Genomic DNA, 141,852 nt, shown 5'->3' on the forward strand with positions numbered 1-141,852 from the left:
GAGTGAAGTCAGACACAAGTGTGTACATTGTAAGACTCCATTTATGTGAAGTTCCAGGACAGGGGTATTGCCTGGGAGGCAGCTTGAGTGATCTGGAGGTGGTGACATATGGAGCGGTACCCTTAAGATTTGTCCACTTTACTGTTTATGTGGTGTTCTCAATTAAGAAATGTTAAAATTAAAAAAATAACAACACACTAAAACTTTACATGGCATCCTGGTATGTAAAATAGACTCTAGGTGAGACCCATCTTCTCTCTTTCCACCTCTGGCAGCTCCTGGGATGTTTCTGTGGATGAAACTTTGGGGGGCATGCTGGAAACCTCTGCTCGGGAGGAAACAGGGCCTCCTGTTCACACAGCTGGCTCTGGTCTCCTACTTCACGGGGGTGGCAGAGATCCCACCTGGGCCCATGCCCTTGAGGGACACATGCCAGCATATCCATATCTGTGACCCTCCTACCAGTTGGGGGGTTCTTGTGCAGAATAATGCACAGTAGGGAGGAAGAAACTAAGTGGGTAGGAGTCACCTAGCCAGGTGCAGAGTTGCACTCCTACCTGGGACTTGACAAGTTTCCTTATACCTGATGTCATTCCATGACAGGTTCCCTTTCCCTGCTGCAGTTTGCTACTCAGGGCAGCTACACAGTGATGAAAATAATAGTAAGAGAGGGTACAACCTCAGCGAAATTTGACAGTGCACTCACTCTGTTCCAGGCCTTGTGTTAAGTACTTTACAAAGGGCTGACTTGTCTTTAATCCTTGTATCAGCCCTCTGTGGTAAGTGCCACTATTATCTGCCTTACAAATAACTTCCTCTATAGACAACTGTTTTTATTCATCCCTCTCTACTCACACTGATTAAGAGGTAAAGCTCAAGGAAGGCAAACCACTTGCCTAAGGGATACACAGCTGTTGAGTGGTAGAACTAGGGACTGACTCAAGGTCAGTTGGATCCTAAAGCCCTGCCTCTTTCCTTTCACCAGGTTTTCAATAAATGTCATCTGTGAACTAAATTGATGATAGAATCAGCATCTAAAAGGACTGCAATAAGATGGAAACATTGCCCTTGATCATTAAGATGAAATATAGCAGATATACACATTTACCACATTTAGGGGGAAATATTGATAGCCCAAGAAGGGAGTGAGACCTGCTTGGAGCCAGTACATGTGAAAAAGACTCAAAGATCTTTTTCATCTACCCACCCATCTATCCATCTATTCATACATACATCTCTCCATCCATCCATCCATCCATCCATCCATCCATCCATCCATCCATCCATCCAGAAATTCAGCCACCAGGATCAAATCCTTGTGTTCTAATGGCACTACCATGCTATCAGCTGGGTGGCCTGTATTCTTGGTATAAGAGCGTGTAGGCCAGATTCAGGAAGAACATGCTGATTATCCTCTATCCCTCTACCCTCTCTCCCTGCAGGTTGGATAAGTTCTAGGGAACAATATTTTATCCCTGGCTGTAGGAATGATAGGGAGCTGGTAATGTGTTTTTTCAGAATCAGTGGAAGTAACTGGGATTTAAAAAATAAAAGATAGACTATTTTTTAAACAATTTTGGGTTCACAACGAAAATTGAGTGGAAGGTACAGAGATTTCTCATATACCCCAGCCCCCATATATGCACAGCCTTCCCTACTGCCAAAGTCCTGCACTAGACTGATACATTTGTTACAGTGGCTCTCCACTGACATATCACCATCACACAAAGTCCACAGATGTGGGTTTGAGTGTTGGGCATTGTGGAACACTTTTCCACAGCCAGTTGAGTCAAGACTTGTCCAGTTTTGCCTGTCTACCATGTCCAGGCTCTACAGATGTGTTGTGAAGTAACCCAAAGACTAGGGCATAGGCTTAAGCACATGAAAAAGAGATTTGGCCAAGGGTGATCATCTCCAAACAACAGAAGGACTGTTCTAGGAAGGCCTGGCCATGTTGCTTCTCAGGGAAATACTTGGGTCAACAGGTGAAACTTGGGGAGGGCTGAACTGAGCAGTTGTCCTCAGGTTAATTTGAGGGGTATTTAATTCATTTCAGGACTTAATTTGAGGGATACTGGGACCCTTGGAGGACAGCCCTGCAATTTCTCTTGACTTTCAGTTTGATAAATTCAATTTGGTTCAATCTTTACTGAGTACACCCACTCTGTGTCTCCTTGGGTCAGGTTCTAGGAATGTGATCCAGGCCTCAAGGGGCTTAGGCCCAGTGGGCTTAGGCCTTGCTATTACTTGCTGACTCTTTGCCCCCAAGGCAAAGAACTCCTACCTATCCTTCAAAGCCCAGGGCAAATGTCACCTCATCCGGCTGTCAAACCTTTCAGACCTTCCCCAACAAAGTTAGTGATGCCCATCCTGTGCTACCACAGCAATTTACCTGTGACTTTGCTTCAGCCTGAGACTGACTTTGCACTGGCTGTTTGGAGTTTGAGCCCCTTGAAGACTCAGAATTCCTTGGTAGCAGGGACTTTGGGTGGGACTATTCCAGTACCACACAGTGCCCAGGGTGGCCAAATGAATGAATGCGAGAGTAAGCGAATGAATGCTGTTGCTCAAGTTCATTCCTGTAACCATCTGTAACCAGAGATGAGGACTGCAGAGGTCTCCTTGGTGTCTGGAGGCAGCTCTTAGTCCTGGCCCACAACAGAGGCTGGGCCATGGTGGGCCCAACCTGGGGGGGCCACAGCTGCTCAGGTGGGTCCTGCTTCCAAGTTACCCAGTGACTTAGGTCCTCTGCTCTGCTGAGGGTAGGGGCGGGTGGACAAATGCTTGGGGTTGGGGTGGAAGGAGCCTGGGCCTAACTAGCAGAGAGCTCTCTCCCTCAGCCTAACTGGCCTAGAAAGGTGGGTGTGTCCTGGCCTCCTGGGGGGAGGGGACAGGTTGGCTTCTCCAGCCCAGAGAGCTATGACTGGGACTAATTGGCTTGCCCTCCTTCCGCTGCTAGAGAAAGTCTTGGCTAATTTGCCGGAATGCTCTAGTTAAATGCCAATTAGGATGTTCTGTCCACTGCTCTCTTCCAATATATTAATAATGTAATTAAGCATTTATTGCCTGCGCAAATTAAAAATTAACTTGAACGGACAGCCTGGAAAACTGAGGAAGTGACCGCTTAAACAACCAATTTGCATCTTGTTTGATTATCAACATCTGAACCATCTAGGGTTTGGCCTTCCAGTGAGGGGTCCAGCCAGCTGCTAACAGCTGCTGGCTTCATCTCCACGCTTGATTCTTTTCCTGTCCATCCTGCCTTGACCCTAGGTGTGGAGGGTATGACCCTTCCTCCTGATGGGCAGCAGGAATTTCTGCTAAGGGGTCACCTTGACTTCTAGTGTCCCTACCCCCTTTCTCTGGGGTGCATGGTATGGATTTCAGTGAAAGGAGATGCTACTGGGGATGGCTGGGAGGGGGCAGTCATTGAAGCCCCTGCCACTCCCACCCCACTATCGATTTGTCCTGCATTCCAGTCTGGAAGATGGGAAGCAGATGGTGCTAGAATGGGGAGGGGAGGTAACCAAGGAGCTAGGAGACCTTCCCTCCAACCAACCCTCTTGAGAGATGGGGACTGGGCCTCGAGAGCTTGCATGGGCTGGGGGGCTGGCAGTATCCTCAAAGTAGAAGATGAAAGGATAAAGCTCCCTGTCTCTTTGTCCCCAGGGAGCTGCTAACACGACAGGTGTAACATGGCTGGGTTTCTTCTCCAAACAGACTGGAACTTAGCAGGAGGGAGCAGGACAGCAGGGAGTGGAGCAAGGGGGCTGGAGAGGGTCTGAGTGGGCAGCTCTGGGGCTGGAAAGGAGGGGCCTCTGAGCTCCGGAGGGCAGGGGACTGTAGCCAGCACTGGGCCTCCCTCTCCACTGTTGGCCCTCAGCCTCTCAGACCTCAGGTCCTCGAGGGTATCTCTGCCTGTGCTTGAGGTCAACCTCCTAGCGCTGCATCCCTCATCTTCTCACTGTGTGGAGGATGGTTCAATGGTGGCTCATGAGCTGTGCGGGTGAGGCCACAGGTGGGATCTTCCTATTTACCCTGCAAGATGGTGACTTCCTTGGGGCCCCTTCGGCCCTATGCAGGGGGCCTCCAGCGGGGGTCCTGCTGGTTCCATCCCAGAACGATGAGATGGGCTACAGGAAGGAGGCGCCATATCCTTCATTGTCCCCACATCTCCAGCCTCACCCTGTCCCTGCCCCCACAGCAGCGAGAAGAGAAGAGTTGAAAGGAGCGACTCAAGGCAACCAGGGCTGTTTTAAACACTTTATTTATAAAAAAGTACATTTTTTTTCCTCAGTACATTTTTCAACTCATCATTTTTTTTATACAAGTAAAAGGGGGTGATGCAAACACCCCCAGGGTCAGAACCAGGAGAATCTGCTGGGATGTCCCCAGGACCAAAGACAAAAGGTTGACGAAAAAACTGAAGCAAAGGTTGTGTATCACACTCAGAGGCGAGGGGTGGCAGCTTCTCCTGGATTTTGTTTCCATTGATACAAAAAAGGAAAACCGTTTTTTACCAGCCAAGAATCCCATTCCTCAGAGCTGGAGTCGGAAGAGCAGCAGCACCGGTGTGGGGTGGCTCCTCTGGCCTTATAATTGGGCAGTGGCTATGGCTACAGGGCCCCAAAGGCCCTTGCTGCCTGAGCCACAGCACAGCGGCCTGCTATCTGGGCACCTGTGGCCAGAGCAAGTCTCCCTGTGGGCAGGGGACCTGGGAGGGACCCACTTGCTCCTCACTAGGAGGAACTTACAGAGGTCCGCAGGGGTCTGTCTGCCCCTCCCCCACCTGGGAGCGGTCCTCTCCTCCCACCTGAGTGGCCCACATGTACCTCACACATAGTTCACGATTCCTCTGCTTGGAGGATGGCAGAAATATTATTGCACCAGTGACTGGGCACATGGGAAAGGTTTGGCAGAGGGCACATGGCTGGGAACAAGGCCCTCGTGAGCCTCTCTTATGACCGAGCATTGGGAAATCACTGTTTCTCTCCCAGGGTTTTCAGCAGGCCCAGACCATTCCTGTCATGTGTGTGTGTGTGTGTGTGTGTGTGTGTGTTTTCTGTGCTTGGGTCTGGGGATGCCCCCTGGGTTGGGTCTTGCATGGCTGTACCAATTGTGTGCTGCTGCTTTTCTGATCCTTCTGATAAAAGGGGACTCTGGTTCTGTCACACATTAGAACAATATCAAAATCTTAAGGAAATAGGGGGACAGGTGACGTGGCGGAGGCAAGGACACGGAGGGCAATAAGAGGCAGGCTGACAAGTGGGGAGACCTTGGCACAGTTAATACCAAGTTTATTTCATTTCCAGCAAAGGCAGAAGCTCAGCTCATGCTGGGGGCATGGAGGAGAAGCAAAGTCCTCATCTCTGCTGGGTCAGACCGCCCCTGTGCTGGCTGGCTGTGTCTGTGGGCCCAGCAGCCATGCCTACCTCCCCACAGTCTCGGGACACAGAAAACTCCATCTCCGCAAGCCCAAGTGCAACTCCTACCTTGTGCCCACTCTCAGCTCCAGGACAGTCTCCACTCCAGGAGCCCTTGACATGGCCCATGCATGCGGCAGAGACCCCACAATTTGTGCTTTGCTTGGGGGAAGGGTGTGGAGGTGTCTTAAGGGGGACTCAGTGCTTTGGCTGGGCCCAGGGCCTCCTAAGTCCATCATATAATGAGGAATAGGGGGTGGCAGTGCAGGATAAGGGAGATAGAGGAGCAGAAGATCTTTCAGTCTTATAGTTTCAAGGGGACAGAGAATGCCTCTATCAGGCACGCCCTTGGGATTTTCTCCTGCCTGGGGGCCAAGGGATCAAGCAGAGGGGTCAGAGGAGCATGAGGTGGGATGGGGCAGTGAAGTAGCATGAAAAAGGTCCTCTACCCTGGGGGCACTAATACTGTTGGGAGAAGCAGCCCAGCTTCTCCTTCCCCTTCTGCCCTGTGGCTAGAAAGACCCCAGAATTTTCTCCTCCATCTCTACCCCATCCAGTACCCCCAATGCTAAGAGGAGAGAGCCTCCCCAGGGCTGGCATGGCTTCAGACTTCTGCTACGTGGCTACTGGGCGGCCTGGGCTGGGGCTAGGGCAGCAGGGTCTGGGCCAGGGTGGGCCCAGGGAAGAGATGGAGCTGGCTGGGGGTTCAATAGCAGCACCAGGGAGGGGGATGCGGCTGGTAGGCTGGGGACTCCCTTGGGAAGCCTATGGCAGGGTAGGTCAGTGCCCGTGGGGCACAGAGTGGTCTGCCTCCCTCCCCACCACACTTGCCATCCCACAAAGCCTCTGACACCCTGGGCTGAGTTCACGGCAGTCCTAATGCATAGGCATGAACCTCTCTGCCTCTCCCATCCCAGGGTGTTTCCCATCTAGAGTGCCGGTGGGGCTAGGGTGGGCAGATGGAGGATCTGAGGCACTTTGAGCTGGGGGAAGTGAGAGAGGGCTGGGAGGGGCCTTCCTGCATTGTACAGTTGGGAAGACTGAATCTTGGGTGGCTGAGGAGCCCAGAGCCCATTCAGGGAGGAAATTTACAACTCAAAGGGACAGCTTCTCCAAGGTCCTCCTAGTCAAGAATGGAGGCTAGGAGAGCTGAATGAGGAATGGAGGGTAGGTGAGCAGGAGCTCGACTCTGGTGCCCCTGGCCACCCCACTCCCCTTGCACTTCCTGAAAGGCCCATAACACTGACATTGGCCTTCGTGGGCGAGGCGCTACCCGAACTCTTCCAAGTCTATCAGACCATGTTCGCTGAGCTTCTACATTTAGACTTCCTTCTCCATTGACACTTCTTCACCTCTAACCTCTGCGGGTGAGTCCCTTCTGGGGCCCTGGCCCTGACTCCCCATCCGAATCAAGAGTTGCTAACACTTGATAGATAAGGGAGAAACTTGAGAAACTTCCATGCTTTAAGAAGCAGTTTAGGGTCAGCCTGAGATCCTAGGGTGGAGGCACCAGGGAGGCCTAGTCTCAGCTGTCTCTGGAAGCTTCTGAAGGCTGCCCCCATCCTCAGCTGGGAAGGGGGAAGAGGTGGAGCAGAGAGGGGCGGCCCTTGGGCAGTGACCAGCCTGAGTAAGGCATGTGACCCCAGGAGGAGCGCGGGGTAGACACAAGTAGTGTGTGCATGTGGGTGTGCATATGTATTGGTAGAGGTTTATGGCAAGTGTGGGCCAGAGTCCACCTGGAGCCCGCTAAGTGGGGAGCAGACTAGGTAAAGAGGAGGGACACACCAGAGCTGGGGTCAACTTAGCTCTCTACAGGCCAATGAGGAAAAAAAATGTAAAACCAACCTGACCAGGAAAACACACTGGCCAAGGCCCCAGGGGGTGGGCCTCAACTTGATTCACTTAACAAGCAAGACAACCCTGGGTGCTTTGGAGAAGCCACACCCCACCCTCTACCTCCTGGGGTGCCATGGCTGTGCTGTCAAGACCAGGGTCCAAATTCCCAGCTGCATCAGCTCATGGTAGGGGGTGCTAGGTTCCCTCTCCTTGGGAAAAGAGGAGCAGCATCTGGGGGTGGGTTGGGGGCTTTTCCCCTTGGAGGCCCTTCAGCCCTCCACCCCCAAAGGAGAGAACACAAACAAATTCCAGTGTTGGGGGGAGGGCTGGCTCCCCAAACCCTGGAGGGATGCCCAGGTACACAAGACGAGAGCAGGGCTCCCTGCACAGAGGGCAGGTAGGTGGGGGTCAGGGCGGGGAAGGGGGTAGCAACACCAAAGCCACAGTTGAACACAACACCAGGGGAGAGGGTGGGGAGGGGTGGGAATAAAAACAAAGCCAGGTCGTCTGCCCTGGGTGCCCTGGGCTCCCTGGCTCCCGGGAGTTGGGGGCTGGCTTTGGGCAGCTGGGTGAGTCTCTGTTCAGCTCCTGGAGGAGTGGGGGTGGGGGGTGGGCAGGGGGCGTGCGGGTGGGGACTGGGGAGAAGGGGGTGCAGACAGAGGCTCTGGAGATGGGGGCTACACATACCACTCCTTCTTGGAAATGAAAGACCCGTCATTCTGAGAAACCATGTTCTCAGCCAAGTCCAGCTGCTCGGGGTCGTACTGGTAACCCAGAGTCCGGTCCCCGTAGCCATCCTGACGGGCTTCAGCCTCATCCACCGTGAAGTAAGGTCGCTTGGCGTCCTCGTCATACTTGGGGTGGGGGCCACCCACCTTGCGCTCGCCCCCTCCACCCCCCTCCTCCTCCTCTTCCTCTTCGTAGCTGCTCCCGCCCAGGGGCCCAGCCTTCTTCTCGTCATCTGAGTCATCGGGGTACTGCAGGTTCTGGGCCATGGGCGGGTGGTGCTGGGGGATGCCCGCCTTGCTGTAGCCGTTGCCGTACACGTGCTTCTTGGTGCTATAGTCGCCCTTGAAAGTGTGCCGGCGCCGGCGCAGGGCGATCACAATCCCGCCGACCACGATGAGCACCAGCAGGACGCTCCCCGCCACGCCTCCAATGATGGCTGTGGGCACTGGCCCAGCGCGTTGCCCATGTTGGGGAGGAGACGGGGTGTAGGGGAATTCTGGGTGAGGAAAAGAGATGGAGGGGGACAGCGTCAGTGTCGGCTCTTGGGGAGACAGCAGGGAGGGAGAGTGGGAGGGAGGCAGGGGAGGCAAAGGCCAGAAAGTGGGCGCAAGTTTCCAGGGCAGCTCCAGCTGCAGAGACCCTTGAGCACCCCTCTTCCAGAGCCCCACACCCGCCAGTTGGTAGTTGGAGAAGACAAAGGCAGAGACAGTCCTATGTCCTTGGCGCTAATTTTATAGCTGGGTGGGTGCCAGTCTGCCCTTGACCCGGTAACAGTCACCGTCATGACACCCCCAGGAGTAGGTGTGCTCTTAGTTCCCAACACAACAGGTGCAGTAACTCGCCCAAGGTCACTGGCCAATGATGCAGTGTTGGTTCTCTTGTATGTAAGGCCCGCGCATAGGGCAAGGCTGCCCCTCTGGCCAACACCCGCTGGTCATGGTGCCTGCACCACGCCTCAGCTTCTCAGACTCAGAGCCCCAACTAGAGTGGGTGCCCCAGGCCTGATTGCCTATTCCCAGGGGACGGATGAGCATGGGTTCCCAGATGCTGGCTCACTGATGCCCCACAAGTGCCTGACAAGCGGGCTTTGGTTCTGGGCTGCGGTCAGGCCCCACGTGCAGGACCTGGGGGCGGCTCTGGGGCGCAGCCAGGTCGGGCTATGCGCATGAGTGCCCAGTGCAGCTGTGCAGTAAGGGAGGCAACAGAGCGCCCGACTAAACAGCGAAGATGAAGGGCACACAAGAAACAGGACGTACACCGACACATGCCCTCGCCACCCCGAGCCCAGAGGCCGTGCCGGTGTGATGGCCGTATGTGTACAGATACATGCACAGAGGAGAAAACGGAAACAAGAAGGCAGGAACGGTGGGAAGAAGAGAAAGGAAGTGGGTGGGCGGGGGGAGAGAAGGCTGGGTGGGTGACTTTCTGTGCCCGTGGGAACTGATCAGAGCTGCGCCTACTTGGCAGCACCATCCCTTCCCTATCCTTCCAGGGCCACGCCAGAGGCCAGAGAGGTCCCAAGGCCAGGCTGAGGGAGGCGGTTCCCAACACCACCACAGGGTGGCACCGGAGACCATGGCTGGGCATGGTCAGGAGGAGTGGGTGGGATGGCCTCAGCTGCTCTCGCTCTCCCCTCCAAAGCCAAAGGTCAGGATGGGTTTGGGCACAAGTTCAGGCCTCAGGGAGTCGGTTCCTGCCATCTTACTCCTGATTCAGCATCACTCACTCCGTGGGAATGATGCTCCTCCTGTGAGCACATCCCTCCTTCCAGAGGTGGGGCTGACCCATGTGTGCGAGCCCGTGGGTGCTGTCTGTAGCAGGAGGAGCAGGGCAGGGATTCTAGAGGAAGAGGAAAGGCCCTCTAAAAGTTCAGGCTGGCAGGGCTGTTGAAACCATGGGGTCAGTGAAGGGGAGGTGATTGGCCCACAGTCACATGGCTGAGCTGAGACCACCCAGATGCTCGGTTCCTGGCTCTCCACAGGCAGGACTGGCAGAGAAGCACAAGCACTGAAGTCTCAGCTTCCCACTTGTCACCACTCTGTCCTCAGTGCGGGTCATGCCTGCACTAAATATTTATTGCATATTTTTCTTCATTGCTTACTTCCAGAACTGTCTGCCTGGAATCTCAAGCTTCTCCTGGTTCACCAGGTCCCATCTGTTCACTGCCTTTATAAGGGCTGCACACCTGATCCCCAGGAGGTGGAAACTGCCTCCACAAGGGGTGCCTGGCAGGAACCCAGTCTCTTCTGTGCATTCAGCCTGCCTGCTCCCTCTTCAGTTCTCATCTGAATGCTCCCTCCTCTCTTCATGCAGTTCATCCATCCATCTGTCCACCCCTTGTCCCCCCATCCATCTACCTGCCCATCTACCCTCCATCCATTGAGGTAGATGGATCTACTTCCCCTCCCCCATCCATCTACCTACCCATCCACCCAATCAGCAAACATGCATTGAGCATCTATCTCGCTAATCATGAGATACAAGAACTCACAGCCTAGCAGGGAAACCAGATGCTCTCAGAGACAAAGCAGCACGCAGACATCAAGGGCACTGGCAGGGAAGTGGCTCAGGAGTGCAGGGGAGGGAGACGCTGTGACCTGCAGTTAGAAAAGCTACTAAGCCAAGCCTTGAAGGATGGCAAAGACTTGGAGCGCTAAGAGGACAAGGCAGGCATCCAGGTGGAGGGACCCGCCTTTCCTTTCTGACACAGTTCCCTTGCCTTCCAATATCAGGGTTTTCCGCTCTGCAGCTTCCTCTTGGAGCTGTGCTGCTGGGCCCTGTCTCTTCTGGATACACGGCCGGGGATTCCATCCTCGGACTTTCAGCCCTTATTCTCACTCCGTTAGCACAGAGGGTTAGCAAAAATCCTGGGGGCCAAACACTTTGGGAAATGTTGGTAGACAAGGCATCCTAGTCCTTCATCTTCTCACATACTCTGTGAACCACCAGAGACAGGGCAGATGCAGTATCCCCAAGCTTACCTCCCTTGCCTCTGAGACCATTCACAGGACTAGCATTTAGGGGTGCACACTTTAAAACTCTTCTCTAGCACACCCACGTCTGGAATTCTCTCACCAGCTCAAAACCCAACGTGGTTCACCTGACCCGGTTCACCAGCTTCCCTCCAAACCCTCATCCAACCCCTCACTCCCAACGCCATTCGCCTACCCCTCCAGCTTCGAATCTCCTTTATTTTTGACTCTGCCCTTCTCTCTTGGGTCAAATCTGCCAGCAGATCTCACCGACTCTTTCTCATTTGGTATCTTATTGCTTTATGCCAGGTTTTATTATGGTAGCTGATTCCCGAATCTCCCCTCTGAATCTATCCCTGGCCCTGGTTCCCTCCACCCAGTCGGCAGGTGAAAGCTCCACCGTGCAGACGGCACGCGCCCTTTCCCAAAGACTGGCGGTGACGTCCCCGCTGCCTGTTGGACCTGGCCTGTCTGCTCTTCCAAGCTTCCACTCTGCGCATCTGTCTTGGGTTTGGCCACCCCCGCCGCCATCCTTGCTGTCCAAGTGGATTCCTGACCCCAAACCTTAGCTCAAGTTCATTCTTCCGGGAACGCTGTTCCACGCCGTTCCTTACTCGCTTCTCCCTGTGTTGGTCCTTCAGTCCCTTCCTTGTGACGCCTTCCTTTCCCCAGCTCACGTGTATCTTTTCTCTTTAGAATTTTTATGTACTAATGTGCGCATGGCTCATTCTGGTGTAAACAATAGCTAATTCCATTCCGTTAATCATATCTTGACGTATAAAGCCTCTGGTCCTCCTGCCAGTTTTCAAGTGGCTGAAGCTCATGTCTGCAGGCGCAAGGAGAGGGGCTGAGGAAGTGGCAGCCTTGTAGTAATTTGGGGTTGATTCAATTCAGCGTGTTACACTTGTGTACAATACAAGTTCCACTATATTTATTTTTATGCTTTCTGCGATAGCAGAGACCCGGAGAGAAATAAAGCTCTCCTACGCTTTACCAACTAGACTGAATTTTGGGGGCCTACTGATGACAGCATGGTGGAGTTTACTCGATGACCTGTTTTCACCAGAGCGGCTGGTGTCCCAAACTAATCTGTAAATCACAATTCAAAGTAAATCTGGAACCTGACACTCCTTGCCATCTCTTTCACTACCTACCACCCCTATCCAAGCCACCATCCTCTCTCTCACCTGGATGATTGCAACAGCCGCCTACCTGGCTTCCCTGACCCCACCCGCTCCCTCTCCAAACTAGTTTCAACACAGCAGCCAGAGAGATCCTGTTAGGTCTGGAGAGCTCAGAATGCTCTACGTGATGTGTCCCCACCCCCTTCTCTGACTTCATCCTCTGCTCCCCCTCGACTCCCTCCTCCCCAGGAGAATGCAGGGCCTTTGCACTGGCTGCTCTGCTTGCTTGAAGGCTCGCTTGGGTGTCCTGTGGTCCCTCTCTCACCTCCTTCATGGGTTGGCCCCAACAGCGCCTTCTTGCTGAGGCCTCCTCGACCACCCATTTTAAAATCACAGCCCACAAACCCCCACCTCCTAGGTACTTGTGACCTCCTTAACCTACTTGGCTTCTCTCCATATCACCCTCCACACCACCACATAATTTTGAAGATGTATTTTATCTGTTGCTTGTTGTCTGTCCTGTGCAGGAATGTTAGCTCCACAGGAACAGGGGCGTTGTGGGGCTCACTGATAAATCTTTAAGCACCTAGCTTGCCTGGCATGTGGCCGAAGTTCAAAGATTTTTGTTGAATGATTTCTGTTTGAGAGCCTCTTGCTCAGATAGAGCAAGCGTTTAAGGGAAACTCAAAAATACAAGCATGCATGGGGTGCACTGTGGACCTCATTTCATTTGATGAGGGTGTGCAGGAGTGGAGCCGTGGGGACAGATGATGCTGGGTCTCCCTCTACACCCCATTGTACACATACCCCCTAAATCCTAAGGATGTTTACTCTTCCCTGGGAATGTTTTGGGATGACAGTGTATCCTGTTTTTTTTTTGGCTGCTTCAGAGGCGGATCTATCTAGAAGCAGAATGGCTAAGATGACCTTCCAGCATTAGTCGATTTCAGAGTGAAGAGGCCAAGTGAAGGTGCAAGAAGGAAGGAGGAGATCCGGGGTCCTAATTCGCTTGCAAGGCGGCTGCTTGGTGTGGAATGGAGCTCACCCCTCCCCCTTCATCCCACCAGCTGTCACATTTAGCCAGTAGCTCCTGTCCTTGTGCCAGGAGTAGAGCCTCAAGGGCCGCAGCTGGGAAGGGAGGAGAAAGCTGGGTGGTGGGGTCATTTGCACTAACTGGAGGGTGTCCAGGCGGCATCCCTCAATCTTCTCGTACATCCTTTGGCAGGGGAGCAGCTTGGACTCCATTCCTGATCCCATTCCTGAAGGCTGCCGCTTCCTCCCTAGAATTTAGGCTGGTCAGGAGTGTGGGTCAGCACCCTGGCTTCCTGTTTGAGGTGGGTTGGCTGGGTGTTTGGATGGATCTAGGGTGGAGGCTTAAGGTTTACAGTCTGGATCTAGAGTCAGGAGGAGGTTTGGTTTGCTTCTAAAACCAGTGCCTGGTGCTTCCTCAGGCTAGTAGGAAATGCTCTGGTATCAGAAGATTAGGCTGGGGAGCTGGGAGAACTGCATCTCCCAGCATGCAGTGCAGCTGGCCACGGGGAGAGTGGAAGGCCTGAGGTCAGACACTGGGAAGCCCTTCTTCTCTGCAGCTGTAGCAGCTGTGTATCACGTCAGACCATCGGGCAGGGCCTCGTCAAGCTGGAGGAGAACTGAATCCTCCCAGGGGCGCGGATGCAGCTGCCTTCTCACAGAATCCTCTCACTCTGCCATTTGCCAGTCGGGAGAAAGGCACGTTTACGTTTGCCCATAGCACAGCCACGGCTCCCATTTGCACACTCAGCACAGACAGTCTCTTGTGTGCTTGCCAGTGCAAGTTTACACGCTCAGAGGCACACACCCATACTCACGCCCAGGCATGCACACCCGCAGGTTCACATGCCCTCTCCCTTCCCCACGGACCTTGAAACCCCACTACTTGTTTTGAAGAACTCCTGGCCTAAAGGGCAGATCCTGTCACCTTCACTGGAAATGGGACCTGGGCAGACATCTGACCCCAGAAGCCTCCCTACCCTGCTCCTGGAAGTAACCTGGACACTCTCCTTCTAACACCCCAACCCAGGGTGGATGCAACCTCATTGGGCCTCTTCAGTCAAGGCCATACCCTGGCCTTGCCCCCAGAGGATATTGCCCCCAAGGGAGGAGAGGGAGCTGGTTTGTTTTGTGGCCAACTCTGTGAAATAGCTCCTCAGCATGAAGATCTCTGAGATAGATTTCTCTGCGGGCCCCAGGCCCAGGCCAGGTACACACACACACACACACACACACACACACACACACACACACTCACACATGCACACACACATTCTGGTGAGTTTCTCTTCGCTGTTCTCTCATCCCCATACCATAGCATGAGCCTACTGTTTCCCACTAAAACCCTCCCTTGTGACCACCTCTACCTGGTCCCCCAAGTGTCATCTGCAAAGCCTCCCAAAGGCTCATCCCGCTTGTGTCTTGTTATCCTGGCTGCACTGCTGAGGGCCCTGCAGAGGTGCCCTTGGCCAATGAGAAATCTCAGGGCCTTCCATCCTTGCCCACTCAGTCCCAGGTATTTTCCTCCCACACACTTCCCCTGCCTGGGAACCCCCACCCTCCACCCGCTCACCCTCCTCGGAACAACCCAAATGCCACCTCTTGCAGGATCTGGGACCTGCGAAGCCCGTGCCAAAGTGCATCTGTGCAGATGGGGCCACGACACCCGCACGTCTTTTGCACATGTAAGCCCTCTCCCGCCCTTGCCCCAGCTGCTCTTCATTTCCCTCTCCAGATGCGCCCAGGGCAAAGCTATTACCTGAACGGATGGCCAGAATGAAAAATTAAATTTCCACTTATCCACCTCACTCATGCATTCCCTTCAGACCACTGGGGCTTGGAGCACAGGGCAGGGTGTGCCCCTCGGCATGGGCCCCCAGAGAACGTGACAGGCACTAACTGATAGGGGATGAGGCTGGTGGGGCTGGCGCTGCTCGGAAACTGCCGGTGAGCACAAGAACAACTCTGTAAAGCCCTGGTGCCTGGCGAGTCCTCCCTGGGGGCTGAGACCCTCCCTCGGGACAGCCAGGGAAACAGCTCCAGACCCATCAGTGATTCAGTGAGTGTCACACTTGCTTGGCTCCTGCCTAACTGGGCTGTCAACAAGAGTGCCCTTATGCAAGGCTCCTCTCACCACCCATGCATATGTCTTTGATTACCAACCCCATCCTACTCTGTACCTCCAGGGAACACAGTTGGGCACACGGTGTGCCCCTTCCAGCTGGGCCCTGCGCAGTTCCAGCTGACAAAGCCATCTAAGCTTGGTGATGAACCCAGGAGGGCACCACTGCAGCCTCACCCCCTAGGGCATCCTCCTTCACTGCATCTTCCTGAGTTTTGGGAGGCGGGAGGCCCTGACTTTCCTCTCCTAGCCCTGTCTCCACTGGGGACTGCTGAGCCCCAGAAGTCTAGCAAGGCCGGTGTACTCCTGCCGGGGAGCGGGATGGATGGAAGGTCACTGTTCCCGTGTTTCTAGCCCCCTCCCCTGACTATGCAATTAGCAATTTCCCTTAGGGCAAGGGTGGCAGAGAGGCAGAGGCAGGTTGGCGGTTCATGGTCAGAGGGAAGGAACCCCCTTCCAGGGAGTACTCGCCGTGTGCAGGCAGCAGAACATTGATTGGTCTGATCATTAGAGGCCGGTTATAAGATTAGCTCGGTATTACAGACTAGGAGGTGAAAGCTCAGAGAGATGAAGGACTTGCTCAAGGCTGCACAGCCACAGGAAGAGCCAGTATGTGAATACATGTGGGCCAAGTCTGTGCTATCCCTCATAAGAGGCGCCTCCCTGTGGGCAGTCATGCTCTCTTATGAGGACCCCCCACTCTGGTCTGCCCCCGCAGCCACAGGGTCAGAGCTCAGTCATCTACAAAGCTCTCAGTGAGTTTGCTCAAACTTTCTCCAGGAGGGGGCCACAGAGTGTGACTCTTGTCTTCCTGATCTTGCCAACCTATGGGAACCCCCAAAGTCTCGGGGCGGGGGGCTGCCTCAGCTTTTCCCAGACTCCACCCCAACACTTCTACTCCCTGAACCAGTCCAAGAGCCAAAGGTAGGGAGGTGAAGAAAACAGCAAGTGACAGACAGGCTGGAGGATAGACAGGTATAGTTCCTGAACAGCTTCCAGCTTCTCTTTCTGCTGATGTACCTCGAATGTACCCACAAATGAGGTCTCCCACTTCTGAGACATAGGCTCAGAGCTGGTGATGCCTCAGGGTCTGCCCAAACTCTGCACCTGAAGCCCAGTAGCCACTGCCTCCAACTTCCTGTATCCTTGAGCCCAGCTCAGCGTCTCATGGAAGATACATCCTGTCCATTTCAGCTGCAGTATGACATCACTTCTGTCCTAGGAGGTACTTTCTATCACTTTCTCACCTTACAACTAGTTTGGGTTCAGTGTTAAACACACCCCCCCCCTTTCTGGTTGTGGAGTTGTGATAGCAATTTACCCCTCTATTGGCTTGTTTTGATCCTTCCATTAATAGTGGTAATGACAGAGGCCATGATAATAATCACAGAGCACGAGCCATTTATTGACAGACTGGTCGGTGCTGGGCACTTGGCCTACATCACATATGATTCTAACAACAGCCCTTCAAAGCATGTCATATTATCCACTTTTATAGATGAGGGCTTGTCCAGAGCTCTGGCTGTGTGACATAGCAGCCCTTATGAAGTTTTCCCCAGAACATCCTAGACCCTGTTCTTCCTTGACCCTAAGAGGTCAGCGGGCTGAACTTCGTCATCTGCATTGACTGAAAGATACTGGAGAAACAGCAACCCAGTTGCAGGGCACACAGACCACCCTGGCTTTGAGTGCTATCTTCACTTTCCCTCCAGATTCCTCCCCACTTGAGGTCACACAACCTTGTCTTTCAGGCCACGTGGGTTTCCTGATGCAGGAGCAGACTTCCAACTGAGCCCCCAACCCCACTAAGCCAGCACCCCATGGTTCTGGTGGCAGATCCACTGATAAGCTATAAGTCCTGCCCCTGCCCTCCAAGCTATGGAAGTAAACAGCACCTACTTCCTCCCTCCTGGAGCTTCCCTCCTGTCCCCCTCTGTTTGGGCATCACCCCGACTGTCTCACACACAGCCTTAAAGAAGAAAGAGAAAAGCAAAGCAAGACCAATGGCCAGTTTAAGGGAGAACCAGAGAAGCAAGAAATGGAGACACAAACTTCCTGTAATGACACAACCAAAGGTGGGGGATGTCTGCAGTGGCGGAAGTTGTGGGTGGGGAGAGGCAAGGCGGGTGTCGCTCCCTACCTGTGATGTTGACCTCCACCTGGCCTGAGCGGGTGCCGATGGGGTTGGTGGCCTCGCAGACGTAGGTCCCTGCCAGGCTATAGTTGATAGGTCCTCTGAAGAACAGGGTTCTGTTCTGGGCCTCCACGCCCTTGGGGAGAGAGCCATTCAGTCTGTGGGATTGGGAGACATGCGGAGGGTTATGGCTCTTCAGCCCCAAGAGCTGCCTCTGTGCCACCCACCTGGCTCCACCAGCAGTTTGCTGAGTTAACAGGCAGGGTTTGTCTTGAAAGGAGTGAAAACAAAAGCAACAACCATAATCTCTTGCCTTTGGCGATTTTATACTATTCAGCACCAAAATGTATATGGGACAGGTAGATACTTATCCTACTTTACAGATGAAGAACTAAAGGTTCTGGGACAAGGCAACACTGCCAGGAAGCAGCGGAACTGGAGTTAGTTCTAGAGGGACCAGAACTCTATCTGCATCTTTGGCCTCTTGGCCCAGTGCTTTCTCCTACTGATGGTTCGTCTCCTGGGTAGCTGGAGAGCAATAAAGATGTCTGGGTTCTAACTCCAGATCTGAAGCTGAACCACAGGGACCACCACCTAGGAGTCTGTATTTAACAGGCTACTTAGGGAATGAGGAATTGTGTTCCATTTCTCCAGTTCATGTCACGGGCCTTTTTCATGTGGGGAGCGTCCTGGAAATTTCCCAAGGACAAGGGGACTTCTTCCTTTCTTCTGATCCCCAGTGCCACAAAGCTGTCATTCTGTTGAACTTGCAGCAAGTCGGTCCTATCATTATTGGCTGAAATTGGCAGGCAGGCCCCACCCTCTTGTACCTTCAGAAGCACTTCTGGTTCCAGGAAGTGGAGACTAGCTGGCCTGGCCAGTGTTCTCGACTTCCTGGAAGAAGAGTGTGTGCATAGATTCTGGTCGTTCACGTCGACCTTCTTGGTCTCCCCCATATCCCCATCTTTCTGGGAAGAACTGTGGCTCAGGCTATCAGAGCTGGCTGGAGGGGAGACGGAACCCTTTGAGGGCCAGGTGAAAGATTGTGAAGCTCAGAATGGGGTGATGGGAAGAGGGGCCAGTGCTTCAGGGACACAGGCTTGCAGGGTGGGCTGGGGCCTCCTCCCTGAGCATTGGAGGGTGGGGGGGAGTTGGAGAGAAGGAATGGGAACAAAGAAAGATCTGGGATGCTCCAGAAAGCCAGCCTCCCTGGGGACACCTCGATAAAAATAAATACTGGGGGCTGGGGTGGGAGTGACTCAGACTGAATCACCAAAAGAAATTGATAAAATTCTTTAATAGGGAGAAGGGAGGCAGGTCATGAGGGAAGCCCCCTCTGGTATAACAGTTTATTGTACTGACCCTGACACTGTCAAACATAGGGGTATATGAAATTGTGGGGATCTCTTGTGGCCCCTCCCCTTCTCCCTGAGAAACCTGAGCCCAGACCCTACGTTCCTCCTTGCCAAAAGCTTCTGGAGGCAGAGCAGGTGGATTTCCCTGTGGTCAGCAAGGTGACCTGTCAGCACTTACGTGGTCCAGTGGTACTCAGTGGCTGGAGGGTTAGCGTCAGCTTTGCAGGTAAGCTTCACATCCATCCGCTGCAGGTACCAATTCCCATCAAACCCCTCGATGGTCACCTCGGGCTCATCTGTGGGGCAAGGGGTGATGTTTGACAAGGGTGAGGCCAGGCAGGTAGGACTTAGGGCAAGGGAGCCTGCGACAGGGAAGGGACAGGAGGTACAGCCACGTGGGCGAGCGCGAAGAAATGGAAGAGTGAAGGGAGGGTGGAGATCACCAGACCTCAGCAGAAGCAACAGCGAAGGAGAGAAAGAATGAGCAAAAGGAGGAGATACAGCAAAGAGGAGGAGAGGACAAAGCACCCCCTTAAAAGAAAGGGAGGAAGTAGGGAGGGGAGTGACAGAGAGAAGAAGCAAAGGCAAGAAGTGGAAGGAACAGGGGTGCCCATGCCTGGAGGCCCCTCCCCCGAACCAGGCACTCTGCCCTGGCTCACACTGCACGTTGAGGGTGAGGCTTTCCCGAAAGCGGTCCATGTGGTAATTGACGATGCAGGCCAGGGACTGCTGATGGGCTTCCCGGCTGGGGACCAGGCGGTAGCGGCTGATGACCGTCACTGTGCCATTGGGGTTCCGGATCTCCTGGTACTCCGCCTCGCCCTTCAGCCGCGTTTCCCAGGATACCACGCTGGGAGGCTTCCCATTGGCTGATGTGCAGGTGGCCACCAGGACCTTGTCATCTTGCCCCTTCTTGGCTCGAAGCACCGCTTGGGTGCCCTCTATCCAGTTGCTGGGCTTGGCTGTGGGGAACCAAAGAGAGCCATGGGACTAGCTCTATTGCCTTGTCCAAGATGCGAGGGCCTAGGCTTCAGGTCACCCTGGCCATCCTGGTCTGTTGGCAGTGCTTCACCTGAGCCCCTCCCAGCACATCTTCACATCCGACCTATGTTCTACCTGCTTTGCTATTTGTATCCCCTTTGGTCTTCCTGCATCTTTGCAATTTGAGGCAAGCAGCTCACATGACAACTTTCCTTACCATGGGGTCTGATCCTTCTGCCTGCCTCCTGGCCTCCCCCCCATAGTGCGTTCCGAATAGTGAGCCTCAGCTCTGCCCACAGCTAAAGTCCCACTCCCAAGCCTTAGTGAACTGTGGGACAGCCTGGCAAGAAGGGCCTGGAAGCGCCCTGCCTGGGAGCACTGGGAGCATGACCACCCACAGAGATGTCTGGGGCCACTGAGGATGGCCAGGCCCCTGGGTCACAACCTCTGCAGCGGCAGGGAAGGGGAAGCAGCTTACCCATCACAGTGAGATTAAGCTGACTCTCGCGATTGCCCGCCGGGAAGGTGGCGAACTCGCAGATGTAGACACCCTCGTCCTCCAGCTCCAGGCGGGAGAGGCGGATGGTGCCATCGATGAAGGAGGGCCGCAGGAACTCCACGCGCTCACGGTAGGGAGCCAGCACCGAGACGCCCATGGCTGGGTTGTAGATGGCCACGTTCTGCTTGGTGCCATTGGTGGCCTTCTGCCACGTGACCTGGGTGATCTTCACGCCGGGCAGGGGGTTGGCGAAGCTGCAGTGTAGCACCACGTCTGCGCCGATGAAACCATACATGGAGTCGTTCACCTGGACTACCTGGGCGTGGGTGCCTGGTCAGGGGAGATGACAGAGGTGGTCAGAGCCAGGCACAGCCCACCTGACTCCCTGTGTACCCGCCTTTTCGTTCCAGCAGTCGTTATTTATTTTATTTTGATTATAAAAATAATAGTCAAAATACCCCATAAAACAGTGAAAAGTACTGGGAAGAAAATGACAACAACCCAAGATCCCACCACTCAGAAATGTCACTGATAATCTTGTAGGAAATAACTGTTTTACTTTTTTCTCTCTGTATCTACGTAACCATCGATTTTTTTTTTTTTTTTTGCTTTTAGAAATCAGAATCATACTGCACTGATTGTCCCATAAATGCCTTTCCAGCTAGTGGTATTTATCAACATGGCCCCATGTGGCAAACAGCGGCACATACCCTTATTATTATTATTTTTTAAAGATTTATTTATTCATGCATACAAGAACTGGGGTACAGGCCAGATATGTGGGAGAATGAGAGGATTCACCAGAGACAGAGTGGGGAACAGAACAGGCAGACTGACTGAAATACACTGCTGAGGGGAGCAGTGGGCGAGACAGGAGAGGTCTGTGTGCCATGTGGGTATCTCCATAGCTGGCTGGGATGGAACCTGCACTGCAGAGGCTGCAGACAGCTTCACAGCACTGCACTCAACTGCCTGCGCCACCAGGGAGGCCCACACACTCTTATTTTTGAAAAGGGCAGATGAGTGTGCTGGTTGCCCCGTAAAGCCCCAGCCTGGGGGGACACTAGCTGCTGTACTTCTAGGCCTTCGTTCCCTCATCTGATAAATGGGGCTTATCCTTCCGGTTTCCCTACTTTACAGAGTTGCCAGAAGAACCCACTGTATGATGGGTGAGAAACTGTTAGGAAGCAGGAAGCATGGTGGGGGGTGGGAGGGCGGCGCACAAGGGCCTGCCATCGTTATGGCCACTCCTGCTGTCTTCTCTCTCACGGCTAAGTCCCTTGATCTGGACATCACTGACTGGGTGGGCCCTCTTACCCAGCCAGGCAGAGAGAGGCAGGTGTGGCACAGGGCTCCACCTCTTCGACCTTCACACTACCTTAGAAGTCAAGTCTATGTCTTACTTGGCATCCAATGTCCTTGTCACCTAGACCCTGCCTTCGTGTCTACTTCTCTCCACACACCATGCTTCCCCACCAAATCAGCCTGGGCTCCTCCTCAGAACAAACCGTGTTCCCTCCCTCCCTCCCTCTGTCTGTTCCCCCATTTATTCAATCATTTGCTAAGTCTATTATCAGCACTTGAGTCATAACCAGCAATACAGTTCCAGCCCCCGAGTACAGAGCTTATTGATGCCACACGTCTAGTCTCTTGCTCATGCAGTTCCCTAGTTCTGAAAGGTCCTTTTCCCTCTTTACCTATGGAGACCCCATTCAGGCCAGCTCCCTGGGGGTGCACCCCTGCTCTGCTATTCCAGGTCTTTCCTGCCTTGTAATCTGGTTGTTGACTCTTCTGAATTTTCCACCAGACTGTGCAGCCCTCCAGGATAGGGGTCTGTGTCTTTTCCATCACTTCATCCCCAGGGCCTGCCCACCATGTGGCATACAGTAGGTGCTTACTAAATACTTGTTGCCAGACAGACTGCAATAGAAGCCGTGAGAGGAAAGACTTGTAGGGAGGGAGTGATCAGGCATCAAGTGAATGAAAAATTCCCTTGAGTCTCCCCAGCAACTGTTATATTTCATCTAGTATGTCTGAACCTAGCTCAGTCCCCTTAACTTGGGACAGCAGCTCCCCCACTGTCCAAGCTCTGTCCTTGGCCATGTGTTTGTATGCTTCATGTCCTTGCATCCTATTTCACTCACTCAATTTATTGAATGCCATCAGTCATATCAATGCCTAGCCCTGTACTGACCCTGAGACAGGGGGATGACCTATAATGGTCCCCAAGGGGTATGGGGTTCAAGAGTGGAAATTCAGAGCTCACAGTTGTCCCTGCATGGTAGAGACCCAGAAGCAGGGCATGGAGGGCTCCCAAGCCCATGGTCACCGTCATGCTGCCCCCCTTACTCCTTCTCTCCAGGTCCCCACAGTGTCCCTCTGTGTTTGGCACACTCCATAGCTTCCCTGATGCTCATGGCTTCCCTATGTTCATGTCCACACAGTCCTTCAAGGCCCAAGTGGGGTGTCCCTACCCCACCCCTCCAGCTGTTCCCCCTGTCAGTCTGCAGTGTTCTGACATCTCCCTAGCACTGAAGGCTGGTGGGAATAGGATGGGAAGCACCTGCCAGGGGTCAGCAGGACTGGGCTCCAGTCTGGCTCCATCTGGAGCTCACCTTGGGACCTTGGCTCCCCTCCACAGTCCTATCTGCCTCCTCTACAAAAGAGCAGGTTGAGCTCCCCAATTGCAGTGGTTCCTTCTAATCCGACTGTCTGGTGCCCTGACCTGCAGTCCAGCTCAGCTGTGGCCACACCCTAGTACGACCCAGCAGTGAGGTCAGTGGGCCAGACAGCCTGGAACTCCTGCTGAGTGGACAGCTGGCAAGCGGTGAGGCCCTAGGCCCTTCCCAGCAGGATAATCGGGTGCTCCCTGTCCCTCCTACCCCCTCAGCCTCCACTCACCAAGTCTGCTGGAGGCTGCCAGCAGCTGAGATAATGTGGGTATAATTGGGGAACTTTCACCACACAAAGCCAGGAACAGGAAAAGCCAGTTGGGAGGGCTTGGGCCACAGGTGGAGGGTGGGGGGTGGGGTGTGGGCACCAGGAGCCATCCTGGGAATGGTGCCTGGGCACGGTAGGACCTGCAGCAGGACATGGTCCACCGCTGGACCATGCCTGCTGTGACCCCGTCTCCTCTCCACTGCAGGTGTGGGCACAGGCAGGGCTCAGAGCCTGGCGCACAGGCTGACATTCATCCACCGCATCTTCAGCAGTGACCTCACCCTTCAGGGCTGAGCGTGCCAGGAGGGGAGGTCGCTGACAGTGCCTGGGGTAGGGTGTGGGGCGAGGGTGCTGCAAAAGTCTCAGGCACTCCAAAGACTCCTTCTCACCCATCAGTGCTTCACCAGGCAGGGTCAGCCTCCCCCCAACATCTGTTTTGGGGTTCTCCAGAAGCATCCCACAATGGTGGGTAAGTGAAGAAAGTGCCTGTGTGCCTTCTCATTGGGTACAAAGTGGGTGCCCCCGGACCTTGCCCCTTTTGCCCCAGGGCGGGAAGATGCTGAGGAGCAGTCAGACTCATTGTGACTTTGGTCCCTCTGCCCATGGCTCATTGTCAGCAGGACAGACGTGAGGGAAGGTGGTCCTGAGGGTGGGCAAAGGAGAGCTCTTGGAATATGGGGCTTGGGATCATGGGGGGTGAGCATCCCAGATTTCTGGAACTGGGAGGTGCTGGGGAGATCAGAAAGATCTGAAGACTTTCCCTTAGGGCTGGGGTGCTGCAAAAGTCTCAGGCACCCCAGAGACTCCCTCTCACCCATCAGTGTCACCATCATCACCACCACTACCATCATACCTCATCCTCATCACCTCTGTCATCGTCATCACCATCTTCAACGTCATCATCATCATCCTCATCACCATTTTCATCCTCATTCTCACCCCTACCATCACCATCATTTTTCATCTATGCAGTAGTACACCTCCTTCCCTGGAACTTCATTCAACAAATATTTATCAAGCACCTACTCAGCACTAGGCACTGCACTGGGTATTCTCAGGACACCACTTCCAGGAAGCCCTTCCTGATTCTTATCCCTCAGTTGACATCACTGTTCATACCCAAGGCACACATAACTTTAGTCTGTCCTACTTTGTTTTCAGTTTCCTGGCTTGTGTATCTAGTGTGTATTCCCCCATCCCCCATAGAGACAAGTCCTTGTGTCTTTGGCTGAGGGGTTGGGTTCATATATCTGGGGAGATCAAAAGACAGTATCTTTCTTTTCCTTACCATAGAGGCAAGGACAAGGCTTGGTTTTGGGTTGAGTTGATCCTGTCTTGGCTGATGCTGACAGGGTCCAGGGCTTAGAGGGTAGCCTACTGACACTCTCTGGACCCCCAAGAACTGAGAACTGGTCCACTGATGTCTCTAGCTCTCCTTTTCCTCATGGGAAGCAGAGGTGATTCCAGATGTGGGAACCAAGACCACTAAAATGGCAGCATACTGGAGCTTGAGCTACTGTCTTATGGAAGAGAACAGGATCTGGGGCAGTTGGGCCCTTTGCTCAGGGACACAGAACAGTAGCACCCAAGCCAGTGGTGCTCTTCCTACCCTGCCATAAAAATAGACTTGATTCTCAATCTAGCTGTCCAGGGTCTCATTCTGGGTCATGTCCCCCCTGGAATGTCATCTCAGTGCCTCCATCGCTCTTTTTGAGAAGCGGTGTGAATGCCAGTCATGATACTGCCGCCACAGCACCTGCACTGGGTTAGCAGGTGGGTCTGAAATAGGGGCTTTGTGAACCCACGTAGGAGCACCTGCAAGAGGTACAGAGCAGGAAGGAGCCAGAGAGGTGGGGAACCTGTGCTCTTGGCAGAGGAGTTCATGTATCTGGGGAGATCAAAGGACGGCATCTCTTTCTTTCCCTGACCTCAGCACTGCCTATATCCTCCCTGATTACCCTAGAGCTCCAGGGTCTGGGGCCCAGAGGCTTGCGACCTGTGGTCAGGTGCCTCAGTTTCCCCACTAGAACTCAGGTTGGGCAGCTCAGACTGCCTTCATGGCTTCCCTGAAGTGCTGAGCCAACAAGGCAGGCGTGGGGCCGGCCCCCCGAGACGTCATGGACCTGCAAAAAAGCCCAAGCTCAGCAACAAAACACAAAGGCTCCTCAGTTGTGGCCGACAAACCTGCTCCCCAAGGCCCTGCCCGCCTGCCCTGCCCACCACGGAGCTAATCTGCAGGCTGAGGCCACCAGTTCCCACGCAGTGGGGTGTGGCCCAGAGTTGGGGGGGGCATTCTGCTCCCCATAGCCATTTCTTCCTGCTCTTTGAAACCTCAGACCCCTTTCTCCCTAGCCAAGCATACTGAGACTGGGCGGGGGGGGGGGGGGCAGGGGGGGGTTGGGGATTCCCAGCATGGGCCACCCCTTTTGTCCCCTATTCCTTTCCTGAAACTGCCTGGGTGCCCTCAGGTGGGTGGGTAGAAATGGCAAGCTTGGCCTGGCGTAATGTGGGGGCACTGGGCTCCCCAACATGGGCCTCTCTGAAGCCAATATCCTTTGGGACCCAATGATAGGGCTTTCCAGGGATGCACCCTCTCCCCTCCCGGAACTGGCAAGAAGAGGACATCCGGTGAGAAGCCAGCTAAGTGTAAGTGGGAATGACTCACTCATGGGAAAGGGGGGGTGGGGACCTCCAGCCGAAACCCTGCTGAGTCAGCCCAGTGACCTAAAGGTGATAGGTTCCCTCCTCCCAGGGCAGCTACTTTCCAAATGTCAGCTCCCACACTGGCCAGCTCCTCCCTTTACAAAGCTAAAGTCAGTCCACCTGGGGGAGAGGCTGTTGAGAAAGAGGGTGATCGGGAAGGAATCCCCTTTCTGGGGTCCCTTCCCTGGGAAGGTTTTGCCGGCCTGTGCCACCTGGACCAGTCGTTCTGCCAGCACCAACCCACAGGAGGAGGGCTCTCCCTGAAGTCCTTTGAACTTGTCCTGTCTTGTATCTGTGCCTGGGGCACGCTTCTCCATTAGTCCAGGAGCTCCCCCAGTGTCCAGGCTGTCTCTCCAGTCAGTAGGCTCTTCTCCACACCCAGAATGGGGTTCAGGGGTGCCAGGGCAGAGGGCTTTGGAAGAAGAAATGGATAAGCAGCAGCTGACCCAGTGTCCCTCCCCTCCCCTCATAGAGTGCCCCTGCCCTGGGCCCATGCTAGCCAGCGTTAACCGTCCCTGCCGCCTACAGTGTGGGGACTTCGCCTGCCAGTGGCTCCAGGTGTCCTGGGGCCTTGAGTCCCCTCCACACCCACCTTGCCAGCAGAGGTGATAACATCCCATGATTCTACAGTCAGGGTCTAATTGCTACTGTCCAGGCCCAGGCGCCTCCACCCTGCATTTGGGGTCACAGAAACTGCCAATGTTTTCCTCTTGGCTGATGCCCCCCCAATCCCCACATGGAGCTGGTTAATGATGGGCTGTGGGGCTGGCGCCTGGCGCCTTGGGCGGGTGAGCACAGTGCGTGGGAGAGGAGGGGGCGCGGCAGCCTGGGAAAAGCCCTGAGAAGGAGCTGGAGTGGGAGCCCAGGATCTTCCAGACAGGCTGGGCCGGCCCTGCTTCCTTGCAGCGTGGAAGTCCCAGGCTGGTGGTAGCGGTGGGGGCTGCTCTGGCAATCCCTGTGACTCGCTCTGAAACCTAGCAGGACAGGTTGGGGGACAGGGATGCATTAGGGAGTGGGCTTCTGCTGTCTCCCACGGAGGTTCAAGGGGCAGGGATCCCTGGACGCCTTTCCTAAAGGCCTGTTTCCTGTGGGCTGCCCTGTGGTCCCCAAGACCCAGGGCAGGTGAAGCTGAGCAGCTTGAAGCCTTCAGGGTTCCACCTCTTGGTCCTCTCTACTGCTCATCCCTACCTGCTACATTTCTTCCCCCTGGAGGTGGGGAGGATGGTACTTACTGGAAACTGGGAGGGGAAGACTCTGTTTTTTGCTACTTGGTCACTATTTTCTATATGGCCTTAGGTTGGGCGGATCCCCCTCTGGCTTATTTACTTTAAAATGAGAATGTTGGACCCTATGACCCCGGAGGGCTGTACTTTGGACATCTGCCCAGCTCTCTCTCTCTGCCCCTTCCCTTGCTCAATCTCTGAAACTTCTCTATCATGTGACTGCTCTACCTCTGTGTACTGCCCAGCTCCTCCAGGAAGACTTCCCAGATTAAGTGGGATGGCAGGAAAGCCCAGGATGCAGGACAGCAGGTTGTGGGGTGGGGGTGGGGGTGGCGCATAGGCACTTCTACAGCTGCACAGTCACCAAGCGCAGTTGACACTAGCTCCAAAATGCTTTCGAATTCATCTTTGTTGTCCCTCCCCACAGACGCCAATCCCCAGTCCTCCCAGCCCTCCTCTCCCCTCCCCTCCCCTCCAGCAGGCTCACTTCCTTATTTTCTCACCACTCCTGGGCTGGGAATCTACTATAAGGAAGTAAGTCCCAGTAAGCCCTTTCTCTTGAACCTTAGTACTCACCACCTCAACCTTCCCACCTCTCCCCTCCTCCTCTACAAGCCTGGCCCTTGGGACACTCATCTCTGCCCTAGTCTATCACGGTACAGTAATGAGACCACCACCTCCCTGCCTCCAGGCTGCCCCTCTAACCAGTCCTCCACTTTCTAAAATATAGATCATTCTGGATTTAAAAATCCTTCCATGGCTCCTTGCAGCCCTCAGGATCAAGTCTGAAGTCCTCATGGGCTCTGAACATCCCCAGCCTCCAGCCACCTCCTTTCCCTGCTCTCTCTGGCTCCATGGAACAACGCTATCAGCGCCCAGCTGTGTTACTACCACTGATCAAAATGCATGTGGTGCCACCTGCCCAAGTCCTCTTCATCCTAACTGAATGACCTCAGACCCCTCCAATGAGTAAAGTGTACCTGCACCCGAGGGTCTGGTAGTACCCGAGCATACACCTGTCTTACTAGCATCTCCCCTAAGGAGCAGAGGGGCCCAGACATTAGCCGGTACCTGGCAAAACAGTTAAGCACAAAGGGGCACCCGAATGGTTAGTGCAGAAGGCTGTGAACCAGCTGGGGTCTTGGGTCAGGGTGAGCCATTTCTCAGGTCTGACTGCAGCTTCTTGGAAACTGCATCGTAGCCATGGGCAGGGGGTGGGGGTGGGGCACACAGGAGCCCACACATGGAGTCAGCAGGTAGGGCAAGAAGGTAAGACCTCACATCTGCATGGAAGGGAAGCAGGTCAGGGTCTGAATCTTTTCCTTGTTGACTGAAACCAGGAAGCTACACCCCAAAAGTGTGCTGGACTGCCTGACCTCTTGCCCCCACCTCCATTCTCCAATCCCACAGCCTCCACTTGCTTCCCCTCTTGCCCCTCCTTGATTCCTTTCCTCTCTCCTCTGCCCCAGTTTCTAGCACCCGGTCCTTCTGGCTTCCTCACTCCAGACCATAAGGTGAAAAATATTCTTTGCACCCAAGCAAGCTGCAGCCCCAAGGCCCTGCTCCGAGATCTGAGCCCTTGCAAAGCCCGCACTCTCCCAGCTCTGCGCCCCTCCCAACATGGCCTGGGTTTCTCCTGGCCTGGCCTTTCAGGGCCTGCAGCCTGTGGTTCTGAGGCCAGGATTCAGACAGGTCCTGGAGTCTGCAACAGTCAGCAGCACTCTGCACCCCAGCTGCAGCAGATACACGCAGAGCCTGGATTTCCCACAGCAAGGGTGTGTTTTGAATGGCACATTTTTGGGGTGTAGGCAGTGTCCTTTTTGGATGGCTACTGTGGGGGAGGGAGAGGCTGGGGGCTGCTGGAGAAAGCAGAGGGAGAATTCCCCAGGCTTCCCTGTGAGAGCCGCTAAAATCTCAGTATTGACATACGCATCATCTCAGCCCCGTGGGTCCCCGGCTGATGTTCACCACCTGTTTGGAAGCGGAGGTCCCTGGATCTGCCTCTTACCAGGGGCTCCTGAGCAATACGGATGCCCTGGTGGCTCCAGGCAGCTGGCTGCACCAAGGGCTGGGGGCTGGGCCTGGGCGGGAGGGGAAGGCAGCCAGGAGGTACATGGTGCCTGACAAGGCTCATGCTGAGGGAACGGTTGGGTGGGAGGCCGGCAGGGAAGGGGTTAAGAGGAACACGGTGGGTGTGCTGAGAGTAATTCATCTGGGGGCCCTGACTTTGAATTCAGACAGACCTGGACTTGTATCTGCTAATTAGCTGGGGGTCTGAGCAAGCAGCATCAACCTCTCTGTGCCTCGCTTTCTCATGCATGAAATGAGGACAATTACAATGCTACCTCCTCAGGCTGGCGTGACGCTTCAATAAGGTGGTTCCTATGCATTCTTAGCACGGGGCTTGGTACACAGTTATGCGGCCCAGGCGGTTGTGTTTTTGTTGTTATTACAGCATAAGGGAAAGAAGCCACTTCGTTTCCATCCCAGCTCTACCAGTGCACCGTGATCTTGAGCAGGTCTGGCTCTGCTGAGGCTGCTTTCCCAGAGCAGGGGTCTTGACCTCCACATGATGGACATGTGGGCCTGATCATTCTTTGCCGGAGGGATAGTCCTGTGTGTTTTAGGATATTTAGCAGTGTCCATGGCCTCTACCCACACGCTGCCAACAGCCCCTCGTGGTGACAATTGAAAATGTCTGGATGTCGCCAAGTGTTCCCAGGGGGCAAACACAACTCTGGTCAAGCCCAGTGGTCTAGAAGAAGCGGCATGAAGCTCAGACAGGGCTGCAGAGTGTGTGATGGGTGGGCAGGGCAGCTGTGGGTGGGATGGGCGTGAAGACCAGGGCTGAGGGCACCCCAGATGGGAGGAGTCTTGGCACAAAGGTGGGTCAGAGTAGGGGTGCAGGGCTTTCCCTTTGAGGAGCCTGGTCTTGGCTCCATAGAAGAGAGGCACTAGGAAGTGTTTGCGGGGGCGGGGAGATCAAGAGGTCCCTGAGTGTTGGCATGGACAATGCAACTCCAAACTCAGAACATGGGTTATGCAGTAAGGAGCAAGTGCTCAGAGGACAGAAGGGGGCCAGGGAGAGAGACACACAGCCGGGGAGATAGGCATCAAGTACGGCTGGAAGCCTTGGACAGGGTAGGCAGGGAGGATGCAGAGACAAGGGGTCCGGCTGTGTTTCTGCCAGCAGAAACCAAGCTCTTCCTTCGGCTGGTAAACTGCTATCATTTCAGAAGGATTTTCACCTCATTTGGTTCCTGCTTAAGTGAAATCCACAACATGTGTTCTCCGCATTAGTGGAGTGTTTGTGCTTAATTAGAGGCAAATTCTTTCATATTAAAGTCATTAAGTTTTGCCGTTTGCTCTTCTCACCCCCGGCCTGGCTCTCCTCCGTCTTTCCGTTTAACGGGCGGCCTGACTGCAGACACACAGGTTGTTCCAGCCTTGCGGCTCGGGCACGCGCGCGCACAGGCACACACCATCCCTCCCCTGTGGCATTTGGACCCTACAGCACCAGCCCTGTGCTGTCCCACCCCGGGCTGGCATCTGTGGCTCCTGGCACCTCCTTCCACACCCTGGCGCCTCCACGTGGGCTGCCAGCCCTGCCTCTGGGGGCTCCTCCTAGGCCAGGCTTTCTGGTCAGGATTCTTCCTGCCAGGAGCGACTCTGGCTGCAGTGGGAGGGACAGTCTGGGCTTCAGGGTGTGGGCCAGGGCACTGCTGCTGCTAGGCAAGGAGGAGAGGCACCTGCATAGCTCAGCAGGCTGTGCCCGGGGAGGCCAGCAAGACTAAGGGGGAAACTGGGCTGGGGGCAACTCTGGAAGGAAGGAAGGCAGGAAGGACTTAGGGTCGACAGTTCCTGGTGCTGAAATGCAAAGACACTCTGTAGCCACAGCACAGTGGGTTCCTGGGCCCTTGGAGGGGTCAGTGACTAGGGCCTAAAGCAACCTCTTCTTCCTACCTATTTCTGAAGTAGCTTAAGGAGGAGGAGACTGAGAAGGAGGGGTTGTCCTCTGCAGACCTGCTACTGGTCCTTCAAACAGCAGCTGGAGGTTTAGCTTGGACAATATTCCCAGGCAAGGCTGGAACCTGTCACTAGACAGATAATACCAGAACGAAGCAGGCTATGGGGATTCACTCATGGGACACAGGGTCAGCCAGGTGGGCCATGGTGCTCTCTGCAGGGGGCGCAGGAGCAGGGTGCTCGGGCACCTGCAGAGGAGCCCCCTCTGGACCTGCACTCATGAGGTCCTGGAAGGAGGAGAGTGATGCTGGAGAAGCAGCAGGAGCTCCTTTCCCAGCACAGCCCTCCCCAGATGTGTGTGTTGGCCACCTGGTCCCAGCCTCCCTCTCTACACTTCCCTATTCAGGGCTGTCTCTATTAAAAAAAAAAAAAAAAAAAAAAAAAAAAAAAGCCTTCCGTGCCATCCTATGAATCCTGTGAATTCTGGTCTTGGACCAGGGTCTTTAGGTAGGAGGGTAGCAGTCTCAATCTGATACAATCTGGGCAGCTTTAAATCTCTCTAATGGGCAGGACTGAGCGAGAAGACATGAAGAGTAGGCAGGCTACAGAACTGGCAAAGGTTGGGGGGGTCAGGTTTTCTCTCTGATGAACTTCCTCACCTAGTGTTGCCCCAGGAGCCTCCCCTAAAGGGTGTCCAGCAGGGAGGTGCAGGTGGACCAAGAGGCAGGAGCCCCAGGTTCCAGCAGATCAGGGTCCTGGGTCGGCTGGGGTAGAGAGGAGGCCAACCCTTAGTCCTTGTGCTTTCTTGGCTGGTTGGAGAACCCAAAGCCTACAAAGAGCCCTCCCAATGCTGCAGAAATATAGGCTTATGTCAGGGGAACATGTGAGTGGGACCAGGGGTGGACTGGATATGGGTGCAGAGGTGTGCATGACTTAGGGAGAAGGGGAGAGACAGTCACTTGATGGTCCTTCCACCATAGTCAGAAAACACTTCTTTTTCATACCTGACTCATGCTGGCTCAGCTGCCACCCCCAGCCCTCATTTTCTCTCCAGCCCAAAACTCAAGTGCAAATGAACTTTTCTCTTCCTAACAGAAGCCACAGGCACTCGGTCCCCTAAAAGGACCCAACCTCTCCAAATATAACAACTTTCTCTATAATACCCAGCTCACCTACTCACCCCAAGGTTAACCCCAAAGCATCCTCCCCCACATCAATGTAACCCCCGAGACTAGTCCCAGCCCACATCTCCATGCTAGTGTAGACCACAAGACCTGGGTATGACCCTAAACCCAGTGCTCACCTCTTCCTGATTTTGACCACAGAATGAAGCAGAACCAGATGTTAGGCTGTGATCTCAGCACTAAAGTCAACTCAGCCTCAGCTTGGTGGTGCCCCAAAAGGAAGGCAGTTATGGTTCACACAGTGCTTTCTACCTCACAGTCCTCCCTGGACTGCACAGAGAAAATGGGGTCTCCAAAAGGTCCTGACCTGGCGCTGCAGGGAAAGGCTCAGCTGGAAGCCCTCTGTGTGGGTGCATCTGCCTGATGGCGGACACTGTGCCCCAGGCTCATCTTGCTCTCTCCCCACAGTAGAGCCTTGCGGACACATCCGGGCCCCTGTCCCTGAAAGTGGTGGTGGTGGGCACCGACTTCCCAGTGTTTGGTGTTAATATCAGCTTCGGTGCCCATGAGCAATGGATGCCACACACAAGTCCCCCAACCTTCCCTAAATCCAGGCTCTTCACCTGTAAAAATGGGCCTAAGCATGTCCACCTGGCTTGGCTGGGATGCGGATGGCATCAAGGCATTTGTAAAAAATGACAGGGATCCCCAGTTCTTCTGGGACCCCTGCCTGGCCTCGCTCTGCTCCCAGCACCTGCCTACCTTCTTCCTTTCCTCCCCTCCCCGTTCTCGGCAGCACTGAAATCATCAGCCACTTCTTGGCAAAATGCTGAGAGGAACAGGTCCCTGCTGCTGTCACGGCCTGCCTTCCTCGTGCCCCTCCAGGCAGGGGCATGTGGGGTGAAGGGAACCCCAAGTCTCATCACTTCCTCCCAACCCCACTGCTCTCCCTGTTGTCTCCGTCACTGACAGAGTCAGTTTCGAGTGTGGGGTCTCTCCCCTCCTCCCTGCCCGCTCCTCTGCTATCCCTCTGCCCGACATGAATCTACCAGGAGCCTCACCCAGTCCCACTTCCAGCTCAGACTTGTTGGGCTTTCAGGAGTCACTGGGTAGGGGCCCGGCATGCCAGGACCTGCTCCTGGTCCTGCCTTGCAGAGACATCTAGCACGTAGGCAGCAGGGCATGGCGCCCAGCTGCAGGGATGCAGCCCAGGCTCTGTGGCCACCTGCTTCCCTTCCCTGCCGCCCTCTCCTTCCCATTCCCACGCCCTCCCTGCTCTGCCCACCACACTGCCCAGAGTGGTCTCTAAAAGCCCAGTAGTAGCTGGTGGTATGGGCGTGTGATGGCAGGGCATGTGCACGGCAGGGGTGGGAGCCTGCCAAGTCTGGGAAGGGTGTCGCCTGCCACCTTCAACCCGCCTAAGATCGGGCCCCTCCCCTTAGCAGCCGCAACCAAGGGTCTCTTGCTCCCTAAGAAAGAAAGTATACAGTAGGGTGCCCTTCTGTGCCTGGCCCCAATAACCGAGGGCAACAACAGTAAGCATGTGGATTAGCTACCTGTGCCAGCTCTAGGCCTGACTGTTCACATATATTAACTCACTTAATCCTCACAACTCTGGGAACTAGGTACCATCAGCCCCCAGCTTAGAGATGGGGAAACAGAGGTCAAGGAATCTGCCAAGGTCACACAGGCATCTAAGTCAATTGGTCCTGGGCAGTCACTACTAGGGGCTGCCCATGGCCTCCTCCTCTCGTCTTCCTGGGAGACAAGTGGCAGACACCCAGCCACCGAGCCCTAGAATCATAGGTGAGAGTGCACATGATACACAGGACCCTTGCCTGCTGGCAGCACCGCCAAACCCTGAAACCCCACACCTGTCTGGTCTATACGGCTGGCCAAGCCCCACGCCTGTCTCAAAGGGATATTGCTGGGCCCTTTCAACAAGTCCCTTTTCCTCCCATCTAGTGGGTCAAGAAACTTGACCTCCAGCCCAAACTGCTATTTCAACCCAGTCCCCTCTTCTCCTGCCTATTCTCCACATGAGGTGGTCGTGAATCACCCTCAAGCCTGGCTCTAGGCCTGGAAGGACTAGACTTGCCCAAGCATTCCGGAAGTGCTCGCTCCCATTGATTAAGCACCCAGATGTGTCAGACATTTACATGTATCATCTCATTTCATCTTGACAATCATCTTGTAAGGGGAGTCCCCTCAGCCTCAGCGAAGGGAACGGCTGCCAAGACCCCAGAAATGTACAGTTCTGTTACTCTTTTCCTTCTCAGTTTTCACCCCTGCTCACACCCCCTCCCACCCAGGGTTGCCAGCTGTCTGGAACCCAGGAAGTGGGCAGTAGGTGCTAATGAAAAAGCAGAGACTTTTCACACCCCTCCCCAAGCAGGGGCTGGAGGCCTGGAGGGGGCACTTTGAGGCTGGCTCTGCCCCGCAGGGGAGCAGGGAACTTGGCCACATCTCCTAGCCAGCTCCACCAGAGGCTGCTGGGATAGGGCATCAAATTAGCTTAATGAGCGGGGCCCCAGTTTTAATTGGGGCCCTCTGCTTTGCAGCACAGCTCTTGCTTTCATTTTTAATGCTGGGAAAGGGTGGGTTTTCTTTCTCTCTCCCTCCCGTGCATTTCATTTTTACCCTGGCTAATGGCTCCTCACTCGGAAAGGCCCCTACAACTGCTAATTGGGTTTAATTACTGGGGGTAATTAATGATTCGATTGGAAAACTAAAATGTTGTGGGTGAATTCTGTGTATAAATAGATAGGAAAGTCAAAGGGACAGAGAAGTCGGAATGAGATTGGGGGGTGGCGGCGGAAGTGGGGTTAAGGACCAGCTGAGAGTCAGTCCTTCAGCTGGTGGGTCCCTTAGATGGGGACCATCTGGTCTAAGGTCCCCATTTACAGATGAGGAAACAGAGGTGCAGAGGAAAGCAACTCACCCAAGGTTGCCAAGAGGTTGGTGGGAACGGTGCTTGTGTGTGTGTCAGGAGGAGCTGGCAGAGCCAGGCCTGGAGAACAGGGGTGGGAAGGTGTGACTTTAGCCTGCGATGGCTCAATAAAGTGATAATGGAAATGAGGGCACCTGGGGACGGTTATCAGCCAGACACCAGCCCATAGAAATGTACTGTGGTGCTTTCTCTTGTTGTGGTTACAAAGGCTCTGCCTCTGGGTCAGCAGATAAGCAAATAGCTCATCAAAGCCAGGAGGCGGTCAGGTGTAGAAAGAAAGCTGGAGCAGGAAAGCGTGGTGGGCCAAAAAGGCCACCACCTCCATCCCGCAGTCTCCTGGTCCCTTCCTGCAAGGAAAGGGCTGCACTAGGCGCATCTCCTGGCTCATCCCGAAGTGATCGGGAGGAGGGCGAGGTGAAAGATTCATTTGCTCCTTGGTGACCTGCAGGGTTTGTACTACTTCGGAAGGGAGGAGACTGAGGGAGAGGCCTGCGGTGAGAAGGAGGTGGGAGAGGACAGGCTGCCTGGAGGGGGCTGTTTGGTCCACTGATCGGGAGGGCCTCCTCACGCCCGTTCCTCCCTGCTCCCACCAGTCACCTCATTATATCCATTTGCCTCTCCTTCCTATGAATTTCTAGAATACAGCCCTTGTTACTGCAGCTGAACTGGGAGTTGCCCCTACCTCCATTTCTTATCTGGAAGGGGCCAGAAATAGCACACCTTGAATGAGTGCTCACTATCTAAGAAGCATGGTTACATCTCATTTCAATCTCACAAAAATGGTCTAAGAGCTGTCTGCCTTGAATGCGAGACAGAGACTCAGGCAGGTGAAGTGGTCAGACTGAGGCACACCCCTAATAAGCGGATTTAAATACAAATCAGATTATTGTCACACCTGTCCCAGCTCTCTACTGCCTTGGGGTAAATCAAAGGTAAATCTGAGCTCCTTTATCAGCCTTCACAATCTGTCCCGGCCCTTCCTCCCAAGTCCCCACCCTCCACACCAGCCCCTGTGGAAACGCCTATCCACAGTCAACACTCAGCCACCGCTGTCCTCAAGTCCCACAGGGTCAGCTCTCCGAGCTAGCTGGGCACTGCCTGGGGACTGTTACCTCGTGGGCCCCCGCTGGGCACGTGGTGGGACGGCCCTAAGTGTTTGCTTGTGAACTGCCAGCCAGGCTGGAGTCAAACCTCAGAGAACAGACTCAGGGAAGTGTAACTTCTCAGGTCACGGGGATCTTTTAGTCAAGACTTCTTAGGAAGCTCATGATCAAAGGGGGCCAGGTTCCTGGGAGAACGCCGTGATTATTTGCAGAAAGGAAGAGTTTTCTGTAAGAGGAGGGCTGAGAGGCTGCACATGTGGGAACGTCAGGCCAAGCCCATCACCCTGCGCCTCCAGCCCTGTCCACCCTAATGAGGATCTTAAATTCTGGAATGACCCAGAGGAAGGTGCCACCCATTTTGTAGGTGCTGAATAAAGGGGGAAGTGACTTATTTGAGGTTATGAATAAATAAAGTGAAAAGTCAAGGCGAGGATCCAAGTCGCTTGAGCCTTCTTTTACCTTCCTGGTCCCAGAGGGATGAGGAAGAGAGACTTGGCAAGAACAACTCCTGGCTGAGGGAAGGTTTCTGGGATGGTGTCTTTGAAAGGCAGCCTGGAGCCCCATACCCAGTGCTCAGAGACTCAGGGTGGCCTAGATCAAGGTGAAGATGGGCAGCTCCAACCACCCCCCACTGGGTCTCAGCAGCCCTAGGCTGGGCCCCTTGTCAGTATAATCAGGAGGTGCTCTGGAGTTCACCCCCCACCCCCAACCCCGCCTGTCCCCTTGGGGTGGGGGTGGAGGAGGGAGGGAAGCCTGGAGAAGCAGGTCAAAGCAAATCCTCCCTATGTGCCCCACCCCCACTGAGAGCCCAGCCTGTAGGACCAGAACCTGGGTGCCCTGTCCTGACACGTCCCAGAGAGAAGGCCTGAGTGGGAAGTGAGGGAGTGAGTCAGGGCTGGGGGGGTGGGAGAGTCAGGGGAGGGCAGAGAGGGCCAGGCAGCGGGGGAGGTCCCTCCCACCTTCACTAACACAGCGACCAGGGCTGGCAAGAACCAGGGAGAGGGTGGGTTCCCAGGGTGGGGATGCAGCAGTGCTGGCTCTGTGGGTCTTTGGCCCAAGGCCCCCCACCCTGCTGGCGGCAGGCTCAGACAGGTCCAGAGCAGGGCTGCTGGCTGCAGATAGGGGCAAGGTGGGAAGCTGCATCTTGCCTCCATTGTCTGGGGAAGAACAGAGCTAAAGCCTGATAATAGTCAGAGAGCTGTGCCACTTCACCCTGACAATGAGCTACAATCAACAGGAGGTCTGGCAAGCAGAGGGGGTGGGGCTGCCTCTACCAGTCCCCTTCCTATCCCCATTAGGCCTGGTGGCTCTGAGTGCCACCCTCCCCAGTACACACAGCACCCACGGTAGGGACAGTGCTTAAGGGGAAGCCCCCCATCCCTCCATAGTGGCTGTAGGGGGGACAGTGGAGAAAGGAGGCTGGGGTGAGGTTAGGGCGGGGAGATGCTTTGAACTGGAGAGACTGGTGGGAACTGGTTCTTGACTCAAGGCAGAGAAAGGGGGGAGGGGAAGGCTAGGGCTTGCGCTTTATTTTTTTCCCTTTTATGAGATGTGAACTCAAGCAATTAAAAATACACATTTTATTTTACACTCTCTGCCTGGCTGTGTCTCTTCATCTTTGCTCCAGCCCTGGTCCCATCAGCATGGTTGGCAACTCACAGCAACTTTTCATCTTCAAAGTGATTGGACAAATTGAGTATGTCCCTAAGTTTTTACAAGGCTCGCCCCACCTCCTTTGCAGGCTCCTTCATCCCTAAGAAGTAAATACTGTGGACAGTACGGGTGCATCCTGCCTCCCAGGGATCTAGCAGCAAGTCATGTCCATCAATACTGACCAAACACCTCCTATGTGCTGGGCACTGAGAAGGATTTTCCTTCTGGGGCGTCATGTTAGTTTCACTTCCACTCTGTCCATGGAACAGCAAGTACTGCTATTCCCATTTCACAGCGGAAGAAACTGAGGCCCAAATTTGGCTCAACTGAGGCCGAGTTGCAGAGCTAAAAAAGTGGCTGTACACAGCTTGAGCTTGCTTCTTCTTACATGCCTGCTTCCTTTTAAGATGGGACTGCAGGTCCTGTCTGCTCAGGATCTCTCTCCTAAGACCCCAATTTCCAGGCAGGAAGTCCCTAACCCACACTCGCAGGTTCTCCACCGATTTGCTTTAGTGATTAGGATGGATATCCCCAGAGGACAGGGTGGGCGTCAGGGGTTGAAGCCCAATTTGAACTACCCACTCTGGCTCTCCTTCTGGTCCCTTTCTGGGAGCTGGAAGGAAAGGGAGCAAAAACGGGGTTTGAAGTGGCTGAGCTTTCACTGTGGAGCCAATGGTGAGGACAGGTAGCAGGGCTCCACACCTGCCCAGGGCTCCCAAATGGACTGGAGCAAGGAAGCATGTCCTTTCCTTGGAAATGCAATTCCTGTGCTTGACCCAGGGCCAGGAGGCAGCAGCAGAGGGCAACCGTGCCCAGCCAGAGCTGGGGCCTGGACCTCTGAACGGTCCAACAAGAGGCGAGAGAGAGGTAACAGGCCTAACAAATGTCACAGACTACCCTCTGGCTCTGGCAAGGTTTTATCCCAAATAACCCTGCTCAGGTGATTAAATAAATCTCTTTCCCTTTTTTTTAAGGTCTTTATAGTAGGAGATCCTACCATTTACCCTGGGAAACTGCTAAAATTTACTACATCCTTCAGTGATGGGGAAGTTCTTCCTCATGTCTATCTTCTGTCCCTCTTGTTGCAATGGAAGCACACTCTGTCCATGGTGTGCTTGGTCCTATGGGGACAGGTGCCAGAACTGGAGCTCAGGCAATACCTCCTCTTAAAGAAAGAACAGGAGGGGTGTGGAGGGGACTTGGGTGCCAGAGAGACCTGGGCTGGGATCCTGCTCTCACTGCCAGTGAGCCTCAGTTTCTCCATCTATCAAATGGACTTAATATTTTATCATAAAGTGGCTAGAAAGATTCAATGAAATAATGTTTGTGGCTAGTCAAGGGCTTGACAGAGTGGTTGCTTAGGAGGTTGCAGATGTTATGTAGGTATTTTGGGGTCCCAGAGAGACCTAACAAGTTCAGATCATCCTTCGGGGCTGGAGTAGGCCCTTTCCAGACTCTTGCAGGCTCCAGCTCCCCACCAAAGGTCAAGGCTACTCCCATTTGTCTGGATTCTCAAAGCTGTCCTATGACTTCCTGCATAAGTAGGTCTCAGAGGGCTTAAATCATTCCTTTCCTAAGCCAGTAGCACCCTGATTCCCTGACTTTGGTGCCTGGTCTGGTCCTGGAGTCCTATGACAGTGGACCGGGGACCCTGGAGAGCTCCACAGAGTACTAGGGTGTGGTCCCTGCAGAGGGGTGGCCCTGAGGAAAGAAGGACCAGAGGTTTGACCTGGGCTAGAGGGCTTCCCCCCAACCTCCTTTCCCAGTTCCGAGAGTTTAAGAATGTTCCGAGTGTCCTCAAGAGAACTCTGGGACTCTTTCCTACGTCCGGCCAGCACATGCCAACTATGCCAGCTCCTCCCTCTCCCTGTGTCCTCCCCACCACCCCAGGCTGGCCACACCCAGCTCTTTCAATGTCCAGCCCAGAGTCCTGGAGAGCAGAGGCCCCCATCCCAACTGCTGGTCACATCCCTGCCCTCTGCTACCTTAGGCAGGCAGGCATGGCTGGGCCTCTGGACCTGGCTGGGGTCACAGGATGGCTGAGATCTCATCTCTCTGATATCCAACATCTCTTCCCAGCTCCATCTTCACTCTCTGCAAGGAAAAGTAGCAGGAGCCTGGGGCAGGGACTTTTGAAAGACACTGGATGTCAGGGCACTGGTTCCTAAGGCCTTAGCATGCCTTCCAGAGTAGGCTTTGGGAAACAACTGGGGAAAGTGAAGCACAGTGGCACTCAGGATGGCCAGGTCAGTGAGTGGTGGAGTGGGATGCACAGCCAGGCCTACCACGGGTGCTGTCCTGTCTCCAAGGTCTCTGGAATGAGGAGTCTGCTTTCTGGGCCCATGCAGATGGGAAAGTCCAGAACCTCCCTGGGCCTCTGTTCCCCACCTGTACAGGGGAGTTGCAACCAGCACCACACCTGCTTTTGCAGGTTTGTTGGGTCATCAAATGAGGCAAACTCTGAAAAGGGAACTATGTTGCTGGAGAGGAGGTGCCTGGTTGCCACCGGCTCATGATCTGAGGGCATGGGACATTACGGCTGCCCCCCTAGAGAGGGTGAGGCCCCTCCTGAAGGCTTTGCCAGGAGGTCTGGAGGGGGTCAGGTAGTGATCTTGCCCCTGGACATAGGCCTTGTGGTCTGACTCCACTGAGGATTTGCCCTACCACTCTGGGTGTTGCACTGCCCGCCGCCACTTGCACATCTAGCCTGTCAGCCTTGGCTCCGAGGATCCCTAAGGTGACCAATTCATTTTGTTATGATGTCACTCGTCGATGCTAACAACTAGCTCATGAAAGAGACCTGGACTGGGAGTGGGGAGAGCCAGCTTCTAGTCCTGGTGCAGCAGTGGGTCACTAGATACTTCCTTCAGGTTCCCCCTGGCTTGGCCAATCTGGGAGCTTCCACTCTGTAGCTAGCCCTCCAACAGGCTCCAGGTACAGAAAGCAACAAGCTCTGAGGCCTCACAGGGTGCTGTGGGGTGGGGGGGGGTGTTCACTTCTATGTGTTCCCAGGGGCCCAGGAGCGACTGGTGGGCAGAATTGGAACCTGTGAGACTCAGTCACAGCCTGGAGGCAGAGAGCAGCCTGGATTTTGCAACTCTCCAGGCAGCGCAAACAAGGCGTGGCTGGCTCTCCAGGGCTCCTGTGCCTGGTGTGGAGAGGTGCTTTTTGGAGCTGGGTATTCTCGGACATGTCCGGCATGGGCCCCCTTTCTGGGACAGAGGTGGGCTCTCGCCCAAGTCAGGGGGCAGTGTGTAGAAGCACAGAAGCTTCGGAAGTTCGGGGAGGCTCCTGGGCTGCAGAGCTTGAACTCACACCCAGGAAGTGAGGCGTCTGTTACTAAGAGAGTGGGCAGTGAGTCAGGTCTCTTTGGAGCCTGGAGTGGGGGTGGGGTGGGACAGCCAGGGAACAGGGCGCTTGGCCAGCTGAGTTCTGATCCTGTCTTGCATCCCTGTGCTGTGTGCTCTCACTACAGCACTGACCTGCCGTGCCTCTGTTTTCACCTCTGTGAAATGGGAATAGCAATGACCACTCCTGATACAGAGAGATTATTGCTAAGGTTAAACCAAAGTGATGGTGTGACTTGTAGTTACTCTGTGAGTTTTCCAGGGCTTTATTTAAGTGCCGTCACCCAAGCTGACTCTGCACTGGGTTGGGACTTGTTGCTCTCCATTTGCCCCTCGCCCTTGGAATGGAGACAGGGATTGACTCAGATTCCCTTATGAGGTGATAGAAGCCCAGAGAGGGGATGTAACTGAGACTGGGTGCTGGGGGTTTGCTGGAGTTCCCCTGGGCATTTTATCCATGGTGGGACTCAGCAACCCAAGAAGGAGGACAAGATGACTTTGTGGGGTCCCTCTCAGCTTATAGCCCCTACAACAGGACCTTAGAAGCCCAGACCTGGCCAGTTCCAGACTCTTCCCTTCCTCTTGGCTCAGGGGGGCATCTGGAAAGGAGATGAATCTGGGGGAGATGTTAATTAGTTCTGACAAATTAATAAAGAAAGCCTAATTTATTCTCCAGATCTAATTTCCTTCCTTGTGTTTTATTTTCCTGCCCAATAAGCTGCTGCTAGAGACATGGAGAGGAAGGTAGCCATGGTGGGGTCAGTCTGAAGACAGACGCAGGCCAAATCAACCTGCCTTCTTCTGGCTGGTTATCCGTGCCTACCCCACCCCATCCCTCCGCTGCTGCAGGAAGCCAACCCCAGACATTAAGCTGTCAAACCACTCCCAATTATCTCCCTCTATGCCCGCCAGCTCCAGGGGCGACAGTTGTAGCAAGCTGGTGTTGACTCATCCTGTCACCGGCCTGCCCTGCTCTGGGAAAATGCAATTTAATGAAGTCCAATGGCAGGGCCGGGGCAGCCGGGGTCCCAAGGAGAGGGTGGCACCAGCGTGGAGATGGCTGATAGTCTCCTCTTTCTGTGGGACAGTGTCTTCTGTCTGTCTGACCTTATCTCACCTTCTGTGCTGAGTGGGGACCCAGTCAAGGGGTCACTCCATTCACCTCTGCTGCTCCATTCACCTCTTCAGCAGCTCTGAGCAACTGAGGCATTGACCTTCTCCACGAGGGTTTCCACCCCCCTTGGCTGCCTGTTTTAATAGCGTTTGGTCATAACAGCTGGGACATTCTTCCTGCTGTTTAATCTTGATCCCTTTTCGCTGAAAAGCAAGCCCATCTCCCCATGCCTTTTGCTACAGAGCCTGGGAGAGGGTCAGCCAACACCCAATGCCACCCATCTCCGCCCAGGGTTGGGAGAGAGAGGTTGTCCATGTACAGCCCTAACCCGGGCAGCTGGGAGGAAGAGACAGCCTCGCCCGGCTGCTTCCCCCATCCTGGTCATCGGGGGCATTTGTGGGAGACCCACGTTCTCTCTAGGAGTACTGCAGACAGGCTCTAGCTCAGGGCTAGATCCCAGCTGTGTGACTTTAGACTTTCTGTACCTGTTTCCTCATCTATAACAAAGAAGCAATACCGCTAAGTTCCTCAGAGGTCCTTGGGAAGATTCAATGCATTTCCATAAGCAGAGTGGGAGAGCAGAAGAGCGCTCAGTAAATCCAGTTTTGGTTTCCACTGCCCACCAGGGCTTCCCCAGTAAAAAAGACACCAGCCTCATTATGCAGGGTCTCTACATGGGAGTGCCCCACTTTTCTTTCTACCGTGCCCTATCATCTTCGGTCTCTCCCCTCCCCCTCCCTGCCCCCCTCGCCTCCACTGGGTTAAACCCCTTGGTTGTGCGTTCCCACCAGACCCAGGCCACTTGGTCACTGTCACACCATCATGACTTGGTCAGTGTCTGTGCCCCATTAATCCCAAGCTCCCCGGGGACACGGATGGCACCTGCCTGTCCGGTGCTAGACCCCACTCCCAGGACATAGCAGATGGAACATGAAGAGCTGACTGATGTGGGCAGGGCTGGAGGCCAAGGTGCCTTGATGCCTCCCTTTCCCAGGGGGACAGGGTCTGGGAGCCAGAGAAATTTGAGAAATGGCCCTGGCAGGGAGCGAGGGTTAGTTTTGACCACAGGTTTCTCCCACCTGCTTCTGTTCTGAGTCTACCATGTACTGGAGGAGCAGAAGGAATCAGGAAGGGCCTTCAAGCGGGGTCCCTGAGCAGAGCCGTCCAGCAAGGGTGGCGGGGTGGATGCCTCTCGAGCTCAGAGACCGGTTGGGACCTCAGAAATCATAGCACCGTGTTCTCATGTACCTCGTGTACTCTTTTGGCCTGGGTGCCTCGTGCTTGACCAAGCGGTGGCATACAGTCTTTGGTCCCCATGTCACTGTGCACCAAGGATGGGCCTGAAGAGACTGCCTAGGAACAATTATGCAACCCCCTTGCTGTCCAGACAGGGACACAGGCCAGAGCATGTCCTGAGTGACTTGGCTGGCAAGTGGCTGCAGCAGGACCCTGTCCCTGAGGCTGATGCTCTTCCCCGCAAAGCACACTAGGTCCGCGTCAGCTAACCTGCTTCCTGTCTGACCCTCATATTTGATTCCTGTCACCCTGGATTATTACTAAAGTAACTCCCTGCTCTAATGCTCCAAGTGAGCCCCCCAGACGATCGGTGGTGCGCAGTGCCAGGTGGTTTGTTATAACGCTAGGTGGATGAAGGGCGCTTGCCCTCCCAGACTCTCCTCTCCCCTGCCTGAGAGCCTCTTTTCCCAGGACAGCCACCACTCCTCCCAAACCTTCCAGGCTCCCCCCTTCAGGAAGCCTGCCCCGGGAGCTCCACCAGCTCCTGGCTGGGGAACTCTGCCTTCACACCAGGAGTCGTGGGTCTGGAAGGCCAACCAAGTCAGGGGTCAGGGTTTAGGTCATGTGACCTGAGCATGGGAAGAGGTCCCTTGGGCTCCCCCAGCTTCTATCTCTCCTGCTGTAACTTAGTTTACTAACCAATGTCAGGGCTCAGAGCAGGTCTCTGCTCTCCTCCTTGGGGTAAAGCAGGCCCTAGAGGTGCTGAGAATGCCCTGCAGACCCCAGGGCAACAAATGCGGAGGGAGGACTGAAAGACCAGCTGAGTCTCTGTGCATGCCCAAGAGGGAGGGGAGCACTTGGGGGCCCCAGATGAGCTGGGACTTGGGACAGTGGGTCAGCTGAAGCCAGTCAAGACCATACTACCCTGGGCTGTGGCTGGAGAATTGCTCAGGGGAGGGGACCTCATCTGTCCTGCTGTTCAGATTCCCTGCAGGCTCAGCACTATTTCATTTTAGATCAAGGGTAGCCAGGGAAGGCCTTATTGAGTTAGATGCCAAACATGCTTTCTGGGAGAAGAACATTCTAGGCAGAGGAGTAGGTGCAAAGTCCCTGAGGTAGGTGTGTGCCTGCTAAGTTTGATGAGAGTAGCTGGAGGGGAGAGATGCAGGGGCTGATGATGTAGAGCCCAGCTTTACTTCAGACCCAGATGGGAACCGTGGAGAGTGAGCAGGGAGGGATGTCATTTTGGGTAGGTCTGAACAAGACTGCTGACAACTGCCAAGAATAAGTTGTAGGGAGTGGAGGTAGGGGGTCGAGTGAGGAGGCCTCTGCAATTATCTGGGACATCCTCGTGGTCCCCATGAGGTAGGGGACAGAGAGTCAAGGCCAGAGGGGTGGGGGTGGGGGGCTGCACATTGGTGTTGGGGCCCTCTTTGCCCACCTCTCCAGGTGAGACAGCTGGCGGACACTCCCTCTCCTGCAGGCAAGCTGTCTTCCCCACTGTGAGCCTGAAAGGCAGGTGGGGAGGGGCAGGGGTAAGGAGGAAGCCCTGCACAAAACAATGGCCTTGAGCCAAGACAAGAGAGATGCTTGTTCCCCTTTTTTTTATGACTGTTATGGGGAGAAATAAAGGCCTCTGTGGTGCCTCCACTCGGCCGGGAGCCAGGCCCTCCTGGCTCCTTTTTCCTTCCACCTTTCCCTTCCGTCCCCACCTCTTCCCTGGGCATAGGCTTTGCTCTGACACACAGAGATCAAATAACTTTTCACTCAAAGGAAAAGATATTATCTCCCCTTACAATTCAGCACCAACACCAGCGGACCTACATCCCCAGATTAAAAGGCAATTAGACGCTTTGTTTTTGCAGGGGCAGAAGGTCTGCTTGGCACCCTCCCTGGGAACTGGATCCCATTGGGGGAGGGCCAGCGGCTCTAGTAACTCCCTGTGGAGGAGAAGGCTGTGGGCCCCACCTTACCACACCCCGTACCCCAGGGATCACCAGAAAGAGGAAGAACTACCGGGGCCAGACAGCGTCAGGGAATCTCCTCCCCCCAACCCTGATGGAGTCAGGCCCCACTCTATCTTTTCTCTGCATACTCAGCGTTAGGCTGGCTAAATTTGTCCCCACCCTAACCCCTAGCCCAGAAAATACAAATAGGCTTGCTTTCAAGTCTATTTCAAATAAACAGCATGGGACTGCCCCATTGGGATTTCTAATCGCTTAGAAAAGACATTAAAGTCAAGAAAAGAGAAGGCGGGGGCTTTGGCAACTCCTTCAAACCACGACCCAGGGCCACCCCATCCTCATTTGCTCATTTGCGCCGAGAGCACACGTGAGAATAAAAGCTCACAAAGTCCTTTCACAGCATTTGGATGTCCATCTCCTTTAATCCTCACGAAAACCCTCAAGTAGGCATTAGTCTCCTGCTTTTACGCTCAGTTGGGCAATATTTATAGAAAAAGAGACGAAGGATCTGAGAGATGGAGTAGACTGTCTGAGGGCACAAAGCTAGCTTGTGGCAGGGAACCCAAATTCAGCCCTCTCTTCAATTCTTTGCTATGATGCTGGGTGAGGAAGGAGAGGGTTTCAGAACCTATCATTTGCCTTCCAGCAGTCTCCATCTGGCATGGATGGTAGGGCCACTGCCATCCCTGTGGGTGGTGGTCAGGTCAGGTCCAGCCATCCTCAGTGACCATTGAAGGATGGGGAAGCTTCATCAGACATAGGTGCAAGGACCCTCACCTTTACCTTGTTGTAAAGGTCCTGCTTGCCACACAAGTCTCACACTGACCTCCCTCTCCCCAGGATATTTTAAGCACTGGCTTTCCTTGCCCCTGGGCCTTTGCACAAGCTGCTCTGTCTGCTGGGAGCACTGCTTCTCTTTACTGGCTGAGAGTCGCCCACATTCATATTATGCTATCTTCTCCCCATTCTGCTCCCACCCTTGACACTTCTTTTGCCAAACCTTCCATCTCATCTGTTATCCTGGTGATGAGAGTGGGTGCTCCTCTAAGGCCATCTAACTGAGGGACTGACCCCTCCCCACCTCTGGCCTCTGAGCACCGGATAAATACTATGCCAGGACCCATTCATAGCCCCCAAGTTTCTGCTATACCAGGTTGCTGTAGCCTTCCATCCTTCCAGGTTCTTCTTCCAGTCACCTCTCCCAGGTGGAATGTACTAGCTCTGTTTTTTTCATCCTCTTGCTCTCAACTAAGAAGCACTGCTGAGTATCTGTGCCAGACACCGTACTAGCATCATTTAGGTAGAAGTGATGGAGGTAGTGTTGAGAGGGAGACAGGTTGGAGGAATAAGACAAGACTTTCTTTTTCTTTAGGAGCTCAGTCTAGCAGGGCACCCAGACATGAAAACAATTACCAAATGATAAGTGCTATGTTTTGTTTTATTTGTTTTTGAAGAATGAACATACAGTCATGGGCATTTAGAAGGAGGAGTCCTGTCTGGGGGGTGATAAAGGTGTCATAGAAGAGGAGAGATTTCTAGCTGTGTCTGGAAGGATAAGTAAGAGTCCCTCAGAGAGAGAGAGAGAGAGAGAGAGAGAGAGAGAGAGAGAGAGAGAATATGAGAGAGAGAGAGAGAGAGAGAGAGAGAGAAGAGGGAGCAGAAAGTGGAAAGAGAAGCATAGATGTGGCTAAAGTGTTGGCTGTTTGGTGGAGAGGTGAATGAAAGGGAGGTGAGCTCCAGTGTAAAAAGGGCTTTATTATAAAAACACTAATTCAAAGGGATATATGCACTCCTATGTTCACTGCAGCCCTATTTACAATAGCCAAGACACAGAAACAACTTAAGTTCCCAGCGATGATGAATGGATAAAGATGTGCTATATATACATGATAGAATACTACTCAGCTATAAAAAGGATGAAATCTTGCCATTGGAGACAAGAAGATGGAACTAGAAGGGGGACCATGCTAAGTGAAACAAAGTCAGAAGGAGAAACACAAATGCTGGATGATTTCACTAATATGGACTAAAAAGAAACAAAGCAAAGAATCCAGAAAAATCCAATCAAAACAAATCCTTAGGATATAATCGCAGAGCTGGGAGGAGACCAAAGTGGGGACAGGGTCCAGTGGGCTGTGATGGAGGGTTATGGGTGCTCTAGTGGTGGGCATGGTGTGGTAACATTTGTTCGTGAAAGTATAAACCTGTACCCCTAAAATATCGAGTGTTATAAAACAATGTTATCTGGAAAAAAAAAACACACACACAAGAAACCCATGAACTTAACACTATTCCTAGCACAAAGCAAATAGTATATTAGTCAGTGTTATTACAGGAATTTTATTCTTTGAGAAATATGTAAATAAAATCATGTTGCATCAGACAGGGTCTGCAATCACCGGGCAGGCACCTGGCCCCACTGCTGCTCTTTAAACAGGGCAGTGACTTGGAAAGAGGCACTCAATGCTCAGGGAAAAACGTGTTAAGTCAAAAGGCCACAGAGTCCATTTATATGACAATAGAGTATATACTACATAGTGTGCGCTCATTTATATGAAAATATAGTACTTACACCTAGTGCAAGAGTCCATTTATGTGGCATGTCCAGAATTGGCAGTGCCACAGATGTGCAAGTGAGTGAGTGGTTGCCAAGTGTTGGGGGAAGGAAAAATGGGGAGTGACTGCAAATGGGTACAGGGTTTCTTTCGGGGGTGAGGAAAATGCTCTACTTTAGGAAGTGGTAATGGCCACGCCACTTTGCGAATACACTAAAACCTCTGCATTGTGCACTTTAAAAGTTTGAATTTTATGATACAAGAACTGTACCTCAATTTTTGAAAAAGAGAGGCATATGAAGAAGGATAGAATGGTGGGGAGCCAGATTCAACACTGATGGAGGCAGGTTGGCCACCAGGAGACCTCTGCAAGGCTACAGCACCCCCCAAATGTAGGGGCCCCGCATTGAGCACAGCTGCTCTGAACAATGACCTCAAGTCTGAGACTGTCTCTTCTTTCCTCCCCTACCCAGGACGTATTCTACTGGGGGTAGGGGCACTGGAGAGATCCCAGGGGGCCTCCCCACCCCCTCTCCAGGCAGGCTCCCCTGCCCCCACACACAGGAGGTGTGGCTGGCACATCATCCTGGGACCAGAGCGACAGACAGATCACCTGACAAGCCACACCACTTATTTTTGAAGACAGGCGGGTCCCCTGGTAATAGAGCAGGCACGGAAGAGGCTTTGCCATAGACGAGGAAATTAGGGCAGAAAATAACACTATGAAAACAGAACTGTCTGTCCAGAAATAGGAGTGAAAAAGTCCACTCCCATCTCAGTGTCAGGGCCTGTCTGGGCGCCCGGGTTCCAGGACCGTCCAGCGGTGGAGCTGCCAGTACCTTTTCTCCACTGGGTCCAGGGCTCCTCTATCTTCCCCATCCTACTGGGGACCCCTCTGCTTACAGGGTGAGGGAGAGAACACTAGGGGGTCAAGGGACTCCAACAGAGTCTTAAGTGTGGAACCATGAGTGTAAGGGGTTGCAAGGGGAGAGAAGCAGAGGACCTCATTCTCAAAGCTCTGTCATCTGGAAAAATCTTCGGGGATTGGGGTTCCCTGGATGAGGGCTGAGGGGACTGTGATATGCCAGCTGTCACTGATGCTTGTACAATGGGGTATGAGAGAGTCCTAGCTGAAGGAGATTTTGAGCTGCCTAGATGGGGTGAAGAAGTGGTTTAGAGGCAGGGGTGACTGAAGCTCAAAACTAGAGGCCCAAACTGCAGGCTTTCCTTCCCTCCCAAGTCCTAGGTGTGGGTAAAAGGGCTGGGCCAGCTCCAGAGTCTGCAGGGCAGGCAGCAAATGCTTGTGAATGGAAGTGGGGGGAGCCGTGTGTGGGAAGCACAAAAGAGCCTGGCAGGTTGAGGCTGGGCCTGGTGATGCTGGGGGACTCCCTGACTCCCTTGCAGGCAGTAGCTTTATTTTTACTCTGGGCTTGGGGGCTGAAGGCAGGGCAGAGAAGAGAAAGCAAGGCGGAGCAGGTTGGAGGGGGAGGACCGTACTGATTTTTCCCAGCATCCCTCAGGCCACTTCTCTCACCACAAACCTCAGTCTCAAGCCACTTGGTTGTCATGGAAACAGGCCGGAATAGAACAGATGGTCTCCACTAGCCAAATTCCAATTAAACAGGGCAGAGATGGATCAGGAAGGGGGTGTGATGTGACTAGGTCGCAGAGGACTCTATACCCGAGCCCAACCTGCACAGCCTGGGTTACTCCAGGATGGAACCGAAACCTCCTCCCCTTCCCTCCACCGGGGCAGAAGGAAATTCTGGGAGGGGATCTCAGGTGGGTGGAAAGGTTGCTGAGGGTGGGAGGAGTCACTACTCAGTCACTCCCTACCCTTAACCCTTCAATCCTCAAAGGTGGGGGGAAAGTGTTGGACAGAGGGAAGGCCACCTTGGAGAAGGGGAGCATTGGGGCACATACATTCAAAACTAGAGAAATACAGTGTCAGAGACCCATGTATGCATACCCAAGCACCTGTGTGCAACTGAATGCACAGATGTTCACATATGTGCACATTTACACACACAGAAGTACTTGAGGGCATGTGCAGAAAGGTTAAGCAAAGTCATTAATCAGAGACACACTCTTCAAACAGTATGAAGAAAATGATTTAGAAAATAAAATAAGCAATTTATTTCAATAAAAATGTTTTAAGAATCTATTAAGTGTCTAAAAGTAGGGATCACACACACACACACACACACACACACACACACACACACGTGGTATGGTCTTGGGCACAAGGGTACAGGATAAATGAACTAGTAACATGATCACTATCTATGGTAGGAATGGTAGCAAGTGCCACGAGAAACCTGGAGAGGAAATGGTGACTTTGGGGAGGAGGTGGTTAGAAGGAATGAAATGGGACAGGCAGAGTGCAGGAGGATAAGCTCAGTGTGAGTGGGGTTTGGGGGGTAGAACAGCAGGTGGAAGGGAAGACCCCAGAACAAAGCAGGTGTGATTCAAACCAGCACACCCCTGCCTGTGAAGCCACACATTTACACACAACTCCACACACCACCACAGAGTCCCTGGTCCCCAGGGTTCCATGCACAGGAGGTACTTAGTAAAAGTCGACTAAATGGAAGGTGATTTTGGTTTTTGCTAAGGAAATGAAGTGAGTACATGTGGTGTTAGGAAGAGGGGGAGCAGTCACAGGGGTTAAAAAAAGTGCCAAGAAAATGCAGAGAGGTGCAGGAGAAAGAAATCTCACAGCTTACTGGGGCTCAAAAGGAGGGGAGCCAGTTCACTATACCTTCATGGAACACCTACTGTGTACAAGTCATTGTGCTAGAATCTGCAGAGATTTTAAGGTTGAATTCTCACCTTCAAAGAGCTCCAGGTGTAGGGTGAGGGAAGAGAGAAAGCATGAGATAGAACAGTACCAAGAGCAGGATGGGGAAGGCCTCTTGGTAGAGGGCCATCTGGGAACCAGGTATGTCACAGGTGGGTATGGTGGGGCTCTGGGCTGAACCAGAAGCAGGAGCCAAGGCCCAGTGGCAGGAGTGCGCAGGAGCTGAAGCTGTGAACTTTAGCTGGAACCTGGGGTGACTGTCCCCAGAGGGATTCAGCAATGGTGTAGGTGGGGGAGGATGCTACTAGCATCTACAGGGCAGAGGGCAGAGGTGCTGCTAAATATCCTACAAAGCATAGGACAGCCCCTACCATAAAGGGAAGCTGGTGGCTCGCTCTCCCACCAGCTGCTCTGTACTCCACACCCCACTCACACTGGGCTTACCCCTCTGCACACTGCCTGTGCCCTTTCATCCCAGCAGACCCTGCTCTCAAGTTCCCTCTGCTTGGTGGGCCCTACTTCACTGCCTGGTAAACTCCTACTCATTCTTCAAGGCCCTTCCTTTTTAAATCCCCTGGCCCAAAATGTCAATAAAGCGGGCTGGAGAAACCCTGGCTTAGATCATGGAGCCTGTGCTTAAGTCAGCAGCACTGGGAAGCCAGTGGCTTTGGAGCAATATGTGACATGCTCTCATCTCTCCTTGTTCAACAGAGCTGTGCAGCCTTCACAGAACAGGGAAAGGGTCCTGGGATGCCTCAGAGGGTGGTTGGGATGGGTTTGGGAAGGAGTCCTGCAGAAAAGGAATGAGTAAGAACCGAGAACGAATCAGATACAGAGACTGAAGGGGTGGCGGAATTGGGGTTCCAATCACAGAAATGGGAAGGCCCTTGAGGGCTGTGTCTTGGGAAGAGGAGGATGAGGGTGGCTCTGGGCTGTATAGGGGGCATAAAGTGGGACTGCTAGGCTGAAATCAGGGAGAACATATTGGGGGGCTGCTGTCTTAAGTCCCAAGTCCTCCATGGGGTCTTCCTAGTCCTTCCATAGCCATATGTTCCCCCCTCACCCCCAACTCCCCACCTCCCATCCAGACTCGAGTCTTGTTCCCGGTGTGCCCACACTGGGCTCCGCTGGGCTGCCCTGGTCATCATCTACCACCTCCTCTTCCTCCAGACACTCCTTCCTGGCCTCCAGGTTTTGGCAGTAAGGTCACTCCCCAGGGAAGCCTCCCCCAGGTCAGGGTCCTGTGCCTCCTTCATGGTGCTGTGCATACCCCATCATCTAGTCATTCTCTGGAGGGCTTGAGCATCACCCAGAGAGCAGGGAGGCTCCTGTTTTGAGTACAGCACATGTCTACTCCACTCTCAGCCCCAGCTCACAGGATTCTGGAACAGGCAGGATAGGTCCCCTGGCACCTGACCTTCAACCCTTGCTGCCTTTTCCCTTTTTGTGCCACCTCCCTCTCCCCTGACCTCATGGCAAACAGACAACGCCAGTGGGAAGTTTTCCAGCAGCTAGAGATGAAAATGCCACCAAAATGCCAAACATTAAGGACACGTGGTTCCCTCTCCTCACCCTAAACCTCCAATCCTGCTCCCACTTGAGGAGTTACCTGGCCTTCAGGTTTAAAGCCTTGAACCTCAACGGGAGTGACTTACTTATTCTTGACACACACATTTACTCTTGACCTGGCACACTGCAGATGCTCAAAGAACATCTGTTGACTGACTAACCAACCTTACTTAAGGAGTAGAGAAGAATGACCCATAGGGTCACCCCAGGATTCCAGCTGGCCAGCAGAAAGTCAGTGGGGATAGGTGGCACTGTTAAGGTCAGTGAGTCCCTAGAGATGCTCTGTGGGGTGGCTCGCAGGCCACCCATGTAGCCAGAGCAGGAAACATGTAGGGGAATCCAAAGAGACTGTGGGGGAGGTCAGGAAAAGCAGGTCACTCATCTGTCCTGGAGATTAAACACCAAGCTGGCCCAGGAGACCAGAAACCAACTGGGGGAAGGTGCAGGGGGAAGAGAGGAGGTGGTGGTCCAGGCAGGGGTCGGGGGTGGGGGTTTCTTTTCAGAGACTTTGGCGGAGCCTAGGAGGCTCTCCAGGGTTAGAGGTGTGGGAACTGAAAGTGGGGGAAAACACCAATGACTTATTAACCAGGGTTACTAATTAACCAGGTAGACTCTTGGACTTGAGGGCCCAATTTCTGGCTTCACCTCTTCACTGGTGTTGAATCCCAGGCGCCTCTGGAACCTGCCATCCCCACCCCCTCCAATCTCCCACACAGACTATCTCCAGCCTGGCTGGCCTTGCTTTTTATCTTTCCCTGCTCCCAGCCCTCAGGGTGTCAGGAGAGAACAGGATGACAATGATTGAAACTATCACTGGGGGCGTGCCCCCACTTGGTCTGGGTGACCTGGAAGCAGCTAGGTTCGGGGGGACTCCTCTGCACCTCCCCCACTCTCTAGAGGGTAACCAGGTTCCTCATCTCTCCCTGCCCAGCCTCAGGGTTGGAAAAGGGGAGCCACTAAAGGGCGCCACCCTGTTGGCAGCCCCCCATCCCTGCTAGGGAGGGGTCTTGATGCCAGGGAGGGTGACGAGTAGCAGTTATTCTGGGGGATGTGCGAGGGGGGCTCCAAGTCAAGGCAGCCGGGGCACTGGAGCTGAGTAGGTAGAAGCATGTTGGGGGGCAGATCTTGAGGGACTCTCCTGGAGGTCAGGAAGGAGGTTTCTGAGTTACCCTTAAGATAAAAGGAAGCCCAGAGGCTCTAGGGGCGAAAAGACTGATATAACCACCGTCTTGGAATCTGGCTAAGTCAGTCTCACCAGAGAAACAAAGTGGGAGGCCTAGGGGATATTTTAGTGCCTGGACAGTGCTGACGGGCTGCCTGCCAGGCGGGAGCCCTGGACTTCAGAATCTGTATCACAGCCTGGGCATCACAACTTCCAACTGAGGGGTGCCTCACCCTGCCACATGCCCCAGCTCGCTCTCCTGGTGCTATGACATGCCACGGAACCGAAACGCTATGTGGTAAAGAACCAATGGGCTACAAGAAAGGCTGCCCCACAGTAGGCATTCCTCCCACTAAGCGACACACCCACTTCAGCCAGGAAAACCCCCTCCCCAATCAGGCACAGGCTGTTGGAAGGATTAGGGTATTGTCCCTAATTCTATCTCCAGGGTGAAGTGACTGCAGGTCACAGTGGGTCCTGCCCCTCAGACCCCTGTCTCCCATGACCTCACCATTGTCCTCTCCCTGTCCTGAATCTCTGCAGTGTGCTCCCCTCTCAGGCCCCTCACCCCCCCCGCCCCCCCCCCCCCCCTCATCAACTTAATTCCTTAATTCCCACTGGAGATAAGAGGATCTTTCACTGCAGTTTATTGTTAATCCAAAGAAAAACAGGGTTGGGAAGCATGAAGATAGCCAGGCCACTCTCCTGCTATCCCACCCCTCAGGATTCTCACAGAATTCCTGGGAAAATCAGACTATATTTGGGGCACCACACCTATTACTGGGGATCCAGACAACCTGGTTCAGGGGAGACCACCTGAGATGGTAAGGTGTGTCAGATTGGTAGAATAGCTCAAGGGAGAGAAGACTCTGGGAATGGGGTGGGGGGGGGCTGTCTTTAAATGGGTAGAGCTTCAGGGATACACATTTCAGCTCATGTAAGGAAGAATCTGGGGCAGTCAAAGTTGTACCTGCTTTTGTGTAAGATGGTGAGCTCCCCTTCCCTGGGGGTATTCACGCTGAAGCTGGGTATTCAACCAAATGCTAGGGATGTGGTTGAGGGGGTTTAAGAACTGAATTATTTGACTCTCCTTCCAAAGTGGAGACTCCAGGATTCTCTAACTCACCCTTCTATTCTTTCCTGACTTCCCTAGCAGGACAGAGAGGTACCCTCAGAGGAGGTCCCTGTGGAGCTCAGAAGTTTAATGTACCTTTAAGGGTGAAGGAGAGCTCATTCTCCTCCCTAGCATACCTGCCCCTTCCTGTCTAACAGGGGTGGGGGGGTTGGGGGGGCACAGAGGGGGAGGCTTAGGGAGAGTGAGGGGCTTCTGCAGATTATTACCCACAAGACCCAGCTCCTTCTCTCCATCCCCCAGCTGAGCCACTGACTGCAGGCATTACGAGGTGGCACCCTCACACGTCCTCTGTTGTGTGTGAGGTCAGTGGGAAGATGTTGTCCTGGAAGCTGGAAGCTCCTGGTGGGCAGGGCTGTTTACTGCTGCAGCCCGTTCAGTGTCTGGCCACAGGAGGTGCTGGTGCATGCTACAGAGTAGGCACAGAACGGGACCTGTTCACTTCTTTCCACTACACCATCCTGAGGGCAGGATTCCTGACACCAGGCACTTAGGGAAGCCAGGATCCTATATTGGAGTTTCGGGGTGGAAAGCATATAACTCTTTAAGAGGGGAGCACACGATGGTGTGAAAGAACCACCAGGCACCTCATTAGCTGACCATCTGAAATGGGGGTGGCTTTCCAGGGCAGTCTGAGCCCTCAATACAACCTGCTGGAGAGATCACCCTGGAGAGGCCCAAGGAGCCCAGCTGAGGGACTCCCCTGGGTGCTGGGTCATTCACTCCCAGGAAGCCTCCTGGGCTGGCTTCCCAGCCCCAGGAGCTAAGCAGGGTCGCTGGGCCAGCCGGCAGCAGCTAACAACCAAGTCGTGGGAACTTGCTCCGTACCAGGCACTGTGCTAATCACACCACAGGCATGATTTACCCCTTCCAAACCTCCCTTCATCGCATCCCCCTTTTACAGTGAAGGGAAGTCAAGTTTAGAGAAGACAAGACAGAGACACATGTTAGCATGTGTCCATCATAAAAAACAGAAAGCACTTGGCTCCAAAACAACCAGTGGGTTCACAGTCAATTTGGTAGGAAGAAGAGAGAAACCAGTTGTTTGGGATCCTATAGACAAAACAATTCTCTGAGCTCGACCTTCTCCATTCTCTAACTGGCGGCTGGGGGGCAGTGCAGACCGGACACTCATCTGCCTCCACAGTCATCATTTTGATCACCTCTTCTCCTCCCTCTACTTGCCCCACCCCCCAGCATCCTGGCTCTGCTCCCCCACCCTGGCAGCAGGGTGAGAGCCCCCCACCTCCATGGGGAAAAGGTTATCAGATTCTACCAGGAGTGTGTGCGCATGCGCTCGCATGCATGCACACAGAGTACAGAACCTCATAACATACGTGCACACATACAGCGCATGCCTCGTAACAGACACACAGATACAGAGCATGTGACCTCACATGCACGCATACACATACACTATAAACCTCTCCTGTATGCACAGAGGACATAAAAACACTTGTAAAGCAACACATCAACTAGCACAAATTATCATCACAGGCAAACTGTGTACTCAGAGCTGAGGGGATAGAAGGAATGGAGCGATGGGAGAGGGGAGAGGACATTTCCTGGGAAGGGGGTTTCCAAGCAGAACTGTGGGGGCTGGTCTCAGAGAAGCTGCCTGGTGTCCCTACTGGTCCCTTGGCCCAGGCTCCCTGGAGGGCGGGGTGGGACATAGGGGCCCTCCTGGCTTTCCCTGTGGCAGTGTAGAGAGCTGGGGGAAAGGATCGCCCTTCCTCCATCATCACCCCCTTTTCAGTCCTAACCTGGAGGCCATTATATGACTCCTGGGAGGCAAGGAAGGAGGGGGGTGATCAGTGGGGGCAGGCACAGGGGGCCGTGGTGTAAGTTCTCCAAAGGCCCATCCATCAACTGAATGGAGATAATCCTAGTGCTCAGCAGGCCCAGGACACTGATTACTCTCTGGGTACCATAAACACAGCAAATAAATCTGGTAAGGGCCGGTAGGAGGGTGTCTGGGTAACAGGGCTGGCCACCCTGCCTAGGAAGGGATAGGCGGCCCATCCATCATTTTGAGAGATGCTGCAATCCAGGCCAATGAGATCAGGACACTTTGGGGGGTGGGGGAGGTAGGCAATCATAATAAAATAATCCAGTGCAGTGTGGCTGTTCCGTGCCGATCTTATTTACACCGGGAAAAGCTTGTCCCTGCCTCCACTCGTTTATACCCGGGAGCCACTGCAGAAACCTCAGCTATTGACTCAAAAGTCCTCAAAGGAGGCCTGACCCAGAGGGCAGGGCCGTGTTGGGATGGGGGTCAGGCAGGCCCTAAGCCCTTCACAATCTATTGCTTCCACGCACTTCCTGGGTGCAGGGCAATTCCAGTACCAGGATCCGATCGCACAGCTCTGGCCCGTGTCTGGCTGCAGAGGCTGCACCGTAATTCAAGCTAACAGAGCATGCATAATCTAGAGCAGTGGAGGGTCCAGGAGGAATTTCTCATTGGCGTCGAAACATATCAGATGACCGTTTTGCAGTCGAGTTACCATCCTAATTAAGCAAAGGAGATTGTGAGGTCTGAGCCCACATGGTGACCTGCAGGGTTGGAGTGTGGAGGGAGGCGCACTGGTCTTGAGTGACCCTGGAGGGGACAATCTGCACGTGGGTATCAGAGTCCACTCAGTCCCCGTCCCCAACACTGGGAAAGGGTTTTGATTTTTGTGCTCCCATGATCCTCTTTCTTGGGATGCCACTGCTGCCTCCATCCCCGGCTCCCTGTCCTGAAGCTGACGGGGCAGAAGAGGCATCAGCCTTTTCATCCCAGGAGATCAAAGCAGCTGGCACAGGTGAACACCCTAAATCCTTTCTCCCCCCACCACCCAGGTAGGGGCCCCTCCCTTGCCATCTTTTGGGATCTCTGGGTAAGGGCAGGAGAGAACGGAACTTTGCAGAAGCTTAAGACAGGTCCTGGCAAAGGATCAACTCACTGAGCTGTGGACCCACCCAGGATCTGGGACCAGCCTGGGAACACCCGCTGGAGGCAGTTCCAGGCGGATTGTCTGGAAGAAGCTATTGCACCTGCTCACCTGCTCGGAGTCTCACAGTGAGACATGGCAGGAGGCCCCCAAATGACATCAGTGATGCCCACAGGCTCAGGGGATGGAAGAGTGATAATATCAGGACATTTTCCTCTAGCATAGCTGCATTAATACTCCCAAGGCACAAGAGTGACTGTAGCAGGACAGAGCAGGCGCGGAACGACTGTACTTCTAGTGCTTGTAAGGTGTCCAAAAGATACAGGTGGAACGACTGTACTTCTAGTGCTTGTAAGGTGTCCAAAAGATACAGTTGTAATAACCACTGAGAGTCTGATGATTAGCACTAATAACTCCCCAAATGCTCCAGGGATGCGCCAGGCTATTCCTGTACCATCAAAGGTGCAAACGTAGAGGTGCTATGCAGGGGAGGTGGGCAGGCTGAAAGCAAGATCTCGCGGCACTGCAGGTTTAGTAGGCTGTCTTCCTCCCACCCCATCCCGTACCAGGCAGCTTAGCCAAGTGGTGCCATCACGGACACTGGGCTCCACTTCCTGGCTCTGCCACTTCCTAGCCGTGCAAACCAGGTCAAGTTATCTAACCTAACCTCTGCCTGAGCCCTGCTTTTCTTTATGCAAAAAAGGGGAAAATAGAAGTACCTTTCATATGAGTTGTTATTACAGGTAAGATGTTTACAACAGTGCCTGGCACCCGGGAACTCTTGATAAAAGTTTGCTATTGTTATATCATCAACTGTCCAAACAAAGCTACTGTGTATCCACCTACATGTACTAGGATGTGGCCAACTTTGTGCTTGGCCCTGGGGAAACCAAGCCGGGTTAGCAACGGACCTTGAACTTTTGGAACTCTCAGTTTTATGAAGAAGATAAATCTCAGACCCAACTACCTATATGGCAAGATGCAGAGCGGTTAATGCACAGGGCAGGGGGCTGAGATGAGAGAGGTTATTCCCAGCTGAGGTCCCTGAAGGTTTCATGATAGAAGTGGCTCTTGTCCTTAATATTTAGCTATGGGAAATGAAGGAGGGGGGGTTGCATGTGCAAAGACACTGAGGTGGGAAGGCACAGAACACAAATAGAGGAATGTGTGGCCAGGTGGGTCTGGAATGCAGGGGAGGGAGGTGGGAGATGAGCCAGGTAGGGAGCAGCTATTCAATGCTGGGCTTGGGAGTGCCCTTCTCAGGTGTGCCTGAGGTAGTCATCCAAGCAGCAGTGTGGGCAGACTGGAGGCCAGAGCCAGGAGAGAAGTAGCCAGTGGTTGCTATAATAATCCCAAGAAGGAGGCTATTGCTACCAGCCCCTCCCAGGGGGGACCCAAATAAAGTGGTGGCAGGGCTCCCTTGCCTCACAGGCCGCTGGCAGCCTTTGCCCACAAGAAACCAGGACTGAGGAAGGGGATGCCTGAGGCGCAGCTGAGGGTCCAGAAAATGGAACCCACAGAGACAGCCTCATCAATCCCACTTGGAGCTTGAACTCCAGACGGGCTGCAGACCAGGGCCACACAGGGAGCTCAGGATGGCACAGGCTGCCAGCCCCTCGTCTCTAGAACAGGGCTGGCTCATGTCTGCATGAACAGATCAGTGTTCCCATCTCCACTGATTCATTTGGTGGGAACACCACCAGCTCATGGGCCAAAGTGTGGCTGGTGCGACCCTCCACAGGAGGACACCAAGTGAGGCCACGAGCACCAAGGACCGGTTATTTGGGCCTGGCCCTTTTCTCCACAAGATGGGGTCAGTGAGAAGGGGCAAGCTTTTCTTTGCCCTCCAGCTTGTTTTCATGGTGAGCCCCCTGAGCCCCCATGGAATTCTGTGAGCAGCAGCGGGTAGCAGGACTGCTACAGAGGAAGAGAGGGCAGGCAGACGCTGTCCACAGGCACTAGATTCTGTGGAGAAATAACTCCATCTTTGGTGGGGGACCCCGAGATGGAGCCCAAGGTTCCATCACAGTGATTATGGGCAATTTATTCTACCTCCAGGAGGCGGGTGGAATTAGGAAGCCCTGGTCTCAGCTGCCAGCTGGTGAAAATACGCATGTGTGTGTGTGGGGGGGGGCTTCTACCAGGTCCCTACCCCTACCTTTCAGAGGGAAAGACAGGTTGAAATTCGTGTCAACACTATTGTCTCTTAGAGTATCCCCAGGCCTATGAGGTGTGGGGGGGTATATGTGTGTGCACACCCAGTCCCCAAAGGTGCTCTTCCCCGAGATGGTGTCCCAAAGGGAGCTGAGTCCTTCTGCCCTTCTGGCCGGGGGCTGAACTGAGGGTCCAAGTGGGTGGAGGATCCCATGTATTCAGCATACATTCCAGGATGGTGGGGTGGGGTGGGGGTGTCTCCATTTATGCCCACAGGTCAATTCTAACTCCCAATGGGACATTCTTGTGCCCGTGGCACCGGCCTGTTTTGCTGCCTGGGCCACGCCTGCAGCTGTGTCCCAGCGGAGCCACCAGCCAGCGGAACTAATGTCCTCTAATGAGATCCGGGCCAGAGTGGCCGGGCGGGTTTTATTGTCTGTGGCTTGGTAATGAGACTCCTCATAAACTGGGAATGAAATTGGGGTCTGTGCAGACTAGAGGGGGGCTAGAGGGGGCCCAGGAGAGGGAGTCCATTCTGCCTGCCAAAGTTCATCCCTCTTCCTCTCTCTGCTACTCCATCCAGTCCAAAATGGTTTTTGGGGTGCCCACTCTGTGCCCCTGGGTTCCAGTGCCTGTCTGTGCCCAGGGACTCCACACTTACACACTCTCACTTCAGGGGCATGCCCATGTCTCAGGCTGGGTCCCCAAGGGGTGACGCTCTAGTTCCCAGAAGGACACTGTACCTCCCGATCTGTTTTGCTCTTGGGTATCCTGCACTCTGTTCCAGCCTGGGCTCTGTGGTCAGCTCTGGCTGGGTCTCGCTCCAACCCGTGTCCTCAATTTATCTCTCACTTCCCCAGGGTGCCCCATGTTCTGGTTTGTTGTGGGGAAAGAGTATAAGCTGATGGTGGCTGGCAAAGCAAATGATTATCTCTCTGGAACATTCTAGCTTGACCCTACTCAACTTCCTCCTAGCCCATTTCATCTTCCTCATCTACTAGATTTGGTGTCAAAAGACCTGGCATCTAATTTGGCTACAGTGACATGAGGTGGTCAGCAAGTTCCTAAACTGCAGTCTCACTTTGCTTATCTGAGAGTTGGGAGATGCACTGACTGCACCCACCAGGGGTTACTGAGAGGACCCAGGGAAACTGAGCAGAGGAGTGTGACAGCAGATCACTGGCGAAGGCCTTCAACCTGCAGTAGAAGAAGGTGGCAGGATGCACTGCTAGCGAGAGGGGGATCCTTGGAGGAATTCTCTATCTGCTTGTACCATCTCATCGAATGGGCAACTGCTGGGAAGAGGGTCCTGTTGCCCGCTCCCCACCCCCGAAATGTGAATGTTTGGAGGAAGGCAGGACTGAGTCCCAGGCCCTTTCTGCCAGCCCCAGGCTGATGCCACAGCAAGTGCTCCAGATGGGCAATGGCACCCAGCTGGGCCACAGCCAGGGAATGAGGTGGGTGCCTGGGAGAGCCCTTGGCGACAAGCAGCAGAACAAAGACCACACAACAGCAGGTGCTTGTTTTCACACACGACCACCAGAGCTGGGTGCTTGTAGCTACCCGAGTCCTCCTAGAGGTGCCACGGCCTCTTCCATCGCGGCCCAGTGGGGACAGAGGCTCCTGCCTGAGCAGCTCTAGGTTAGAGGCAAGGAAAGCAAGGTCAGCAGGGTGCAGGGAACTGAGAGGCTCTTTCTCAAAGAGGGACCAAGCTGGCACTGTCCCTCTGGGGCCAGGATCAGTGGGAGAAAAGCAGCTACCACCTTTACCACCACATGACTGGCACTCTGCAAAGCACGTTCCCTGCTTTATTCTTGATCTAATCTTCACAATCCTCCTTTGAAATCTGTATTAACAGAAACCCATTTTACAGGTGGGAACCTGAGGCCAACAATGTGACCTCACCAAGTCCATTCAGCTAGCAATGAGTAGAGCTGGGATTTAAACCTAGTTCCCCTGGCCTCTTTGCGATCTCACTCCACCGCGTGACCAGGGCAGTGTGCAGGGGGACAGAGTTATCTTTTGCTCCCTCTTACCTACAGCCTGGGACCAGAGTGGCTCTGGTCTGGAAGACTGTGAAAAGCAAGCACAGATCTCATGAGGTCCTGAGGATCATACATACCTATTCCCTGACAAAGCTTGGGATTACCTGTGACCCTGAAAAGTCTTTCAGGAGGTCTTTCTGTGTCCTTCTTGGATATCCCCTTGCACTGAGTTCAGCTCTCTTTTGGAATAGGTCAGGGTTCAGATATTAGGTATGACGTGTTTTCTCGTGTCTCTTCCTGCTTCCCACTGCCCAGCTCCCAACAGCACCAGGGCATCCAGAGTTTCAAGGGTTAACTAGACTAAGGGGTGTTATCTCTAGCGCAGGGCATTCCCTTTGCAAGGCGATCCTGATCTTAAGTTACCTCCTGTTCCAGCTCCATCTGCTGCTGGTTCTGCAGACCTGGTCTCTCTGGCAGGGTGGGCATCATGGGGGAGAAACACTCTCCAGCTGGACTTGGGCACAAGGTGCTGGGCTCCCGGGACTACCCTCCTCCCCATTCTCAGCCCTTCTTTTCCACTTGTCAGCCAGGGGCTCCTGCTCTCAGCTGCACTAACCCAGTATGCTCGCAGGCACATATGTGTTGGCAACCTGGGCACACATGTGATTCTGCTGGGTTTTCGTGGGGTAGCCAAGTCCACATTCATGCCTTTTTTTAATGTCCAGAGTATGCCACTTTCTTTTTTTTTTTTTTTAGATTTATTTTTATTTATTTATTTATATAAGCACTGGGTACAGTCAGAAGCGCGGGAGGGTGAGAGAATTCACCAGAGCCAGAGCGGGGAGCTGAGCAGGCAGAAGGACTGAAGTACACTGCTGAGGGGAGCAGCGGGCGGCAGGAGAGGTCTGCGTGCCAAGCGGGACCCTCCTCCGGTGGCCGGGGAGCAGCCGAGGATCGAACCGGCGCTGTAGAGGCTGCGGGCAGCTTCACAACCCAGCACTCAACCGCTGCGCCACCGGGGAGGCCCAAGTATGCCACTTTCATCCGCACCCCCATCTTTTTCCTCAAGCTTTCATGCAGGAAGCAAATATGCTAAATTAGTAGCTAAAAACCTATCTCCACAGCCCCTCCCAGCCATTCAGGGATCATGAGAAGCTGCAGGACAAGTCAGGCTCCAGTTAACACAGGTTCTTTTCGACGGGAGAAGGGCAGAGAGAGAAGACAGTCTCTCCAGGCGGGCATCTCCCCACAAAGATGTGGAGGTCCTACTGAAAGCGAAGGGCAGAACAGGATAAGAAAGCACTGTTTAAGCTGCCCTCACCCAAAGAACTGAGCAGCTCCTCTTGCCAGGAGCTAGCTAAGGGCAGGTCACCCCCACTGACACTCTGATACTCTGGCCTGAAAGATTATCAAGCCTTAGACCCATGTACAGATTCTTAGTCAAAAAGCCATAAGAAATCAGTTATATGTGAATATATATTTGATATGTATTTATGGGCCTGTCCCACCGTGACCCACAGATACCAGTGCCCACACCTTCTTAGCTTCATCCCCACGACTCCTCGTGGGCACATGTGTTGTAGATAACCAGCCCAAGCACACCAAGCCTGCCATGCACCCACTCTCTACTGCAGGTGAGGCCTCATGCAGATCATCAAAGCTGGTATAGCCTAAGTCCCACAACTGGCTAATGTCCACTCTAGACTGACTACCATTCAAACTGCAAAGAAAAAAAAAATCAGCAAAACAGGTGAACAGACAGACTACCTGCTCTGTCCCTCCCCCAGATGGGAGTCATTCAATTTACCAGGTTAACCAGGGAAGATACAATCAGGAAAATCGAAGGTACATTCACACCTCCCTTGGGTGTTTTCTGTTTGTGCTGAACAATGAACATTAGTCAGCTGCTAAACAATGGCAGTATCTCACACACAGAACGGGGCGACCCTCTGCCTGGCCCACATGCTCAGCCAGCAGCCTTAGGGTTCTGGCAGTGTGGCCCTCCTGGCAGCTTTCAACTGGGTCCTGGGTGAGGACGGGGCCAATGAGGTGGATGCAGCATGTGAGATGAGTGGCTGTCAAGGGACTCCCTATCACAGTCTTAGACCAGCATCCTGCAGCCACGGGCCACCTGTGCTGGGTGCAGAAGTTCAGCCTTAGAGACCCTTCCAGGCCACGCAGTCAGGGGCTGGCTCAGACCATCTCTCCCCCTTCCTTCTGGCCTTGACTATTAGGCGTTGACTGAGTCTGAGACACTCCCCACAGCGCTGCCTCAGAAACGGGCGGTGAGAGTCCCATTTGCACACACTGCCAAGCCCGGCCAGCAGAATTGGTTCTGCTATAACGTCCTGCTCAGCAAGCCCAAGCATGGCACTGTCTGAGCACCAGGGAGAGAGGAAAATAAGCCCACAGCCCTGACACTCGAGCTTTGAAGGAAACCACCATGACAGTGAGCTCTGCATTGGCTACAAAGAAGGGGTGCTGCCTGACAGGTCTTCCGAGGGTGTGCATGACACCTGGGGTGTGTGTTCTCTTTCCAGACAAAAGGTTTGGGGAAGCCAATTAGGGAGGGTGTGGTGTAGGTGGGACCCCAGCTCAGCACACCTGCTTCTAAGGCGGGTTCTCAAGACTCCTTCTGCCTGCACCTGCCCCTCTTTGGGTCCCAGCCCCTATGCCCCACTGGCCCCCTCCCCTGGTGAAGTCTGTGTGGTTGGAAACACACTTCTGGGTTTAGTTTTCAGTAGCCAGATGGGGAGTGTGTTGAAGTCAGGGGGCCATTACATACACTGGGGGAATACCTCCCTCCTCACCTTCCCCCAAAAGGCTCCCCTCCTCATGCTTCCGTGCTCCCTTCCCCAGGAGAACCCAGAAAAGAGCTTTGGGATGGCAAGTCCCCAGAGGGAGGCAGCAGTGGGGCAACTGGAGAGAGCCGATGGGTGGTGGAATGTGGGGTATGGAGAGAAGGGCAACTTTTGGATCCTTAAGCCTTTGACCAAGGGTCACATGGGTACAACCACATCTGCCTGCCTCCCTTCACAGAGGAGGCACAAGGGGGCATAGGTGCTAGGTAAAGGGCTTGGGGGAGCTGGGAACTTAGGCTGCTGCTGCTGCTCCCCAGTCATAACAATCGTGACCAGTGGAGGGGAGCGCAGGCAAGCTTAGTTAGTGTTAGTAGATGCTGAGGTTCCTTCTTGGCATCCCACCCCTCATGTGGGTTTTGTGTGGGGTAATGTCCACATTTGAGCCAGGTGAGCATGTCAGCTCCCTGCCCCACGTCCAGAGTAGAGTGGAGCAGGGCAGGCCTCCAGCCCCCCAAAGAAGGAATTAACCATTGTGCATCAGGAAACTGGAGAAGAATAACAAAAGGAGGGGAGAGTGGTGGGGGGTAAGCTAGGCCCCCCTCCCCCAAATCTTCCTGACCTTTGTCCAACCCAGGATTAGGTTAACCCTCAGTGTTCCAGACTGAACCTCTCCTTCCCGGGGTTCTGGGTGTGGACAATAAGGAACTGAGGGGTGCCTGGTGGTCAGATCCCATGTAGAGCCTGGCTTCTGATATCTCCTGCCAACTTCCCAGTAGGTGCAGTGTGAGATGAAGCCCTCCCACGCTCACAAAGACTGCCCTCTGGGAGAGGGACTCAGTCATGCCCCTTTGAAATGGGCAGTGACACCTGTGTGCCTTGGAATCCCCCATCCCCCCAACCCACACCTAGCAGGGCAGCAACCCACAGCCTGCAGGCAGGGGCAGGGGCACAGGTGCAGGCTTCCACAAACTGCTTTTGTTGCTACCCTCAACTGTGAGATTTGCTGAGCCCTGCCAGTGAGCTGGTAGCACAAGGGGCATAGACGTGAAAGAGGCCAGGGTCTAGTCTAACAGGAGTGTTGAACCCCTGCAGCCAGGCAGGCCCTAGATAACACACTGCCCTGGAGTCTGCGGCATCGCAGGCATCTCCTCCCCTTCGCTGCCAGCTGCGCCTGCGATCTAGTATTCTTGCCCCAAGCAGGGCTAGTCCTTCTGTACTCAGACCCCTCATTCCGCCAGGACCACGTGCTCCAGCCAAGCCCCCACCCTCCGAGCCCGCACCTAGCTGGGCGGGAGGAGGTCCCCTCACCTCACGTCTCCTCCCAGAGGAAACCACCACCCCCGACGGCTCTCGGATCCCCAGCCACCTGGGGAGCCAGGCAATTTCCCCAGGGAAGGGAAAGGGTTAAATCCAGGCGAGAGGACTCGGTCGGATTTGCCTTCTAAACGCATTTTCCAGTTCATTCCCCAGCACAATAAGCCCGGGCCGGTCCCAGCCTCCGCCCCCACCCCACCCGTCTGAGGGGCCACGGCGGGCCACCCCTGGGTCGTTGTCGGGTTAACCCCTGCGCCGCCGGCACTTCTATGAAGGACTCTCGGGGCACCCTCGAGAAAGTGGGTCATGCAGCCACCTGGCCGGCTCGAAATCCGCGGCGACGGCTCCGGGGAGAGCCCCCGAAACTGGGCGCGGAGTCCCGAGGCGCAGCCCAGCCCTGCTCGGGGCCGGGAGGTCCCGGCGCTGCGCCTCCCGCCTCTCCCTTCGGGCAGCGAACCGCAGGTGAGCGAGAAGGTGCCTCTGCCGCAGGAGCGGCTCTCGGAGCCCGCTTTGGGGAGACGCGGGGCGGGAAGGAGCCGGAGTACCCGAAACCGGCAGGCGAAGAGGCCAGCGAAAGAAACGAAGCCCCCCTCCTCTCCGCACCCACTCCAGCCACAGCCCACCGGCTCCGAGAGTGACGCCCTCCCCCTGGGGCTGTTGTCTCATGCCCCAAGACGGCGATTACGGTGATTATTTTGCATTTATGTAACATGCAGTGTTTCCAAACTGCTTCCCGAGCTGAGAGCTGGTTATTAAATAAATAGAACGCTATTACATATTATTATTTTTATGAAAAATTGAGCGGAGAAAGTGCTTTCTCGCTGCACGGAGACGTGGATCCGACTGCTCCCCTGCAGGGCGGGCTGCTCGGCTTCTGCACGTCTCTTGCTCCGCGCTGCCGCGCTCCCCACCCTCACCTAAACCGTGACCCAACTTTTCTGGCTCCTGCGCTCCCTGCAACCCAGACGTGCCCGCCATCCAGCTCCCAGCCCCGGGGAGGCGCGGGTGGGGGGCTAAGGAGGGGGGCAGAGGCGGAGCCGGCTTACCTGGGAGGAAGAACGCGGTCAAGCCGAGAGCGAGTCCCCACCAGCGTCCAGCGGCGCTCGCAAGCCCCATCCGGGCCATCGGGGTCCGGGGTCCCGGGTCCGGCGCGCGGGGCCGCGGGCTGCGCGCTCCTCGCGCCCCAGAAAGCCGCCCGGAAGACGAAGGCAGGTCACTGCCGGCCGCCGGGCGCCCCGAGGATCCAGGTCAGCCGCAGCCGTCGGCCGGGGCGCGGTGGGCTGGGTGGGCTCGGCGGGGCAGCAATCCCGGCCCCGGGCCGCCGCCGCCGGCTCAGAGGCTCGGCAGATGCCCGCCGCAAGTTGCACGAGTCATGCCCCTTCTCCTCCTCCGCTCTCCCCCCCGCGCCGGTCCCCGCCCTCTTCTTCCACGCAGAGCGGGGCTGGGGAGAGGGACCCACCCCCGGCGCGCCCCGCTGCCCGATGGCGCGGCGCGGGCTCCCGGCCCCCGGCGCGCTCACACCCGCCCGCTCGGCTCCAACTTGCAGGCGTCCATGGCCGGCCGTGCTCCGAGGGCGGCGGGACGAGTCCAGGCGGCGGGCGGGCGGCGCGGTGGGCTCGGGGCCCAGGCGGCGGGCGGGCGTGCGCCTCCGGGGCCAGCTGCCCGCGAGGCCGGGGCTGCGCGGCTCGGCGCGGGGAAGGCGAGCCGGGTGCGCCGCGCGTCTCCGCCGCTCGCCGCGCCGGGTCCCGGCGATCCGCAACAATGTGGAGCTGCCGGGGCGCCGAGGCGAGCCGCGCTCGCTCCTCTCCCTCTCTTTCTCTCACTCGCCGAGCTCCAGCCTCTCACCCGCTCTCCCGTGATGTCAGACCGAGGGGAGGGGTTAGCGTTAACCCCCTCCGGGCTCCCGACGCGCGGCCCGCGCCGGCCCGGCCTCCGCCCCAGCGCGCACACCTTCCCGCCCAAGGCAGAGGCGGGTCCCCAGCGCGGGCGGGGGGTCCCGCCCAGACCCGCGGGCTCGGGAGATGCCCCCTCGCTAGCCTTGCAGCCCCGGAGTGGGCCGGAGGGCTGTGCGCCCTCCGCGGTCTGACAAAGGGAGGCAGTGACCCCTAGCGGCCGGCGTCGGGGGAGAAGCCGCTCGGTGGGGGTGGAGTTAAGGGGGGAGGCTCTGGAGGAGCGGGGGGGGGGGGGGGGCGGGGGGTGCGGAATGGAGGAGACCGGATCTAGCTGTGTCCGAGCTGAAGCGGCCTCTCCAGGGCCTCTGCTCCAGCCCTGGCCCCATTCTGCAGATGAGGAGACAAAGGCCCAAAGGAGGTGATGGCGACTCGCCTAGGGCGCAAGGACAGAAAGTGGCAGGGCTAGGACTCGAACACCAGCTCTCGCCTCTGCATCACCTGGCCGCTAAATGGAGAGGCAGAACCGCGAGGACCGACCGGAAGTTGCTGGAGAAGTCGGGGGAAGGCTTCAGGGAGTGAGATGGGACCACTGAGGTTTCCTGCCCCTTCAGGGGTTCCTTTTCCAAAAAACAGAAGCCCTCTGCCCAAACAGCGTGGACCTGAGCTCTGCTCCCCACCTTTTTTTTTCTTGTGAAGGATTTGTGGGATTCCCGAGAAAGTGACCCATCCAGCGTGGGAGGCAGGGCAGGGACGTCCCATCACCCTTCACCACCACATCCAGGTGTGGTCAGCTTCTTGCCAAGGGGGCTGGATCCTCAGGGGCCCTTGGCAGCCCAAAGCTTGGCCTCTCCTCCTTCCCTCGCTCTGGACTTCCTACCTTAAGATAGTTTTCCACTAAGGAGAACCGAGTTCTCCCCCAGAGACGGGACCAGACAACACTCCCTTTGCCCATTGCTGCCCTTTGCCTAGCGGACAGGAGCAAGAGGAAGTTGCTGGTTCCTGATAACAAGTAAATTCTAACTCCTAGGATTAGGAGGAACAGAAAGCATGGGCTAGGGAGGGCCCCCCTTCCTCACTACCTGGGATCTGGCCCTGGGCTTCTCTGTTTCCTGCGGAAGTAGTCTAATTCAGCACACACGCACACTCACAGGTACATCTTTTGTATTTAACACATGTAACCAGGCTTTCTTCGTACCAAAAACTGTGCCAGGCTTGGAGCTACAGAGACATGGTCACTAAAGGTAGTGGGGGGGGAGTGCAGGGGAGAAGACAAACATAGAAACAGAGGTTGCTAGCAGGCATTTACTCTGAGTGTGCCCCAGAGATGTGCACACAGCGCGATGTGTCTTGGAGGAAGTGCCCAGTGCATTTCAGCCTGGGGAGGGGCAGGGATCAGGGAAGGCTTCTGGGAGGAGGGGGCTGAGTGTGTTATCTCTCAGACAGAAACATGTGTGTGGTAGGGAGGCCTTAAGCAGGCTGGATTTAAGGAGGGGGGAGGGGTCCGCATTTGCAACACAGCCCAGCAACTGCAGGGTGAGTAGGACTCACAATGTTGGTTGGGTCCTGGGCCTAAGACTTGGGGAAAGGATGGGCCTGCAGATCCCTGAAGGCCAGGTAGCCACTAGGAGGTTTTATGCTGGGAAATTCCTTACTGAATTTCATTTGTGGTAGCCAGTCTGTCCCTGGGCCCCTGTGCTCTGGCCCTTCAGTACTTTAAGGACCAGGACTGACTGAGTGGGTTCATTGTCCAGGCTTCAGGCTCGGCCGGGCACATTGTAGGAGCTGAATGAATGGGCTTGGCTGGCCATTTGCAGATGTCTGCTAGTTCCCTGCTTGTATTCGCCCACCCTCTCCATCTTTGGGAAAAGTTTCTTTGGTTTTCTGCTTTTAAAATGGGCACCCAGAGAGGCTGTGTCTGGGGTTGGCGTGGCTACTTGGGGATGGCTTGGGTGGAGAGAATGGTGCAGGTAAATGAGATAGTACACTCATCGTCTTTAAACAAGCCCCTAAAACATGCAAAACATGGGAGCCAGGTGTGTGTGTGTGTGTGTGTGTGTGTGTGTAGGTTGCAGGGGTAGGACATGGAGTCAGGGGAGGGGCAAAGGAAAAGAGGAGAGCTTATTTACTTAGGGAGATGACTCACTCAACAAATATCTCCTGAAGTACCTACTACTAGCTACTGAGGATACAAAAGTAAATAGCAGCCACAGCCTTACTCAAGTTATTATATCATAGGAAGAAAGTTGTTTGCTGCCAAAGGGGTCTCCCCAAATGCTGGTGTCTAGAGGAGAGGAGTGCTTCTCATTGTGGAGAGCTGGGAAGGTTTCTGGAAGAGGTGACATTTGACTGAAGTCTGGAAGGATGGATCAGATAAGGACCAAGGGAGATGGAGGAGAGAAATTTCTGAGAGGTGGGGCCCTGTGTGGGAACAGCAGGAGCTCCAGTTTGATTGGCTTTTGGGGACTGTATAAGAGAAAGGGGCAGGTAGTTGCAATCATAAATGAAAGGTCTGGATGTTTCTTTCAGTGGTGCAAAACAGCACAGGACCCAACATAGAGACTAGGTTCTGGGTCCTACTCTTAAGCTGAGAGGCCAAGAGCCATTCTTGTTTCTTTCTTCCCCAACTCTTCTATTTAGTAGCAGGGTGTCCTTGCACAAGTGACTTAACTTCTCTGTGCTCAGATTCTTTATCTGTAAAATGACGGGAGATAATAGATTTCACTTCACGGAGTTGTGAGGATTAAATGAATTAAACAGAGTGAGAGCTTGGAGCCTGGTGTATAGGAAGAACTGTTTAAGTGTTAGTCATTATTACTGCACTCTTCCCATGTCTAGTTTTGCTTCTCTCTGCTATGGTGCCTGAGGGATAATCTATAGTTTTAAAACAGGTTTGGATTTTCAGAGGAGTTGCAAGGATGGCACAATGTTTCATTCAGCTTTCCTTAATGCTAATGTCTTATAGAATCATGTTATATTTGTTGAAACTAAGAAATTAATATTAGTATAACACTATTTACTGAACTGCAAAATTTGTCCAGATTTCTCCTTTTTCCATGAATGTCTATCTTATGTTCCAGGATCCAATCCACGATACCATGTTGCATTTAGCAATGGATTGTCTTCCAGAACACTGGAGACCCCTTCCCTGGTCAGCCAGCCGCTGAGGTCAGTGTCAAGTTCTCAGCAAAGCCTTGGGGTGACTTCCTTCTGTCTCACCTGGCTCTAGGGCTCCAGCGACCTTTACTTCCTCAGTCTCCCCTAAGCTGTTTCTTCCCCTTCTCCCCTCTTTTTCCTTGAGGGCTCAGTTTATATGTGGCTCACTCTGCCCTCAGACCAGGCAAGTCTGCTACTGTCCACTCTTAAAGTCTCCTTTGCATATTGTAACCACTTCAGTATTTGTTGATAGTAGTGGATTCATTCTCCACTGGGCTGTCAGCCCTCCAGGGGGCACCATGTTGGTCTTGTTCTCTCCTTCCTCCCTGGCACCTACGAGGTACCTGGTACTTGGCAGGCACTTAATGAAAATGTGTTGATTGTCTCACTCCCATGCTGTGCCACCTTCTACCAATCACATCTTCTCTCTGGGCCTCCTTTTTCTCATCTGCAGATCGAGGAATTGAATTTGTTCAGTGGTTTCCAATTGTTCTTTAAAAGCTCTAGAATTTCCTGGGTTTGCTGCTCCCCACTTCAATAGGAGCTGCTATTTTCACTCTTCAGAAACTGGGTTTCTGAGAAAGATCATTCTTAATGGATTCTGCTATTGAAAGAAATGTGTACCCCCTGACATATTATTGCATTATATATTATGTATTGCAAATAGTTGTATGATTTGATAACGCCATGATTTTTTTTCTACAGGCAGTGGTGAGCCATTGAAGGTTTCCAAACAGAGAAGTGCTTATGGGGTGCTCTCAGAGCTGTGTTTTCAGGAGATGAATCTGGCACTAATGTGGGAAGGATGGACAGAGGAGGGTTGGTCAGTGAGGGAAGAGGGAGATGAGGAGAGAGGGTTGTCATGGAAGCCAAGTGAGGAAAGACTTTAACGGAGGAGGAGGTTGCCAACAGTGTCCGATGCTGTGGAAAGTAGGTGGGGATGCGAAGGGGTCTTTGCAAATGGTGGCAAGCACACCGGTGACCTTGGAGAGAGTGGTGTGGTGGCAGAGCGAGGGCAGAGCCACATCAAAGGGAGAGAAGCAAATGGAAGGTGGAAAAGTGGAGGCAGCAGGTGTGCACTCTAATTTTGAAAAATCAGGCTGTGGATAGAATCAACAAAGTGGATCAGAGGCTTGGGGGGACCAAGGGGTTTATTTTCCCCTCTCTGATGGGAAATCAAAAGCTCCTGAGGATCTATAGGGAGACGAAAAAGAGCTAGTGGACAGCGAGATGGGGGAAGCAAGTAGCAGAGGTGAAAGAGGCTGGACTTCATGGATCGGGTCCTGGCGGAGGCATGGGTGGTGGGCTAGAGTGGAGGAACAGTGAGTCTTGACTAGAGGGGACTCATCTTTCTCTGAGCCAGGAGAGAGGTGAAGAGAGCAGTGGAGATGGATTTTTTGGGTGTGGAAAGCAGTAGAATTAATAATAAGGTCATTGCAGTACAGTAAGAATTGAAGTTACCTGCAGAAAGAGGATGGAAGGTGACTTCAGATTTCATGAAGGAGAGCATCAGGGCTGGTGGAAGGGGGATGTGCTTAGCATTCTTCCAAAGGCTGCAGGGAAATGAACCTGCGTTGTCTGTGTGTTGGGGAAGTAGATATCAGCTTAGTCTGGGGAAGACCATTTAGGGATCTGACAGTGGAATAAACACCCCAGCATTTTCAGATGGAGACCCCAGGCACAGTAGTCAAGGAGGCTGTCAATGGGATTCTTGCCCTGGTATGGACAATGGACCCCTGAATTCCATGTTTCCTTCTGACTCTGAGACTTGACAGCTGTGGGAATGACAGCCACGCATAGGACAGATGTTTGGACTCATCTTTCTCACCTGCCCCACGGCCAGACAGAGATCAGCCCCGAGGAAGTACCACCCCAGGACACTGTCTCCAGAGCCCTCACTTGGCTTCCGCATGCACTTTCAGAGAGGCAGCTGCTGGCTTGGAAGAGGCCCAGAGTCAATACTGCCATGGCCCCTCCCGGCCACATCCCAGCACTCTGTGTCAGCCAGTAATTGGCTAATAAAGCTCACTTTGATGTGAGAGGAACCTTCTTAGGAAGTCCCCAAGACTCCCCAACCCCTGAAATGTGTTCACAGCAGATAAACTTGGATATATATTAGAGTGGGATGCTGAATGGGGGGTCACCCCTTCCTGTGTCCCCAATCTGGGGTCAGTTGAGGCAGAAGGCTAGCAGAGGAGAGGAGCGGAGGCGGAATCCCACAGGGGAAGGATGGCCAAAGCGCTAGCCAGCCCAAAGAGGATCCATCTGGCAGGGGTGGCCCCTTCCCTAACCTGCCAGGCCAACCTCACCCCAGGCAGTGCTCCTGGGGGGTAGTTGGGAAACCACAACCCCTAATTACTGTTATCATCACCCTGGTAGCTGTGGTGATTATGATGGTGCCTCTGTATCCCACAGTGCTTAGCAGCATTTAATTATTGTTATTCCTACAGGGTTCACTGCAGAGCCTCCCGATTGCCTTGGCTGCCATTGCTCCTGGGGCCGATCGGTTGGTGGAACCCAGCTGTCCCCCATGTCTAATGATCTGCCATGTCAAAGTGGTACCAAAATGGCTACCAAGCCAGCCTCTCCCTCATGGATTCCTGGGGACCCCCATGGCTTGTGGTGTTAGAGCTCTGAGCAATGATAGAAAGGCCCAGGTCCCTCTTGGACCACCCAGTTCTCCAGAAAGAAGGGGTTTTAGAGGACAAATGGATTTACGCCCAGTCTCAGGTCAGAAGGCCCTCAAACCTCCAGTAAATCATCACATCCCACATCCTAAAGAACCCTGCTATGGGGGTGGGGGGCAGCATTCCCGACCTGGAATAGGCATCCCTGCAATTCAACAATGGTTCTGAGACGAGGGTCTCGGTGAGGGTCTGCATGGACCAGTGAGCTCGGCCCAAGAGATGGGTCAGAATTGGAGAGAGCTGCAGCCCGGAGCATGCCCGATGGAGAAGAGATGGGCGAGAAGAGGACTTGGAAGAGGAGGGAGATATCCACCCACTCGCTTCCCTTGCACCCGCTTCCCTCCCCTGGTGCCTTGAGAGCCAGGGGTGATTGTGCTCAGGATAATTATCGGGGTGGACTTCTCATCTAGAGGAACCAGATTATTTTCAAAAGCCACAGGGAAACCAAGACATGGGATTTCCTTCCGGGGCACTAACCCCTGCATCAGCCCAAGGCCTGCAGAGAAAGGGCATGCTAGGCTTTGCTCCTGGGAGCATGGAATGGCAGCTGCTTCTCCAGGATGCTGGTAAACTCTGGTCTCTGCCTCTCTGGGCCTTGGGTCTTTTCAGGATCTGGGGACAGCTGTGTCCCTCTGCCCACAAATGGCACACATGCACCAGGACAGGGTTTACATGGCAACCCGCGGAAGTCCAGCCGGGGCCCTGAGTTAGGAATCCCTGCTGAGGAAGGAGCCCTTTGAGAAGGAGGCAGCCCGGAGCCCCGGCACCCTGTGATCTGGACTAATGAGGGATGTTAGTGACAGGAGGAGCCAGAATGAGGAAAATCGAAACCAGATTTGGATAAAGTGTAGTGAAAAGAAGAACAGCGTTATACATACGCTGCGTGGCAGTTCGGTATAAAATAGGCACCTGGAAGGAGAGGGATGGGAGGCAACAGGGAGAAATGAAAACAATTTCTGGTAAAGGTTGTTTATTTTCAAATTGACTTTAATCTGATTATAAGTTTTCTTTAATCATGGATTTATTTCTTTCTGTACTACGGAAGGGGCTTTTCCTCCAGAAATGAGCTTCTGGATTACATTTGATTGAGATTAATATTAGTGCTTTGCATGCCTTGAGCACCTACTCCTGGGGGTTGGGGAGCCCTAAGAGGGTGCCTGTGGCTTGCAAGTGACATGCAAAGGGTAGATAATGTCTAGGTGGTTCCTTAATTTTGAAGAAGCTCAAGAGGCAGCCAAGCAGGGAGAGGGCGTGTGGTTTGGAGTCAGGAGTCCTAGGTTTGCATCCTAAATCTGACATTTACTAATGCTGAGACCTTGGACAAGGAAGGTGACCGATTCTCCTGGTTTGTCTGAGACTGAGTGGGTTCCAGGACGTGGGATTTCAGGGCCCAACCAGGGAAAGTTCTGGGCAAGCTGCAGTGAGTTAGTTGCCCTATCAGTAAGATACTTATCTCTCTGTACCTCAGTTTCCTCACTTCTAAAGTGGTGTTGATGGCTTCTGGGACCTTTGTAAAAGCACTTTGTAAATTCTGGCATCTTCCAACTGCTGGGAATGGTGGTGATGGTTGGTGGGATTGGTGATAGAGGAGAAGAGGGAGCGGGGAAGGAGTGTCTCCCCAGTCTGGAGGGCTCTTCAGATGCACACCATTATTTATGTGAGTGCGTACGGCTCCCAGTCTCAGGACAGGCTTTTAACAATAATTCACTCAGCAAATATTTATGGACCACCTATGACCGGGTGGCATTGGAATAAAGGTGGCGTGGCATTGGAATAAAGCCATGAATGACTGAGACATGGTCCTGTTCCTTCCGTCCTGGGGCTGAAGTCTAATGGGGAAGAAAGGGTTTATAAGGAAGTGGGTTGATAGGGAACTTTGCGGGCCAGAAATATCAGGTGTGTGTGGGCCCTTCCTTAATCTAGGGGATGAGAAAGGGTCAAAGGTGAGAACTGGCTAGCTAGTGATATCATGTGGAGAAATCATGCAGAGGGAAAGAGAAAGGGCCAGTAGCCGACAGCATTGAAGGACTGAGGGTTGCTCCGTCTGGCTGGTGGGAGGCGAGAGGAGAGGGGCCTGGGAGGTGCATGCCCAGGTTGTGTGCGCCTTGTATACTGTTAAGAATTTTGAACTTAATTATGAGGGCAGTGAGGAGCCGTGGTAGCGGTGTCGTCCAGCAAGGATGTACCCCACCCCCTATTATGCTCAGAGGGTGTTCCTGGCCAGAAACTGGGTTTAGCCTGTTTGCAGCCAGATCCTCTGGACCTGAAGTTACCAGCTCTCTCTGTCCTGCCCTGAAGCCCTCTGAGTCTGGCCTGCCAGCTGAGCACTGCTGGTGCTCAGTGTCATCAATTTGCACCTTCCCCTGGCAGAGGCCCCGCTGCCTGGCACAGGGTGTGGCTCCAGAGAGCAGAGCCGGGGGACCCCTGCCTCCCAAGCGTGATGCTGTCACCACACTGTATGTGTGTGTTTGATGGCTGCGTGGCAGAGAGCTCAGGGCATGCCGAGGGCTCATGCAGCCCAGGCAACAGATAAATAACGAACCATTATGCGATCGGCCCAGACACAGGGAGATGGGTGTGCGCCCTTATGCACGTGCGTGCACACATAGATTCACTGACATTTATGCCTACCCTTTCCCTGAAACTCAGGCGTGCACAGAGAGAATCCCTGCTAGCTTCCTGAGACAGAGAGGCCCATGATCCATTCCATCCATCCAGTACTGACACACATATGCTGCAAATGTTCTCTGTACAGTCTCACCCGGGCCTGCACACCTCTGCTGGCCCACACCCCGATATCAAAGTCAGCAAAATGTTTTAACATGATATTATGTTAAGGCACTGTAACATGTGCACAGGTGCCAATACAGTCACGGACACACACACAGTGCCCCATCTGCTCCTATAAAGGCAGGTGCAAACACAAGAACGCCATCCTTCCGTGAAACTGGCACATAGACTCCCGTGGACACAAGCATGCTCACTCCACACACACACAGGTTGCCACAATTTGCTCCCACAGCAACACCTACACACAATCACAACAGCAATGAGGATAATAACAAAACCAGGTTGGGGGATTGCTTTAGATTTTTCAAAGGACATTCAGGCCTATAATCTCATTTGATCCTCACAGCAGCTCAGTGAGGTAGGTGGGTGGAGCAGGCATTATTACCCCAGGTTTACAGTTGGAGAAGCAGAAGCCAGAGAGGTTAAACTCGCCATCTGGGAGGCGGCCTGGAACCCAGACTTGACTTCTCTGTCGTGAGCTGCCCGTTGCCCAAGCCTGTTCGACAACTCCTGCTCTCCCTGCGGAAAGCAGCAACCTGGAGAGGAGCCTGCTGCTGATTCTGGATCCTTGGTCAAAACATTTCCCGGAGTCAACCCTGGGCCCGAGAAGTGGGAATTGGAGGCTGATAAAGGGAAACCGCCATCATTAGAAATCCCATAAAGTCTCATTTACAACTCCCATCAGATGAAAGGAGCAATTGACTGTGTTGGAGGGAAAAGCAAATACCGATTTCCTTTAGGACTGCCCAGCCTCAGACTGCTGATCCTGGGGGCCCCGGGTAGGGGGCATCCTGTCCCATTGGGGCCCTCTCCATCTCTGTGCATTTCCTCTCCCCTAGGTCTGGACTGGCCTCTGGGTCCTTGAGGTCTGGTTCTAGAAGAAGTGGAGAGAAAAGAGACAAGAAGGGAGCGCCTCTCCTCCTCTTTTAGAAGCCTCCTCTTTTGCTCAGTTCTGAGCTTTAAGACACATTCAGCACCCGCGACTGCCCCAAAGGGCAGAGTCTTCTGGTTGGAGCAGAAATGGGGAACAGGATGCCATACACCTGGCCTGCCAAGTTCATGGAGGCCAGGCTCTTAGCAGGAGCATCTCTAAGATCCAACAATTCTGAAAGGTGGCGAGGGTGCCTTTCTTCAAGGACTTGTGCTCCGCAGTGAGGTGACCTGCTTGTTAAAGGACAGGCAGAATGACTGTCCCTTGTTTTGTGCTGCTGCTGCTGCCGCCTCACTCAGGTTTCAGCATCACCGATTGTCTGGTTTGCATCTGCAAAATGGGAAGAATAAGACCAATGTTACAGTGTTGCTGTGGGCTCAGCTGGGAGGAGGCCTAGGAAGCCTGGCACATGCCTGGCACACTGCTGGGCTCTCTGGGGCAGCCTCCTGGGAGGACCTCCATGGCAAGGGTGGCAGGGCTGGCGGGGCGCAAGGTGCTTTCCCAGCCTCCTGGGTGTGCTGGCTCTGGCTGGGAGGTTGGGAGGGAAGGGAGGGGCAGGGAGGGGACATCTGTTTGACACTCTTGTCAGCATCCGTTACCTGGTGTGTATTTTCCCAGGAGCTGATTACATTACAGCATGTGTTGATAAACATTTGGAGTCGGAGCCGAGTGGAAACTGAGCAGAATGTTAAGCGGGTGGTGGCTTGGTCAGGAGATGCTGAGAAAGGGCTGGCTGTGGCAAACGGGGCGGTGGTGATGAGGTCTTAGTCCCATTAGCCTGTCCAGCCCCTTTCTCTTTCTCTCCCTCTCCTCCCCTTTGCTCCCTGCTTTGGCCCCTGGGAAGGTATCCAACATGGCCCCAGAGGCAGCGTGTCAGCGCAGAAGAGGTGTGGGATTTGCACTCAGATGTTGTGGGTCCCAGTTCTAGTTCTGCCATTACCTGGTTCTTGGCACCTTGGTTCAGTCCCTGAACACCCCCCCCCCTCCGAGTCTCAGTCTCCTCTTCTGTAAATGGGCTTGAAATCCACTCCACACTAAACAAAGATTGAGAAGACACCAGTCACTCTTGGCACGTGAAACTAAGACCTCAGGAAACGCTCCTCTCCCCAGCTTACCTGGAGGAACTTGCCCTGGCCTTGATTGTGCTTTTGATGTTAGGCAACTTCCCAATGTCTGCTTGGGACTAAGAGGAAGTGGACTCACGTGTTTCGTAATGCAAACTTCCCCTCTTCTTACCTTGTTTGGACTGGAGCAGGCCGCCCAGTGTGAGGGTGGAATCTCCCTCCCTAGGTCTTTATGTACCTGTGCACGTAGAACAGCTGTGGTTCATTATTTGTGCAGCTATCCCCTGACGGTTTTCTTGCTCTCTAGTCCACAGACTCCCGCAGCACAGGAACTGTGCTATCTGGTCACCACTGATGTTCGGGACCAGTCCCGGGCACCAGAGGCAGCAAATGCCCCCCCACCCCCCAACACACACACCTGTCATCCAGAGCCTCAGAATGATCAAGATAACCCTTATCAGAGTCCTGTGGTATCTTCTTCCACTTGTTCTTGAACTCAGAGCACCGGCTGTGCTTCTCACTTGGCCTTTTCACAGATCACCTTGGATTAAATTTTCCTATCGGTATCTCTTGCCTCTCTGAGGCTGCTGGCTTCTCAGGGGACTGGAGCATTTAGACCTTCAAGAGAAGGACCTTCAGCTGAGTGCTGAGGCCTTAGAAATTCAATGGACATGAATAAATGAACAAAGAAATGCTGTTCCTCTTTCCCTCCCCCACCTCTGTGGGTCCTTGACCAGGGAGGGATCTGCCACCGCATCCCACCTCCAGCCGCGCCCGCGCCTCCTCTCTCGCGGGGCTGCCCGCAGGTAGGCGCGCGCCTGAGCAGCGCCATCTAGCGGGCGTGGGGCGGGGGCAAGCGCACCCCGATGTTCCCCGCGACTGTGGGCCCGCGACTGCCGCACAGGGCAGAGCCAGGGAGGCTCCAGCCCTGCCCTCGTGAGTTCGGTTCTCGACGTGCGGAGGGTGCAGACCCTCCGCGGAGGGCACTACTCTGCCCGGGTCGCGAGGAGCCCTGGCTCAGATGGCAGCAAGTCTGGAAATGGGGTTCTCGCGGGGCCGACGACGTGGCCCGCCTCCACCCCTCCCGCCGCGCTTCGTGTTGTGGTTCCTGTCCCTTCTCAGTCACAAAGAGGCCATTGATTGGGAAGAGTAGCTGGGTTGTGATAGCTGGAAGGGACTTGAGCTCGGGACACACACACACACACACACACACACACACACACACACACACGCCCCCCCAACCCCCGCCTCCCCCGGCCTCCTGCAGCTCCAGGGCGGGTTTGGGCTTGGACAAACTGGCCGGGGGAAAGCTCTGGCAGCGGCTTTTGCCCCAACGCCTTCCCCTCCCCCATCCCTCCTTGCTCCCTTCGGTCCCAACCTTCTTGGCAAAGCACCCCCCCCCACCCCTACCAACCTAATTTTTGCATCCACCTTTGAATGAATCCTACCCCCCCCCCCAAAGTGTGTGGTCTCCTCTTCCAGCAAAAATGTTGGTGGCACTTAGGGGCCCTTTTTAATAACAGGCGAAGCCAATATTGTTAGAAAGGAAGAAATGCTGTGGCAGCTGCTGCAAAGACAAACAATATGCAGTAATGCATCCCGGCTGATAGGAGCTTGCATATGTTGAGGCTCCACTTATCAGCACAGGTCCTCTCCATGGACTGGCTAATAGATGGTGCAGGGGAAGTGTGTGGGGCTCTGTGTGTGTGTGTGTGTGTGTGTGTGTGTGTGTGTGAGCAGGAGTCCAGAATCTCTTTTTTCATTCTACTCCTAAAGGGTGGAACTGGATTTGAGCTTTGAGTGGAGGGGAGATTCTGCCCCTTCTGCAGATTCCTGTCTCATCACTCCTCTCATCATTCCTGTCTCTTACTCCTCTCAGTGTGTGGAAGTGGAACACACACTCTACTACCTTGCCCCATTCCTGGTCCCTGCCCCCTCCCTGGTCTTAGAGCTGGCCAGCGGTGGGGGGAGGGCTGGCAGTTGGTGCTCCTGAAAAGAAAACTGGGTGTGGTAGGGTAGGAAACAGACTCTTGGAAATCCTGCTGGGTACCTCCCTCAAAGCCCCTGCTTGCCACCTGGATGTCTGTGTGTGCAAGGGAGTGGTGGGTGCTGGGGGAAGAGTGGGTAGGGGAGCCAGGTAGCCTGGTTTAAAACACTCCTTCCCATTCCCCAAAGCTAGTGTGGATAGGGTGCCTTTATATGTGTGTCCTCATTTGTGGGCAAGCTGCACCCATTTTAGTGCTGAGAGATGTGGGTTAGTTCACATATTCACAGTCTCTTGGTATAGGAACGGGCTTTAGAAGAGGCCACCCCTCCCCTACACCTGCTATATCTGTGCCAAATGCTCATCTGGATCCTGCTTGATTGCTCCTGGTGCCAGGGAGCTCACTACTTCCCAAGGCAGTCTATCTCTGTTCTGACGTTTAGAATACTGAGTTGGGAACTGTGCCAGGCAGCCTGGCCAATACTGTCCCCCATCCACTGCAGGTAAAGGTTTAAGAAAGGGTCAGGACAAGGTTTAGGAAACAGTGTCCTGATACAGTTACAGCCAGTGTTTACTGAGTACCCCTGCTATCAGCCAAGCGCCATGCTAAATGTTGCACATATATTCACTCCTCTTATAATCACAAAACTTTATAAGGTCTTGTTTGTTGTCATCCTGTTGTATGTCAGAAGTAACTGAGGCACATAGAAGTTAAAGTACTTGTCTGAAATTTCACAGCCAAGAAGTGACAAAGGCAGGATTCACAACTGGGAGGTCTGGCTCTGCCTGAGCTTAATTACCACACTGTATTGTAGGCTCCACCCAGAAAGTGAGTGTGTGTATCTTCACCACTGTTTTTGGGAAGTAGAGCTCAGTGGTATGATAAGCAGTTGGGGCCCTGGGCAAGAAATTAAGACACCTGGAATTGCCCTTCCTTTTTTTCTTTCCCTGTTTCCCTTCCTCCCCTTCTCCTGTCATCACCATTGCCCACACTTTCATTTAACTTAAAAGATAACCGCGAACACTTGTGTGTTCTCCTGAAGCAAGAAACTGCCCCTGCAGATTTCCAGATCAGGACAGGTGTACTGGCCTAGATGGACATTAGGGGACACAAAATGCCATAGCCAGTGTAGGACCGATGTGGTTGGTAGATGGGAAATAAATGGAGAAGATTTGTATTTATGTTCCACATCCACATGAGCCAAGGGTTAGGTGGTACACGGTTCAGAGAGTTTTATGTTCAATTTTATGTCTAGACAGAGTTTGGGATGAGGTTATCACTTCTCTTCTAATTAGTGCAAGAAGACTTCCCTGGGCGCTGCTTTCAGGAGCTCTCCTGCTGTCCTGACTGTGCCATCTGTCCCCAAGAGTGACTTGGTAGAGTAGGGCGAGGGAGCCAGCACTAGATTGGGAGGCAGGACATCTGGATCTTTGGCCTGGGGTCTGCCACTAGCTTGGTGTACAACCTTGGATAAATTACCTGGCTCTCTGGGTTGCTGCTTCCTCACTTGCAAAATGAGAGGTTAAGACTTGTGGGCCTGTCAGATCTCTTCAATCAGGGTGCTCACTGACGTTTGCTAAATGGGCTGCTGTGTGCAGCTGGTAGGGTTGCGTGCTGTGCAAGGACACGTGGCGAAGGAAAGGGTCAGTACCACCTAATCCTTGGCTGATGTGGATGTGGATGGGGGCTGAAATGCAGCCTACGCTTTTCTCCCCAGGCCCTGCACCCTGATGGGAGGTGCGTCCACCTGGGGAAAGAGGCACTTTCCCCTCATTTGTGCAGAAGTGCCCCTGGGCCAGCATGGTCCTGCAAGGTCTCCTTGCAGATTGGCTTTGTGGTCAGAGCAGAGGTAGTAAGGGGAGTTTCTTTATCAGAAGGAGAGATTATGGGCTGGGAATGGAGGGTAAATCTGTGGAAGGAGGGACAGAGAGAGGTCCCACGGTCCATGAACTGCCAGGAGAATGCTGCTTGAGCAGGGAATGGTGAGAAAATGGCAGCTTGGAGCTAAACTGGATGAAAAGGTAGTGTGGGGGCGGCCTGAGCTGACAGCAGGTGACCTGCGTGAGATGGGCCCTTGGCTGAGGTCAGAATCTCCCTGGCGCAGTGGTTCTCCATTCCCCCAGCCTAGCTCACTCTGGTTTTGGTCACCCCAATGTAGCCAATGTCTTTGGAGTAACTGCAGAGTTCCAAGTTAGAGGGAGCGGGACAGGGCTGTGCACACTTTTAGAGAATGTCCTTTATCCAGCAGATGGTTTTGGATACTCTGGTCCAGGTCCTATGGTCAGTCTAGGCATGAGCCCTGCCCTCAGGGAACTTACTGTCAAGTGGTGCTGTTGTCCATGTGTCTAAAAGGAAATGGCCCTGTCCCCCGAGGTGGGGGAGGTCTGTGGACATTGTTGAACAGTCTGCTGTCTCTTCTGGGCTCAGTCTGTCTCAGGGGAATGGTCTTACTCTAGAACTGAAACTAAAAGAGGCTCCCGATTTGGGCTCTTTGATTCTTGAAGATCTAGTGGAGACACATTTCTGAGTCCCCAGTATCAAGGGGAGATGTGGTATGAAGAGCTTCAGCAATGGGAGCTGGGCAGAATGAGAGATGCCTTGGGGGCGGGGGGTAAATCCTCAGGTTCATTTGGCCAGGGGGAGTGACTGAGGTAGGGACCTGGGGTGGGCATTGAGGTGGGGACCTGTGTGTTCTGGAAGAATGACCCATGACTGGCTACAGACTAGGCCTCTGGAGACCACCCATCCCCCTCCTCGTTCCCACCTCCAGCACCCAGCAGTTCAGAAGAGCTTGCCCTTCCCATTCTCTGGCATCATCTAAGCAACTCCTGCATTAGCTGGCACTCGACTCTCACAGCAGAGGTCTGGAAGTGCCACCTTCTGACTAACTTTAAGTCCTTGCTGCTGCAGGTCCTGCTTATGCCCACATAGCACAGCAGGCCCAAGTTTTGGATACCAAACCATTAGAGGGTCAAGGCTTTCCCAGCTTCTCTCCTCAGCAATCTCAGTGTGTAGGGATGGGTGGAGTGCAATTAAGTCCTAAAGTTGTCATCTCTTCAGTGACAGCCAGTGGTGTGCCCTCATGCCTGCCTGGGCCAGGCAGACCCACCCACTCTACCAGGGTGCCTACCACTTCTATTCTGCAAAACAAAGAAATTGCAGGTGAGGGCAGCGGTGGGGGCTGATCATCTGCCAACGCTCACAGGGAGGCTGTGCCAAGTGATACTTTGTTTTGAGTAGGTTGTCAACCCCTGGCTGCCCTGCATACAGGCTCCAAAGCCCAATGAATTGGATTCTGGGTTCTGAGAAGCCGCCCTGGCATGGAAGTAACAGTTTGTCCTCCACTATGTAGAATAACCATGATGATGAGGAAGATTTTAAAAAGCTTTATTGAGCTCTTAACATTTATTGAGCTCTCACTATGTGCCAGACACTGTTCTAAGTGCTTACACATATGTATTAGTTTCTTACTGCTGCTACAATAAATAGTTTAAAGCAGCACAGCTCTATTATATTGTAGTTCTGTAGGTTTGAAGTTTGTTGCAGGGCTAAAGTTGGGGTACAGGAAGGGCTGAGCTCCTTTCTGCTCATTTTAGTGTTGATTCCATCTCCTTACCTCTTCAGCTTCTAGAGGCTGTCTTCATTCCTTGGCTTGTGGCCCCTTCCTCCAACTTCAAAAACAGCAAAGTTGCAGCTTTCTGTTATCACATCTTCTTCTCCAACCCAGCAAAAGAAGGTTTTTGTTTTGAAGGATTCATGTGATTAGATTGGGGCCACCCAGAGAATTCAGGATAACTGCTCCATATCAAGGACCTTGCTTTGAGCATAAGACCTTGCTTTGAGCAAAGTTCCTTGGTCATGTAGAGGAACATCTCCACAGGTCACAGGGATTAGGATATGGACCTCTTTGGGGTCCCCTATTCTATCACAAAATACTTTTTCATGTAATGGACCAGTGCAATAGGAAGTATTATTACCCCCACATTGAAGATATGGAAACTGAGGTGCAAAGAAACTAAATAAGTTGCCCAGGATTACCTGGCCAGTAGTAATATACTGAGGATTCACATTAAGGCTGCCTGACTCCAGAGGTGTCCCTTAGTCACTGTGACAAAAGTGGCACCAAAGAACTGGAGGGAGATATTCAAGTCCTCCTAGGGTAGCTGAGCTGTGGAGCAACACGTGTTAATTTGAGCACCCACTGTGTGCCAGGGCTCGGATGGGAGCTCAGGTGGACATGGCTTGTTCAGTTTGAGTCCTGTGATAAGCCTCTCTCTCCTCCACATCCTGGTGCCCTATGAAGGGAAGGGCCCCTCTCCTGCAGAGGTGAAATGGACCAACGATTGTGCTGTAGTAGGTGCTCGGGACTCAGGGGCCCCATGGGGAGGACTGGATAGTCCTGTACCCGGGAGGAACCTGCTGGATCAGCCCAGAGCTCACAGGGGCTGGCTTACCAGCCTGACTACTTTCTGTCCCTCCATCATGATGGCAACTGGCTCTCAGCGTGCCTGGAGCCTGCAAATCATGGAAATTAAGACCAATTAAAGGGGGACCAGCAGCACCGTGGCAGGGCTTCTGGCCAGAGGTGGCTCGGGAACTTTATGGACTTTTCCTTCCATTTTGTGGTCCAGTTGGGAGGCAGAAACCTGCCAGCTCAGCACAAGGCCTCATCTAGATGCTTCTGAGCAACCTGGAGGGAGGTACCCTCTCAATAGAATTTGCAGTCCCCTCCCCAGCTTCCCCCTCCCCCCATGCCTGCTTTCCATCCACCGGGACCAGTAACATCAACATCTATTCCGGGGGCTCTGTCTCATCGTACTCAGCTCTGTCTTCCACACAAGACCTCTGGCGATCAGAGCTTGGGGAGCCTGAGGAGGGAAAAAAACAATGGTAAGTCACCTTGACGGGCTGCGGGCTGGCCTGGTCCTGCTCCTGCCTCCTTTCCCTCTGTGCTCTCTCTTCATCCTGGACTGGCCGCTTGCCTTGAGGGAAGGGCACCCCACTTTCCTGCCAGGGGCAACTCCTGGACTAACCCTCAGTTACTTGACTCCAAAGGAGGGAAAAGAGAAAGGGGGCTGAGCTCCAAGCAGGCGTGCAGACCAGAGTAGGGGCCCCACGGTGTTCTCGTGGCAGGATGGTGCCAGGGATGAAGGAACAAAAGCAAAAATAATTCTTCACTTTCCCAAGCCCTTTGCCACTTTTAATCTTTGCATGTTGCCTTCATCCTTCATCCCATGTCCGTGTGTGGTGAAGGGACTGAGACACGCCCGGGGGCAGAGACAGCTGGCACTGAGAAGGATACTTGCCTAGAATGGGGGCAGATATCTGGTCAGAGGAAAGTTGTCAGAGCCCTCTTCTGGTTGAACATGCTGGGGGTACTCCTGTCCCTGCTCTGTCCTGGAGTCCCGTTTTTAGGCCCGCTGTGCTGGTTCTGTAGAAAGAGGCCCAAGTCGAGTGGCTGCTCCACTCCACCCTGAGGCCTCTAAGCCTCCACCCTGAGGTCGGCTGTCCTCTCCCCTCATTCCTTCTATCAGTGGGGCATAGCCTTGGGCTCCCAGCCATGCCTGGTGCAGCTGCAGTGAGACCTGGTGATGGAGGGCACCAGGCCTGCTGGGGAGTGTGCGGAGAGCTGTAGGGTGACAGAGCTGGGCGAAGCAGGTGCCTGGCTTGATGGTGAACTGGACCTAGGGGCAGGGGGAGGGGAAGTCCAAGGGACACTCCACCCCCCAGAAGCAGCAAGGGGGAGTGGCACCTGCTCTGTCCAGACCCCAGGCTGCCCCAATGCAGCCTTGACTCAAGTCCCTCCCTCCCTGCTCTGGTCTTCAGCTGAGCACTGCTGGAGGCCCTTCCCACTCCAGCACTCCCGTCAGCGTGACTCTGCCTCGTGACTCAGCCAGCTGGTCTTGGGCAGGTGGCTTCACCTCCCTGTGCCTCCATTCTTCACCTGTAAAATGAGGAGAATAATAACACCTACCTCATAGGGTTATATGGGGATGAAATGACCAAATTTAAATACTAATATTTTAATTATTAGCATTAATCATCAACATTTATGTTAAATTTAATAATAATATTGATAATTATTATTAACAATAAATATTAAAATTAATACCTGTTTATTTAATCACAATTAAATATGTCAATATGACAGGCATATAATGGCACCTGGCACATAGAAAGTCTTATATACGTGTTAGCTATCATCATAATTATTATTACTCATGTTATTAAGAATATCTTATGATGCTTTAAGACAGCAGAGGCTGGCGTCAGACCTAAGTTGGAGTTTAGCAGTGCTTCTAATTAGCTGCATGATCTTGGGAAAATAGGTTTTTCTGAGCCTCAGTTTCTTTATCTGTAAAATAGACATCCTCTCCTACTACTGATAGTAGCAATATCAACCTCATAGAGTTGTTGTAATGATTAAGTGAGACAACTGACTAAGTTTGCTAAGTGAACTGTAAAGTACCTAGCATGATACATTGCTTTCATATTCCCACATGAGATTGGATTTAGAACAGTCTCTCAGGGAGCAGGTGGGACTGCCGAAGAATAGCTGTGACTTGCAGAAGGGCCACATGGCATGAGACAGCAACCTAGGAAGGCTGCTGGTGATCAGACAGTGTGAGGTCTAGATCTGTTCCCAGGCCACCCCTGGGCAGGTTGAGGGGAGGGTGGTGGCAGATGAGACCTTGGGGACTTGCCGGGACTTCTGACACTGGGAGTGAGAAAGGCACAGACACCTTTGTCCTCGGTGGGTGCCTGCTGATGGCATGACACACCCAGGGAGGTTGGACTCAGCGGGGAAGGGAGAGATAAACATCACACCCAAAAGAGACTTCCCTGTCCTGCAGATCTGCCAGGGCCCCTGTCATATGCTCCTGGGACTCGCTATTCTTTGCCTTTATCATTATTCTTAGCGCTTATCCCAATCTATACATTTTTTTAGTGATTATTAAATGTTTGTCTCCCCCACTCAACCTAAGCTTCCTGACAGTAGGGTCCACATCTGGATGGCTCACTGTGGGATCCCAGGGCTTGGAACAGCACCTAACCCCCAGTTGGTGCTCAATAACTTTTTGATGACAGAGTAAATAATACTAGCAGCTGGTACTTATTTAGCTTTTATTATATGTCAAGTCTAAGCTCTTGACATATATTAATTCATTTAAACCTCACAATAGCCTATGACCTAGTTATTAGTGTTATTCCTATTTTACAGATGAGGAATCTGACATCCAGAGAGGTTAAGTAACTTGCCCAAGGTCACACAGCCATCAGTTAGGGGAGCTGGGATTCAAGATAGACAGCTTGGCTCCAGAGTCCATGCTGTACTGCCTCTCTGAAAGAATGAATGAGTAGGCTTTACGTGCCATTCGTAATGTATACCACATTTGCATGATTGAATTCTGGGGGAGGGAGTGAATGGCCTGATGCCTGTAGATTAGGCTTCATGGTACTGATGAGCAGGACACAATGGGCCTCTGGTTGTCCAGACAGGGACAGGGAGCCCATGATGGCCCCTTGGGAGGAAGTCTCTTTTCTGTTGCCCACCGCTTCCCCAGACAGATGCTGAAGGGTTTGGATGAATGCACTTAGGTGTCTTGAAATTGAACTTACCATAGTTTCTGGATCTGTCTCTCTAGGATTAGGGAAGCACAAGGAGACCAGGCAGGGTGCATGATCTCATGATCTCTGTGTCCTGCTCTCTGCCTCTCCCAGGCAGGTTAGTAGAGGGGGCACAGCCACTATCACTGCAGCAGGGGTTGAGGCAGGTAATTCTGGGGATGCTTCTGTTCCTCTGGTCCCTGGTTCCCATCACATCAGTGCCTCCCACTGTGCCCCCTTCCTGCTAGGTATCCTTATACCTCTTCAGCCTTTCTCTTCCAAACTACTTGGTTCTGCGCATGTCTTGCTTTTTCTTTTGGCCAGACTCCCCCCTGCCAGTGCACTGGTGTCCTGTTCCCAGAGCCAACACAAGGCCCTGTCCCTGAGGAAGGGGCATGTTTCAGCACACTTTGTCTGTCCTTGGCGCTGTTGATCCTATAGGCCTTGAGAGAGGTGTGATAAAGACACAGGATAAAGAGCTGATTTAGGGCCTGGTGGGTCTGGCGGCTGCCTGGCACTGGTCTGTGCCGTGGAAACATGACAGTGTAGAGAAGGCTGCAGTGACTTGAGATCCTCCTTTCAGGGACAGCACAGCATGTGGGTGGGAGAAATTCTTGATCACACACTGTGGTTGGGGACTAAATCCTCAAGGGACAAATGAGTAGGGACCAGATGGACACTAAAGTGTTTTCTAAGTGGCAGTGGTGGGAGTGGGGTGGGGAGGGGATCTGTTCTCTGCAGAGCCCTGACTCAGTGGGAATGCAAGTTTGGGGCCAGAGCTGAATTGCTCAGGACTCTGGAGGGAGGTGTGATTGTCCTGCAGAGTACTCTGACTTCAGCCCCAGCCCATACCTCAGGGCTCAGTCTCACTTCCAAACCACTGGGGAAACATCCTGCCCAGAACATCACCATGGATATCCCTGGGCTCTGGTTGAAGGTGGAAAGGTGAAGGCTCACAGGAGTGAAGTAGATCTGTATTCTGGTCTCTGCTCCAATATTAATAAAAGTTCTCTCTCTCTCTGTTTTTTTTTTTTTTCCTGAATGCATCTTTTTTTTAAAGAGTAATTTTTTTTTTATTTTTTACTTTTTATTTATACAAGCACTGGGTACAGTCAGAAGTGCGGGAGGGTCAGAGAATTCACCCGAGCCAGAAAGGGGAACAGAACAGACTGATGAAATACACTGCTGAGGGGAGCAGCAGGCGCGGCAGGAGAGGGCTGCGCACTATGTGGGACCCTTGCCGGCCGCCGGGGATTGAACCGGTGCTGCAGAAGCTGTGGGCAGCTTTACAGCCCAGCGCTCAACCGCTGCGCCACCAGGGGAGGCCTTACAAGTTCTCATTTAACACATGGGAGTGAGGGGAGCTTAGGCCACATGACTTCAAAGGTCACTTCCAGCTATAGGGTTTCAAGAAGAGGTGCTACTTGGGAAGCCCCCTGGGGAGCAAGAATTAAAGAGACTAGAAAGGGAAGTCCCTACTTTGTGGTTGGCCCCATGCCAAGGGCTTCACACATGTTATCTCATTTAATCCTCTCAAGAACTCTATTCTTTTAAACAGAAGAAACCTGGGCTTAGAAAGGCCTGAGTAACTCGTTCAAGGTCATGCGGTATAAGAAGAGGTAGCAACAGACCTGAAGCTGGAATTGTGTAACTCAGGGTCTGTGCTTGGAGACAGAAGTAAGTGTGGGGGTTGGGCTGGCAGGTATTGGGGGTTGCTGTACCGGGGAACAGAGTGACTTGTCCCAGGGCTGGAGACTTTCATATTCATGGGTCATTAACCCTTGGGCAGAACAAGGAAACTCCCTAGCAGGGTGGGGTGGCAAGCGTGGGAGGTGAAGGCAGGAGAGGACCTGTTTCCTGTGCAGCACAAGGGAGGCTGTCAGTTGGGGTCCCAGAGAAGGGACAGGGGGAGGGGGACTGCTTGTCCCCGGGAAATGTGAGAGCACATCTGTGGGGATGTCTGGTTCTGTGGGTGCTGAGTGCAGGAGAGCCCTCGCTGCCCGCCCGCCCGCCCTCCTCTCTCCTGGTGGCGGGACAGGCCCTCACCTTGCACACAAGCACAGACAGGCTCTGTCAGTCTCTGTCACCACCCTGTCACGGACCAAACAGGCCTGCACCCTGCTCACTCTGACAGCGCTTCCCCTGCTGGCACACACAATGGTCTCCGGTTCCCAGCCTCACCCACAACGTGTGTGTGTGTGTGTGTGTGTGTGTGTGTGTGTGTGTCCCTCCTTCGCCTGCGCAATGGCTGCTGTCTCTTGGCCTCTCCTGGGCTTGTAGAAACATATGCAGGGTCTGAAAATCTCTCTATTGTCTCTCTCTCTCTCTCTGATTCTCAGCTGCTGTCTGCTGCTCTTTCCAATACATGCACAATTCTGGGTCCCAGAGAACCCCATTAATCTTTCAAGGGCTGTTTCTGGGCTATTTCTTGTTTTCCCCATTGCTTTCCTCACAGCTCTTCCAGCCCAGCTGCAGGGCTGGGCAGGCCCCTCCCGGAGTGGCATCCCTCTGAGCAGCTGGCCAGGGAATGGCTATGTGGGTGGGGGCAGGCAGGGCTGGGAAGGGATTTGTTTGCCTTGGATTCTTCTCTGTGAACATTTTTGTCCATTTGCCATGATGTTTCATTGATTTCAGCTGATGTCATTCTGGTGGTGGGAGGAGAGAGTGGTGTTGGGGTACAGAGCCCTCACCCACAAGTCAGGAAGCCCTGGTCTAGCTCAGAGCTGTTTCCTTATCAGATAGGCGAGGGGCTTGTAACTGATAATGTCTGCTATATTCCATAATGTTGAGATTCCAGGAGACTTCTACTTTATTTAGACTCTGCCTGCACCCTGATCATTCCAATTAAAGTCCCTGTATAATTTATTTATGAGCAGACGTCAGGCTCACAAGCATGCGAACATATAAATGAGCCCCCTTCCCCCCTCCCTGATGCATCCTGGCTAAGCCATGCTTTGCAGAAACTTTCCAACTTTGTGGAACCCCAGCCCCTTTTTGGGGGGAGGGCTGCAAGCAGTGTGCATGTGTGCACATGCACGTATATGCACACCCACACCCACATCCAGCACCACTTAGTGGGTGCATCTCAGCTTGAAATAAGCCCGCCCAATGACAATGACCCAGGAACTCACCAACCTCTCCACTCACTCCCGCATCTCCTCCCCTAAGAGAAAAGACCTGAATCCTCACCCTTGGTCTTGCTGCCACTTCTTAACTATAGAGTAGCAAAAGGAGGTAGGAGCAGCCCAGGAGGGGGTGTGCAACGAGCAGAGGACCTGGCGAATCAGAGCTGGAGGAGACCACCCTGACTGCCCATGCGGTCTGCAGGCTTCCATATATTTTGCTTAGAATGTGGCTCTTTGGTTCCGAAAAATGCTTACCTGGACATGCAACTGATTATAGCTGAACTATAATATAACTATATATATATATATATATAAAACTATATATAACTAATATAATATAACTATAACTATACTATAACTATAATGCAATTATAGCTGAACTATGAGGGCAGCGTCCTCTGCCCTCATTGCCACCCCAGCAGGGCCCTCGCATCAGCAAGCTTTCTTGGAGTATTGACGACCAATACTTCATGTGTTGGTTCTCCGCTGTGGTCACTGGACTGGTAGCAGCATCACCTGGACACTTATTAGAAATGTGAATTCTCAACTCCCTCCCCTCCCAGACCCTCTGAATTAGAAATTTTAAGTGCAGTCATCATGCTTAAGTGGGTGATTTTGATGGTGCAAAGCACCCCTTTGCTTTACAACTGAGCGACTGAAGCCCCGAGAGGGGTCTGGGGGCCAAGGTCTCAGAAAGTGGCCTTTGTAAAGGTCTGTTATGTGAAGCCAGTGGCACCCCTGTCTGACTGCTCCTCCTTCCCCTTGGCTGGCATAACTCCTTAGGAAGAGGATTGGAGTCCTCTTCTTTGGGGTGGTGGCCCATGAGGGAAGCCCCTGGGGTCTGTACACAGCAGGAGGGGTGTGTATAGGACCCTGTGGAGGTTGATCCTCACTCCTGCAGTGGTATATCTGGGGAGTCTTCCTGGAAGAGCCACATTCCAGAAGGTAAGACTTCAGGAGGCAGTGCTGTGTTTGTGCACAGGCTGCTGTGAGGATGTGGGAGGGCAAGTCTGACATGGTGGACGAGACCCCTGGGTCCAGGCTGGCGGGGTGGCGGGGACAAGTAGTGGTATTCAGCGCCCCAGTCTTGCTACCACTTCCCTGGAAGCCTGGGGACTTCTGAGAGAATTAGAGAACGTTTAACATCTCTGGCTAATTAGCTGCTGCCTGCTACCCACGAAGGAAGAGAGGGGAGTTGGGAGGCACGCGGCTTTGAAAGGCAATACTGCTCCTTGACAAAACTGGCCTGGGGAGGTTTCAAAGACAACTTCTGAGCGGCTGCACGTTTCATGTTCATTAGATCCTCGCTTCCCAGGCTCCAAAGACAAACAGCGGGATTTAAGGGTTTTCTTCCCTTTTTGGAGACATTTCATTCTGAGCTGTGAGCTTTCAGCTGGGGACAAGGTAGAGCCGACTGAGCTCCTTGCTCTTCCAAATCCATAGCCCAAACAGAGTCTGGCTCCCTCCTCTCTGCATACTGGAAGTTTCCCAGGGGGCTCAGAAACTCTGCACCAGCCTCTCTGCCTCTCCAAGGCTAGTTGAGCAGGTGCCATGGCTGGGATGGGCCGTGAGAAATTCAGTCTGGGTACTGCTGAGCTTTAAGTTCAGCAAGGACAGGACCCAGAATTCTTGTTTGCAGTTACCTCCCCAGCACCGAGATGCTCGCTGAACACTTCCTGAATGAGCAAGTGGGTGTGTGAAAGAACGAAAAATGGACTGGTCCTTTGCCTGGTGCTTCTAGATTCATTTTCTGCCTTTTCTCTGTCCTGTTTTGTGGCACAGAGAACTACATTTCCCAGGCTCCCTTACCTTAAGGCTTCTGCATCGGGTCAGCCAATCGGAGGCACTGGAAGAAGGTGGGAGGAGGGGAAAAGCCAGGACAATTCTTCCCTGTTTCCATCCAGGTCTCAGCAGCTTCTGCCCTCCTCTTTGGCTCCTGTGAGCAGCCCCTCCCACCGGGCTGGGGGTGGTTCCAGCTTCTTGACTGGTGGCCCAGCTCTTGGGCTCCCGAAACATTCTAGCCCCAGGAAGATGGCAGCTTCCTGCTGTCTCTCATCTCTGGCTTGTCCTACCTCTCCTGCCACCTGTACAAATCCCTGATTTAAATCCCTCCACTTGATAGGCCTAGAGTGATTTCTGTTTGCTCAGTGGGCTAAGTGGAAGAAGAAGGGTATGTGCTGTTTCTCCTGTCAGAATGGAGACAGTGTGTGAACAGCAGGTCTGAGCAGACTTGATCTGCCCAGGGACCTGGTGTCCTATAGATATGGCAACCTCACTCTGGGGAGGACCCCCATCCCACCGCCAGGGCACACGTCCCCGGCCTGTGGTGCTGAGCTGGCCCTGGGATGTCTCCCTCTTTCTCTCGTATTGTCTGCTGCAAGCTTGATCTGCTGCATGATGCAAAGGTGTAAGACATAGCATAAAGGAACAGCAAGGTGCAAAGAGGAAAAAGCCAGCTACTGCCTGCCAGCCCGTGCACGCGCCTCTATCATCTTTGTCTCCGTGATCACTCACAATGACCCTGTTGGCTAGACCATCTTATCCTCATTTTAGGGAGGAGGAGACTGAGAGCTTAAATGACCTCATTCCTCTTTCATAGCCAAATGGTCACTCCGTTCTGTCTATTCCATTTCCTTTTTATGCCTCCTTTCGCTTACCTGGCTGTCCTCGCTGTTCAGCTCACTTAAAGCACTCAGAGTCCTTCACTAGACTCCTCGCGGTCGGCCTGCCTGCAAGCTCCCTTTCTTCCAATGCATCCTCCTCACCCCTGCCAGGGCCATTTTCTAAAACATACATAGAACCACCAGCCCACTGCTTAAAACTCTGCCGGTACTCATTATTGCTTAAGGAATGAGGTCCAATCTTCCTGCTGTGGCAGCGAGGCACTCGGAGCTCCCTTCCCAGCCATGTCTCTCCCCTCCCTCCCCCACAATTCATCCTCATGAAGCCACTTAGAATTTTTCCAGTGGAGCTGGAGGCTCATTCTTCCCCTCAACTCCATCCCCGTTTTTTTTTTTTTTTTTTTTTTCCAAGGCTCTGCTTACAGTTCTGAGGAGCTCTTATCTCCTCTCCCTGGGCAGCTCCTGCTTTTTCTTTAAGACCTGACTTCAGTACCCACCCCTCTCTGGGGCACCTTAGTCTGCTCCTAGCCCCAGGCGGGTCCTTTTGCACCCAGGCACCCTTTGTCTTGTTGCTGTTACAGCCCCCATGCCGTATTGCAACCATCTGTTCACTTCTATTTCCTCTCCTAGAATGTAAGTTCCTTGAGGGCAGAAACTATGTTTCATTTATCCACTTACTTAAACATGTTTATGGAGCATTAACTTTACACCAGGCAGGCACTGTAACTGACGCAGGGAGACTTGATTTGTGTGGTGAAGTCTGGTCTAGTGAGGAAGAATCCATCACACCAGTAGCAATAACAAGGATTGCACCAATAAGTATGTAATTACAGGTTATGCAGGAGAAGTGGAGGGTCTGAAACCCATGGGGTCTGGTTCTAGTGCATATTCAGTAACTGCTACTTTTCTACCCCTGCCCAGCCCTGCTGCAGGGTGTCTATTTGATGCTGTAGTTAGAGCGTTGCTCCCTCTGTGGGCATGCGTGCTCCCCCACTGGTCTGCCAGCTCCCTGAGGGAGGGACTTTGTCTTCTCAACTCGTCTCCAGGGCCTGGCGCAATAGTAGGTGTATGATAAATGTGGGGTGAGTTAAAAATGGAATCACATCCCCATGTGGGACTTGGGATAGCCTTACTATCCAGAGATAGTAAGGATGTGCCTCAGGTCTCCAGTGTGGCTGCCCTTCCTCTCTCTGAACATGGACATGAAAAGGGGAATCCTTTCAACACCCGCATAGCTCAGATCCCACATATCCCCCTTGGCCATGGAAAACAGGGAAAGGGGGGGGGGTGTCTTTCAAGCTCTGTTGCTTACTAGCTGTGTGACCTGAGGTGAGTCTCGAGTCTCGTAGCCTTTCTGAGGTGCCATTTATCACCTGTGAAATGGAGGTAATAATAATATCTTTGTCCTAAGTTTGCTACAAGGAGGCTGAAGTTAATACATAGAAAGTACTAGATCATTGTCTGGCATAGAGTACTTGCTCTGTAAATCGGCATTATTATTATTGTTGCTATTGTTATTACCCTTCTACTGCAGGGTCCCTGTGAATGCCTTACTGTCATCTGTATGCGTCTCCCCAGCAGATCCCACACCCGCCCCAGCCCCCTCTGGTCTGGCACGAGACTGGAGTCCCATCCTTCCCTCTTGTGAGAAAGCTGTGGGTAACTGGGGCTTAATTAAGCATGCTTGACTGGGGTGTGATTAGCGGCTGCTGTGAGTCAGCAGTGGGCCAGGGTGGGGAGCGGACTGAGGGGGATGGAGATAGAACCAAGCAGAAGGCTGCTGGTGCCCCGGGGCTGTATTTCCAAGCGCTGTCAGCCCACTTTGTTCAACGATTGAGGGGTACTGGGGGAACAATCCGGAAGCCTCTAATTCCTCTAGCAGCTCTCCCCACCCTAGCACCCAGAGCTGGAGCTCTGTAGCTGCTCCTACTCGTTCATTCATTTGTTCGGCAAATGTCTTGCTACTGCCAGGCTTGTCCCAGGTCCTGGGGATGGTGTGGAGAACAACGTGGACACAGGTCATTGCGCTCATATTACACACAGACATCGGGGGAGTGGGTCATGGAGAAGTAAAGAGAGATTAAAATATGCTGTGACGTCTGCCACCCTGAGGGACCCCAGGAAGAACAGGCTTCTTGCTCTGGGTGTCCTGTCCTGCATATTTCTGGGTGTTGAGGTGATATGTCATTACCTGGCGTGGCTGTCCACTGGCTGTAGGCATCTGTTGTTGGCTGAACCTCTGTGCAGGATGTCCCTGTATGTCTGATCCCCTGGAACAGAGAATGGCAAACCCGGGCCTGTGGACCAATCCCACCTGCAGCCAGAGCGTTTTGTACCGCGGTGTTCAAGCTCAAATGGTTTCTGTATTTTTAAATGGATGGGTAGTGAAAAGATACATAATCAAAGAATAATATGTTGCAGAGACACATGTGATCACACAGCCTAAAACATTCACTCTGGTGTTTTACAGATGACAGTGGCCTACCCCGCTCTAGAAGCTCCGGTTTTCCTTTTGCTTTCTTCATCACTGAAATGTGAAGCCCTCGGCAGAGAGTGCAGAGCTTCCTTCCTGGCATGAAATGATGTGACTCTGCTGTTCCAAGCGTGTGTCTCCCCTGCCGTGCTCATCTTAGTTATACCAGCAACCCCACGCCCGCCCTCGCTGCGGGGGTGCCCAGGGCCCCTGGGGGACAGGACGGCACTGCTCACTTGCAAGCAGAATGGACCTCATCATCGGAGGCACCAGCCGCTCCTGGCCTGGATTCTCTCCCCTGTCCTGGAGAACAGAGGTACGGTCCACACTGTCCTTGGCCTGCTGATTTTGGATTTTGGGGTGGGGCTCTGTGAAGAACATCCAGAGTATAAGAGAGCAGGCCGAGTTCTGGTATTTTGGTGCCACAAGAGGGGTTCGGAGCCTGGCTTAGGCAAGTAACTTAACTCGCTGGGCCTTACTTTCCTTGCCTGAAAAATGGGATAGTAGTGTGCCCTACCCCTTCCTTTCCAGGGTTGTGGTGGGGTTAAAGGAGGTCATTAAGCACGGAGGCCCTTGGTCAGTCAGTGGTGCTGTGCCGATGGTCGTAGTTGTCTGTCACTGCGGACATGTCGTGGCTACTCAGCTTAGTTCCTTAGTGCCACTTGATGCAATTTAACACAGAGGGTGGTTCCTAAGAAGGATGGCTTGGCTCTTGAAGGTCAAGTGGATTCTAAAGCTGCTCATGAGAAAGACTCAGCGCCGAGGGTATCTGGCCTTGGGGGACACCCTGCCTAATCTCTGCCTGTTCATGCAGTTCAGAGTGTTGAGAGAGACTGTGGGACAGGGCTTATTAGGGCTTGGAGAGGGTGAACCCCCAGAATCTTTATCCCTAGCCATTCCCTGAGGCCAGCGGCGGAGTCTGGCCGGCACAGTTGTCTCTGAGCCCCCCTACCTGTGCCTCTGTGCTCTGGGAGGCAGTTTCCTTTTTGATTTTAATTTTTAGGGTTACATTTTTGCTTTTCCATATGTGCACATGTTCCACTCACCCTTCACCAAACCAACACAGGCCAATAGCATGTCTGCTTTGGGAGGGAGAATTTGACTTTCCTGCCTTGCCCAGTTACCCCACACAGCTCGTGCTGCTGCAGGTCTAGCCTTGTCGCTCTGTATTTGACATTTCCTTGTTCAACATTTTCTATTCAATGAGCTCTCCTATATCTCCACTTTGCTCTTTGCATGAATCCTATGAGGTAGGGATACCACTCCCCTGTTTATAGATGGAGATACTGAGGTTCAGGGAGGTTGAGTGACTTGCCCAACCTGAGTGTCCCTGCTGGGACCAGATCTGTGCTCCTTACTTCCAGAGTCTCTCTATCCTATCACACTGTCTTTCTCCACCTGCCTCAGTTGTACCAACTGTCTTCTCCCTGCACCCTTTCCCCTCCTAGACTGTGCTGCCCTTTGCCCCCACTGACTCACAGGCTGGGGAGAACCCCTTTCCTGAGCCCCTGTGTGGGTAGAAGGCAGGCCTACTCCTGCAGTGGGAACCTGCTGTGACAGCACTGAGGCTCTGAGCCCTCCCTGGCCTGGCCTGGACTCTCTAGGGCCAAGGGTATAGATGGCTGAGAAAGTGTGTGCCAGGGGCAACCAGGGAGGAGGTGTCAGATCCACTTACCATGATGTGGAATGTTTGTGCTGCCATGGGGGCTGGGGTGTCACACTGCATTAAGCAGCCACTCAGGACCTACTCCCTCTAGCCAGAGATCAGTTGCCTGCCCTTCTGCTGGATGCCATTCCCGGTGGTGTTCCTGACCCCTGGGGATTCAGTGAGGATGTCCTCAGTGCTGGGCCTTTGTGGGGGTACCACTTCCTAGGGACTGAGTGTTTGGCTGGGACTGGAAAACTTGACCCCTTCACAGTTGCATCAGATTTCCCCAGAGGCTCCTATTATGTGGTTTAGTGGGGAGAGCCCAGACTTTAAGAACCCATGTATCTCTGTAGGTTCAGCTCAGATGTGATACCCTCCAGAGGCCTGAAGACAGGGGTGGACTGCTATGGGGGAGGACTAAGGCCATGCCTCCCCTGTTGGGTCTTCAGGACACCTACAGCTCCTGGCCATTTGGTTCCCTCCCTGCCTTGCTCATCTTCAGCTTTGTTTCTTCAACTCTCCCCATTTCCTCTGTACACAGCACTAGGTTAAGGATGGTGGGGATGGGCAGTAAAGGAATAGCAGAGAGGATAGATGTTCATCCCCCCAAGAAAGACGTGTTTTGGGGGGAGCATGTGGCTCTGTGGGGTATCCAACATGAGGAGTAAGGGTGGGAATAGAGACTAGGAGTTGTGCAACTGAGCCCCAGTGCACAGGGGCTGGCCCTGTCCCTTTCCCTGCCCCCAAGTCCTTCCTGACTCCCTGAAGTTCTGGCATAAGCCTTCCTTGCCAGCTCCTTAACTCCATACCCTGTGGTTGCTTACCCAGACTCAAGTCTTCCCAGTCCCCTGCCTGCCTGCTGCCGTCTCACACCCCAGCCCCATTACCTTCAGGGGTTTCCTCTGTCTTGAATGCTTTCCCCATCTCCTCCCTGTCCTGGATTCTTCAATAGCTAACAGGAGCACACCTAAGGTTGCACATGACGCCCATGGCCCAACATGTTTCATCCCTGCTGTCTTCTGCAGCCTCTTCTCCTTCCTTCCACCACTGAATGCTGTGCTCCAGCTCTGTGAACCACTGCCACACCGAGCACACCGTGCTTGCTCCCATCTTAAGATTTTGATGTGTGCTTAGCCTGTTTGCCACCTAGAAAGATTCTACTCATCTTCCCCATCTTGTCCCAAGACCCAGCTCCACCGTGACCCTCCACTCGCCTCTGCTCCCCCTGAAATAACACCCAGTGGGGCTCATATCACCATTGTAATTATCATCTGCTCCATTTTGGGTTGTTCATTGATGTTTCTCCCTGACTCTTGACAATGTCTTGATCACTGCAATACCCTCAGCAATAGCTCTGTACCTGGCCCACATTGCTGAGAGTTAATAAATATTTGGGAAATGCATGAATTAATAAGGTAATTAATGACTAGGGCCATGGAGAGGTGCTCAAGGAGAATCCCATCTCCTGTTCCATTCCAGTGCTCCCCACACCTCCCCAGGGGTCAGGGGGAGACAGTTCTCAGAGTCCACAGTTCAGGATGCCCATAAAGGGGCTTGATAACCAGATGCTGGGTGCCTAAGAGAAGAGTAGTATCCCCAAAGAGCTGCCCCAGTCCTGGCCCCCCACCATTCTTGCTATTTCCCTCGATGGCCCTCTATCCAAATTTCTGGCATTCAGAGCTGCATCCAGCCTCAGAACCCAGCACACTAAGCCCTTCCAAGGAGCTTCCTTCGCTGGAGCATCAGCAAACTCGGCCAGCTCCAAACTAGGTCAGGCCCTGTGCCGGCTGGCAGGAGTCGCCTCACCAACTGCCCAGTGGCTGGGCCACGTGGTTGCAGCTCTGGGTGGTGAAAGCAGGGAAGCTGCTGATGTAGCCTGGGGTGGGGCAGGGCAGGGGTGGAGAAGAAGGTCTGAGCATTGAAATGTTTCCTTTGCTCCAATATCATGAATTAATTAACTAATTAGACATTCATTCTTTCACTTATTTATTCAACAATATTCCTCCGAAGCCCTGCTTGTTCTGGGGTGCCCTGCCTCTCTGACCCCACTTTGTACCGCTTTACCCTTCCCTGACAGTGAACCAGTTTGCTCCTCAAACAGGGCAGTCTCCTCCCTTCTTGCTTGTCTTATGCCAGGCCCTGTCCTAGGTGCTAGGAGAGGAAAAAGAGATCTTTTGGTGAATGCATAACCAACCACACAGTAAGGTGAGCCAGTGATGTGAAGGTTTGTACCTGAGGCCCTGGGCTGCCCAGGGCAGAGGACAATTAGGGGTTTTTTGGAGATCAGAGGCCACCACACTATGTCACTGTCTTTTCTTACTGTGGTTGATTATGTGTCCTGAGGGCCAGCTGCTTGCACTTATGCCTGAGCCAGCCTTGATCCCCACTTTCTCACCACCCACACCCGAATGTACTCTAGACCCTACCTCCAAATCAGATCCCAAAGGCGTTTTCCCCAACCTCCCCAGCTACTATCCTGGCCCCAGCTTCCTCCTCTCACCTGGCGATGCAGTTGCCTTTAATGAGACTCCCTGCTTCCACTCATACCCATTTGCAATCTGCTCTCGACAGAACAGTGAAAATGATCGTGTTCTAAATATACATTTTATTTTTTTTAATAGCTAATACTTGCCCTTGGTATAAAATAGAATGATTCAGAAATGAAAGGGTCAGATCTTGTCCCTCCTTTGTTTAGGATCTCTTCAGTGACTCTCATCTATTCACATGAGAATGAGCATAACACATGAGAATAACAGCCAAAGGCCCTACCCAGCTTCGACAGACCTCCCTTGGGTCTGCCTGCCTCTCCGATCCCACTTTGGCCCTCCTGGACATTGAACCAGTGGGCTCCTCAAACAGGCGGTCTCTTTGCCCTCTAAGGCCTTTGCGCATGGGATTGCACCTGGTTGGAATGCTTTTCCCAGACCGCTGCTTGGCTGCTTCTTCTTACCAATTGGAGCTCAGCTTCGTGGCACCTCCTCAAAGAGTCCTTCCCTGATTACTAATCTAAAGTAGCTGTGAAACACTTTCTATCCTATTGCTACATTAAAAAAAAAGCAATAAAGCTTTATGTGATGTAATTGACATATATAATATAATAGCTGCACATATATAAAATGCCTACTTGGATAAACTTTGACATATACATTTATGTATATTTGGTATATACCTGTGAAGCTGCCACCACTGCCAAAAGTTTCTTCATGCACCTGTCACCCCTTAATCTTTCCCCTTTTAGCTTTCTCTCCCCACACCCTGGCAACCACTGGTCTGCTTTCTGTCACTACATATTAGTGTGCATTTTCTAGACTTTCCTATAAATGGAATTGTTTAGGATATACCTCTTGAGGGGGAGGGGCTGGGTGAGCCTGACTTTTTTCACTCAGCATCATTATTTAGAATTTCATTCATGTGTATACCAATAGTTGGCTCCTTTATATTGAGGAGCATTCCATTGTACAGATATACAGGTATCCCTCACGTTTTAAGAGTCCACTAAATGTCCAGGAGTGGAAGGGCTGGATCATATTTAAATTATTAAGAAACTGTCCAAAGTGATTGTACCATTTTACATTCCCAATGGAAGTGTCTGAGAATTCCAGTTCTGCATCTTTGACAAAAGTTAGTATGATTGGTTTCTCTATTTTTAGCTAGTGTAGTAGCTATATAGTGGTTTCTTACTGTGATTTTCATTTACGTTACCCTAATGATTAATAATGTTTGGGATCTTTTCATGTGCTTCTTTGCCATGTGTAGATCTTATTTGAATTGTCTGTTCAAATATTTTGAACTCTCCTTTTAAAATTGGGTTGTTTGTTTTCTTACTGTTGAGTTGTGGGATGTATTTTTCATATTCTGGATGTAAGTCCTTGAGTGTGGTTTGCAAATATTTTCTCTCAGTCTCTGGCTTGTCTTTTCAGTCTCTTAGTGTCTTTCAAAGAAAAGAAGTTATTCATTTTGCTGAAGTCAAATTGACAAATTTATTTTACAGGTCATGTATTTTGGTGCTACAGCTAAGACATCTTTGCCTAACCCCTGGTGAGAAAGTTTTTCTCCTTTGTTTTCTTCTAGAAGGTGTATAGTCGCAGGTTTTGTATTTAGATCTATGATTCTTTTTAATTTAACTTTTGTATTTTGCAAAATTATTTTGCATTTTGAATATATGGTATGAGGTATGAATAGAAGGTTGTTTTGTTTTCTCATATGGTATCCAATTGTTCTAGCACGATTTGTTGCAAGATTGTCCTTTCTCCATTGAATTACTTTTGCATATTTGCAAAACATCAATTGACATGTGTGGGCCTATTTCTGGTCTTCCTATTCTGTTCTGGGAATCTATTTGCTGTCTTGATGTCAATACCACAGTTTCTTAGTCACTGTAGCTTTACAATAAGTCTGGGAGTCAGTTAATGTGGGCGCGTCCAACTTTGTTTTTATTTTTCAAAATTGTTTTGCTTCTTCTAGGCCTTTTGTAGTTCTACATTAATTTTGGAATCAGCAGGCCAATTTCTATTCAAAAACCTGCTGCAGTTTTTGATTGGGATGGCATTGAATTTATGGATCAGTTTAGATAATTGACATCTTAATATTGAGTCTTTTGATGCATTCACAAAGTATATCTCTGCATTTATCCAGGGTCTCCAAATCAGAAATATTTTGAAATTTTCAGTGTGCCAGTCTTTACATGTTTGGTCCTATTTAATTGTAAAGATTTCACCTCTTATGATGCTATTGTAACAGGTTTTATTTTTAAGGATTAATTTCTAGTTGATTGATGGTATTATATAGGAATACACTTGATTTTGTAGATTGAGCTTGAACTCATTTATTCTAACAACGTTTTGGGTAGATTAGAGTGGATTTTCTGCATAGACGATTATGCCATCTGTGAATAAAGATAATTTTACTTCTTCGTTTCCAATTTGGCTGCCTCATTTCTTTGTCCTGCCTTGTTACACTGGTTCAAAGCATCAGTTTGAGATGGTAAAATTGAAGATACTCGTCTTGTTTCTCCCTAAGATATATTAGGGCAAAATCAACCAGTCTATCACCATTATATATGATGTTAATTGTATTTTTTAAAAAATAGACACCTATTGTCAGCTTGAGGAAGTTCCTTTTTATTCCTAGCTTCCTGAGGGTTTTTATTAAGAAGGGTGTTGGATTTTTGTCAGATGATTTTTTTGTGTGTGTTTATGAGATGATCATGCTTTTTTCTTTTGTATTCTGTTAATAGAGATGTTACATTGATTGATTTTTGAATGTTAAACCAACTCTGTATTCCTGAGGCATACTAGTTGGTCATCACATATTGTTTTACTATATTATTGGGTTGAATTTGCTAAAATTTATGTTTTTTGTATCTTTCATCATGAGGGATATTGGTCTGAAATTTTCTTTTAATATCTTTGGTTTGGTATTAGAGTAATGTTGACTTCATAAAATGATTGTTGAGGTATTCTCTTTGCTTCAGTTTTCACTTGGTGTTATTTCTTTTTCAAATGTTTGGTAGCCATCTGGACCTGAGTTTTCTTTGTAGATTTTAAGCTACAGTTTCCATTTCTTTAATATTTATAGGGCAATTCAGTATATCTATTTCCTCTTGAATGAGCTTTGCAATCACTCTTTTTAATTCTCTTTACATTATCTGAAAAATTCTTGTTTATTTCATTAACTTTTTGTTTAAATATCTCCCCTACAAGACTGAACTCCAGGAAGACAGAGATTGTTATTTTATTTTTGTAGCTAGCATAAAGTATGAGCTTAATTAATAATTGTGGAATAAGCTGATGCTATTTTAAGCTCTGTAAAATCTCCACAACATCAATATTCCTATTTTTGTATCTGCAAAAACTGAGGGCTTAGGAGGTTAAGTTATTTGCCCAGTAAATACCACATTACCAAATGAGTAGACCGAGCATCTGATCTTGCTCCTATGGGGTTTTCTCTCTGGGTATTTACTTGGTAGCAAAGGGTAAGAGAAATGCCTCCCAAGAACTAGACAGTGGGTTTCAAACCTTAGAGTGATTTAGAGGACTTCTTAAATGCTTCAGGAATCTGCATCTTTAACCAGCTCCTCAGGTGATTTTGGTATGTGTTATTGGGAGCCACACTTTGAGAACCTCAGACCCAGCCTGTGCGAAGGGAGGGAAGCAAAAGATCTGTTCAGAGAAGAAGGGGACTTTTTGGTGGATGGGTCGGGAAGCACTGGAGGGATGGTTGTGAATTCTGAGTGTTCAGGTCTTCAGTCTAGGGGTGGTCCAGGGCACTAAATTCACCCCAGATTTTTTTTTTATAAGGGCCAGTGATTAATGAACCAGTTCCTTTCCCCTCTACTCCTGTGTTTCTCCAATGCTCAGAAATGTTTCTGTTTTTGATGTAAGGATAAACCACAGCAGTCTTTCAAGGTTTCTTTGGATAAGGCCTTGGAAGTCTCACTGTCCCATCTAATTCCTTTCTTCACTTATTACCTGGTTCGTGGGGATGTAGTAACCAGCATGTGAGGGAAGGAAGACAGGGAAACAAATTGGTCCCCTGTAGGGAAAGCTTAATTTGCAGATGCTTCTGCTCAGGAACTTGGGGCTAGTTGCCCTGTGGGCAGATTCAAGGGGCACAGGTATGGGGAAGATGAGGAGGCCCTGGTACTAAGCCTTAGGGTTTGCTCATCTCTGTACATTCTCCTGGTTTTCCTTTGATCCGTGCAGCTCAGGGAAGGGATAACTGTAGTAGGTTGAAAGGGGGTTAGGTGGGTGCTTGGATAGGGTCTGTGTTCCACACTCTTCCTTGAGCCTTGGGGTGGCACATTACAAAGCCTCAGCTGTGTTCCCTGTCCCCCTGCCCTCTAGTGTCACATTGGATGAAGTTTCTGCTGCAATACGGTAGAAGTGGCAGGCAGAGGCAGTGAGGGCTGGTGCCCCATGGGGAAGGCAGAGAGGGAGCAGGAAGGAGAACATGGGAGGAAGGGCAAAGGGCAGCTGTCTGTACTAGCTTCTAAGGTGCTTTGTTGGTGCAGTGGAAGTGGGTAGCCTTCTCAAGGTAATTTACATAATGCATGGCTTGGCTGTCAGTTGGCCTGGAAGCTAATAAGTTATTTGCATGCCATTATCTCATTGGCTGGGAGATGTAGAAGGGCACTTGTCCCCTGAGAGAGGAGGGGGTGGGGCTCTGCCTTCCTGTATTGGCACAGGCTGGACAGATGTCTTGTGGGAGAAGGCAGCACCTTCCCTTGGTAGAGCAGCCATTTGTGGTCTAGTCTCTGTGACTGGGGTCAATGGGAAGGTCTTTGTCAGTTCCCAGATGCAGAGAAAGCAGGCTTCTTGTGCTTGATGTTAGAGTGGGATACAGGCAAAATCCTATTAGGAGGTGCTATTCTGTGGTGTTTTATTTGGTTAGATATTTTAATTCCCTTTCTATCGCTAGGTATCCAATTACCACAAACTTATCATGAACCAACACACATTTTATAATCTCACAGTTTCTGTGGTCAGGAGACCAGGCACAATTTAGCTGAATTCTTTAGGACTCACAAGGCTGAAATTTAGGTCTTGACTGGTCTGGGTTCCTTCCTGGAGAGTAGAATCCTCTTCCATGCTCATGTGATTGTTGGTGAATTCAGTTCCTATGGCTGTAGGACTGAAGTTCTATTCTCTTGCTGGCTGTCCTCTAAGAACTTCTCAAAATTCTTTTAGCTCCTAGAATCTGCTCAGACTCTTGCTTTGTGTGCTCTTAGGCTCACTCACAACATGACAGCCTACTTCTTTAAGGTCACAGGAGAATCTGTCTCTCCTCAGGAAGTGTCAGTCTGCTTTGAAGGGCTTTCACCTGATTAAGTCAAGCCCACCAAGGATTACCAGGATCATCTTCCTTTCAGTTAACTCAAAATGAACTGACTTGAGATCTTCTTACCTCGCCCCATCATATTCATGAGTCTCATGCACACTTCAGCAAAGAGAATTATACAAGGGCTATATACAGAGAGGTTCCAAATCTTGGGACCACCTTAGAATTTTGCCTATCACAATATTTAATTGAGTAAGAGTTGGAGAAAGTGCAAGAGGGAAGGAGGAAAAGAAGGAAGGAGAGAGAGAGAGAGGGAGAGGGAGAGGGAGAGGGAGAGGGAGAGGGAGAGGGAGAGAGAGAGAGAGAGAGAGAGAGAGAGAGAGAGAGGGGGGAGTGTTTTGTTTTTAAAGATTTTAAAGATGAAAGGGAGTGGTGGGTATATAATAAAAGTTATGAAGAGCCCACCTGCAATTCTGTTCTGATCTGCTCTCCCCTTTCTTGCTTATAACGAAAACAGTTGATAATTCAGAATTTTAATTATAAACAGTGACTGTTGCATGGATAGGCACCAAAAAGAGCATTTGCTGTATGTGCTCATTTCTTACAGGGAACTGGTAGGAACCAGCTCAACCAATGACTGTTGCTGTTGGCCATCTGCTGGGATGTGTAAATAGCTTATAGAATCAAAAATCATAAACTGTTGGAGTCAGTGGAGGCTTTGGGGGATCTTGTAATCCAACCCAGTCATTGCACAGATGATGGAACTGAGGCCCAGAGAGGGGGTGTGAGTTGTGTGAAGTCACACAGCTATATGGTAGCAAAATTTATTGAGAACCGGTCCCAGGAATGCGAGAAGGCAGATGCATCACAGCCCATCTCATGCACTTTACACTATACCAGTTTGCTCCGTCACACAGTCCTGGTCCTTCTAATGGAACTGGCTTCACAGAATTCTCAATGTGTAAAATATTAAATAGTAACTGCCTTTCTTGTCCTGCTTGGCCATAGTGAATAGACAGAGGGGGCTGCAGCCTGAGCACAGATGGGGTGGCAGCAGGAGGAGGGGGCCCTACTGTCTGCAGAATGGCAATGTGTGTGTGTGTGTGTGTATCCAACTGAGATTAAACCCTGAAAGCTGGACTCAACTTTTCCTCTTCCTCCCCATGCAATCACATCCAACCTGTGACTATGTCACCTCCATCCCTCCAGCAGCCTTTATTGGTATCACAGATGCTTATTCACAAGATGCAAGTTGCCAAGGAAGGTGATTAATGATGGCAGCTTGGTCCCTCTTACTCTCCCAGCTTCCCTGACCTTGTTCTTCCCCCTCCCCTTTCCAGTTCCCCTGTCTCTACCATCTTCTAAGAAAAGAGATAAACATTCAAGGCATAAGAGGGAGAGGGAGGGGAATTGGGTCCTTCTGGAATAGTGTCTATGGATCAGGTACTGTGCCAATATCTTTCATTTGCACTCATCTAACTGTGCGCACAGAGAGATGCTGCAGGGTGTCTTTGGGTGCAGGAGAGTGTTGTGTTCTTTCCATGTCCCCACAGAGGGCAGTGCCAGGTTGATTTCCTGCAGACACATTAGCCATCCACTGGAACATATGTTGCTCATTTTGACTCTAATGTTCATGTTGTCAGCATGCCAGGCTCCAGAGGACAAGCCCATGTGACCTGGAGCCCTCCATGTCAAGGCTGTCGGTGACCTTAGCAATCATTCACTTTCCTAGAAGGGTGACATGGAGGCCCAGAGAAAGTGACTTGCTCAAAGTCATATAATGCTGACCTCTTTTGATTCCCATTCCAGAATTTGTTCTTATGTCCAACTTCCATTTCTCCTGCTGTGCTTTTTTTTCTCCTCTGGAAGCAGGGGTATAGTCATTGAGATGCTCGGAGCTGCAGGGGACCATAAGGGCAAAGGTCTTTAGTGAAGGCAATTTAAGGTTTGAGGCTGGTCTCTCCCAACAGCCATCTCTTATAAGCTTCACCCAACTTGCTGTCTGAATGATGGGCCTTGTCATAGTGACTAGAATGGGCTCCCAGCCTGCTCCCAGCCTGGGATGTGACAGAGCCTCTGACTCTGAGGCAACCTTCCTATAATGGACTGTCTCCTTAGTCTTTTTCATTGTGTTCATGTGTATATGTTCATGTGGGATGGGGCAAAGGAGCCTGCACTGTAGGCCACCAGCACTAATATGCACACAGAACTCCAAGACTCATATCTGATTTCTGACATATGACAGTGCATCTTCACCTTCCTTATACTTTTGTGAGTCCTAAGGAGTCATGTAAAAGGTGATAGTCCTATTCAGGAGGGTCCAAGAGTGCTTTTTCTGCCTGTGTTGGTTTCCTCTGGATCAGGTTGAGAGGTTTGGGGAAAGTCATGGGCCCAGTACATCTTTCTTCCCTCTGCAGCTTGGTCCCTCAGTGAATTGGCTGAGGGAGAAATTAGATAAGAGGAGACAGAACTGGGAGCTCATATATTCAAGGTTCTGAGAATGTGAGCTATACAGTCCCCGGGCCCCATTTTCTTTGGGGGTGTTTGGTGGTATAGTATAGTTAAGAACTGTTTTCCTCCTTGAGAAGCCAGTCCACTCAGTGAATTCAGCACCTTGGACAGGGTTCATAATATGACTTAATGGAGGCAGGAAGGACCTTCTGCCTTTTGGTGCCCCCACCAGATTTGTAGGCCTAGCGGTCGTGAGTGCTATCCCTCAGAGTTCCCAGTGGACCTGGGCTGGGCCCCCTGGGCCCCCAAACTACTGTGTGCACTGTTCTTTCATGACTGTACTTTCAGAGTACTTGACTGCCAAGGACTGTCAGCAAACTTGAGGAAGTCATGTAATAGATCTGTTTGTTTGGGGGGAATTCAGAGACATCTGCCAGGACTGCAGCTGCTGGGCTGGGTCTGGGAAGGTCAGTGTGTGGCACTGTCATAGTCTGCCTGTTTGACTGCCCCTCTGTAAGCTCCTTAAAGACAGCAATGGAGGGCCTCCCTGGTGGCGCAAGGGATTAAGATGCAACCTATGAAGCAAACCGCAGCCACCTCAGCACGAGTTCGATCCCTGGCCAGGGAACAACCCACATGGCACAGCAGACCTCTCCTGACTCACCCGCTGCTCCCCTCAGTAGTGTATTTCAGTCAATCTGCCTGTTCTGTTCCCCACTCTGTCTCTGGTGGGTCCTCTCACTGCCCACACCTCTGGCCTGTACCCCAGTTCTTGTATGCATAAATAAATCTTTAAAAAAAAAGACAGCAATGGAATAGGCTCATTCACTGTTATGCCCTCAACACCCAACAGAGTGGCTGGGACTTGATAGCTGCTCTTCAATGATTAACTATTGACTGAATTTGGAGAAACTGAATTTGGCCATAGAGAGTAAAATATGGATTGGGAACTTGATAGGAACACAGACAGGACCTTGGCTGGACCTCTGGTGGGAGATATCTTGCCAACTTTGATTCATTTTCTCCTGCCCTCATCAGGAACCTCTTTCCCCAACCAAGCCAGTCTCCCAATGCACCCATTCCCCCACACAATGCATGTCCATCTCTGACCTATCATTTATGACTTTTTCCAGGGCCCCACCCTTCTGTGACCTTTCCCACTCACTGCAATGAGCGTTCTCTCTCCCAAGCTCCCAGGACTCTGATTCTCCAGGCCTCTCAGCATTAACAAGTATTTCATATTTTGTGTCAGTGTGTCTGTGTTCCATATTGAGATGCCATAGTTTAAAAAATTTTTCAAAAATTTAATAATATTTTTTTTGTAACCCAGTAGGACCATTTCCACACATGTTCAATATTAAAAAATTATCAATTGGATATTTCACATTCTTTTTCTCAAAATTCAGTGTGTTTTATGCTCAGAATTCATCCCATTTCACACTAGTCTCTTTCAGTCTCAGTGGTCCCAGGTGGGGTGGTTAGTGTATTAAAACAGTTGTGGTGTTGAGAACAGGTCATCTGAGTGGATGTGGCAGAGAGAGTCACCCTGGGCCTCTTTGCCAAGTGCTAACAGGTTAGAAAGCCCCTGGGAGCAAGACGGTTGGGTTCCTGTCCCATCTCTCCTGCTCTTCACTCTGTAACCATCAGCTGTGACTGGTCCTCTGTGCTTCTGTCACCTGCTCCTATAAAAGGGGGGAGATCATTTCTTCTTCCTCTCTATAGCACCAGAAGGCTCTAACCTGCTATCTCAGGTTTCCCACAAATAGAAGGTGCTACATTTCCTTTTTGCATAAAAGATTTCAGTGTATATGGCCCTACATTCCACTTTTCATCACCCTCTCCACTCCCCCAAACTGCCCTAGAATATTGAGAAGCTCTCATTCTAATGGAATTGCCCACCCTTTGCTGGAAAAGGTGTCTTAAATGGTATCGAGCTTTCTGTTACTGGAGGTAACCAAGGTTAATATACTCTTGCAGCTGGGCTGATGTAAAGGGGATTTCTGCAGGAGTGAGAAGTCAAGCAGGTGAACTTTAGGGAGTCACTTCTCACAATGAGATTCCATAATTTTATCAAATATCTGGTGGGGGAGTTGAAAATGAGAGGATCTAAAAAGATATTAAATGCAATTTCTGGCCTCAAAAACTATCTACAGTTCAGTTGGGGAGACAAAAGAAATATATAGGAAATTCCTAGAAAAAATAGGAGTTGGCACAGTGTACTAGAGGACAGTGGGAGAGCCCTGGAAACTCCTATCCGTCTCTGTTCAGAGTTGGATTCTACCCCCACCCCCCTTTACATTCCCTGATGCCCAGGCTGCTGTACTGGGTCACTCAGTCAGGGGCCCCTTGCATTGCCTGGACAACAGGCAACCTTGCTCCCTGGGCTCTTGAGTATTCCCTGCGGGCTCAACACTCCCCATTTATCAGAGCTCTTGGTATAAATGAGGCAACAGAGCAAGAGTGTGGGTTTGGGAACCAGACTTCCTGGGTTTGAGTCCTGACTCCACAAATTACCTGGGAGAGGCCCTTGAACAAGTTATTTAAGCTCTGCCTGCTTCAGTTGTCTCGTTCCCCCCGTGGTGCCAGCCTCACAAGGTCACCATGAGGCTCTAATGAGTTAATCGTTGTGCTGGGGATATGGCAGGACATATTAATTACATGACAGGGCCACACACCCCTATGCTCCTGATCTGATTCTCCTCCTTTGCAGGTTCCGTGGTTGTCAGAGTCCCCTTCATGATGGGAGACACAGCATTAGGCACAGAGCTTCAGGGTCACTAGACCTTGACTTCCCTCCCCCATCACTGTTCTATTCATGCATCCCAGCCCAAGGTTCCTACATGGAGGCATTTCAGTGGCCACATCTTATTCTTTTCTCATTTCAAGCTGGGTTTCAGCTAAACCCTGGGTCTGTTTTCCATGAGCTGCTGAAAAATGGGTTTTCCGGCATCCCAGCCTTGTGCAGCTAGATTTCACTCTGAGGGCAAAACTGACTCTTTCTCCTCCACCTGCCACTATGGAAGATGCTGCCTACTGCCGCAGCCTGTTGATCTTCTCTGGGGTTTGGGCCCTCATGTTGGCCACATGGATGGGTCTTTCAGCATGTGAGAGTCTGGCCAGGAGGGCACTGTGCTGATCCCTTTGTGCTCACCGTGATCCCCGACAGGGACAGACCTCTGCCATGGTGTGATGCTGAGGAAAGAACGTTGATTAGTGATGCACTGAATCTCTCCCTTGCCTTTCCCAGAAGCCCTTGCTTGAAGGCTATCCATGGATCCAGCCCTGGTGGATCTTGTCCCAGGATGGCTGACCCTCGAATGTTCTTGTGGGTGGCCTGATCCCCTCAAGGTCTCTATGGCAGGTGTCCCTGCCTTATTTGCACTCTGCCCTTCTTCCCAGCAGATATACTTTGTCTCTGGGCTTGGGGCCAGTCTGAGCTTCCTCTGTGCTTTCTAGCATTAAAGGGAAATCCCTGGGGGCAATGGGCAGGTCCTGCCTTTCCTACCTTTCCTGCATGGCATAGCGACCAGCTTGCTTTATACTCGCTCTCCTCTCTGCTATCCCAATTAGTAGTTATTGTGCAGTGTTTCGGAACTGTGGGTGCTTCCTTCTTCATTTTCTCAAGTCCATGAAAGGTTTCCCTACACAGGACCCCCAGCTGGAGTGACGCCACCAGAGAGAGACAGATATAAGCAGGGAGCTACAAGGTCAGACTGAGAGAGACACTGAGAAATATACAGAGAGGAGTTCGGGGCTTCACAGGGAAACATGGAGAGATGCTCAAATAGAAAGACAGAGCCAGTGGCAGAGAGGGAAGGAGTGGGAGTTGGGGATGGAGTCCTGATCAATGTTTATCCTTTTTTAGATTCACAGAGTAGGGCGGGGATGGACCCCAGGTTTGGTCCCCTCACTTTGCAGATGAAGAAAGTGGGGCTTGGTGGAGCTGGGGGAGATGACTTTAGGTCATGAGACTGAATGTTCCCATGAGCATTGTCCTGAACCATGCCACATATTGATGATACTTATTTTGGAAAGGATGCTCCTTTCCAAGATGGTCTCACCTAGTGGGGCTAGCTGCTTTCCACTCATGGGGCTGCTGCTTTCCAGGACATTCCACTGTAGAGAAGGGGCAGAGAAGGGGCAGAAAGCACATGAGGCCATGTGCCCCATGTCCGTGAGCCTGGGCTGTGGAGTTCCCTGTTCAGGATCCTTAGGGAATACTTGGTGTGAGCTCACCCACTGATGGTTGATGGCTTCACATCCAAATTAGCAATCGATTTCCTTCTGGGTCTGAGTGCTAGCTGTGTAAAGTCGCTTATCTCCTCTGAGCCTCAGTTTTCCCATCTGCCAAGCAAAGATAGTAATTCTTTCCTCCTGACGGTGGGGCAACAATGAAACCAGGTGAGTGTACTTGTGATTTATGTTGCTGTAGAAAACAGGGAGGCTAATATTACCCCCCTATTTCCACTCTCTCCTTCCCACACCCTTTTTGTTGCTCTGCCCCAGTGGGATCACCACCTTTTTCAGTTCTGAATACTCCTTTGCCTTGGTCACTCCTTCTATCCCAAGAGGACAGGCTTTCCTCTGGCCTCTTGGGAGAAGTTGCCATTCCCTTGGCTGTTTCTGGAGAGATTCCAATCTTCTTGCTCTTCTTCCTGATGTATTTCTTTCTCTCCACTCTCTGCTGAGTGTCAACAGCTTTTCTGTTGATCCCCTCCAACCAGAAGCTTTTGGGGGGCTTTGGGCCCTAGCAGAGAACCTTCCCAGACTCAGAGAGGGCAGTGGCCAAGCCCACTGCTGCCCAGCAGACTAGCCCCAGTATAAAGGGGGGCTCGGCTCTGCCTACTCTGAGAGGCAGGCTTTGCCAGATCTTTCAGGCTGAGCAGCAACAGAACTGATCCCCTGTCCACCCCCACTTCACCCCCAACCCCCAGCTCAGCCCAGCCATCTGCAGCGCTAGGTGTGCGATTCAGCCTTCAGCAGGCTGTGGGCCCTGAGGCTGTCAGACGGCAGATTCTCATCCCGCCTTCTGAGGTGTTGAGGAAACACGAGATGCATCACCAGCCCACACCATGGTGACGTACATGGCTCTGCCATATGCCAGCCTTGGGGTGCTCTATTCTGCACACCCCAGGGGTAGGTACCCATTTTCCAGGTGGGAGGACATGATGCCTGCAGGGCAGCCAGGCATGGGTGGAGAGACCGGAGTGTTTCCTCCTGCCACTCTCTCCAGGAGCCAGGGCTCAGCTTGGCCCTGTTGGGGAACACAGCAGGGCATTTTTCATGCCTGGTGGGGGGCTCATCCAGCTGCTGAACATCTGCAGTGCCAAACAGCTACAGAGAACATTTGTCCAGGGCATGTTAAGGAGATGCTGACTTGGCATGGCTGCAGCCAGGGGAATGAGGCGGGGGATGGAAAGAATGACCTATCAAGGTGCTTCCTCATGTGAGGTCCTCAGCTGGTCAAGCCTGAATCTGTCCTCTCGTTGGGAAGTGGGGGGAGGTAAAAGGTTCTGGGATAGGCAGCAGAGCATCTTCCCCTGACAGCATGTCTGCCAGCTGAACACTGTTCTGAGGCAGGTCGGCATAGATTTATGCTCCTACATGAATTCAGTAAACACTACAGCCCCCTCACTTCTGCACACAGACTGGCAAGCAGCTGCAAAGGATCATTTGGGGTGAATCAGGATTCTGGAGATCCCCATAGAAGGGGCACTTGTGGACCAGGAGTCCAGGGGAAGGTGAAGAAAACTTACCCAGTTCCTGTCTTCCAAGGTCCATGTAGCCACATGTCTCGGGGTGCAGCCCATCTCCTCTCTGCACTCTTCAGCTCCAGCTGTACAATGGCCTTTAGAGTCTCTTCTACTTTGTCACTTTGCAGATAGAGCTATGGAGGACAGAGAGGGCCTTTGCCAGAGGCTCTGAGTTGCCACCCGGTGTTAGGAATAACCCCAAATCCAGGCCTCCTGGGTCTCAGCGTGAGGAACATGCACTCTCCCAGGCTGCTAACTGCACATCCCTATCCTGGAAGGGACCCAGTCCAGGCAGGGGGCTTTCAGTGCACCTCTACTTCCTAGCAGATCAAAGAAGTGGGGTGAGGGGGGTGGGCAGCAGAGGTGGCAATGGTTGGTCCCCCTTTCAGCAGGGAAGGGTAGATCTTCTGTGTCCTGCTCTGTCCAGCTTTCCCAATGCTCACTGCCCTGCAGTGCTGGGCTGCACTGGCTTCTAGTCCTTTGGGGCCTCCCCATTATTGGTACCCAGAGTGCCATGGCAGAGGGGCCTGCGGGGAAGGGCTAGGGTGTGGATTGCTAATAGTGGATTTCTGACCCAGAGAAAAGCAGATGTGGAGACAGTGCTTTGGGGCAGGGACCTGACTCCTGAATGCTTCTGGGGCATAATGGGTAGTAGACAGTGAGACCTCAGAGCCCTCACATGCTCTGGGAGCTGTTCCTTGCCAGGCTCCCCTCTGCCAGCTTGAGGACCAATAGCTTCAGATGCCACAGCTGCTGCCCTGCCGGGTGCCCCTCGCCACCACAACTGATTGCAGAGTGAGCCGTTCCATTTTTAACAGCCCTGCTCGGCCCAGGCTGCCTGATCGGATCCAGAGGCGGGCCCTGCTCTTGATTACGGTGCTAAAAATACCAGCGTGGCTTCTGATGAGAGCAGGGGGCTTAGCTCCCCCTGCGCCCAACACCTTGGCTCTGCTGCCTTCCTGCAGAGTGCTTTGGGGGCCTTGGGGGGCTAAGGCCACAGAAGGCCCATTATTCCTATGCCCTTTGCAAGCATCTAGCCAAAACAAAGAATGACTTTTCAAATATTTGGGGACCTAATGGAATCCAGGGGCTTTCTGAATGTTTTGAGTCATTGGCATTTTTGTGCTGTGAAGATACAGTCTTACAGAGTTTTGTGATTCTAGGTGTGTGATTTGCTGGATCTGTGCTGGGGAGGAAAGCTTGAACTTTCCAGGCTTCTGTTCTGTTCCTCCCTCTCCTATTTCCCACTTCTGGTGGGAAAATGATCAAGCCCTGTGGGCTCCTCCTGCATAATCTCTCCCTTCTGCCCATTCCTGCTTCTTTCCATTCCCACTCTCTGCCTGGATCAGGACCCTGCCCAAGTGCTCTCCTGGCTGCTAGGAACCCCTCCTGCCCCCGATACTGGTCTGAGTCACTCACTCCTATTTTCCTAAGTCATTGCCCATTAGTCACTCCTCTACTCTGAAACCAAACTCCTTGGCTCAGCATGTAAGATCCTCCATATTCTGACCTTGACAGATTGCTTTAGTCTCATTTTCCTCCATCCTTAATACCCGTCACACTGGGCTATTTTCTTCCTGGTACAAGTCCCAAGGTCATTTTGCCTCAGTTTCCCTCAGGTGGTCAGTTGTGGGAGGCTGAAGTCAATCCATTTCAGGGAAGTTACAGATGAATATAATCTCAAAGTTTGTTGTTCCTTTGGCTTTGAAACAGGTCAGTGAAGTCTGTCTTGGGAACTTGGTTACTGGGTTGGAACCCAGTAAATTAGCCTATGGTGTCTTTTTGCCTTCCAACCCATGTGAGTAACCTCACTGAGTGGCCTCACTGGGCAGGTTGGAAACAGTGCACCCTGGACCTTGCCAAGGTATTTCAAGTTCTCTGCCACAGAAGAGGCTGCGATTTCACTTCTGGGACACTGTCTGTGGGGCTGGCACCCAGGGCCTTCCCCCTTGCTGGATTAACAGTGTGTTCACAAACTGAGGGCTGAGCCTGAGTCTTACCAGATGGGGCTCCCCTGGCCTGGTCTAGGGGCAGTTGCCCATCTGGCCCAGGCAAGCTGTTTGGGAAACCACTGAACGGTATCAAACTGTGTAAAAACTCCTCACCTCCCCCCAGCATCTGCCGCCGTAGACTCTAAAATGCCAAAGTTACTAAGTCAACCTCTGTCATTGACAGATGGGAAACTGAGGCCCAGTGAGGGGAAGGCAATTTTCTCAGTTAATGACAGAACTAGAACAACAACCCCAGGCCTCCTGGATCCTTGTCAAACATTTCTTCCCACCATAGCCTGCTGCCTCCTCCATGCTCTCATCCAGAATGTGCTGTCCCCTGTGAAATCCTGCCATTCTTCGGGACCTGACCCATCTTTCCCAGGAGCCAGTAGAAATCTGTTCTTGTGTGTCATTCAATGAGACCACTCCATGTCTCATCACTGCTACTAGACTGTTAGCACCCTGAGGACAAGGAATGGATGGGGCCCGAGTTTGTCCCTAGTTTCAGCTTGATATATACAAAGGGCTCATTGTATTTTTGTTGAATTACTGGATGAAAAATTCAAAGGTCCGTTCTCCTGAACTTGCATTTGAAGGTAGGTGTGGTTACTATTGTAGGAATTCAGCTAGTTTTAAAACCAAATGAGGAGTGCTCTCTTGCTTCCATCTAACCTCCTGCTTCCTCCTTCCTTTACACGGGCTGCAGTATCACCCTCCCTGCCAATGCCAGTGCCGACCACTTGGGCTCCCCTTTCTGTCATGCTTTGTTTTTCCAACGTGCCTCTACCTGTGGGGTCACAGGGCTTGTTGAGAGGGGAACCTTCTGGTGTGGTGTCGAACTTACTTCTTGTTGATGTGGGGGTGCAGTGACAGAAAAGTAGCGAGCCACGGAGATGTTGGTGCCAGAAGACAGTATCAGTGCAAGAGTTGAGCGTCACCTTTTGTTTCTCTGGATTCTCTGGGCTTAGAGAGAGAGAGAGAGTGTATGAATCTGATACTTTTACCAAACGTCCTTTCAGGGGGGTTTGCAAAGAGGCCATGGTCCCCTCAATCCCTTCTGCCTCCTTCAGGTCTTAGGCAGGATTGCTGAACTGCCTGGAACAGAAACCACTTAAGCTTGCTTAAGCAACAGGGGATTTGTTGTAAGGATGCAAGAGTGTCTCACGGGGCCCGTCAGCCAGAAGGACATCTAGGTCTCAGGGAGCTAAGAGGTTCCCAAGAGCCCAGCGAATCACTCTTCCTGCCTGCTTCCACCCCTCCCTCCCCACCCCGGGCCATACTGGGTCTCATCTCTGCTGCTGTCTGTGCTCCATTTTCCTGCAGATCAGCTTTCTTTGCTAGCTCATCAACACATCGTCCTAAAATAGCTGCTTCAGCCCTCCCCCAGCTTGTTCTGACTGCCTGACCTCCAGCTCCCGTCCATCCCAGGCTAACTCCTAGGCTCTGGGCACCTTAGTGCCAAAATCTTAAGTAAGAGTATCTGATTGGCTGTTGGTCAGCCAATGACTTGCCTCTTGCTAGGTCAGCTGTCTGCTTTTGATCCAATTGTGTGAGACTCGCAGGGTACATGGGATCGGTGGTACCCAGGTGTTGCCTTCACAGGCTTGTGATGGGCAAGTTGGTTAGGAGGGGAAGCTGCCAAGGAAGCCTTCACCCCTACAGCCTAAGTTTGCCCCCTAGGATCCAGTGGAAGGCAGTTTTCTTTTCAGACCTATGAGTATTGTCAAGGGTATACCTGAACATGTTCTTGCAACCCATGAAATTGGAAGTGGAGCCTTCTTCCTCTGCAGCTGCAGGCAGAATGACACCTTAATTTCTCCTATCATGCACTGAGGCTTGAGTGAAGGAAAACCCTCACCTCCCTTGCATCTCTTTGGTAGCTCTCTCTTCCTTTATGTCAGCCACTGCCTTGATCCGGGGTAGTCCAAGTTGTTCTGATGATGATAGCAAGAGTTGGGGACTCTGGCTGGTATTAAGGGTCCTCCCTGGTACCTTTGGGCTCATTCAGAAAACTAGCCTTGACCTGCAGGTTGTCTCCTGGGTTCGTTCTGAGCACACTCTGCCTATTGATGTTTAATTTTTTGTGATGGTTTAAAATATGTCCATAAATTCTTTGATGGTCCCTTTAAAAGGTGGAGCCTAGTTCTCCCTTGAATGCAGCCCAGACATAGAGATTTGCTTCTAACAAATAGAATAAGGCAGAAGTGATAATGTGTGACTTTGAAGACTAGGTCATAAAAGGTACTGTGGCTTTCTCCTGGCTCTGGGGAAGTAGCTGCCATGTTATGAAGACACTCAAGCAGCTCTATAGGAAGCCCACATGAGGAGGAACTGAGGCCTCCTGCCCATAGCCACGTGAGTGAGCCACCTGGAAAGTGGATTTTCCATCCCCAGTCGAGCCTTCAGATAACCTCAGCCCCAGCTGATATCTTGGTGGTAACCAGAACTTGAACCAGAACTACCCCACTCATCAGGCTTCTCTCAAATATCTAACCCATCTAAACTGTGAGACTATAAATGTTACTTTGTTTAAGTAATGCACCCCAAATACTTGTCTGTCATCCTCAGATATTTGATATTTTTCAGGAAGGATTTTAATTTACTTTCTAATTTCTGCTGGGCAACAACTGTAGCCCAAATCACTCTTGGGTCCTCCTGCCATTCATTTGTTTTATAACGATCTGGCCTGGGGCAGGGGTGTTACTACTTCTAGTGTTACTACTCCTAGTGTTACTACTCTCCCTTCCAATGGATATTTTCTCTCTTCTCTGCATCTGTGACTTCCCCTCTCTAACTTCTTTGAGGGAAAGTTTTTTTTGTCTCAACCCCAGTGCCAGCAGCAATCTCACCTGCTTTCTCCCAAGCATGTGTATTATCTGAAGACCTTTGGCTACATTTACCCCAAACTCTTTTCTTCAGTTGGAAGAAACTTCAAAAAGCCTTTGAAGTTCCTTGGACTGCTGGGTTGCACGCTGAACCCAGTGGATCCCAGGAGGCAGGGATTTACATGGCAAAGCGGAAGTCCAGTGGGGGAAAAATTCAGGAGGCTTTAATTCTGGTTTTGCATACTCATGCGGTCCTGTGGCAATTGCACAGATTCTTTTGCCTTTTTGGGCCTCTGTTATCTGTAAAATAGGGCTAATAGTATTTGTCCTGCATGTTTACAAGACTGCTGTAAGGATCAAATGAGATCATAAAGGTGAAAGTGTTTTTCATAAACACTAAATGATGCTACACATGTGAGGAATAAAAAACTACGATAGAATTTAAGTTTATTGATAATGTAAACGACCATGATTTTGAATACTTACTTACTTAATCCTGACAAGGTATTCCTGAGGTTGGTATTTCTGTCCCCATCTTAGGATGAGGAAACCAAAGCTTAGTGAGGTGAAGTAACTTGCTTAAAATTCGTGCTTTTACCATGTGCTTTGCCACCATTCCTGACCCAGGCCCTCTGATCAATGGCTATATGCTGAAGAACCCACAGACTTGGTGGGCTGTGTGAATAGCCCTGGGCTCCAGCCCTTAGTTCCTTTTGCTGCCTCCTCCATCTGCTCAGCAGACTGTCTAAGACCCGGGCAGATCAGGGAATCCAGATTCTGGCCCTTGCCTGTGGTTACATGATCCAGTCTCACAGGCCTTATCTTGGGTGTATATTAGGGTGGTGGGAGCAAGGGGTCTGGGTGGCAAACTGACCCAGGAATGAGAAACCAAGTCCCACACTGAAGGACAAAAGATTCCAGGGGAATCTACAGGGGAGGTCTAGTCAGCGAGAACTTAAGCAAGATTTGCAACAGATGAGCTGGGTGAGGACCAGAGGGAGGTCTGTGTCCCTGTGTCCATGAGCACATGTGTCCTGCAAAGCCTTTGGACCATTTCTGCATGAGCCTGAGTGCCTGTCCCTCCCTTCTGGGGTGTTTGTTTAGGGATAGGGGACTTGCTTCAGGGACATAGGATACAATGTCCAGAGCTAAGAGGCCGAGGTGCCCCTGCCAGCACCTTAGAGACAAGTTCCATCCCTAAGTGGGGATGATCCACCCTCTCTCCCCTTTGCAGGCCTGACTTTTACATGTTTTAAAAAGGATTTCTGAGAATTTCCCCCAGGATGTCCTGCTTAGCTCCCAGGTGCTCCTACCTCTGGCTTCTTGGAGTGCTTTGGGCTGGGGTCATCAAGTCCATGTCTCTTGACCTGGGCCAGTCTGCCCTTTGTCTTTCAAAGAGGTTTCCTTTGCATTGTCCTCCTGGGAGGAAACCACTGTTTCTCCAGGAAATTGTCTCCTAGTCTTGGAGCTGCACACAGCATATGGGGAGAGGGGGGGACAGACACTCTTGGGGAGCTTGGGGACAAGGAGGAGTGGCAGAGGCTGTGTGCAAGAGGGAAGGCAAATTGGCTTCATTCTGAGCTTGACAAATCTCTGGTTGTTGCTCACAGGCCCAGATGAGCTTTGCCCTGGGACTGGTGACCTAATTTGCTACTCCTGCTCCCTGGGCCTAGAGCATTTGTCTCCACACAAAGGAAAGGTCAAGAAGCTGCTGAGTTGCATTTTCCTCTCCCCTGGCCATGTGTCTCTGAGGATGAGTCATTCTCTTGCCTCTTCTGCCTTGGGCTCCCTCCCCAACCCTGTCATTGGATGGGGTGGAATCACTGCCTAGCCTGGCTGCCAGGGCCTCCCTGAAAGGGGGGTGGACCCCCAGATTCCTGAGCAAGGCTGCAGCCCCATCCTTGGCCAGCCCGTGGACCTTCAGGCTCAGCCTTCTTCATTTAATCACCTGAAATAACTTCTGGGCAGCTCTGAAATGTTAAGCCCTGTGCTGGGCACACAGGAGATGAGGGGTATGGTCCTGTATTCCCCAGGCCTAGAGTTTAGCAGAGGAAAGGAATATTAATTGGGAAGTCATGCAGCATGCACACAGTCATATGGCATTAACACTGTGATGTATGTTACGAGGACAGGGGCATGAGGAGCATCACATATAGATGGGGTGGGAGATGCTTAGGACACCCTCCCACCCACCCAGAGTGACTATGGCTATTAAGATGAAGAACAGGAAAGTGAAGAAAGCATTCCAGGTGGAGGAACATGCATGTGCAAAGGTCTTGTGGTCAAAAGCAGCTTGAATGTTAAAGGAATGACAAAAAAAAAGTGTGGTTGACTGGCTGCAAGCAACGGGAAAGGGAGAGACAATGGGCTGAAGAGAGAGGCCAGCATGTAGGGCTTGATGGTCAGGCTAAGGATCTCAAAATATACCCTAAGAACCAGTTTGGCCGGTTCCAGAGCTTTAAACATGTACCACATCCAGCAATTCCACTTTCAGTTGCTGTATTTATCCAAAAGAAAAAAGACTTTTATGCAATATTCATAGCAGCTTTATTCATGACAGCCCCCAAACTGATAACAACCCAAACATCCATAACTGCGGATGGGTGAACATAGGGTCATATATCTGTGCAATGGAGTACTATAGAACAATGAACAGGAATGAACTGCTGACACATGTGCATAGGACATATGCATATGACACAGGCAGTTAAGTGTTACTCTGAATGAAAGAAGCCGGATGACTGTATGATGCCATTTACATGAAATTCTAGAAAATGTGAACCTAATTTAATCAGATTGATGATGCTCAAAGTGAGGGGTGGGAGGTGTTGGCTGTGTAGGTACGGGAGAACTTTCTGAGAGGCTGGGAACAGGATGGACTGGCAAATACACAGGGGTATATGTCAAAATTCACTATACCCTTAAAATGTGCTTGGTTTTATGGATGTTATGTTAATAAAGTTGATTTTTGAAAGAAACACTTTCCTGATGGGGAGCATATCCAAGGAAAGAGACATACCATTTGCACAAACAAAATAAGGCAAAAATAGGTTATGATGATTAGATTTGTGTGTTTTTTAAAAGCCCGCTGGCTTCTGTATGGAGACAGAATTGGAAGGGAGCAGGCGTGGAAGAGGGAAGTGACAGCATGGATTCAGGCAACGCAGGATGTTGGTGACTGTGGTGACAGTGGGGACAAGAGGAAGGGGGAGCCAGGAGGAGACTGTGCCCTGGCCTGAGGTGTATGGCTTCCTCCCCAAGGTCAAAGGCCTGTACTGGACCTTTGGGGGTGGCCCCGAGGTGGAGACTGCGACCCCTGTGACACAGGGGCTGGTTTGTTTCTCTGAGGTGACATTGTGGGCAGACTCGCTGCTCTCTGGCACCCGTGTGAGCAGGGCCAGCTCACGCGCATGCCGTCTTCACTGCTCATGGATGCTCTGTTCCCCCCTGTTGTCACATGTGTGTAAATTCACATCTAGACTCTCCTCGTGGGCTCCCAAGCCCTGCGCTCACATCAGGCTGTATACCTCAGAGCTTTTGCAGCCTGGGGTACTCCCGTGTGAATTCTGATTGTTTCCCTTGTTGGCTGTGTGACCTCAGCCGGTGGCAGCCCTCCCCGCCAGCCTCATTGTCCACATCTGTAAACAGGCCGCCTCCACAGCACTGGGGCGGCATCCCAGGTGGCATGAAGACGGCCAAAATCAAGTTCGAAAGGCATTCTGTGCCGCTCCCGCGTGTCCTAAATGCTGACAGTGACGATTCCATTTCACATTCACGCTCACTTTCATTCACACTCCAAAATTAGCAGAAGGTGTGGCAGGAAAGGATAATTTCTTTCTCCATGGAATCATTCAGTGCCCAGTGCACCCCACTCCTGTCCTGGGGTCCCCACATCTGCTCTAGTCCCATCTCCCCTTCAGGCGACCTGGATCTGCCCGGGAGCCCCACCTCACCTGCTGGACTGGGCATCAACCAACCCTCCATGCTGTGCCCCAGTAGACTGACAGGCAGGGGGTGCAGGGCATAGCCTCTGTCTCTCGTAGCCTGGCTTCCTCTGACAGTCCGTACTGCAGCCTCTCACCTGGTCCCAGGATCCAGGCCTGCTCCCGGCCCTCCTGGGAAGCTGAGGTAATTGGCTCAATTAATCAGCTCAATTAGCACCCTCCGGGTGAGCGGATCAGCTCAAAACCTACCCAGCCTCTGTTAAGTGGGCGCAGCCTGTGCCAGCCCTGTGCTAGGCACCATGGCAGGAGCACCTGGTCCTAGGCCCTGGATGCGCCAGCTGCTGGGAGGGGGTAGAGCAGCCAACATCAGGGTGCCTGGGGCTGTGTCGTGTCCTTGGAGAGGGCTCAGATCTCATTGTATCTGCCCAGATTTCTACTCCTTCTAGACCCACCTCTTCCCAGCAGCCCACCCTGCTGGGTTCCCAGGTTTCCCTCTCTGCTTTGGGTCCCCTCCTGCTGCACCCAGAGTTCAGCCACAGTGGGAGAGGTGGCCTGCTGGTGCCTGCTCACTGTTGTCTCAGGATGCATGTGTGGAATGGCTTTACCGTCTTTATCTTATTTGGGTCCCCAAGCAATTCTTTGAGGAAAGTGTTGTTCTGGGACAGAAAGTGAGGTTCTGGAAAGTGACATGACCTAGCCAGGGTTGCACACTCTTATCTGGACTGGAGAAGCTGAGGGCTCAGTGCTGTGTCCTCTGCCTCTGGGGATGAGGTGTGTGATCTTCCTTTGGAGAATCCTAACACCTCACACAGATTCCATCAGGGCTCCCCTCTTAATCTCCCAAGGCTGAGCCCCACCCCTTGCTTACTGACTGGAGACTGAACATAGTTTCTACTGGTGTCCAGGCTCCCATACCCACCCCAGGAATCTCACACACATCTCCCATTCTCAGCCCACCGCCCTGTGGCCCCCTGCACCTGGACCTCACCCCTTCCTTGTCTTCCCACACCCCTGCTACCCTAGTGGCAGAAGCAAGTCCAGTATTTGGAATCCTGGTGTCAGAACAGTCTCCCTAAACCCCATGGAGGGTTCAGGGAGGGGATTACTCCCCAGCACCACCCACCAGAGGAACCAAGGAGGGGCCCTGAGGTGGGGAAGGAGTAGGGGAGGGTTGTGGAGAGCTTGGGAGAGGTTAATGCTCCACCTTTCATCCTTGTTTCAAGCTTCATTCCTAGTGCACTGAGCAATATTATAGGATTTTGAGTAAGATCGTTGTAGTGGGTTTGAATGGGTGGCCCTTCAAAAGATATTTCCACGTCCTAAGCACTGGGGCCCCTAAATGTGACCTCTTGGGGAAAAGGATCTTTGCAGATGTGATTAAGTTAAAGGACTTTGAGGTGAAATCATCCCAGATTAGTTGGGAGACCCTTAAATCCATGGACAACTGTCCCAAGGGACACACTAAGGAGACGCTAGCGAAAAGTGGGGATAAAGGTGAAAGTGGTAATGGAGCAGGTTGGATGGCACAGCCCCAAGCCAAGGAAAGTCTGGAGCCACAGAAATGGGGGAAGACCAGGAAGGACTCTCCCCTTGTGCCTGCTTGATCTTGGATTTCTGGCCTCAAGAATTATGAGAAAAAGTAGCTGTTGTTGTAAGCCACCTAGTGTGTGGTAATTTGCTATGGCTATGAAAGGAATACAATCATTGCTGTAAAAAAAAAAAAAAGAGGTGATCCAATTCTTAAAATAGTCTAGTTTAGAAGTCACCTGTTTAGTCTAAACACACCCAGAAGAGCATTGGTCACTGTAGGGAGGCAGCGGGAGGGCCAGGACCAGATCCCGCCTCACACGGAGGCTATCCTAAGGTGTGTGTGGTGGATCACAGGTCCACCGAGCACTGAGGTCCCCTGCAGGGTGGGCAGGGGGTCTGTTCATTTACTCTAGGAGCGAGAACTCAGGCCCTGGATGCTGGACTGGCTGAGATGCCGCGCCCATCAGTCCTGGCTGGCAGAGAGAGGGCAGCAGGAGGTGGGGAGGCCCAGGGAGAAGCAGGCAGCCTCTGAGCGAGAGCCAGTGTGGGAGGTGGGGGCCTTGCAATGGCGAGGTCCCCTGGGGCACCCACAAGAACGGTCCAGATGTGCTCCTTTTCTCCCAGATGTGCCCTCCCCTCTCAAACTGCTGACACTTCCTCAACTTCAGAGATGCCACCGCATTGGGCTTGGGAAACAGGGGCGGTGGGGTTGCTCTGTTGCTTTCTTGTTTTTTTCTGGGCTAGGGTGGTGTTGGGGCTGGTTGGGCTGAGCTATTTTTCATCTCCAGTGTCCCCGGGGCCCTGGTACCCAGATGCCTGTGGGATATTTACAGCTCCCTTGGTTGCTGAGAGGCCAGGTTGAGCTCGGGCAGCAGAGCGGGGTGTGGGGAGGGGGGCATGAAGCCTGGTTTCCTGACTGACTGGCTGATGAACAGCAGTGATAACATCGCTCCCATCCCTTCCCCCAGGAGCCTGCTTACAGAGGAGTTCAGCCCAAGCCATCTCTGCCGTCAGACGCACCTCTCTGTCCTGTGCAGATAAACTCATCACTCTCAAAGGCAGGCAGGGAGGCCGGGAGCCCATGGAGACGGGCGTGTGAGGAACACAGGGCACACATGTGTACCTGCATCCTGATCCGCCTCCTGGGGCCTGGCGACCGGCAGGGCAGTCTCGCCAGGGCTTCCTTCTCTGTCCTTCACAAAGGACAGGCCTGACAGGGTGGCTGGTGAGAGGCTGGTGTGAGTGGGGGGTGTGTCTGGGGATAGAAAGGTCAGGGGGGAGAGGAGGTGTCTAGCAAGGGCAAGGTGGTCTCAACTCTCTGTGGGTCCATAGGACAGAACCCCAGGTCCCCAGTGCATCCCTAGCTGAGGATCTCAGGCTATGCCCAGGGGAACTAGCTTGAGAGGTGATCTTTTGACTGGGGATTTCTGTTTCCCTCAGCTGCAAGATGGCCTAAGAATGGAGGATAGTACATCTCAGCCTTTTTGGGGTCCTACCTCTCTTTGAAAAATCCAACAAAGGCCACAGAGGCTCTTCTTGTGAAAAGACATGTGTGTCCCCATGTATGGGTGTGAGCATGTGTGCACACATGTACACTCTTACTGATGGCGGGAATGCACACACTCCTGAGAAGGCTCACTGTGGTCTCCAGATTCACAAGTCCTGGACACGATGGCTTCTAGTCCAGTTGCACGTAGGCACACAGCAAAGCAGCCTGGGAGCCTGGAAAACCTGGACAGCCTGGGCAGGCATCTCAGACTGATCTTGCCCAGCCCTGCTTTGGCTGAGAGAGTTCATGTGACAACAGGCCAGGCATGGCATAGACCAGACCTTGACATTTGCCACCAGGGCTGCTCCCTCTTTTTATCTAGACCCCTGCCAGTCCCCCTTAGGGCTTCCTCCAGTTATACCCCACAGTATGTGTTTAGGGGGACAGCTGGGGGTCTGCAGAACTATGTGTACCATACTGTATGCAAGGAGGCCTCTCTGGGGGTAGCTAGAATGAGCAGACATGGGGACCTTGCTGTCCTAGGGGTGTTCCACTTCCTGGTGAGACAGGGCCTGCCCTGTCTCTCCTGTCCTTCCTGAATCAGAGAATGACATTGTTGGAAGGACTGGCATTTTGAAAACAGTACCTGGTTACAGAGCTGGAATCTGTCCTCATCTATGTCATCTCCTGAGTCCTTTACAAGGGGACTGTAATGGGCGTAACCACTACCGCGAACTTGCTGTGTGCCACAGTCTCACTGAATTCTCATGACATGTGATGAGGTCGCTCCTACCAGTGTCCCACAGACAGATGAGGAGCCCAGCACAGAGATGCCTAAAATTGCACAGCCAGACACTGTCCGGGCCATCCAATTCTTGTGCCCTCGCTCACACATTGTCCCAGCAGCCTGTGTGGGACCCCAGGGAATGATGGAGGCCACACCTGGTCACTCCAAAAGATAGCCCCCTCACACCAGAGCTGATAGGACAACAGGATGATGGCACCCATTGAAACCAGACTAGAGAGCAGGAGGTGTGTATATGTGTGTGTGTGTGTATCTGTGTGTGCATGTACATGCAAGCAGACATACCTTTATGTCTACATACATGTGAACAGTGTGTGTAAAGCTCAACTGAAGACTGAAGAAAGTGTGCAGTTCTAGTATACTCCATCTGTGGTACAGTTCTGTCCCCTGCAGAGGCAGGGAGAGGACTGGAGTGAAAATCTAGGGAGGCTTCCAGGAGGAGGGGGTACTGACGCATGGTCGCTGGGAGCTGAGGAATATACCTTGCCTGGGGCTGCAGCAGAGAGATGAAGTGTCTCTGTGCATCACACAAATGTGCATCAATGCAGTGCTGCTCTGGGCCCTGCTGATTCCATTCCAGCTGCAGTTCCTTCTTCATCTGCTTCAGGCTTTCCTCTTGTTTGGCCTGTGCATGTGCACATGCAGTGAGGGGTTGGGTGAGGACAGACACGTGTGTGGGAACCCATGGCTTCCAAGTTTGACCGGGCTCCCTCCCTGGGGGCTCCAGGGCATGTGTGGGGGCAGCAGTTGAGACCCCCCCATGTGATCCTGTCTAGACCCTCCCAGCCCCTCAACAGCTAGCATCTGCATGTCTCTCCATTGGGGCTGGATGGGGGAAGTACTTGGAGCTCCAGATGTGCAGGCAACTGTCCAACATCTGCCCGATCAGATCACTGCCTCAGCATCCTGCCCCCTGCAAGGCCCACCCCTGTCCCCTGGGCCGTGTCCAGCCTCCTGCTCTGGGGAGACTGATTCTGCAACATGTGTATATATGTGTGTCTCTCTCTGTGTGTGTCTCTCTTTCTGTGTCTGCTTCTACCTGCGTATGTTTAGGTCTGTGTGTATGTCTGTATGTGTTATGCTCATGCATTTGTGTGTAAGAGGGAGAGGGAAACAGTAAGGCTTTGAGAGCGCCTTGTTATGGGGAGGCATGAGGAGAAAGCATTGCTGGGGGGCAGGCTTGGAGGCCGGGACCGTCCCCTCTGCTCCATCTCCCCTTCCTTGGCCTGCACTGAGTAGAGCTGTGCTAGGTTGTTCCCAGGTTCAGTCTGGTTCTGAGGAGGTAACGCCCAGGATCCCACCACTATCAGGATGACCCTTTAACCAGGCCCCCGTGGTAAAATATCCACTGGATGACCCCAGGCCCACTGCCAACTGATGTTTTCTAATCTCTCTCATTGCTTGTGCAGCAAACTGAGGGGACAGGAGGCCTCCAGGGAGCTGACCTAAATCCACAAGCCACAACCAGGCCAGGCCTTTCCCTGGAAGCTTGAGGGTCCCAGAACTAGGAGTGAGAGTGTGGGTCTCCTGCCTCCCCGGCCCCTGGGCTGCACTGGAAACAGGCCTGGGATGGTGCCCAGCTCAGTGGGTGGCTGGGAGTTACTCATCCTCATATCCTTGAGCAAACAGCAGCCGCTCAGCAGGAGGGGTGGAGGGGGGCTGGCCCACCCCGAGCTTGTGTTGCCAAATTCATTTGTGTTTATTTTGGTGCCTCTGTACAACATGGAGACAAATGTGCAGGGTTTCAGTTGCTCTATGTGTGCTTGTCATGGGGAGGTGACAAGGTGTGGCGGGGATGGGGGTTGTGACTTTGTGCAGGCCTGTCCCTGCCTTTACAGCCTTCACATTGGGCCTTCATCTCTCTTGCCCCCTTCCTAGTTCCCTGAGGAGAGGCAGGGGACTGGTGTGCAGGGGTGGGCAGGAGGAGAGAAGTTAATAGGGGAGGCAGAGAAAGGGGTGAAAATATCCTGGAAAATATCAGGAAACTGGGATATTTCCCATGAACTTGGCGATGATCTTGAATAACAGGTTGCCATGTAATAAATACCCAGTAAGTGGTTTACATTCTTCCATTCAAAGATACTGTCAAAAATACCTATTATGAGATAACAATTATGTAACATGGTAGGGTGCTAGTTATGGCAACAATGGCAATCTAACAATATATAAATGTATCAAACTGACATACCATACTCATTCAATTTATCCAGTATTCTGTCAAATATATTTAAACCACAGACATACCTACTATGATTCTTGGCACTGGGCATACACTAACAAAAAATGAAAAACCCTAGTCCTCACTGAGGGTGTTTGCTCCTCACCGTATGAGGTAGGTATTCTCTCCTATTTCACAGATAGGGAAACCGAGGCTCAGAAATTCTAAGCGCTTTGCCAGAGATCACTCACCACACTCCACTTTTCACTAGGCTCAGCACCCTGCTTGGCCTCAGTTTCCTCCTCTGTAAAGATGAGGAGTCAGATTAGAGGCTCTCCAAGCCCTTCCACCCCTGACTGTCTATGCTGAGGGCCCAGAGTTTGGAGGGAGGACTACCCGGGGTGTGGGCACTTGTGGTGCTTGGAGTACAATGGAGGCAGTGACTTGGACTGGTTTGGAGCGGGCTGGTGAGGGGCCATGGAGAAAACTGCATTGCTCTGAGTCTAGGATGCTACTTAGTGACTTGCCTTTTCGGGGTAAGGGGGAGTCCCTGCTGCTTGGAGGAGATTGTCTCATCCTTAAATTAACAACTTCTGGTCCAGGAGAAGTTGTGCCTTCAGTTTGCAGACTCCATTTAGCCCTGTACACATGTTATTTTTAAGTTATGTGGACCCAGACCCCCCACTCTTTCTTATGATATTGACCTGGGAGCTGTGTCCAGATGTTGCCTGCTCGGGGCATCTGTGGCTTCCCCTGAAGCCCCACTTTGCAGTTGAAACTCCCAGGCATCTACCTGAATGAACCCAGTTTGGGGGAGCTGCAAGTGGGAGAGATATCTGTCTTGTAACCCCCAAGGGAATGCGTTTTTAAAGTCCCAGGAGACCTGAGAATGAAAAGGGAAGTTTTGCCCACCAGGGCAGACATCTGGCAGCTAGAAAGGGACAGTGAGGGCTTGGGGAGGGTTATAGGGTTGACCAGGGACTATGAAGACCCAGGAGAATGGAGCATCTCTATTTGAGGACAAGGCTGGGAGTCTCATGCTGTGTGTGTATGTGGGTGGGGGTGAGGGGCTGAGGGGTGGCTGGAGCTCCTGGAAGGTGCAGGCTCCTTGAGGGCGTGTTCTGTGGCATCTGAGCAGGGGAGATGGTCTGAAGGTACAGTACCAAACCAGAGAAAGGACATATGAAATGCTGTCACAGCTGAAGTGGGAGGGCTTTCTCTAGAAGACCTTTTAAGACTGGTTATGTCAGGTCAGCTGCGATGATGAACCTGGCATCAAAAGCCCTGGGATCCTTTCCACCCCCAGGTCCCAGGACGTCACCTTTGAATGCTCTTGCCTCCTGCTGATCAGGAAGGACCGTGTTGGGCAGATATTCCTATAGAGATGGAATATGATGTCCCTGATCTATGGAGAGAGACCCAAAGGATCAGTTTAAACCCCTGTCCCTGCCAACACTGCCTTCCCTGCCCTCTGAGACAGCTCACCCCTGTCTCATCAGTTTTTCCATTGGAAGTTCTTCTTCCAATCTGCCCTATAACTTGCACTGACTGGAGAGGAGTCCCCTGATATTGCCCACCCCTCCCCCTTGCAGGGACCTCAGGAAATGTATTGCTTGTGGCAGCGTGTCAGCAGGCTCTGCATGGCGCGGCTGGGCAGGGCTGACAGCGGAAATTGGAAGCTGGCTGCTGTTTGACAGGTATATTATTCCCGCTGCCCTCGATTTATTTACCAACAGCATGCGGAGCCCCAGAAAGCAAGAGGGAATCAAAGTCGAGGGGGCTCTGAAGAGTGAAGTGGCCTCTGAGCACTGACATTGGTGTTGTGTGGAAAGGGGAGCAGCAAGGCCTGCATGGGGGCCTGGGGGCCCCGAGGGCTCCCCCAAGCATTGGGTCTGGCTTAGAGCTGTCTGTGGAACCTTCCTCCCCAGCAGGAGGGGCTTCTTGAGCCTCCTGGGGCCAAGGCCTGTGGTTTGGGGCAAGTTCGAGCCTGGGGAAAAGTCCAAGTCTCAGAGGGGGATGGGAGGAGCCCTGCTGTGCCTAGGAGCGCAGGAGAAAGAGAGGGACAGGCTGACGGGGGTCTTTAGAAGGGGACTGTTCAGTGCAGAGCTGCCAGGGGTGCTTGTTCAGGTGCCCATCAGCATGCAGACTCCGGCCACAGGGGTGAGCGCACCTGCCTGGGTGCCAAGTCGGGCATCCTGGCTCAGGTTGTGTCTGCTGGAGGGGACTCCTTTCCTAGTTCACACAAAGTTGCCTTGTAGTCTAGTGACAAGCCAATGAGGATAAGCAGAATATTGGAATCTGACAGACAGGAGTCCAGATCCATCTCAGCCACGCAGGACCCATGTGACCCTGCCGAGGCCCCCAGCCTGCCTGAGCTTTCATCTCCTCATAGTAAATGGTAATAATAATGCCACTTCCCCGGGCCATTGTGAAGAATAAATAAGATCATCTGCATAAGAGTGCTTTGCAAGCAGTAAAACATATAACTAGTTTTTAAAGAGTGTCTAAATGAATAGAGAGAAAGGCCGAGTGAGCGTTCCCATGGATGTGCCCGCGCGCTGGGTGGTGAGTCACGGGCCACGGGGACGGGAATGTTTGCAGTGTTTGGGCTGGGGTGGGGTGAGTGTCAGAATATGGGTGTGACCGTGTGGGCTCAGGTGTGGATTTGCTTCAAGTGAGGTGGGGAAGCTTGGCAGAGGAGCCCTGGCCTGCTGCTGGGGAATCTGGAGTGATGCCCCTGTCTGGGTGTGACTGCACACTGGTGTGCACACATGTGCTGGTTGAAGCGTGAGGATGTGTGTGTGACTCCATGATGGGCTTCCTGAGATTGTGACCGAGCTCTGGGTGTGCGCATGGGTGTGAGTGTACAAGAGTGTGCATTTGCATGGGGTGTGATGCATAGAGGTGTGTGCACAACGGGTCTATGTGCACAGTGGTGTGAGTACACAAGGAGCGTGAGTGCATAAGGGTACACAGGTGTGTAAAGGGGTATCAGTGCACAGGGATGTGTGCACACAGGGGTCTGAGTGCACAGGGTGTGTACAAGGGGTGTGTGCATTCTGGAGTGTGAACGTATAGGGGAGTTGCACGGAGTGTGAGTGCATAGTACAATGTGTGCATTGGTGTGTGTGCATAAGATTTAAGACATTGAGGTCAGTGCGTGCAGGAGCATATAGCAGGTAGGTGTGTATAAGTACGTAAGACTTGGTGCCTGTGTGCACACACATCCCCTTCAGCAAGACATGAATGCAGGCTTTCAGTGTCTGCAGTTCATCTCCTGCCTCTGGACTTGATGCAAAATTCATGGAGTTTCAGGTTCTGGAAGCGCAGGATGGAGGGGAGTGAGGATTACATCCCATCCTGAAGGGTGAGGCACAAAACAGAGTGGAGCAGAATGTGAAATCCCTGCCTCTGGGGCTCAGCTCTGGGGCAGGGTGGGGTTCATGCCTGCCCAGCTATTTCTGTTTTCTCCTGGCTTCTGATCTAGGCACTTTTTTGGTTTGCAATAATGACAGTCCACCCTTTTCCCAGCATTCTGCTGTCCTTCCAGGGTCTGAGTGATGGCCACCTAGAGGATGGGGGTGGAAGCAGGAGAGAGGGAAGTGCTGGGGCCCTGTGATCCCAATTCAGCCTGGGCCCTGTGCCCATCAGACCAGGGGGTAGGCCACCAGGGTAGTGAGAGTCAGGCTCTGGAACAGAGGGGACCACAAGGGGGGGTTAGGAAGAGGCATCTTTGAGGGGAGCAGTCTTCAGGGACCCAGAAAAACCTCCATGTTTTCTTAGCCCCTTCCTCTCCAGGGTGCCAGGCTGGCAGGGAGATTCTACCAAGAGTCTCTCATATCTGCCTTGTGCCTCTTTCACACCCAGGGCTCTGGTCCTGGCAGGGTAGCTAGGACTTCAGGCTCCTTGGACCTAGGTGGAGGGAGCTGAAGGGCTGCACAGCATGCCTGCATTGCTCTGATGGTGGCACCTATTTCTGGCTATGGACCTGGCTGGGATGTGAGGTGGGGCTGGAAGGGCCCCACGAAGAGCCCAGGCACTGACCCCGTGGAGGAAGCACTGCAGAGGCTGGCAGGGGCACAAGCACACCAGCTGGGAGTGAGACAGGTAGCCCAGCAGAGTAGGGCCCTGTCATATCCATTTACGCTTCGCGCGCTGGGATCTGGGCCCTGGGGAAGGGGGTGTGGCGGGGAGACAGAGGGTCTTCCAGTCCTGGCCAAGTCACACCCATCTCTGCAGCCCGGAGGCCACGCTCTTCCTGGGCCATGACTGTTTCCTGCATCTCGCTCTGCAGAGGGGTGGGGAGGGTGTGTCCATGGGTGTGAGTGCACAAGAGCTTAGGGGGAGCCACCTAAGCTCTGTGGAGTGATGACAGCCTCTGGTGCCTCCGACCACTGTTTTGGATTGACCTGGGCAGTGCGTGGGACACTCCAGCCCTCTTGCTTTCTCCTTTCATCAACTTTCTCTCCTGTGCACCCCTCTTGATTACACTTCTTTCTCCCTCTTTTCCTCTTTCCCTCTTTCTTTCGCCCTCCTTTTCTGACCTCTTCTGTCTCTGAAGCTGAAGTGCTCTGCATTAATCCATTCCCTCTGCTCTTTGGATCGCTGCCTCAGAGGCTGGTAAATAAAGAAGAGGCTGGGTCTGGACAGAAACCAGGGAACCAAGAGCCTCAGTTTCCTCTTGACTGCCCCCACCACAGGTGTGCCCACTGCGGCGAGAGGGAACCTCTGCAGCGTCTGTCTCAGGCTGGCACACAGCTCCTTTATGAGGAGGGGAAGGAGGCCTTTGTGTGGGAAGGGAAAGAAGTCACTGATGTGGGTGCTTCATGCACGGCAGGTGAAGTTCTTAAAGGGACCGAGCGAATAAGAAGGAAGTGGCACAGGAGGCTGCACATGCTGCTCTTAGCTCCTCTGGGTCTCGACCCTCCAGCAAGAGCCTGAGCCTTTGAATCTGGCCCTCTGCTTCCGGCCTGCAGGCTGCTGAAGCGGGACTCAGGGTGCACACAGGTGGGGGAGAGCGGAACCTCAGGGTGAGCCCTAGCACTCCCTGCCCCAAAGCCCCAGACACCTTCACAGTCCACCCTGGCCTTTTTTGTCATTTCTACTCCCCTCCCCACTCTCACCCCCCAGGCCTCAGGTGCCCTATTGTCACTATGCCTTCCTGGCTTAGGGAAAAGAGTTAATGACCCCAATGACATACTCAAACTAACCCAAAATCCCCAACTAGGCAGAGTTTGGAAGCTGGACAGAGGATTGGACCCCAGGCGGGCAGCTCACAGGTGTGTCCCCTGGGGAAGGAGGCACACTGTTGTCTACCCCACATTGCTGTTAGTCTTCTTTTCTTCATGTAGCCAGCTCTCTAGTTTTTCCTTCTTCCAATCTTTTCTCAGTTGTGTTGGCAGAACCTCCTGGCTCTGAGGAAGGACGCCTAACCTAGACCTCGCCAGAGAGAGCACGTTGCCTTGACCACAGGGGGATTAGTCCAGGGATAAGGAGGTCAGCAGTAGGATATTTGTTGGAAGTTCTAGGGAGAGGCCCTCCCTGGCATTTCTAAGCTGAGAAGAGTCACCTTGCAGCTGCTTTGTCACTGCTTGGGGAGATTCTTCCCAAGGACAAAGCCAGCACAGGGGAAGAGAGTGAAGCACAGAGAAGACAGATAGTCAATGACCTTGACTAAGTGCCTGGATACAGCCACACCTGAGGCACTGAAACCAATTGTATTCCTGGAAAGTTTACTTATGTGAGTCAATTACTTTGTTTTCATTTTTACTGAAGCCAGTTTTGACTTGAGTTTCTGTCTCTTGCAAAGTAAGCAGATGACCAATACAGGAAGGTGACAGAATCTTAGTGAGCCAGAGCTCTCATCTGTAAAACTATCTCCCTTGTAATTTTGTAGGCCTTGTACTGACGCATGCCCCCTGGGCCCATAGTAAGCATCAGCAATGATCTTGGTACATCTTTTTCCTGTTGCTTTCTCACCTGATCTTTTCTTTCTTTCTTCTTTTTTTTTTTTTTTTAAAGATTTATTTATTCATGCATACAAGAAAGGGGCACAGGCCACAAGCATGGGAGGGTGAGAAGAGTCACTAGAGACAGAGCGGGGAACAGAACAGGCAGACTGACTGAAATACACTGCTGAGGGGAGCCGCGGGCGAGGCAGGAAAAGATCTGCTGCGACGTGGGATTCTCGCCGGCTGGCTGGGATTGAACGAGCACTGCAGAGGCTGCAGACAGCTTCACAGTGCTGCGCTCAACGGCCTGCGCCACCAGGGGAAGCCCTGATCTTTTCAAGGACACTGTGAGGTTCCTGGGACTGTGATTACTATGCTCCACTTTCAGAGTCAAGGTTGTTATGGGTGCCAGAGAGCTTCCTTTTGCCCTGAATCCTCCACCCTTCTGACCCCCTCTGCTCTCTGCCCTGGGGAGGCTGATCCTGTGCCTCTGGATTCCCCTGGGTTCTGCCAGTGAGGATCCCCAGTAGGGGTCCACAGGGGGAGAGTAGGGAGGCACCATGGTCTTTATTCTGGTCTCCCTTCCCACTGGGCCCTCTTAGGATGGTTGTTTCAGTCTGTGCTCCTCTTGTCTTTCTGGAGACCATTTCCTCACTTTGGGCCTTGAGAGGACAGCTCTGCTTCCACCTACCCCTGCCAGCACATTCACAAAATGTCCCTTTGTGGTTTTGTCCATCTTGATTTATCCTGATTGGTGTGGCCATTGATAACCCTCTCAGAGGCTGACATGGGCTCATGCAATGCGATCAGTGATTTGAATTTGGATACATGCATTTCACACCCAGTGTTTTGTGCTTTTGTGTACTACCTGGTACCCCCCAGGACCGCTCCCCATAGTCCCCACCTTCTCCAAGGTCCCAGAGAGCCAGTTTCTACCTAAACTTAACCAAGTGCTCCCTAACTTATACATACATACATCTCCCTCCTCACCCCTGGTGGAGTTATCCTCTCCCTTCCTGTTCCCCACACTGCTGGCTCCTGTCTGCTGGGTGTAGGTGCATGCTGAGTGCCTATCTCATCTTCCCCCAGGGCGCAGGGCCTATGAATTATTCCACTTGTCTCTCCTGTGCTGGTTGCCTGCAGTCCCTCAGCCCCAGGCCGGGACCTGGTGCCTATGGATGCTCAATAGCTGTTGCCTGAATTTAGTGATTAAACCTGGAAATGCCACAGGAGTCTCTGCACCTGCTAGGCCCTCTGCCCAGAAGGCCCTTCCCTCCTGTAGCTTCCCCAGAGAACCCCTCCTTACCCTTCAGGTCTCAGCTTGCATATCACCTCTCCTAGAAGTCTTTCCTTGTCCAGTGGACCTGCCCCCCAGTGCTTTGTGTGGTCCAGCAGCACTCTCCCCAGTTCTCTCTGTGTCCTGGGGTCCTTGCTTCAGTGCTTCTGCCCCATGGCCAAACTGTGCCCAGCGCATGCTGGGCATTAAAAAATGACCACAAAGCAAACAGAAGCGACCTTTCCTTTGACTTAAAATTCTCTCCTCAGGGTTTGTGTCCCCCTGACTGTGTGCAGAGTGGGTATAAACCTTGTTTGAATGTTGGGGTCATCACATAGTGGTCTCAGGATACCTGTGAGGACAGGTAGTGTTTCCGCTACAAGTGGGAGGACACTGTTGTTAGTCTTCCAGAGATGAGGGGGGTCCTGGGACAGGTGATCATAACAGGGAAGTCCCTTGACAGACAGGAGCAACAACTGGTCTGCATTTGCGGGAGTCTGGGAAGACTTCTGGGACAGCAGGGGTTAAAGGCTCCAGCCTCAGAGAGAGCAGTGAGCGCCATCACTGACTGAGCATGTGCTGTGGCTCAGGCCTGGGCTCTGGCGTAAGCTCCTACTGCACCATTATAAGGGGTTTTTCTATTTCCATTCAGACAAGCAACTGAGCTTTGGAGTGGTGAAGTCGCTTTCTGAGCTTAATCACTTAGGGAGAGGCAGTTCAAATTCTATCCTGGTTCTAAAGCTTGGGTTGTAGCTTATTGGAGCTGGCGGGAGGGCCTCCACCTTGATAATAAGCCATGGGGCTTGGCAGCAGCCATCAGGTAAATCTGATGACCTGGCTACATGTGAGTCCAGGTGTGGTCTTCTTGGACTTCCCTGCACTGTGGGGTTCCTGTGTGACCAAGCTGGAGGGACCTAAGGATTTGGGCCAGGGTCATGGGGCAGCAGGCCTGGCTTGAAGCCTGAGTGTGGCTCAGTTAGAGACCCCGAGGAAGGCAAAACAGGGGCACAGAGTTAATGTTTCCTTCAAGGCCAGCCTGGTCCAGCTTCCCTGGGTGCCACATGTTCAGCTGACCCAGGTCTCTCCCTTTGCCTCTCCCACACCAAGCACAGTGCTGGGCTGAGAGGGGGAGACCAGATCACTTGGGCTCAGGGTAGAGGCAGCAAGGCCTGACTCGAAAAGTTCTCACCGCAGAACTACACATTGGATGAGCTTTGAAAGGGGAGACTCAGGTTAGGTTTCCCTTACCAGGATCTGGGGATGCTACCATCCCTTCCAGCCCCCCGCCTTCACTGGTGGCACTGGAGACTAGGCAGATGAAGGAAGCAAATGGTTTGCTCCAAACTCTACAGTTATAAACCAAATGGAAATATATTTCTAAATTAGCTGCTGTTTTAGTTATTTTGCTCCATGTTGAGCTCCCAACTGGCTCTGGAGGAGGGAAGAAGAATAAGAGAGCATAGGGCTGGCTGAGATGCAGAGGCTGGGACAGAGACTTGGGCTCCCTCCTGCCCACAAAGATCTCAGGTGACACAGGAGCACACTCTCCCTTGGGTAGCATCCCGGTGGGCAATGCAATATTGACAACTTGCTTTCTCTCTACTTGGTAACCAGCTCGGTGCAAAACAGATCAATTTGCAATCACAGCTGCTTTCCAGCTCTAGCACCACAGCAGTGCTAACTCAGAGCTGGGTTGGGCTGACTGGCGCCTGCTTTCCTGCCTGCCTCTGGGGCTGCCAGAGCTGGAGGTGGAGTGGGAGGCAGCCGGGGGGCCTGGGGCATGCTGGTCAAACAACCTAAGACCTGGTGGCCAGAGCCCTGTCCTAGGGGCAGGAGCAGAGGCAGAGAGAGACTTGGCTCTGCCTTCCAGGGATGTGAGGGTTGGGGATGCTAGGAAACTGTTAAGTGGCCCTGGAAGGTTGAATTGCAGGTCTCCTCTCGCTGGAGACTCCAAAGGCCATCTAAGCTGGCAGTTCTCGATGACATTGATGATGATGGCACAGGAAGGTGAGGATGACAGTGCCCTGCTTCTCACACACCCAGCTTCTGACTCACACACACCCCCACCCAACAGGCAAAGTCCTTCATCCAATGGTGAGACAAGGGGCAGAGATCTTCAGCAAGCCCTGAGGTCTGAACCCAGGCAGTGTGGCTCCAGTGTCCACACTGGACTTCCAGTCATAGATATCCAGTAGATATTTGTTGAAACCTGGGAGCTTTTGAAAGTGCACACATCAGGCCCCACCTCAGATCTTCTGAAACTGAATCTCAGGAATGGGGCATTTGAATATTCACAAAGCTTTTTGGATGGCTCTAGTAAAGTTCAGGGGTGAGGATACCCAGAGTAGAACTGACTTGCTGGGCCTCCTGACGCTGAGTGGTGGGGGGTTGCGTGAGTGATGGGGCTCAGTCTGAGCTTCTTGGAGGAAGTACTCCTGGACAGGGACAAGGTGAGGCCTTTGGTAGAGGGGAGGGCCAGGTGGAGGGAACGGACAGGAGAAGGACCTGAGCAAAGGCTCGAAGACCTGGTGGGCCCATTCTATTTTGGGCACATTCTATTTTTTTTTTCCTGGAGAAGAAATGAACCCTTGAATGGAGAGATGCCCTTGTACCAACCTTGGGTTGTACTTTACTGAGGAGCAGAGAGGCCAGGGAAAGCTGCCTGTTATGACAAATCCAAGAAGACTTCCTAGAAGAAGAGGACGAGGGATTCCAAGGCTGACAGAATGGACAGTGGGCATGGGGAGAGACTAGGCACAGTCCCTCCAGTGAGCGGATGTGGCAGAGGCGGGTTTGACATAAGAGCATCAGGAGTCAGCAGACGTGGCTGGAATCCCAGTTCTGCCCTCTCCGCTCACTTAACCACATTCTGCCTTAGTTTCGCTACTTGTAAAATGGGAAAAAGGCATTTTGGTTGATGAAATGCCTTTAAAATGTGAATTGCCATGATGTCAACCTGGGTCTGGACTTTCAGAGACAAGGGTTTGAACCCCAGCTCTGCTGCTTCTTCACTATGCACCCAGAGACAAGTTACTTAAGTGTCATCATCCGTAAAATGAGGATAATGAACCTCTACATCACAAGATAAATAGGCATTGTCAGCGAGAGAATGTGTCCCTGGCACATAGTGGCTCAATTAATGTCACTGTTCCTTCGCTAGGGTAGCAGTGTGGCCTGGTGGAGAAGGGATGTTCAGCTCTGGCTCTATTGTGCTCAGCGGCCTGACCTAACCTTACCTCTCTCATATCGCAGTGAGGAATGCTAATATGAACCTGGCTGGATTGCCTGAGAATGAAATGCTCTGAGCAGAGCAGAGCAGATTGGAGGTGTTCAATAAATGATAGGGACTGCTATCAGCCAGAACGACCAGATAAAGACGGCCATGAATCAGCACGACCGCAGAGCAAAGAGGTAGCAATCCCAGGAATGGGAGGCAGGAAGAGGAGCGAGAACTGGGCATAAAAGAGAGCCATGACCACTGGGGCCCCAACCTGCATCGCTAAGGACGCCTCTAACCCCCAGGGGCTGGCCCTGCCTCCCCCACTCTGCCCTGGAGAGCACCTCTAGAATGCTGGTCCCCACCAAGTGGGCCGAGCCCATGGCCAGTCTCTAGCCTGTCCCACCCTGCACTGATGGATGCGCAGGCGGCAACGGTGAAGGCTACAGCCAGGATCAATACTCTAATCAACACCACACATAAGCCGGCAGCGTTTTTTCTCCACCCCAAACTGGGGGATTTGGGGGATGAGTTGGGAGTTGCCAAGAGGAGAGATGAACTCCAATGCTGAGAACTCCAGTGGATGAATAATTGGATCAGTGGGAGAGCAGGGGGAAGGGGCAGGAGGGAACACAGCCAGGAACGCAGGGCCTCCTCCCCAGCTGCCGGGAGGCCTGGAGGCAAGGACCTTCTGGACTGCCTGGTCAGGCGTGATCTGGGACCAGGGTGCAGGCTCTGATGGGGGATGGCATCGTCATTGCATCATGTTCACTGTCCTTCCTCCAACGCTCAATCCTTGCTGCATGTGCCCCCTTCATTAACCTCACTTCCCCATCACTTCTTCCTTTGAGTTGTAGCCCAGACCGGACCCTGGATCAGGGGCTGCCCCTCAGAGCCGCTTTCCTTGGCCCTGGAGTGTGAAGCATAAGTGCACATGTCCAGGCCATGGCCAGAGGCTTCTGTCTGAGTTCCCTTCCGCAGGGGACCCAGTTTTCCCTTCACCCCAACGATCTGGGCTTTTAGTTTGGGAGCCCAGCAACCTGTTCCAGGTCTTTCCTTGAGTAAGTGTCTGGGTCTGCTTGTTCACCTGCAGCTGTGACTTCTGGCCACCTGCTGGCTTGTTTCCTTGGTGCCAAATTGCACTCTCCTGAGTGGCCAAGGAAGGGTTGAGTCTTTCCTGTCCCTCCAGCTCTGGGGGCTCTGCCCCACTGTCTCTTTAGAGCTTTCTCGGGAGCTCTGCCTACCTAGGGCATGTGTACACGTTGCACTCTAGAAAGAAGTTTGGACATCTCCCTCTTCCCTTTCTTGCCAGTGCTGCAGGCCAGGCATCTGTGCCCCGGAGTCTCATCAGGGAGACACCCTGGTCTAGTTATGAGACTCCCAGGGTTTAGCAGTTTGACCTTGGGTGAGTCACTTCATCTCCCCGAGGTAGCTGCATTTCTCTTAGCTACACAAGGAGGATAATCCTTTGTACTTTCTGCCTCCCTGGAGCTTCCAAGGAGAGAAGACATGATAATGCTTCCTAATGGCCTTGGAGGGCTCAGCCAGGAGGCAGCAGAACAGGACTCAAGTCAGGTGCTGAGTCCAGACTTTGTGATATCAATGCCCCAGACTCCCCATCTCTGGTGGAAATAGTCCAGGAAGGGACGAACTGATGCACCAGGGAGACCTTGCCAGATTTGGGAGATCAAGGGCACTCTTTGGATGGGACCCATATCTCTTCTTCCTTCGTCATCCCTCTGGTTCTTGTGCACTGATCCACATAGGTCAGGGCTTGGGCTCAGGGCCAGGGCCAGGGGACAAAGGAAGTGTGACCAGAGGCTGGCCAAGCCAGTATGTGTCTGTTGCCCTCCCTGGCCACATGGCTTCAACATGGCTTCTCACTTGGCAGTGAAGGCTGTCCCTCGCCAGCCCCCTGTTAGTCCTCTCTCCAAACCATCTAGAGTGTCATAGCCAGAAGCGATGTCAGAGATTTGACAAGTAAGATGGCTCCAATTGACTCCATGGTTACTGTGCTTTACATTGAGGCCAGTGGTTTGCAAACTGGGTTCCTGGGGGCCCCAAAGAGATGCCTGGAGGGTCCTTGATGGGGAGGGTAATTAGGGGAGAGTGATCAAGGCTTCACCTCCTCTTCTCAATCTCCATTTAAATCAGAGTGGCTTCCTCCTCTTTGATCTGCATTTTAGTTCCAGGCAAAACAAATGAAAACAGAATTTTGTTATAGAAAATACTGTGAAAATTGCTGCCTTTCCTGCTACCACATTCCCTTCACTGCCTCCAGCACCTTCTCCTGGGCCCCAGCTACAGCACCCCATGCAGGTCCTCCCCTTTGACTGTCCTCACCTTTCTCTGGATGTTCTTTCTGAGCTCTTCTTTCAGACCCAGTTTCTCTTTCCATCTCTGCAAAATCACCTCTCTAGAAAAGCTGGCCTTCTAACTAACCAACTCCAGTGACTAATCTGTGCTAAGGAGGTAATGGAGAGTCTTCCCAGGTGTCAATATGTATTTCAACAGGGACCTTCTGGAGATGTGGCTTTATTTGCTATGGCGGTCTTGGGGGAAGCGAGCTAGGGACACGCTTCTGGTCTGGGAAGTTTCAACCATTCAAGGCTTCTTCCCTCCTCCTCTCCACTCCCACTGTGACCCAAATGTCTGCCCGCTGCCTGGAGCAACTAGCCTGTGCCCTGGCCCTGGCATGGAATTGAGTCTTGGTGCTGCCAGGGACAGCAGGAGGGAGGGCCGGGTCAGTGGTGGCAGGGAGGGAGGAACACAGA

General features: G+C 52.5%; 1 protein-coding gene across 1 annotated transcript; it reads right to left on the reverse strand.

The window, feature by feature from the left end:
- Positions 1–7,871: 7,871 nt before the first annotated feature.
- On the reverse strand, positions 7,872–67,839 carry NECTIN1 (nectin cell adhesion molecule 1). Its single transcript, XM_037505449.2, has 6 exons — positions 66,979–67,839; positions 20,184–20,534; positions 19,384–19,686; positions 18,903–19,020; positions 17,376–17,527; positions 7,872–8,484 (listed from the first exon to the last, which is right to left on the reverse strand). Exons 1-6 carry the CDS (start codon positions 67,055–67,057, stop codon positions 7,937–7,939), a joined length of 1,551 nt encoding a protein of 516 aa, XP_037361346.1. The 5' UTR covers positions 67,058–67,839; the 3' UTR covers positions 7,872–7,936.
- Between the last annotated feature and the right edge of the window lie 74,013 nt (positions 67,840–141,852).

Source organism: Talpa occidentalis, unplaced genomic scaffold, assembly GCF_014898055.3.
Source record: "Talpa occidentalis isolate TD23 unplaced genomic scaffold, MPIMG_talOcc4v2.1 talOcc4.12, whole genome shotgun sequence".
Lineage (NCBI taxonomy): Eukaryota > Metazoa > Chordata > Mammalia > Eulipotyphla > Talpidae > Talpa > Talpa occidentalis.

Excerpts from the sequence above, each read along its gene's own strand:
- NECTIN1 (XM_037505449.2), bottom strand. The coding sequence starts at position 67,057 with ATGGCCCGGATGGGGCTTGCGAGCGCCGCTGGACGCTGGTGGGGACTC. Across the intron at positions 20,535-66,978 it reads GACCGCGTTCTTCCTCCCAG|GCACCCACGCCCAGGTAGTC; the intron begins GTAAGCCGGCTC and ends TCCCCTGACCAG. Across the intron at positions 8,485-17,375 it reads GGTGGAGGTCAACATCACAG|AATTCCCCTACACCCCGTCT; the intron begins GTAGGGAGCGAC and ends TTCCTCACCCAG.